This window comes from Akebia trifoliata, chromosome 14 (assembly GCF_017979445.1).
Source record: "Akebia trifoliata isolate Shusen 1 chromosome 14, ASM1797944v1, whole genome shotgun sequence".
Taxonomy (NCBI): domain Eukaryota; kingdom Viridiplantae; phylum Streptophyta; class Magnoliopsida; order Ranunculales; family Lardizabalaceae; genus Akebia; species Akebia trifoliata.
The window spans coordinates 35246656-35390834 of record NC_141388.1 but is presented as its reverse complement, the minus strand read 5'-3'; the positions used below and the strand labels follow the sequence as shown (position 1 = coordinate 35390834).

The following is a 144179-nucleotide window of genomic DNA, read 5'->3' as shown; positions in this document are numbered from 1 at the left end:
TTTCTCAAAAAAAAATTTTGAGGGATTGATCTTAGTTTGGACCTTTTTTTAATTAGATAACATCATAGGGTCTTGAAATATTTTGAAGATAGAGGATCGAAGTAAAAAAGAGCAGGGGTGGTTTCCGTGCGTATCCCGAAGAAAAAGAACTAAACTGCCACATCAAGAGAGTCAGGTTATCACGACTCTAATCATTATTTATTTATTTATCTAAATTTTTGAGAGAAAGAGAGACTGAGAGAGAATGGAAGACCTACCAGACGACATGTGGAGACTTATATTAGAGATGGGAATCATGAACTCGACCCTAAGTCACAAAGATGTGTTCCATCTCGATTTCTTCCAAACTCCTCAACAGATTATCCAATGTAGATACCTTTTGGTAGACCTTGCTAACCCTAGATTTCCCATCATCTCCTTCATCACAACCTCGTCAATCTCCTTATAAAAACCTCTACAAACCTTCATCACAACCTTGCCAATCTCCTTATAAAAACCTCTACAAATCTTTCTTGGAGATAAGATGTTGGTATCGTCAATTGCTTGTTTATCGAAGACAGACATTGATGAGGTAGAAGATCAAGAGTGATATGAAGTTGTATAATCGTTAGTGAGCTTACCACCATTCATCTTTCTTGATTATTGAGTAAGGTTTAAATTATTTAAGATATGTTATTAGAGTTTGTTTAGGAGAAGTTATTACAAGTAACATGTTTTTTACTTTATGATCAATAAAGTTGCTTAGTGAATATGGAGATCAAAACATTGAAGTTAGTCTTATTGTTATTTTATTTTATTTTTTAAATCCAGGTGTTTGGACTTGTAGGTCTGACTAACGAGGTCAAACAAATATCCACAAAGACTAGTCATAATGATTAGATATTTTATTGAGGAGAGTCATTTTGGATATTTAAGGGATATGCATTTCAAATACACTATCTAATATGACTCATGCCAGTTTGCTATTGAGATTAATGTAAACTCCATGCCATGTAACTTAGATTGAATGAAAATAGTTTAAACTATGATAATTTTATCATTTTGAATAGTTAGATATTAGGCTATGGTCATGGGACAACGGACATAACTTATGAGGTTATATGTGGGTTTTGTCTAATGAAATATTATTTTTACTCGTAAATTCAACAATTATTTTTCAAAAATATTTTCATCCAATTTTTGCATGAGGTAATAGTTGGAAAATCCAATGTTCCAATTTCAGTCATACCCCTCCACATTTTGATATTGAGCAATTGCCCACCCCCTCAATTTTTCACAATTTTTTAGTATACCGCTCCACATTTTGATCAATATTAGAGATACTCCCTATGTTTTTAAACTCATAACATGCCCCTTCATATAGTGGGACTTATCTTTATTTGCATGTTCAATTTCATTTTCAATATATTTTATTTGACTATATGCCAATCTAGTTGAGTTGTACTTAACTTATTATATGTAGATATATAAGTAGATATGTGTGTACACGGATCCTGATTATATATATATATATATATATATATATATAATCAAAAAAAAATATATTCTTTTTTATTCAATCTAAAATTTCGAAAATAGACGGCGGGGGGCTGAACTCTCCAATTTAAAATTGAATCCAACAATAAAAACAAGTTGGTTTAAAGTATTATTTTTCAGTTCATAGAATTTTATGTTCTATAAAAATGTCACATCCGATCGTGTTTTTGGATGTCACATGGAGGTGTGGTCCATATAGATAGGTGGTCCTTCAGTCCATGTCCATATAATCCCATCTGTTATTTAATTATTTGATTTTTTTTTTAACTTTTCCATTTTTAGACTAAAAACGATTCATTTGTTTCTCTAAATAAAATTCATTTTTTTTAGATTTCTTATTTAATGTTTTTTTTAATTTAAATATTATAGGTAGGCCTTGTGTGAAGCCCGCATATGGGCATGTTTTCGGTGGTCCAAAGCCCATCTAATAGTGTTTTACCCTTAGCCAGGCTTGAGAGGAAGGAAGCCCGGCCGACCCATCTAACTGATCAAATTCAAACCTATACTCCTAATGCCTGGTTAGCTCCCTTGCACTTAGGGGTGTCAATGGATAGTAAAAAATTCGAATCCGATTCAAATTCGAATTCCTAGAATCAGATATTATTCAAAAATTTCGAATATTGGATTTAAATTTGGATAATTTTATATTCGTATCCTTATCAGATACGGATTCGGAAATTAACATTTCAAAAAGGTTTTTTTTAATAATGAAAAATCAATTGGATAAGAAAAAATTGTGTTTTTTTAATATACAAATTATTCTAATTCTAATTGGATATTATCCGAGTGGATAATCTGATTTGAATTCGAATTTGGATAGAAAATAAAATTTTCGGATTCGGATTCCGATATTACTGTATCCGAACCGAAAAGCATCCGCATCTGTTGACAGCCCTACTTGCACATGACAATTTGATTCAAATCTCTATAAAAACTGTTGAAAACCAAATTTTAAACCTACAGTAGGACTGAAAAATCACAAATAAGAACACCAAGGTGAAGGGGGCAAGTCATTAATTTGAAAATACATGGGACATGTCTGATATTGACCAAAACATGGAGTAGCAAGTCATCAATTTTGAAAAGAGAGCTTCTACGGTACACAAACCTTTACTTACAACACTTCAATCAAAATTAAATGATGGAATGATGGGTGAATCCATGTCGTGCATTGACCGTGAAGAAATTTCAAGTTCGATACAATGTTCATTTTAATTCCCAAAAGATGTTTTTCTAGTGAATTTGTCACTTTTATAATCTACGAACTCACGAGTTCGTCATTTTTAATATCAACAAATTCGTAGATAAAATATCAACGATTTTCCATATCAACGATATCCCTGGTAATTTATCAGTGAATTTGTTGAATATAAAAGTGATGAACTCATTGGAAAAACATGTTATGGGAGTTAAAATGAATAGTGTATCAAAATCGGAATTTTGACTTAAATTATGCACGATTTGGGGGAAAAAACCCTTAAATTATTAGATACCTAAAGTGCGTGTGTTATAAGTAAATATTGGTGTATTAATAGAAGGACCCTTTTAAATTTAAAAAAAAAAAAAAAAAGAGAGATTTACCGGGCAGACTTATCTATCAAATTTTATAACAAATACTCCCTTACTTTATCAAGCTTGTTACCGAAGAAATCTTTACTTTATGAATTAGGTTAGCATGACCATCTTAATAAGATTTCAAATATTACAAAGGGTTGTTGGTCTCACATGGATTATTAAATTTGAAATCCAAGGCCACATACTTCTAGATTTCATTGAAAATATCAGACTAAAAAATATTCGAAAAAATCCTATAACTACCTATGACCATCCAACTAGTACCAAATTTAAATTAAAATTCAACCATGAATTTGTTTTTTCAAAGTAGTTAGAATTTTGTCCTTTATAACACCGTGACATCAGATCATGTTTTTGGTCATCTTAGATTGATGCGATTAAGATCTCCCATAGTTGTTAAATAACAACGTAACGCATCAATTTGCATGACTAGGATCTGCATTTCAAGGTTTGGTGAGTAACAAATTTGATAAAGTAAGGTTTCTTTGTAGTTGTCAGAACTTGAAAGGAGTTCTTTAAATAAAATTGGCTCTTAAAAAAATCTAGTACATTTCCGAGTTCCGATAATAAACTTTTTGGTTTCTAGGGTTTATTATTATTGATTGATCTAAGATTTTTGAAAGAGAGAGAGAGAGAGGCGCACAAAGAGAATGGAAGATCTACCAGATGACATGTGGATATTAATATTAGAGACGGGAATAAAGAAGTTGAAACTAAGCCACAAAGATTTGAGTTCCATCTCGATTTGCTCTAAACGCTTCAACAGATTATGCAATGAAGATACCGTTTGGTCCACTTTACTAACCTTAGATCTTCCCCGATTTCCTTCATCACAACATCGTCGATCTCCTTATAAAAACCTATACAAAACTTGGTTGGAGATCAAAGGTAGGCGTTGTGAATCTCTTCTTCATCAAATAGAGAGATTAATTGAGGAATTTGTATATTATTGATTTCTTTCTTTATTGAGAGAGGTTTAGTTTATTTAAGATAACTTATTAGAGTTTGTTTAGGAGAAATCATTCCAAGTAATATGTTTTTTACTCTATGATCAATAAAGTTGCTTAGTGAGTTTGTAGATCAAACCATCTTGAATTAGTCTTATTTATTTCAATCAAATGCAGTCCAACTGTGTTATCTAACATTGCTCTCCATATATATTTTAATGTTTTTTTTTTTTTAAACCCAAAATTCAGCTGCAATAAATCCTACCCAATGATCGTCCTTTGTTGCCAAAAGGTAAAGATTCTAAATCTCATTCTATTTTTTTGTTGATCGAAAACTCCACTATCAATTGTTGCCCTTTGTTGCTAAAAGGAAGAGATTCTAAATCTCATTCGTTTTTTTGTCAACGGATAACTCCACTATCCAATGTGGAGAGGGAGTTGCAAAGTGCGTTGGAGACCCTTTAAAGGGCCTGGTTCTCCAAAACATTAGTTGGGAGGGGATGATGCAGAGTGTGCGTTGGAGTTGCTCTTAGAGCACCATATCTTGCCCAAATCCCAAGTACATGCAATATCCCAATCATAGTAACAAAGTTCATAGTCGGTAATTATTTGCTTAGGCTTCATTTCGATTAAAAAGGTAAATATTGTGATAGTTTCATAAAAAAGTCGAAATTTTTTGTTGAACATACAAACACTAGTGTTTTTGAATTTCTTACGAAAACCCATCATCTTCAACTTTCCTTAAAATCCTATTTAATTTTTGAGATTTGAATATTGAAAAATTAAAATAAAATTTTAAGGGTAAAGGATAAAAATGTTACAATATTCTGTAATTAGTGGTAAATCATTGATTAATTCATCATTTCTCCCTTGTTAGGAGAATTTGATCAATTTTTAGAAAATTCAGAGAATTTTGTGAGTTAATTACTCCAGCATGAATCTTTTAACAATGATGAATCTGTAATTTTAACATTTTAATTTTAATTTTGTTTTTGTGGCTAATACTATATATTATAATTTTAAATGTAAATTGATCGAGCAAGATATTTATTCCATCTCGATTTAAACACCTCAATAGATTATCTAACGAAGATATCTTCAACTTTACTAATTCTTGATTTTCCCATTCTTCTTCATCACAACCTCTTCAAATCTCTTTATAAAAAGCTCTACAAATCATGATTGGAGAGAGAACGTTGTCATTGATCTGTATGGCTGAGTTCATAGAATAGTTTAGTTTATTTAGGGAATAATAAAGTTGTTTAATTAGTGAGGTTGGAGATCAGGCCATCTCGGAGTAGTTATATTTTGTTCTTAATTCTCTTTCGTTAATTAGGCGTTAATAAAGTTGTTTAGTTAAGTATCTCCAATGGCCTCACTAAAGTTTCACTTGTTAAATGTGCCAATTAGGCATTTTTTTTCACATGTTTGTGCATTTTAACAAGTGAAACTTTAGTGAGTGATTTACCTACTCCAATAGACACATTAACTCACTTGTTAGTGTATATGTTATTTGATATTTAAATTTAAATTATTAAAAAAATAATAATTGAAATTCTCATTTCTTGCAAAAATAGCAATTGTGGTTAAAAGTTAAAAAAATAATTAATACGTGACATGATTAGCCACAATTAACAACAGAGTTGGACACTGACACCTTTAGTAAGTGCCATAACACATCTATTAGAGTGCCTTTACTCCCTATACTTTAGCTACTAACACTAATGAGTGCCTTTAAAGTGTCCGTTGTAGGTGTTCTTAGCTTAGATCAATTATAAATGATTGTATAGATACACTTTTTTTTTTTTTTTTCACTCGCCTGATTAATTAACTCGTCAACTTTATTGCAACGATTCCCAATGATAGATGAATATTCTAAAGTTTATTTGTTATTAAATCTATTTTCAATATTCAGATAAAATATTTCAAACAAACAAATTTTAGAAACCACACTATAACCCAAAACATAGAAATCATCATTTTCAAACAAAAAGAAATTTTATAAGAAAAATCATTAAAAAATAACTAAATTACTAAAATTCCCTTACATCAGAACACTCCTAGAGCCTACATTACGTTTAGGAAAATCCTTTCGAACACATAAAACAATCAACTAAAATCAAATAAATTGTTTCGTCAATTTCCACCAAATTCGACAAAATTATTAAACTGTCCCTCATAGAGTCCACGATTATTTAATGACAAAAACCTATAAGTGATACAAACTAATACTTTCATTGAATTCATTATAAAAATTTGATTCCAAAATGTTGAAAAACAACCTTTCAACTTAAAAGTCCTCTTTGAGGACAAAACGAAGTTAAATTATATTTGGTTAGAGATTTAATATTTTATCTTTGATTTTGCCTTATTAAATATGATTATATAATTTTGAAATTAATATTTTGATTAACAGATTTCATCTTCCGATCTAATAGCATTAGCTTTGTTAATTTGATTGACATAATAATAAATAAATAACTTGATAAGATGAATTGTTTTGGTGGATTTGATTGATCTAGTTTTTACATTGTGAATCACATTTCTGTTTATTTTAAATTTATTTTAATTTAATTTTCTTGAATATTTTGAACCTGATTAACTGTTTTAAGTCAAAAGAAATTGCTAAATCAATGTTGTCTTTGTAGATCGATCCTGGCTTGCCAATGTTTTATATAATATTATTATCTTATTTTTACTAATTCCACACCAATTCCAATGTAAATCACCAAAAAAATTGCACACAATTGGTGTGGAGTTAGTAAAAGTTGGTGAGGCAATAGTAACTCCCTAGAATAATCAACATGTCTAATTCTTTTACCACAACATCATTTTGCTGGTCTTGCCTTCTAAATGAAATTACATGTGTGCCCCTATCAATTACTATTATATATACCTATAATTCTTTCATTCTTTAATTAATTTTGTTTTCATAGACAAATGACATCTTGGTGGGAAGTGATTTATCTAAGATACTTCTCAAAGTTAGGAAGAATATATATCTGAGATACCACCCTATGTTTTTAAATTGACGATCATCAAATACTCCTTAATTTGGTTCCCTTCCTAAGAAATAATCTAAGATACCACCCTATGTTTTTAAATTGACGATCATCACATACTCCTTAATCTATTTCCTTTCCTAAGAAATTATCAGAAAATGACATACATACCATCATTTTTCAAATTTCAATATTTTTGGTGGGAAATGTTTGATACTGGAACCATTGTCACAAAAATTGACAATTTTTTTTTTTGAAAAAATCACTTTTAGAACGCGACTTGCATCCCTAACGATTAAAAATGGTAAAAATAAATAAAAAATGCGACTTTTTCCGTGTAACAAAAAATCGTCGACTATTTCCCTCTTTTTTTCATAGGGCAAAATTTTAAATATTTTCTTTTTTTTTTTTTAAGTGGGATTTAATGCATAATAAAATTTGGTAATTCATAAATATAGAAATATGGGATTTGATGATAATAACTTAATTTTATGAATTTTCATTAGATATATATTTTTTTAATATATGTTTTTATCTTCATTTTCATCATTTTTTTCTCGTTTTTTTTTTTCCTGTTTTTAACGTATTTTTCAAAGTTTTTTCTTGCCTTGTTAAACTAGTACTCTGACTTCGTGACTATAACTACAACAACGTTTTGCTTGTATTGTCCTTTTTTAAATTGAAAATTCATGTGTCACTACTTGTTATTTTAGTCACATTAGAGCAACTCCAACAGACTTTCTAGATGTCCGAGGTTCTTTATTATAAAGAGTCAAATGTAAAAATATGGATCCAACATATTTTCTAGATGTTAGAGTTAAAGTAGCTAATGCAAAAAAATTGAGATAAAGACTCGTTACATGTAGGAAGAGTTTTTGGTTCGTTATTATTAAAAATATAATGTAAAAATATAAAAAATTACTTTCCTTACTAAGGGATGGGACCACATCACAACATCCTTCTATATTTCATGGAAAAACATATATTCACAAAAAAATATTTAAAATAATATCATTTTTGAGCTTGATGCAAAATGTTGAAATGGACGGCTACCGAACTCCCAAAACTTAAAATTATAAATCACGATGAAAATAATATTTTTTCTTTCAAAGTTCTTAGAATTTTATTCTCTAAAAGCCTGTGAATCCTGTTTTTAAATATAAAAAAATGTGAGATCACGACTCTTATTAAGATTTGAGTCAAATTTTCAACAAATGAGAGGTTTGTTAAGTCTGTTGAAGCACCCAACACTATTCAGATTTTGACAAAAAATGCTCTATATTGTAAAGAACATTGTTGGAGTTACTCTGACTACTACTATCTAGTCTTTCATTCAAGACTACATACTAACCATTGACTTTGACTTGGCCCGCCCTTTGCTTTTTTGATTATTTTTTTTAACTTTTTTTTACTTCTGGACCCAACAGTACTAATGGGACCCATTTCACATTCCCCACGTGGAATTGTTAAGAGAAAATTGCTTGATAGATCCTTTTGTAGGATTTCTTTCTAAATGCACACTGATTTAGTAAATGAATAATGTTGAATACACACCATAAATCACATGGAACCGCATATCCTTTTCCTTGTGTCTCGAAGAAAAAGATCTATGATTTTGTGTCCTTGTCACATCAATCGTGTATAGACCTCGTATGTATGATTTACTACTTGCATTCATCACGACTCTTTGTAAAATCTTTCATCCTCCCCCTCACACCTAGAAAATGTCAAACTCAAATAATTGATCTCAACAGTTGTAAAAGGTTAATCTCGTTGATTGGATCAAAGGTTGATCTCAATGATTTGTACAGTCAATCTCTATACCTTGAATCATTGATCTCAAAGATTGGAAGAGGGATGCAGGGCATTATAAAATAAAATGTTTATGAGGGTTTTAGAAAGAAATCCCTCAAATATCATTATGTAATTATTTTTTCAAAAGCTAATGATTCCGGTAGGGAATTATCTTGTTGCTAATAGCTTGCATCTAGTTTATCATTATTAATATTAAAAGAGTTTTCTTGATTAGGGGAACTTTTAGCTAAAAGTGAGGGGGATTTTATTTTAAAATCAATAGACAGCTAAAATATTTATATTTCATTTTTTTTTTTTAGTAAAGAAAGCTATTTTCTAATCATTTAATAGAAAGTATATATAATAATTTATATTTAAATAAAATGTTAAATAATTGATATGATTGTAAATATCTTGTTGAAGGCTTATCAACGTTGCTGTAAATTAAGTAACAAATGAAAAGTTATGGAATTGTAAAAATCGAACATTTCATAACTTCCAATTTATAGCTAATGGCCTCTATGGATCAACTCTCTAAATTATTCTCCAAAGAAGGGTTGAAGTTGAAGTAACATTAGGAGTTGGAGAAATGTTGTGAGCTAGATCAGCATCTCCAATTATATTGGAGTAGTGTTAGGCTAGATTGGTGTCTAGGAAACATAATATTTAATTAAAATATTTTAGCAATTAATTAATAATATTATTATATAATTTTTATTGATATTAAGGATTTTACAATGTATTATACAAAACATGGTTTTTGTCCCGGTCATGAACATAATCTACGGTCTTAGTTCTATTTGGAAATATCCTAAGGTAGATATTGTTTCCTACTCAAACAAAAGGAAAACTACTTAAAACCAACTCCTGAAACCACCCCACCCTCCATTTCTCTTAAACCATCATCTCCATTGTTGAAACATAAACATAATCTACGGTGTGAGATCTATTTGGGAAAATCCTAAGGTGGATATTGTTCCCTATTAAAACAATATATATATATATATATCTGAAACTAACTAACTACATGAAACCACCCCACCCTTCATTTCTCTTAAACCATCATTTCCATTGTTGAAACCCAAAACTAGTTTTTTTTAAATAACCACATGAAAACTATAGGAGGGAGGAAAGGTCTTATGCTTTATTCTCTCTCTTTTTCTCTTATTTTATTTTTATTTGAAGTGTAAACATATGAATGTTCGTCATGAAATCTCAATGATATGTTGTTTGGAGTTGCCACCATTCTTTTTTGAAAATAGGTGTGAATGAGCACCCGAAATGATTTTGAAATTGGTTTTACCATTGTAGTGACTCTTGTACATGAAAAATATGTGGTCTACCTAAGATCTAAATAGAGAGGTCCGGTTAGAGGATGGGGAAGGTGTTAGTCAACCCATCCTCTCTACCAAAGGTGGGTTACCTTAAAATTTGACAAATCTTTTGAAAGACTTAAGAAAATGAGAAAAAATGTATGTTAGATGTGGTATGTGTAATAAGTGAAAATAATCCCTTAAAAAAAGATTTTGATGTCAATTTGACATTGGGAACATCCTATGGAGAAGGATGACCCGTATAGCCTACATTATTTTAAGAGTTGAAATGTTGATTTAGGACTTTTTAGAGAAACTCCATGATGGAGTTCCCTTAATGCTATAACCTTAATGTATGTATGTAAAGCTAGAAATTAAGTGATTCACCTCAACAAGAAGACGACACATTTCTTCATCATTGTCAAACATATGTGCGTGAGAGCATGGTGAACAACATGATGCATGAGCTATACTATAAGAAAAAGCAGGTTTCAACCCTCATCATTTCGGTCGAACCTAAGTCTAATCTACCGAAGGTGGGAGAGGGTCTACATTACATCCTAAATGATTTCTAACATATAAAGTAAATGAAGGGTTAGAAGTAGAAAATGCAAGTGCTTGAATATAAACCTAATATACACCCACCTTGTCCTTTGAAGTTCTTGAATAAGCTTGAGTCTTGAGATGACCTTGAGAGTTGAGTACTTTGGTTGAGAGTAATTAGTTAGAGATGATAGGATTTTTTTTTTTTTTAAAGGTTAAGAGATGGATGAGAGTCTTTGAGTTGAAAGTTGGCTTAAGAGAAAGTTTGAAAGGTGAGTAGGGATTTTGGTATAATTTGATATTGAAATATAGAGGCTTAAAAGAATTAATTTCTCATAGGAAATGAGATTATTTATAAAGTTTTTGAAGAACTTATGGAGATAAAGTGGTCTAATCCTAAAAATAAAGATAATAGACATAAAGTTTAGGTTATTTCTTTTTAGATTTTTTTATTTTTATGATGGTAAAGGTGAAATTTGTGAGAAAAAATTTAAAAGCATTTTTGATATTTGATTTTTTGATAAATAGAAATTAAAGAACAAAAATACTTTTGGGAGGGTAAGTAGGGGAGTGACATGTGTAAAGGTAAAGATATAGGTAAAAAGAAGACATTGGTTCATTTATAAATAATTCATAAAGCAATGGTGGATGTATATTTTTGAAATGTACTAATAGGAGAACTTCATATACGTATTTGAAAATTTCTACCTTTTGAAGGTAGGATTTGAAGTTTTCTCAACTTTAAGGATTTTTATCAAAGGTCAAAGTACTTTTTTGGTTTGACCACACTTTTTTATAAGGGTTTTGTTGGATTTTCACAAAAGGGAATTGACTATCCTATTAGATTAGAGTATTAAGCATTAAGCATTGGGAACTTATGAGAGATCAATATGTGTCATTTTTGGGATGAGATGTAGATTATAGACTTAGAATAGATTTGGTATTGGGCTTAGAATAGACTTGATTTTGGGTTAGGATATAGACTTGGATTATGGACTTTGGGTATTAAGGCTAGGTTTGAGAATGGGATAATATGGACTTTGTTCTGGACTTGGGTTATGGATTTAGGATGACTTTGGGTGTTTGGACTTTGAATGGCTTTAGGTATTTAGGCTAGGTTTGAAGATGGGTTAAGTATCAGGTTAGGGTATGGTTGATGGGTTGGTGAATGAAGAGTGGGTATGGATTCAGATTGGATTATGGAAGTGGGTATGGAATTAGATTAGATTAGGGACAAGATCCATGCAAAATAATATGAGATGATGCATTATACATGTATACATGCAAATGATGTTAAGTGGCAATGCGGGCCCGTTGGAGGGCTTAAGCTTTTAATTCAAATCGATTTGAAAAAATTTGGATTTTTCTAAAAGGTTCGTGCAAATTGGGTGTTTACATGGGGAAGAGTTGAGTCGTGATTTTTATACCTAATTGTGATTGTCTGTGATTTTTTTATCTACATTTTTATATAATTGTTGGCTATATTTGTTTCTCAAGCATACATGTGATAATTTAACAATTATATGTTATTTCTATTTTTTTTTTAAATGTGAACATTAAACTATCTTAATTGGTAATTTAGTTTAATATTAGCCATCGTTTTGAAATATTTATGAAAGGAGTAGTTCCTAAACTTGGTTAAAATACCACAAAAAAAAAAAAAAAAAAAATTTAAGTTCTTTTTTTTCAAAATATTTTTACTACTTTTTTCCATTGAAGTTTCAGGGCTGTGTTTTTCCAATGTAATTGTTTTATTTATTTGATTTGATATTTTATTGATTTAATTAAATTTTTAATGTGTAATGAATATTCAACAGGCAAGGAATGGGTACACGTGTCACACAAGTGCCGTAGGCACAAGCATTGCTAGTCTATTATACAAAACAAGATTTTTTTCCCAGTCATAAACACAATCCACGATCTAAGAAGATGTTGCATGCATCCAATAGTGGAGATTACTCCCCTCTAAAATAAAAAATAATTGTTCCAAACCACCCCATCTCTCTTACTCTCTCCCCTTATATCTAAACACCAAATCACACCATCTTATGGTTGAAATTTGTCCCCACTAACACCAAGAATGTTCGAACCAACCCAATACTCTCTCTCTCTCTCTGATTTCTAATTCTCCGCTCTTATGCATTAATGTTATTCTCATTTTACATGGTCACACATCAACAAGTGCTTCTTGTGTTTCTTTGATTTCTGTAATTTATGTTTAGATATTCATTTTTTTCAATGATTTTAGTAGAAAAATTATCTATTTTGATTCTATGGACTACCATTGAGATCCTCCAATCTTCAAAAAAGACACATTGGTGGCCAAAGTGGCATTTCAATCTTCAGAACATATAGATCCTCTCCATTTGTTTCAACATGTCTACTAAAAAGTAAGAAAGAAAACCCATCTGATCTCAAACTCTCTCTTTAACGTATATGTCAATATCTCCAATATAACAAATCCGCCATGATGTAATAACACATAACACCATGTAGACACCCTAATTTAATCAAACAAACCTGAGAGCTCGTTCAAATCCATGCATCGATGATCAAATTGAAAGAATTTCAATCAAAAAGTAGGACCCACTTGAACTAATCAAAGATGATCATTAAAAATTAATTTTTACTTGGCCATATGGCCTGTACGGCCAAACATAGCTTTGTATGGCCGTACAGATCATATGGTCAAGCCATTTTTTGTACAAACTTTACCTTTGTGAAGTGCAAGCTTAAAAGTGCATTGGCCTTATCTCAAGTAAAGCTAGACTTAATTTCATCTGGTTGTACCTACCATACGTCCAATTCAGTAAGGCAGTTAGAGAGTCCATGTGTACACGAGATTCTCCACAGAAAATAACCTCACTTACACTTTTAAATAAGATTTTTCCTCTCATAATCCCTTCTCAATTGCATTTTTACCTATGCCCTAAACCCCTAATTTTCTCACTTAAGGTCTTTTAGTAATCCTCTAATTCTCTTGACCAAAGGTCTTGTTTGATCCCCACTCAAGAATAATTACCTCCTCTAACATTGGTTTGTTGAAACACATTAGAGTCAGAGCGCCCTTCTACCCTTCTACCTTCTAACGTTTTTAAAAGATCAAAGGGATCTCATAGCATTCTATGTAAATTGACCACTTTTCAAATCCTATGACCACCTTGTCCACCCTAGAAATTTCTTAGAACTTGAGCTCAACGACCAACCTATACCTAGTTTCTTAGAGACTCTCCCAAGGAAAGTGACTAAAGAGGTCAAAAACCAATTACTTATTTACATGTCATTTGACTTGATTTTTTCACCATTGACCCAAAGCCTAAGGTTTAGGACCATTTTACTCAAATAATTCTCTAGAAACTATTGGCTTTTACTAATCTATCCAGTGATCATAATAATTTGTGAGACCCATATGCGAGTGAAAGACCATCAAGGCCAAGGAGAGGAGAGGTGATTGTTGCCTTTCATTAAGGATTTTGTGAGAATATTGGGTAATATAGGTTTTAAGACCAATTTATCCCCAAGAATCTCCCAAAATCTTATAAATAGGAGACCCTTTCAAGGCAAATAGAATAGATCATTTGGTGATCTAAAATTCTATCTAAAGCTCTCTCAAACCTCTCTAAGCCTTCCCATTCTATCAAAATCCCTAGAAGAGAAATCCAAGGAGAAGAAAGAGGAAGAAGAAGAAAACCAAGGTGGGGTTTAAACCCTTCATTATCCCCCATCTAATCTCCCTACTCTCACTTTCCCTTTTCTCTTTACTTTCAAGCATATTTTCCTATTTGCAAGTTTAATTTCATGTTTTCCTAAGTAGTTATTTAATTTCTTAGTTAAATGCTTCAAGTGGAGAGTAATTCTTCGTAGAGGTTATCCCCTCCAATAAGTTGTCAATAAACTCTTTGAGAACATTAGAATTGGTCGCCTCTAATTTTATTCACTTCATGCAACTTAAAATTTCATAATATAAATCTATGATTCCATGTCTGTGCCACATCAGTCGAGTATTGACCGAATGAAGACTTTCTAGTTAGAATATCATTGTTCAATAATATAAAGGGTTTCTTGTAAAATACACAAATGATATACCTTCTTAAGAATATTTTTCGATCTCTTCAAGTGGTTTTCACTGTGTAGACTTCCTTCCTCCTTTATTTGACTCCTAAACCCAACATTGGGACCCATCTTACCCTATTGTGGATAAAATAGTTGAGGAAAATTACTTAAGAGTCGTATTTGAGTGACATCAACCAGGAAGCTCATAACGCACTTCTTGACATGAAAGTGGATAGGAACCAAAGATGTTTTTCACTCGTATCTCGATGAAAGTATTTATGGTTTCCATACACTTTCACATCAAGAAGTGTGATATGAGGGTCCAGGCCAAGGCCACTTCAGAATTAGTTATTACTTAATATACTTAGGGACTTCTTTCCAAATTCACCCTCACTTTAGAGGCTGTATCTTGACAATTCAATTAGTAAAATCTTTCTTTCTTAGAGCCTTTCCTGTAAAACATCATGATTTGATCTACATAATTTGACTCATTGGCCTCAACGGTTGTCAAAAGTCGATCATGACAAGTGGATCAAACTTTGATCTCAACGATTTGAATTGTATTGAGTTTAGTCCCACATTGGACACTCATTGCCTTATCTCTCTCTCATAAGCTCTTGTGCCTCTCCGCTCTTTGTCAATTGGTTTTGAGTTGGACCCTCAAATTTATCATGGTATCAGAGCTGACCTTTTTTTTTCCTCCACATCACCCAATTCATATCTCCACGTGCTTTGGCCCAATCTAACCTACACATGCGGGGGAGTATTGAGTTTGTTCCCACATTAAACACTCATTGCGACACCCAATTCATATCTCCACGTGCTTTGACCAAGTCCGATCCACACATGGAGGGAAGGTTGAGTTTAGTCTCACATTGGACACTCATTGACTTGTTCTCTCTCCTTATAAGCTCTTGGATCTCTCTATTCATTGCCAATTGATTTTGAGTTAGACCCCAAATTTATTAAATTGTTAATCTATGTAACTATCAAATAAAGTAATCTAATATATTTTTTATTTTTTATATTTAATTTTTAGGAAAAATCATCTAATAATTATAATAGAAATACATTAATTTAATATTTATGTTACAAATACATTGAAGACAGACCGAAACAGAGAACAACGTGTCTCTCATGTGGAAAAGAGGGTCATAGAATAGACAACACGTCTAATTTTTTACCACACTGTCCGCAACAACGTTTTGCTTGTCCTGCTTTCTGAATAGAATTTACAAGTATGCCACTATTAATTTTAATTACATAACTACCCCTAATAAATATAATTAATTCGTCATTCCGAAAACTAAACATTCATTCATTAATTAATTTTCTTTTTCAACTCTATATCTATAGTGGGAAGGGAATAAAAACAACTGTTTGATACTGTAACAACGTTTTGCAAGTCTTGAGAATTTTCTAAGTTGCAATTACAAATGTGCCACTGTTTATTCATTTTAATTACATAACTACCCCTATAAGTCCTTTATTCTAGACTGCATACTAACAACTAACAAGTAACTCAGCTCCCTCACTCCATCTATTGAAGATAGTTAATGTTTATAAAAGCAATATAAGTGAAAATGTTTAAACAGCATTTTGTGTGATTTTAAGAAATAAAGATGATTCAAGCTATTTCATCGAAAAATTCAAAATGATATGAAGGGTTTTGTGTAATTTTACACAAATGCCTTCTTAAGCGTTTTCCGGTCTTTTCAAGTTGTTTTCCCGTGTAAACCTTGATTTCTCTTTTGTTTTCTTTTGACTCCTAGACCTAACACTGGGAACCATTTCACGTGCCCCTCGTTGAGTATATGATTAAGGGAAAATTACTTGATAGATCCTATTGTAGGCCTTCTTTCTAAATGCACACTAACTTTAGATCCGGTATCTTACCAACCTAGTTAGGAAAATCTTTCATTTGCCCCCTCACACCTAGAAAATGTCAAACTCAAATAGTTGATCTCAATAATTTGAATAGTTGATCTCAAAGGTTGTAAATGGTCGATCTCATTGATTGGATCAAAGGTTGACGTCAATGATTTGAATCGTCAATCTCTTTATTTGAATCATTGATCTCAAAGATCCAAAGAGGAATGAGAGCATTAACAAATAAAATATTTACTAGGGTATTTAGAAAAAAATCCCTCCAAATCATTGTTCCTTACATTTTGACTTGCTTGCTTCTATTTTATCACTATTAATAGTAAAGGGGTTTACTTTATTTTACAAGTGATGGAAATTTTGTTTTAAAATCAATAAATAGCTAAAATATTTATATTACATTTTTTTCAGTAAAGAAATCTAATTTCTAAATATGTTGTGAAAAAAAAAAAATATATATATATATATATATATATATATATATATATATATAAAATAATTTATATTTGAATAAAATATTAAATAACTTATATAGTTGTAAATCTCTTGTTGAAGGCTTGTCAATGTTGCTGTAATTAGTGTAGACCAACTAAACAAATGAAAAGTGATGGAAACATATATATGGGAAGGGGAGAAATGTTATGAATAAGATATGCATTTGCAAAATTATTGGAGAAATGAAGAGAGCCAAATATTTTTCAATATATGGGGTAGAAGTTTTGGAATGAGCTGATTTTGTGTGTGGACGATCTCTATGGTGAGGAGATCATCCTCACAAAAAATCAATCAATTATGAAATGTCTAACGATTCTTCAACTTGGAATCAATCGCATCTTGTGTTATTCTAACATATAAAAAATGGAGATCAATGTAACTCCCCTATTTTGGGTTTGGGTCAAGAGTCTAGAGTCTTCTCTTTCTGAACTTATTTACTGCAATTAATCTGTTTCGACTCTTCTTGGGTGATCTGTTTTGGTATAAAACTCTTACAAATCATTGTGAATTGTTATCTTCTTTGGTAGAATGGCTTGTTAAGGTAGTGTCTTGGGAACTTGTTTGGATGATGTTTCTTGTGTTTTGGTGCTCAAAAATGCTTTTGGAGTCCAAATTTGCATTTCGTATCAAATGTTGCCATTGGTTTCACTTCCATCAAACCCAAAAGCTGATTAATTAGAAATATCGCAACCGTTGTGTCAAACGCAGAACCTGTAAATGGGCAGAAATGAGATGATGTCCAAAAGCAATTATCTTCTTCCAATGTTTGTGGGAAGTTGATGGAACTTACAACGATATAAATACTTGAGAATGTTTCTAAGAAATTATTTTTATAGAAAACAAAAATATCAGAATTTTTAATATTATTACCAAAACATTCAAAGGAGTTGATTTTCACGACAAATTTTGCAACCACGCATCTACAGAATTGTGTCCGACAAGCTTAAGAAAATGCTTACCATCTAGTTGGAGAATTTAAAAAAACAAAAATTCAGAAATAATTGCTTATTTGAAATTCATCCAACAATTTAATGGAGTGCTGAACAGAACAACCTAATATGTACCTTAATCGATGCTTGAACGTTTAGGCATCATGTGGATCGAGCTTCCCGAGATACTTAAAGAAACAATGTTGAGGTTACAGATTATTATTAATGCAATTTGTTCCTTGGGCTAGAGTTACCCCTTGACAATAGTATAACATGCTTCGAGGATTTCATCACACACACACACACATACGTAAACACTCATCTTGAAAATACCAAGTTTGCTTGATTTCATTGGTGTGGTATTTATTGATATAAATCGCATAACTTACAAGAAGTTCAATTACTCATCCCCATCCTTCGAACTCACTACGTGAAAACAGGAAAATTCGACGGAAAAAAATTGACGGGCCAAGGCCCAAGAATTTTAGAAATTGAATTTTGATGGCCTAGAACCGTTGAAATTCTAGATATTCCCAGTTTTGACAGTTTAGAACTGTCGAATTTCTCCCATCCTTCATTAATTTGACAGTTTTGGCACGTCAAAAAAAAAGTTTGACAGTGAAAAATTCGACCCTTTTGTCCGTCAAATTTGGGCTTTTTCCACATTGTGACTTTCATGCTCTTGGCTGTTGTCCTTATCCGGAAACATCTCGGTGGCCTTTTGCATCTCCCTTAGCAACAGTCAGAAAGAAAATAAAGTTAAGAAGACTTAATACAGCATAAAACCAATAATAGTAATCTAAGTGTGACGCATATAGATTATTAAATATCCACCCTTTGCCGCTCTACTTCTTTGTGATATTGGAAATAGTTTTTAGAAGAAAACTACAAAGAAATTCCCAATTCCCAAGCTACAAGTGAAATAAAAAGTTCCAAGACTTATCATTCGCTTGGGCACTTGATCATAGAAGAATTCGATCTTCGCGACTTCTACAAATGTATCAGCGACTCCCATCAAAGCAAATTGTGGGAGAAGTATGAAAATACTAAGAGGGACGGTTCCATTTTTTCAGTTTGTTTTATCATCCCTTGTGACATTATGTCTCCTTCATCTCAGCTAAGGTAGCAATGGCCATTATAAGTACATGCATCAATAGGCTATTTTATTACCCGTTGCTGGCACGAAGTATCGATCCTAGATTATGAGGCTAATCAACATAGAGAGCGTTTAATATAAGAATCATTTTTATCATTTGCTTGCAGTGGCCTTCCTAGTAATGTGCTTGAAAACTTGAAACAAGTTGACTATACCAAGGGTGATTAATTAGGATACCAGTTATAGGGTGAAGTTGGGATATCTGAACAAGTAAAACCCAACTCTCAACTCTCAAGTCTACGACGAAAAATGCATAAATCTGGTGATTAGAAAATTATTAATAAGGCCAATTTTGTTGTGCAGATCCACCAAAGGATAGGTTAAAAAATTCATGGCTCAGATAAATCAAATTCGAGGGGCAAGTCATCTTGGAATCAGAGGCCTCTAAGTGATTTTTCCACCATGAGAATTGGCCATCCAAACACAAGTAATTTTTTGAAAATACTCGATCTATGTTACAAAACTTGACCAAGTTGACCGTTATAGATATGATAATGCGAACATTAAGAAAACTAATTGGTCATCCAAGTTGAGTTGAATTTTTGAGTTCAAAAACTATGTTTTTAGTTTTATGGTCGGATGACATAAGAGAATATTGTTATTAACAATATTGTTCAAACTATGTTTTTAGAAAGAGAATTTTGACGGCCTATGGTCGTTGAAATTTTTTATGATCTCCAGTTTGACCGGTTAGAGCTATCAAATTTCCCCCATCCTCCATTAATTTAACGGATCCGGTCCATAAAAAAAAAAATTTTGACAGTGAAAACTTTGACGCCTTGGCCCATCAAATTGTAGGAAATTTGACAACCTTGGTCTGTCAAATATAGGTATATTTCAAGTTGTCTATGCCAACTAATTACTTCCAATCAAACCAAACGTTTCAAACAGATTATTACCTACCAATTTGTGTTGTTTTAAGTTATAAAATGGTGCTCTCAATGTATTTCTCCTATTTTGAGTCATCTGCCTTGAGTCTTTTCTTTCTGTAATCATTTCTGTAACTAATCTGTTGAACTCTTTGGTGTTCTGTTTAAGTAGAAAACTCGATAATAAATCATTATAATTCTGCACTAGATGTGACTTTTTTCAAGACTCTTGCATTCTTGAGGCAATTTGATTAAAATGTATTTTCACTAAGAGTTTTTCCCATGTAAAATGTATTCCCTAAACTCAAAATGCTTAAAACACCATCATGGTTTCTCTAAGTAAATATAGCCCCAACTTATTGATAATAAAAAAAAAAGTATATGAGATAAGGAGCACTCAAATTGTCTTTACAACTCAGTTTTTGTGGATGGGATTAAGTTAGAAGTAACAGATGTGAGTAATACAGGCTATGGAGTCAAAGTTCAGAATAAGATTTTCTAGTCAAGCTCATACCATGATTTTCTACTACATATTTTTCTCATTCTTTTGGTGGGTAACATTAAATTAGAGGCAAAGAGACAACTTACTTTATTAACAAATGTTACCAACTACATCGTATGAAAATTTTGAAATAAACTTGTTCTTTTTATATTTCATTTTTTCATCTTCCATTTCACTGGAGTCTATGTATTCTCTTCTTCAACCTTTTGCCTCGACTGTATTGTTTCCTTTCAAAAGTCCTTGTGAGCCATCCATTTTCCTTCCAGAAAGTAATATATCCGATCGAAACACCAATTACCATCCCACATCCATATCCGATCATCATATATTTCCAATCAAAGTCACTTGTGGACATTGAAACCTCGTGTTGTTGGAATGCTGTTGGTGGAGAAATCGTATATGTGTCTTTGCATTGCCTTGATAGTGGAGGCCCACATAATCCCGCATTATCTTCATAAGAAGTATTTGAAAATGTATCAAATTGTGTGCTTTGTGGTATGTTTCCCACAAGTTGATTATGTGCGAGATTCATTACTGCAAGGAATGTAAGGCGAATTAGTTGCTGAGGAATCTCTCCAGAGAGCTTGTTTTGCGAGAGATCCAATGACTCCAGTTGTGCTAAATTCCCAACCGATAATGGGATGTGCCCAGTGAGGTTATTATGAGAGAAATTCAACAGATGAAGATATTTGAAGTCCCCTATCACTTCGGGAATTCCACCTTGGAATTGATTGTTAGAGAAATCGATTGACGTGAAGATGGTCAAGATGTTCTCTAGTACCCTATCACATCCTTTGATCGCAAGTTTCACTGAGATTTTGTAGTAGCCATCATCTCCAACATATTTTGGCAGAGACTGATTGACCATCATCATTAACTTCCAGCTTTGGAAATATTTTGTGGGCAAAGATCCCGTAAATCCATTGGAAGAAAGATCTATAACATGCAACATTTGGAAACCATGATTGGTTTGAGGACGTTCAATGGGACCATAGAATTTGTTGGATCTCAACACAAGGACTTGCAACGAAGGCAATGTCTCCATCCAAAATGGAAATGTATCATTTAACTTGTTGCTTCCAAGGTCTAGAACTTTTAGGTATTTGCAACTACCTAAACATCTTGGCACAGGTCCTTCCAATTGATTTTGAGAACCTTGAAGGATTTTAAGATTACTCAAATTGCAAATAGTTTCAGGAATTACTCCAATTAATTCATTATCACTGAGTTTCAAATAACCTAATTTTGATAGCATTCCAAGCTCAGTTGGTATGTGCCCTGACAATCTATTATTAGACAAGACCAAATAGACGAGTTGGGTCCAATTGAATAGAAAATATGGATGGATTTCACCAGAGAGGTGGTTAAATGACAGGTCAAGATAAGAAAGGTTGGTGCAAGATCCAAGCTCAGTTGGTATGTGCCCTGATAATCTATTATTAGACAATAACAAGTTCTGGAGATAATTGAGAAACCCAACTTGAGGAGGAATTATTCCAGTGAAGTTATTATTATTGAGTTGCAAAGAGACGAGTTGGGTCCAATTGGATAGAAAATATGGATGGATTTCACCAGAGAGGTTGTTAAATGACAGGTCAAGATCAGAAAGGTTGGTGCAAGATCCAAGCTCATTGGGAATGCTGGAATTTAAGCTTATATTCGAGAGATATAGGACCTCAAGCATCCTAAGGTTACCTATCCAAGATGGTATGGGCCCACTAGTAAACGGGTTATTAGATAAATCAAGGAATAATAGGTTAGTTAGAAGGCCAATTTCGTGGGGTATCTTACCATTGAGCTTGTTCATTCCCAAGTAAAGGGATTGAAGTTTAGTAAGATACTTGATTTCTGATGGAATCGATCCTTCCAATGAATTATTTCTCAGGTAAAGGAATTGGAGGTTCTTAAGACTAGTAAAGAGGTCCACTGGAATACAGCCTGTTAAATGGTTATGGCTAAGATAGAGGTACTGTAAGTTTTGTAAATTACTAAGTTCATTTGGAATCACACCACCTAGGGAATTTCTGTCAAGGAAAAGTTGCTGGAGATCTAAGAGATTTCCTATCTCAAAAGGGATCATACCTGAGAAATTGTTGGCACCCAAATCAAGATAAATGAGTTTTGAAAGAGACCCAATTTGAGATGGGATTTCTCCAGACAATTGGTTGTAGTAGAGGATTAGGTTGGTGAGATTGGGGAAGGCCGAGGAGAAGTTGAGTTGATGAAGAGTACCTGTTAGTGAATTGAAGGCAAGGTGGAGAATACGGAGTTGTAAGAGATTTCCAATTTCAGAGGGAATCGTACCCGTGAAATAGTTTTGACCAAGATCAAGAGAAATGAGTTTTGAAAGACATCCAATCTGATTTGGAATTTCTCCAAACAAGTGATTGGAATTGAGGTTTAGGTAGGTGAGATTGGGGAAGGCCGAGGAGAAGTTGAGTTGATGAAGAGTACCTGTTAGTGAATTGAAGGCAAGGCAGAGAATACGGAGTTGTAAGAGATTTCCAATTTCAGAGGGGATCGTACCTGTGAAATAGTTATCACTAAGATCAAGATAAATGAGTTTTGAAAGAGACCCAATTTGAGATGGGATTTCTCCAGACAATTGGTTGGAATTGAGGTTTAGGGAGGTGAGATTGGGGAAGGCCGAGAAATCGAATTGATGAAGAGTGCCATTGAGACTCGAATTGAAGAGGTTTATCTCCACGATGCTTTCCAAGTAGTGGTCGCATAGAATCCCCATCCAATTGCAAGGAGTAGTGGTGAGATGGTCAGACCATGTCCATGAAGAAGTAATATTCGGAGAATAAGAGATCAAACTGTTCTTCCAGTTCAGCAATGCTTCTCCTTCTTGTACTAGTCTTTGTGTTATTGCTGATGCTGGTACTGGTGCTACTGATATCTCTTCTCCCATTATTCTTATCAGAACGAAAGCAAAAGACAGAAAAAGAAAGAAGAATGTAGTCTTCATGATTGATTGAAAGACTATCTTTGATTCTTAACTATGTATATCAATCAAAAACCATCTAATATTTATAAGACAAATACATGAAAGACGGAGAGAAACACACAACAATGTGAACCCATGGAAAAAAATAAACAGAGAACAACGTCTCTCTCATGTTATTTCCATGATTTTGTGGAAAAGAGGATCATAGACTACAGAGCCGTGCTGGAATCGTTTTGCTGGTCTTGTTTTCTATAAAGAAATTACATCTGTACCACTATTAGTTACAGTTACATAATTACCCCTTATAATTCTTTCATTCCCTGTACTACACCTTCATTAATTAATTAAATTTTATTTTCATCTTAGATACCACCACCACCACCCTATGCTTACAAATTTATGGCCAACACGTACTCCGTGAGATTACATTTGTGCCACTTTTTATTACTTTTAGTTACACTTATATTACCATCAATTTTTTATTTATTTTTTTTTTTTTGCTTTCACGTACCAACCAACAACCTTGGACATGAGTACAGTTAAATATAGCCACATCAGTAGAGGGGCATATAAGATTCGAAGGAGTGACTTGCTAACTAGTAATCATTGACTTGGCTCTTGGGTCTTTCTAGTTACTCCTTCACTCTATCTATTGAAGATAGTTGCAGTTTATAAAAGAAATTTAAGTAAAAATGTTTAAAAAGCATTTCTTGTAATTTTAAGAATTATAAAGATGATTTAAACTAAATTCAAAATAATAAAGGGAGTTTTGTGTAATTTTACACATAAAGTATGCCTTCTTCCTCCCTTCAAGACATTTTCGCGTGTAAACCTTGGCTTGTCCTTTTTTTGGTCTTGTTGACTCCTAGACATGCCCCGCCTAAGACGTTAGGAGAAAATTACTTGATGGATCCTAATGTGGGGACCCTTGTTAGCAATCTTCCGTTAGGAGAAACTTCAAAATGATATAGGGGGTTTTGTGTAATTTTACACACAAAGTATGCCTTCTTCCTCCCTTCAAGACGTTTTCGCGTGTAAACCTTGGTTTGTCCTTTTTTTGGTCTTGTTGACTCCTAGATATGTCCCGCCTAAGACGGTTAAGAGAAAATTACTTGATGGATCCTGATGTGGGGACCCTTGTTAGCAATCTTCCCTTTTTTTGGTCTTGTTGACTCCTAGACATGCCCTGCCAAAGACGGTTAGGAGAAAATTACTTGATGGATCCTGATGTGGGGACCCTTGTTAGCAATCTTCCCTTTTTTTGGTCTTGTTGACTCCTAGACATGCCCCGCCTAAGACGATTAGGAGAAAATTACTTGATGGATCCTGATGTGGGGACCCTTGTTAGTAATCTTCCGTTAGGAGAAACTTACTTAATGGATCATGATATGGGGACCCTTGTTAGCAATTTTCCGTTTAATTCTTAAAAAATTCATGAATTTTTTTTTTTTCAGTAGTCCTAGATTATTGAACTATTCTGAATAATTCATGTATTTTAAGTTAAAAAAGAATAAAATACGCTTTTTTTTTAACGAATTTTCATAAGACTTGGTCGGAAAAAAAATGCTATTGTAACTTGTTGCATGTTGCAAAGTGTAAACTTGTAAGTTGTAACGTGTAACACAAGTTGACCATGCTTCAAATATTTGGAGGAATCCACCTTTTTAGGTGACAAATGTCCATTTTATCTTTTAAAAAAATAATGACATGACTATACATTTATTTGAGATTACACTTTAATTTTTCAAATTGATGATTTGTCCCTTGACTTTGGTCTTTTTTTATAAACCAATGGAACAATAACCTCAATTCCCTCATTATCAACACCATCATTATTACAATCACCACTATATCACCTTCACCATCACCAATTTTATCATCACCATCACTATTAACATCACTATCATATTACTGATTTTTTTTTTTTTTTTTTTTGAAATGAGATGGATAATACAGTATAAAGCATATGCCGCATATTTTTCATTTATCGAATTTTTTACCAGATTTTTGCAATCCAAAATCAAATAGAACTTGTATTTTTTCACATATCAAATTTTTTCCGTATTCCGAATTGCTAATAGGGGTGGGGACTTTAGTAATTTTTTCAGAGGCTAATGATGCCCATAGGTAATTATCTTGTTGCTTAGGTTTTGAGTCACTTGCTTCTATTTTATCATTATAAATATTAAAGGAGTTTACTTGATTAAGAGAATTTTTAGATAAAAATGGTGGAAATTTTATTTTAAATCAAAAGAAAACTAAAATATTTATATTACATTTTTTTTAGTAAAGAAATCTAATTTCTAATTATTTTATAGAAAATACATATAATAACTTATATTTAAATAAAATATTAAGTAATTGATAAAATTGTAAATATCTTCTTGAAGGCTTGTCAATGTCACTATAAATAGCGTAAACTAACTTACAAATGAAAAATTATGGTATTATGAGAAATCTAAAATTCATAAATTCCAATTTATAACTAAGGGCTTCTATGAATCATCACTCTAAATTCTTCTCCAAGGAAGAGTTAAAGCTAATTAATATATAAAGGAGCTGAAGCTGCTTCATATTAAAAGGAGTTGGAGAAATGCTGTGAAGTAGATATGCATTTGTAATTATATTGTGAAGTACTGCTGGGCTAGATTAGTCTCTTGGACCACAAAAGGTATATATATATATTATTTTAATAATTAAATAATAATATATAATTTTCATTAAAATTAAGGATTTTACAATAATACAAAAAAATAGCGCTCCTGATACTACTAAGACCACAAAAAGTATATAAAAAGTCATCATCTTCTGTCAACACCATTGGAATATGAGGTAAGGCCCGTATTTGACAAGAAATAAGGGTATTAGTTATTTTCTTCAACAACTAATTTTGTTTTTCTTATTAAAATATTTTTGAGTAATTTAGTAAATCTAGGGCTGTCAACAGATAGTGCTATATTCGAATTCGAGTCCGAAAAAAATATTGATATCCGAATTCGAATCTGACCAGATATCACAAACCAAGATTCGAATTCAAATTCGAAAAATATATCGAATATCCGATTCGATAAAAACCCTACAAATCTGTAAAAATCAAATGGATTTTCCTATTTTTTTTCAAAATCTTCAATCTATTTCAGTCTTAAAATCAAATAAACTTTGATTTTTTTTATTAAAAAAATGGTCTTAAAATAAAATAAACTTTAATTTTTGAAAAAAAAATGATGAAAAATTCAATTAAAACATCAAGTATTTATTTACATCAACTTGAAGAAATAGATTTTCAAAAAATAAATCAAGATTATTTTGATTGAGGTTGAAGCCGATGGATTTTGAAGAGAAAAAAAAGGGTTTTACTGTGTGTGTGTGTGTGTGTGTGGTGTGTGTGTGTGTGTGTGTGTGTGTGTGTGTGTGTGTGTGAGAGAGAGAGAGAGAGGAAGTACTTAGCTTGATGCTCGTTGGCCGCCGAAGAAGAGGGTGGCTACGGAGCTCGCACAGTCGACGAAACCCACCTACTGGCTACTGCTGGTTCTTGTGTTTATGTTGAGAGAGAAGATAACATGGAAAGTTAAAATTGGTTGTGTAACATGAATACGTAACACATATATTCAATTCGGAGCGGATATTATCGAATCAAATTTCGAAACATCCGAATTCGTATCCGAAACTCATTCGAATGTTAAAATAACATCCGAATCCAAATCCGATATCCAAAAAGTTCGGATAATATCTAATTTTTCAAATTCGATTTTGAATTCGGATTTCCGCTATCCATTGACACCGCTAAGTAAATCCCCTATAAAATTAGTGATTTTAGGTTTACGCCCTGCATAACGCAAGTGGTTTAAACTTACCCATTTGAACGAAAGTCAATAATCCCCCTTTTTTTAATGAATGAATGGTGACATTATAATAAAAAAATTCTTACTAATCGATTTTTCTTAGATTAGTGTCATCAAGATCTTAACCCAAAAAATTTGGGAACTATTTCTAGAAGTATTGTAAAAATTATAAATAATAGTTTTATCATTAAATATTTAATGTTGTAATTTTTTTTTTGACAAAACCTTTGAAAAAAAATTCACCAACAGAACTTTGCTCAGTGTAGAGACACGGTACTCAAAGCTCAAGAAGGTGGCTCTTGTGCTGATAATAATATAAAAAAGTTAAGGTCATAATGGAGTATCCACTCACAATCATTATCAACAAATCCACCCAATTGAAGTCCTAATGGAGTATCCGCTCAAAATCATTATCAACAAGTCCGATCTTTAGGCCAAATGGTAAAGTAGGCTATCGAACTACTCAATCAGTTCGAAGTTACATTGGCCCCAAGAACCTCAATAAAGGGATAAGTAGTTGTTAAGTTCATTGTATACTTCCAAGCATACCCAATTGAAGTCCTAATAGAGTATCCGCTCAAAATCATCATCAACAAATCCGATCTTTAGGCCAAATGGTAAAGTGGGTTATCGAACTACTCAATCAATTTGAAGTTATATTGGCCCCAAGAACCTCAATAAAGGGATAAGTAGTTGTTAAATTCATCGTATACTTCCAAGCAGACCCAATCAAAGTCCTAATGGAGTATCCGCTCAAAATCATTATCAACAAGTCTGATCTTTAGGCCAAATGGTAAAATAGGCTATTGAACTACTCAATCAGTTCAAAGTTACATTGGCCCCAAGAACCTCAATAAAGGGATAAGTAGTTGTTAAGTTCATCGTATACTTCCAAGCACACCCAATTGAAGTCCTAATGGAGTATCCGCTCAAGATCATTATTAACAAGTTCGATATTTAGGTCAAATGGTAAAGTGGGCTATCGAACTACTCAATCAGTTCAAAGTTATGTTAGCCTCAAGAACCTCAATAAAGGGATAAGTAATTATTAAGTTCATCGTAAACTTCCTAACAAAATGTCTCGACTCTTCAACAGAAGAAACAACAACAGAACTATCTCGAGATAGAGAAGAAATAACTCCAAAACCTTAGTCTTCCAAGATTTGGTGAAAACTTTTAGTGGATGGATTGTCTGACGATAAAGGCTTAAAGGAAGTAATAGTATTAATTATCTCAGAGACTATCAAGTTAGAAAAAATAATTTGTTTTGCATTCAAATTCTCCAACAACAAAGTAGAATACAAAACTATCATCTTAGGGTTAGAGTTGGCTTCCCAGCCAAACATCCCCAAGTTGTGAGTCTAGTTGTCAAACATATCAATAGGATTTATAAAACCAAATATGAATGAATGATATCGTATCTGAACCTAGTTCGAAGATGGATGAGGAAGATTGGGCATGTAGAAGACTTCCAAATACCTAGATTGGAAAACCAACATGTGGATGTTTTGGTATGTGTGACATCTATGCTGGAGACTATTTTCTTAAGGGATAACTATGTCCATTACTAAGAGATTCCAAGCATCGTGCAAAAGGAAGTGACAACAGTAGACCCACATCAAGTAGTAAACCCGAGTTGGATGGATCTTTTTAAAGCCAACCTTATGGATGTAGCTTTACCAAAGAATAAAGTAAAAAAAAATAAAAAGGATAAATAATTAGGGTCTAGAAAGTGGTTTCTAGAGTTCTTATTGCATGAACTTTACAAATGAATTGCATACTAAATCCCCTCATTAATCATAATGTATTGTTAGTCCATATTTAACATTGATTTCCATTAAATAATGCATACTAGAATTAATTATTTTAAATTTTGTGTAACAGAAAAAGTTCGTAAATTTTCGAAAATAATTTAGAAGATTTGAAGCACTCATCGCGATTAAGGACCCGGGAACAGTTAACTGACCAAGACCTAAGTCATGTGGGTCTAGGTTGACCGTGACACCCAGGTTGACTAGGGCGGCTCGGTCAAGATAGTTAGTCAAACCTCATAATTTGTGCTAAAGATTGGTAGTTGAATACTATTCGTAGTAAATTAGGGTTTTCGATTTATTGTAATTACGAAAAGTTTTCGAAACCCAAAAAACCATAATTCTCTTAGAAACCCTAATCTAGTTTCTATAAATAAAAGACCAGACCAAAGTTAGAAATAATCTAGAGATTAGAATAATAGTAGTTTTCTTTTCTGTTTTTGTTCTTAGCTTTTATTTAGAAGATGGAGTTGTAATCAAAGAACCTTTGCCGATTTCAAAATTCAAGAAGCAATAAAATATTCATCTTTCTCTCATCTATTTTTTCTCTTTCATATTTGTTTATCTTATTTTATTTTATCATTTTTGTAATGATTATCGACTAACTTCTCCGTTAGATCTGTTAAGGAAGTCGAAGCAAGCTTTTATCAATCATTTTTACTATTCTCATGATAATGCGTAATCGTTTTATTGTGATAGTTTTAAGTAGATATTATTAGATTTAATATTGATTGTTTCTCAGTTTTGATGGTTTATTCTTTGATAAGTTCAAGATAAACCATGCTTCACAGAGAACACTTAATATTTATCCCATAATTTTGGCTTAATAAATTAATCACATACTTTCAATTTCTTTTCTAATATAATTGTTTAATTTTTCGATCCACAAACATTAGCTTTGTTTAGTGGATCGAGATAAATAGAGGACCATAAATCATTGCTAAAACTCGTGAAGGTGAATCCGACTAATCTACACTTCTTCATAGTATTTTAAGGCTTTGCTTATAATATTTTATTTTAGATAATTTCTCTCAAAAACTGTTTTTAGTCATTTGCATGACTTGGATTGAATTTAAAGTGAAAAGATTACTGGATTAACGTTGTCTCTGTGGATCGATCCTTACTTGTCAAGGTAGTTTTGTTTTTTTATTTTATTATAATCTACAAGTTGAACAATAAAGCATAAAGCAAGTCACTACTAGTTGATCAATGGAGACTTGTATAGAAGATCATTCTGAGGACCTTGCCTATTAGGACTTAAAACGAGTCAGGTTTTGGTTTGGATATGCATATAAATATATGTGAAGTGTTCAAAGGCCCTAAAGAAACCCAAACATTGTGCCAAACATTTTTTTAAATAGGGGTTAGAAGTTTTGGAATGGGTTGATTTTTTGTGATGATGATTTCTATGGTGAAGAGATCATCCACATAAAAAAATCAGCTCATTTTGAAACTTCTAACCTTAGTTTACAAGTTAAAAAATCATGGACCATCTGATTTTTGTAAACCACTTTTGATGGGGTTAGAAGTTTTGGAATATATTGATTTTTTGTGAAGATGATCTCCTCATCATAGAGATCGCCCACTTCGAAACTTCTAACCCATAAATTGAAAAAATGTTTGGCTCTCTTTAGGGCCTCCGAACACCACCTTATATATATTCAGATCCGAATTCGACTTAGATCTTACTAACTCAAATCATATATGAACCGTCTTTTATTTTCATTAGACCCATATCTAAATCCGATTTGACCGAATTAATTGATTTGGGTCGATCGGGCCAGGTTGGATAATTTCAAATTATTTCAAGAAAAATTGCTAAAGGTAGTGTGAACTCAAGACCTCTTCCTTTTTTAAGAGAGGCCTTGACCACTACACCCAATACTTGTTGCTTAATGAAAAATAATTTTAAAAATATAAAAATATAACATACAAAGTAATATATCATTCGAATATAAGGATGGATCCATATCTGACTTGAGTTAAAGGATATCAACCTATATTCGACCCATATTTTAATTCAAATATACTTGAAGGAACCAAACCTACTAAAATCATATTCGAATTTCGGATAAAATCTGACCCATTTTAGGCTATATTACCTCTGATGTCTGAAGGAGAAGAAACAAGAAAAATCTTGAAAGAAATTGAAGAAGGAGATTGCAGTAACCACTTAGGTAGATGTTCGCTTGCTCACAAATCCACCTCTCAATGGTATTACTAGCCCTTATGGCAAATGGATGCCCTATATTACGAAGGAGATGCGACCAATGCCAACTACATGCTCCAGCTATCCATCAACCTACTGAAGAGTCGCACTCATTGAAGAATCCATGGCCCTTTTAATGGGGCCTAGACATGGTCGTACCTCTACACATTGCTCCTAGACAAAAATAATTTATGTTGGCAACAATAGACTATTTCACAAAAATGGTCATGGTCGATTTGATGAAAGCCTATGACATTGTGGACTGGGAAGCAATCAAAGTTGTTTGCAACTTTTTTGGCTTCTTGCAGGAAAATTTTCTAGTGCTCTGTCCAACTCACACTGCACAAAAATTTCCAAATGAAAGATCAAAGTCTAATAAGAACCTTAGGACAAACAGTTCTTCTACAACTCTAATGTACTATCTTGTTCTTTTAAATCTTTTTAACTTTGTATGGTTTCTTGTAGTTTAAACTAACTTGGCCAAATTCTTATTCACAACCATATTGGAGCTTTGCCTCTTGTTTAGATTGACTTGTAGAAAATGACTGTTTTTCCAGTATCTTTTAGTATTTCAATTCTGGGTGCTTTAAATGCTAGTAATAGGACTTTCAAATCATTCATCCATGATTCAATATTCAATAACCATTTGAGCTGCAACACATAGACTGACAAAGGGGTCATTCGTCCTCAAATCCTTCGAGAACCCAAGATGGCTTCTTGGAACACTCTCAATTCCCACTTGGAAGTAGAGTTCCATGGAAGCTCTACATCCTGAAAGATGATGAAGATCTACGAGGCGATATGTTGGCTATGCATATTCAGACATTAATGGCATGATTTCTATCTCATTATCCTAAGTCTTTTGTTTTATATGGCTGCTAGTGTTTCACAACACAGTCTTCGTGTCAGTACAAAACTATAAATCCATAATCATCCCGAGCTCACAAATTACGGTTTGCAATACATCCTGACTTGATAGGTCAGGCCTACGCTACACATTTTGAAATTTTAAGAACCTGAATTGACCTAGGCATATTGACCAGGATTTTTTGTATGATTTTAATACTTCTTATCCTTTAGGGTCATATTTCGATTCTTAAACCGTAAAACTAGGTGATGACTCCCAAAAAAATAAAAGTGAATCCGCACCTACAGATCGAAGGCATTTTTAGGTTGCACTCTCACTGTTAACATCGTTTAGAATCACTGATTTTGGTGTTCTACTCAACTAGTTGTAATCGTCATTAATTATTCTTACTTCTTTATTATTAAATAGTTTTCTTGTTGATTCAAGAAACTTTACCATTACTTATAGTTTGCCCTTTGCCAACAAGGGAAAAAAAAACAGAGGTACCTACCATGATTTTCTGGTTTATAACATACAAATTGGCAACTTAATAATCTATTTAAAAATAAATCATATTTTTATCTTTTAAAATAATTAATATAAGCCCCACTCCATTGGTACGTTTTTTTTCATAGTATAATTATAAAATGGCATTGTATAGGGTGCACATTGGATCGGGGTCAAATCGAGAACCGAACCAAGCTTGGTTGGTTTGGTTTGGTTTGATTTTGATAGACATCGATTCAATTCTAGGTTGAAAATTTGCAGAACCGATTGATTCGATTCAGTTCTCGATTCAGGGTGTTCTAGAATGAACCAAAGTTTATGTATTATATTAAATAATAAATATAATATATTTTGGACCAAAAGCCCTTGATTTATGGGATTACAGCTTGCACAGCTAGCTGTATATCACAATTGTAACCTTATAGGTTTCTAATATACCTACCTAAATATGATTGTAGCCTTGTAAATTTCTAATATAACTATGTAAATACATTTTGATCCAAAATCCATTGATTTATGGGATAACAGCTTGCACAATTGTAGCCTTCTAGTTTTCTAATATACCTTACCCAAATATGATTGTAGTCTTGTAGGTACATAATAAGGTTATCTAAATATATTTTGATGTAGCCTTGTAGATTCCTAATATAGCTACCTAAACATGATTAGTTAGTTACAGGTGGCATGCGTAAATCACAATTGTATATATCTTCAAAATTGAGACTCAGGAATCGAACCAAAGATAGCTTGGATTGATTCGGTTTTAGGAGGTATTTGATTCGATTTTAATTCAGAATTTGTAGAACCGACCAAGTTCGATTCGATTCCAATATTCCCTCCAACCGGAACTGTGTGCACCCCTCCCTAGTATTCCAATTTTTTTTTTCACTCATGTTCGTAATAACACAAATAAAAATATAAGAATATGAAGAAATCATATTTTCTAATACCTTTATAAAAAAGAATATTAGTTATAGAGTTTATGAATAGTTAAAAAGTAAAACAATTTATATTTTGACGGTGTTTGACATTTTGTGTCCAATATCATTGGTCAATGTATTATCCTTTTGTAATTAGTTGGAAAGATGGGGTATTGCCAAGGGAGATCTTGTAAAAATGTTGGAAAAATGAGGTTTGAAGGAAGTTGTTTCACTTTTAAGAGCGAAAATTTGTAAATATTACTTCAATATTGGGTCGACACGATAAAAGACTACTAGTTTTACCTCCCTGCAAAATAAAAAAATCAGGTTTAAAGGGGCGTTAAACTATAAATTGGTACCCTACACCTTTTGATTTGTAAACATGGTTTTAAAACTAGGTTTTGCGTCTCGTCTCGTCCATGCCTCATCTCAGACGAGTTTTGCAATACATTTGAGGCGTCTCGTCCAAAAATTTCAAAAATGAACGTGAGATATTCAATCTCGTTCTAAAAATTAATTGGTGTGTCCATCTCGCTCATGCCTGATACCGAGACGACTCAGACAATACGTCTCGATCTTGGACGATTTTTTGTAATCATGTCTGTGAATCACTGCGGAGAAAACCACATCACGAATTCATGGTTTCAAAATTCGTTTAACATCTCATTTCATTCATGGATGAGATCGAATTGTCTCATACGAGTAACTTCGTCTAAGAAGAAATAAACCTTTTAAGTCAATTTACAATTATTTATTCATATATTTTTTTTTATTATAAATTAAATTAGATTAAAATATGTTTATTTGTAGAATTATATTTTATTTAAATAATTATTTTAAAAAAAATAAACAATTACACAAAATGCTTGTTGACTCGGGCGAGGTTTACTCACTCGGACGTATTTTCAAAATATCGTATGAGTCGTCTCGTTTTTCTCTCGACATTCTGCAAACATGAGATGCCATGTCTATCTGTCTCCCTAAGCCACCAAGATGAGTCGGGCGGACAAAATTTAAAACCATTGACGATACCTTCGTTTCGATTTCTAGGGTTTTGTTCTTCTGCGATTTTTGCTCGAGACTGAGAGAATGGATGGTCTACCAGATGAAATCTGGAGAAGAATTTTAGAAATGGGAGTCGAGAAATCGAAATTGAGCTACAAAGATCTCTGCTGCGTCTCAATTTCTTCCACAAGCCTTAAACGATTATCCAACGAAGATACCCTTTGGTCCTACTTGCTAACCTTAGATTTTCCCGAATCTTCCAATCGACAACAATCCTCATCGCAACCTCTTCAATCTCCCTATAAAACCCTCTACAAGTTGAAGTTCGAAAGAGATAGAGATCGTAAACTTGCTGCACATCGACGTGCTGTCCTTAGAATCGAGAGTCAAATCGCTGTTCATTCTGCAAATGTACAAGGGTTACGGCGTAGATTGATGGAGGAGAAGGAGAGAATGAAGGCGACTTCAGAAGAATTATCTAATTTAGAGAAGATCAGGTAATAAATTTCATCCCTTTTTTTTTTTTTGGTCAAATAGAGTTTCTGCCCTTTGGGATTTTTTATTTTTATTTTAAAACCCTAAGATTTCTGGGGCTAATTGGAGTTCATTCTTATGTAGAACAAGTCATTCAACATAGTTAGAAACTTTGAGCCAATTAGTTTCTTGTTTTTCTTTGAGACCCCTTCAATGATCTCCAATACCTTATACAAGGTGAAGAATTGCATGCTTGAATAGTGACATTTGAAATAAAGGAATTGTATGACTTGTATGATTGGAAAACTATTAGTCACTAATCCAATGTTAAATTATAAATAGGTGCTCATATTTAAGAGGAGATCCCTAGCATGGTCACAAAATTCTCCGAATTTTTCAAAAAATTGGTAAAATTCTCTGAATTATGGGTTAGCCGATTAAATCAATGAATTGATGAATTAATCAATGGTTCCTCAATTAATCGTTGAACATGATAATGTTTTTCTTGTTCACCTTCAAACTCTTATTTTTTTCAACATTCGAACATCAAGAAAAAGATAAGGGTTAGTAAAAAACCAGAAACATATTTTGTATAGTCTCTAAAATTTTACCTTTTTTAACAAAACTTTCCCGAATTGAACCCCCACCAATAATTATCAAATCCCAACTTTGTTAGTTGTATATTATCTGCAGTTGATGTATGTTGATTGATTAATTTAGAGACAAGTTAAATTCAAATTAGAACTATAGAGGGATTCCAAGGATTTTAGGATGAGAGTTTAAAAAAACTTTTCGAAAAAAAAGGTGGAAGAAAATGTTTAGGACCAAGATATAATGTATGCACTTTTGGGATATAGACCACTCATGCTAGTTACAACTGCTAACCCACTTACTTATCGCGGCAGGGGGGGAGTTATACACTTATATATTTTATATAAGTAGGACCAAGAAGAAATACTTGGTGCACAAGATTGGGTCTTACGTTGTATCACAAACATTAAAGTTTTAGTACCGAGGGTTTGCCATGAGATGTGAGAAGGCATATTGCATGTCAATTTTTTTTGGATATGTTGCGTTAATAGATGTTTTTTTTTTTTTTTTTGTGATACTACAATCTTTTATAGTTCTTGTGAATGATTCTCTTGCATAGTTCTTTTTTGGAAGCTTAAGGGTCTTCATCAAGAAGATCTATCATCACCATTTCTCTTTATCATGTTGGTGGATCTTTGAATAGATTCATCCAAAGAGTGGGAAAAGAGGAGTAATTGAAGATCTAATGGTGATTGCCGACCGTGCTTTCTCTTCTTCTATTTAATAATGGTTTTACTTTCTTAAAGGTCATCCACGAGCAATTGAGAGATGTAAACTTTGGTGTTTTTAAACGGTATTCTATTTACACAAGTCCATGCTTGGTACACTACAAATCATTTGCATTGCAAATAGTTTGTGATGGATGATTACTATTGCTTGGTAACCATTGGGAAATGTCTTGTGAATCTTTTGTGATTTATTGATTGTTGTAATGAAAATTCTTATTGTGATTTTGCAAATGATTTGCATTGGTTTCTTGCAATGCAAATCATCTGCATTGTGTGACCAAGCACCAGTAAAATTGATTTCAGAAAATTATTTGCAGCATACCAAGCAAGGCATTAATCTTTGTACGACCGAGTTTTTTGGGTTGGTAGAGTAGAGAATACTTGATGCACTGAGGAAGGTGGAGGAAGTAATTATTTGTCAAAGAGTGGAGTGACCTCAAGATTGTACCTCATATTGCACATCCTTACGTGAAAGTGTGTAGGAACCATAGATGCTTTTCATCGAGATACGAGTGAAAAAGCATCTATGGTTCCTACACACTTTCACGTAAGGATGTGCGATATGAGGTACAATCTAGAGGTCACTTCAGCATTATTCTTTGTCAAATTCTCATAAGTTTAATAATATGGCCACCTTTGTTATTTAACTATGAACCCATTAGTTCGTAAAATAGTCTCTATTAGGTATTTGGGTAGAACATATTTATTTATTTTTTCATTCTCACTAATGATCTCTCTTATTGCACTGGTTCTTCCAGGACAACGTCGGTAGCCTTGAATGTATGGCAGCCAGGGATTGTTCGGGATAGGCAAAGACAACTAGTTGAGCAATGTATTGTACCTATTGTCTCTCGTGTCACTTCTGTACAACTTGAACTTAGGCTTTGCAAGAAACAAATTGAGGTGTTTGATAAGGCTTATGTAAGTATCTAGCTTGTATGGACTTGCTAAAATTTCTTCACCTTAGCAGAGGTTGGTGTGGTAGACCTTTCATTACAGTTATGGTTTTTTGCTCCATGACAGAGAAATGAGAAAAAGAGGCTTGATGGAACAAGGGAAAAATTACGATTGATGAAGTACCACCCTTTACGAGATAATCAATTGGTGGGGTCATGCGTCAATCAGTGTAACATTCAGCGGAAGAAGTTGAAGCAATGCAGTGAAGGTAAGACTTTTTTAACCTTATATATGTTGGCCCTTATTCAGTTGTCTATCCTACCATTTTGTAGTACAGTTGATGCTCCTTATATTCAGTATTTGTCTTTATGTTCTCATGTTTAATTTAGAGAGCTGCTATTGGCACCCCAACTTTTACTTATTGCACTCCAAATTCTTATTTTATTTATCACACCCAATTAAAGATTAAAACACACAATTCAAACATTACGAAGGTTTGGCGCAGATTACTATTCTCAACTTTACAAAACATTATGACACTAGTTCAAACAATTTTAGTAGTTGTTTACCATCATTATTAGGTTCATATAAAATCTAAAACCCAAAAAATAGAAATCTGGCAACAAAAAAAAAAATGAGAGCTTTTGTTGGCACCCCAACTTTTACTTATTCTCAGTCATTTACTTTATTTTTAATTGGGGTGTAATAAGTAAAAAAGTTGGGGTGCCAATTGCAGCTCTCTTAATTTAGGGTTGGAATAGGCATAGAGTTGGTGTGTTATTCAAATCTTATTTTCAATAAAAAAATTTTGATATTATCTTATTTAAATGGTGGTTGTAGTTTTTGTTGTGTTTTTTTTTTTCCTGCAATCACACATGATGTTATCTTGATAGAGAACTTCTAGATGATCCTCCTCTTTTATTTTCTTTAAATAAATGCCATCAACTGTTACGGCAAAAGTGAAAGGAAAAAAAATTAATGGTTCTTCAGAATAATTTTTCTAAACCATACTGGACTCGCATACTTGCCTTGCAATGTGTTGGTGACAATTGAGATCTCCAAAGTAAAATTATGGAACCGCTTCTTTGTTTAGTTAAACTTGCCTTTGTGATAAGGAACACTCTTTTAAATCTTGGAAAGCGAATTATTTTCAGAAATTCAAAGCTCATCCCAGCCTTCAAAATAAAAAAAACTAACTTGTGACTCAATTCTTTTGAATTATATTATCTATATAAGTAGTCTTTTGTGATATTCTTTCATTGGCATTTTGAAAGGAAGGGGTGTTAAACTTGTCTTTTTATTATTTTATGTTGGATTTATCTGCCAAAGTAATATTCGATCGTACATACAGTGAAGAAGGAACCATTTTAAACAACTGAGAAATGTGGCTATCTAGCGGTTGAAGGAATCATCATCAGACCCCCAAATCGATTGTCAACTGATGGCGCTGAAAGGATTTGCAATGTAGTTTATAAACATGCATCATCATCAACAGTAAGCTTTGGTATGAATGTAAATTATTCCTAGTTAAATTAAATGTGTAGTAGAGATCAAAAGCTTTATTTATAAGTGTGGGGTCAGTTAAACAAACCCGGTTCCTCCATTAAATTTGGTTTGAAGTCATGCCCCCTTCTTTTAATATTGAATGCTTGAAAAAGAGATAAATTCAAGATAACCCATATTCATGTGTAAATCACAGAAGAATTGGCACACATTTGGCTGACAGTTAGCAAAAGTTGGTGTGGAAATTGAAGTTATCTTTATTTTATTTTTCCCTTATTCATGGGCGGAGCATGGTGTGTGTGTGTGTGTGTGTGTGTGTGTGTGTGTGGAATGGGGGCATGCTCCATTTGCCCTCATTCCCTCACCTCCCTTCAATATTTGTCCCCCACTTGACTATGCCTTCTCTTGTAGACTAATCGAAAATGACCAAAATATCATTTTCTTCTTCAATTTACAACCAAAAATTTCAAAATTTATCTTCCAACTCTTCAAGTGCACCATTAACTAAAGTTTTTCCCCACTACAAGAAAATTCTGGCTCCACCTCAAATACCTCTTCAATCTCCCTATAAGCTTGGTGGAGTCTTTTTTTTTTTTTTTTTTTTTGGTGTGTGTGTGGTAAGAAGGGTAGCTGGGCCAGCTTGCGCACACTAATTATTACCTCCTCCCCCAGCGAGGCTTTCAAAGCAGGGTGTTTAACCTTGCGGTCCGTGACCACCAAATATTAGTAACTAGTGGGAATCAAACTTGAGACCACAAGGGGAGCAAGCCCCTTGACTCCGAATGCCACTCAGCCACCCATTTGGTGGTGTTTTTTTTTTTTTTTAATCTTATAATAACCATCAAATGAATATTTACATGCTTTTTAGAATAAAAATACTTATTAGATAATGGTTTATACTTTATACACACCTATATAGTTCTTATATATAATTTTTAACATTACAATTCGATAAACTAATTTTCTCTTCTTACCCTAGGAACCCAAATTTGAACCTACGTGTGTATACATATTAAAATTTTCATAATATTCTGGTACAAACATACTTTGATCAGATCACAAAAATAATAAAAGATGAGGAAAAATCAAAAATTGATCTTGTTCGAGGGAGATTGGATTTCCTAAACCATCAATTCAGAATGGTGAATCTCCAATCCAATTAAGGATTAAATATATTTTTTCTGCATATTTTCTTTAAGATCAAAATGAATTTAAATACAAGAGAAAATAAAACTACCCATTTTCCTATTCTTAAACTAATTACCCACTCATACTCATTCAAAGAACTATCCCATAACATACTCACGTACTTGGATTATGATCACGTATAATAGAAGCACCGTAAACTATCCTATTCCCTTTTCTCCCATATAAGCAGATAACATATTCATATTCAAATGTTTAGAAATCTCCCTTATATTTTGAAGATTTTTTTATTTTTATATCTTATTTTTTGAAATCTCCGTCAGTACCCTTCATCTTTGAACACAGAGCTCTCCAATGGTAAATTACAATTTTTACTCAAATCATTTTTAAAATTTTCTATTTTATCCTAAAAACAAATTTCTTTCAATCACCACCACCCATAGGCCACTTATGTGTATCTGTCCTTGATCCACTTGAAGTTCTTCCTGAAGGACCCTTTCATCTTTCCCCTCAACACCATAAACGTTGTAGCTAGCAACCCTTTTCTTCCTCTGCAAGTCAAGATCATTAGAACTCCAACCTTCTAAAAAGAAGACCCACCACCTTTACCTTTCTTTAACTTCATCTCTGTATTACCCATTTGGGTTTGTGATACAGCAGAAGTATGAGAAGTATTGTAAGATCTAAAATCATGAGATTTGATAACAATTAACAATCAGTGAATGTATACTAATAAAACCTTTATATGTGAAGAGAGAATAATGAAGATATTATCACGCCATATTGATATATAAAAATATAGGTTAATCTGTGTTTTTAACCCTCTTTGCAGAAAGTACTTTTGATTTATTTAATTCGAATAAAGAATAAATCGCGAATAATTCGAAAAGGTTCAAAAAGTCTAGAATTTTAATAGGAAGTAAATTGGACGGAATTTTAATCGTTTTGTGTATCATTCAAAAAATTCGGATATAATTCGCGAATTATTCGAAGAATTACTAACCATGTCCCGATACGGAAAAATCTCAAATACAGATATTATACAAAAGACTTGACAAGAATAACAAGCCCCCAAACAAAATTCAATCCATAACAAGACATCAACCAATAATTTTTTTCTTGGACAACCTTAATAATTTACATTATAGGTGCAAAATCAAATAATTAAACCATGCCCCTTGTACCACAGAGAAGAATGCCTCCAGAACCTATTCTGTTCTTAAGAATCACCCTATCAAACAGCAATCTTTCAGCCTGGATTTGCAACTCATACTCGTTGCCGTCATAGTAGTTTGATCTCATAACCTTATGGTCCTTTCCATCTTTCGGATTTTTTTTCTCGAATATCTTTATATAATTCCTTATGTCGTGTTGAATGCCAACAGTTTCAGTCGGTTCATGAGCAAAGGAGAAATGAAAACCCAAGTTCCTTCTTGTATCAATACATGTCAAGTTGTCCTGATCTTTAATGGGTTGCTTCCCATTGCTATTGGTTCCTAAATCAGAAGTCTCGTGGCTAAGCATACTTTGACCTTGATTATCTGATTCCTGCAAATATATTTATCAATATAAGTAGTACTCATCATTTTCGACTATTTAAAAAGGGATTAATATATTAATTTAATACACATTAAAATTTGGTAAATAAAATTATGTAATAAGTTGTAAACAATGGTAATTTGATTTCTAACAAATAAATTATTTCCTCATGTACATTTTTTGAAACCAATATTTACAAGGACAAGAAAATGCAATACTTGATCAATTTCTTTCAAGAAACAGTCTCGACCAAAACATTCTGAGATATTCAATGTTTGTTTTGGACACGGCCGAAACCGGAATGTCCCAACGAAACATTCAGAAATGGCACAAAATTTTTGAACCATGGTTACGACTTACGAGTTCTAGTATGCATGGTTTCAAAACTTGTTTTGACGTCTTGTCTCGTTCATGGACGAGACCAAGTTGTCTTGGACAAGTCAACTCGTCTCGGATGGGATAAATCATGACTTTTTTTACAATTATTTATTCATACATATTTATATAAAAATAGTTATAATTTTTTTTTATAAAATAATGTAGATTATAAGATGTTTAATCATTAAGTCATATTTTATTTAGATAATAAATATTTGAATTTTAAAAAAAAATTATTTTAATTAAAATATAAAAAAATCTCGGTTGACTGTGACGAGTTTAACTGACTCGGCTAAGATTCTCAAAATATCATCCGAGTCATCTCGTTTGTCTCGTGAGATTTTGCACATTTAAGATGCCTTGTCCATCCGTCTTGTCCATGGATGATACCCGAGTCATCTCGGTCTCAGCCAAGATTTAAAACCATGCAAGTATGTTTAGATTGGTGAAATTACTTGGCTACTCAGAATGATTTAGAAAATATGAATAAATAATAGAAGATCACGATGTGTGAGATGGGATGGACCTTATTATCGTTGAGGTAACTGCTGATGCCGTACTTGGCAGAGGTACTTGAACTTGCAGATGGGATAAATATACCGTCACCTACCAGGGGATCAATTGCAGCTAAACTCTGTGGTGGATCTTCTTGTGATGATAAATCAGAACTATCAAAAGTAGATATCGATACACATTCATCAAAATAATTCATGGCTTCTTCTGTCAGACGCTTGGACATCTTCCATCTCTCAATGCTATTCTATTGTCATGGTTCCGTGGAATCATTTTGAATTCAATAAAAAAGAAAAAAATCAGGTCAAGGTGACAACTTACTAAAGGGAAAATAATGAACAGTTTGTATCTTCTATGCCAGCCACGTAGGAAACTTCTCGGCATCTCATTGATTGGCATAGAAAGCTTCCACTAGTAAAAAAAATGTACAATCACATTGACACGTACTTTTCTCCTTGGACGTGTTTTTGGTGTTTGAAAATTCTTTGGTTCGGGAAGTATCTCCTTCAAGATTCTATTGAGTTCTTGTCCACGGTGCTCCTCAACAGCCAGGTCTGCCCGAAGTTTCCTGGCCCGTTCCTGCGACTGCAAGTTTGATGCACAATTAATGCATTTTGCGGATTCTTATTATGAAGAAAGCCACAAAGAGAACCAAGACAGCTAAATATCCTAAATAGAAAACTTATCAAACATAACAAACACAGCGAAAAGCAGAAGACAATACCCCTATGAAGCCTCACAAAACAAATGATCCCACCTAAACAACTAGTCCCCAAAGAGAACACCTTTAAATTTCTTGAAGGCTTTACACCAAAAGGAGAGATGTTGTCTTGGGTTGAATTCTTAAAGAGGTAAAAATGGAGTTACTTTGAAGATTTCTCTACCCCAATAGAGGACATTATGCCATCTATAAGGTCTTCTAATTTTCATGGCATTCTTTCAAGGACCTCTAGAACCAAAAGCAATGAGAAATCCCAAAAGGGCGAAAAGATTTGGAGATTCGCTACTCCATTCCTCACATCATCTTTGATCTTTGACTCATTGTATTGACTTCTCTCATACTATAAGAAATCCTGGTGAGATAGGTGATCCAATACTAACTTATACAGTTTCTACTTCATCATTTTCATCATCATCTATATCTCATACCAAATACAGATAAAAAAGAAATCTATTTCTCCATTCAACTCTCTTTATCTGAAATAGCTTAAACTGCATGACCCATAGGAATTTTAATTATAATTTTGTGGTGATCCGTCAGTTCAAAAAAAAAACTAGTACAAAACCTGAGTCAGCTTTGAGGCATATTCCCTTCTGATTTCAGAAACTAACTCAATTGCATCAGGGTTCACCAATTCAGGAGGGATATCAGCAACATTGGTCGTGGCAATAGTAGAGAGGTTCTTCCTTTGGATGACCTGACATCAAAAGTTAACAGAAAAAAAGTGAGAACAAACTCAAGAAAATGACCCAAACACAAGCAATTAAAGGGACAACTGGTAATTAATTTAACCAAAAATGGAGTTTTAAAAACCTACCATTTATATTTTGAATCCTACAAATACAATGAGTCCTATACTACCATAATGTTCCCTTTTTTTCAAGAATTAAATGTATACAAGATAGTTCTATTCACGCCACATACTAGGAAGCAAATCGGCTAAATTGTTTGCACTTCTCAAAAAGATTAAAAATGTGCATTTATTTTCAGACAAAAGTAGCTTTTGCAAATCTTTCCTCCACAATTCTTGAAATAAAATATAATTTCACCGATTTTAAGTGCTCAATATCAATTGACCACTCATTGAGTACCATCACACTTGAGGCATGTAAAGAGATAAGTTGAATTTTACTCTATTTACTTACAAAAGGATAAATTTCAGATGTAAAAACTCTCATTATTCTCAGAGATACAAATCAATTCTGATCACTAACTAATGGTATATCTATCTCTATAACATGAGGTGAATATTTCTTAATCCCTCAAACTTAACAAGAGATTTTGCCATACCATATCTCAGATATCATTTTTGCCTTCGAACGTGAACCATGATCTGAAGCCATGGGATGATCTCAACTAAAGAACTTGCCCGTGCAACCCCGTCTAATTTGTAATCAACTTTTTTTAATTTTACTTGGTTGAGAAAAGAGTTCTTTTATTGTCTGATTTCTTGCCTTATGATAGTCGTCTCTTTATTTAGTCAGTTAAGGTTCTCAAGCTTTCTCAGACAAATGCATTTCTTTTGGGCATTTCTCATTAGTTGCAATCAAGGCTCTTCTCAGTTATAACAAACATGCCAATAGACAACCACAAACAACGAAATTAATTCAAACTATAAATATGAACAAAATGAAAGCTTTCTATCCTTCTAAACCATACTAAATCGTAAAAGGCCCCCCCAAAAAAAAAAAGAGTAAGTATAAAAGACCGAACTAACTTACATTTTCGAGATCATTTTGGATCTCAGAAATAGCACGCCTTACTTCAGATCGAACTGTTTCATATATGCCACCAGTTCTAGCATCGTCTACTGGGTGATTTCTCTGACAAAACAAACGATTTGATTACAAAGTTCTTTTTTCTGACAAATAAAATTTTATTAAACAGAAGGCGAGGTCAAGCAAGAACCAACCTCAAAGTAAAAGCGCAATCAATACTAGGATATCAAATCCAAGACCATCATAAAACAAATTATTTAAGTCCTAAATGTAATGTTTCTATATCAAAATTCAATAATCAGAACAAAATAAGCACCTTCATCTGTTCGGAAACAGCTTTGATCGTCTTCTCTTCAACTTCAGAGAAAGAACTTGTAGAGATCCCATCTTCCCAGTTGGCAGTTTGCACACAAGACTAAAAAAAACTCATTTTAAGAACAACCATTCACACAACATCACTCAATTTTAACACATAAGGAGCTAACCACAAGCGAAAAAGGAATCATGGGTTTGTTTTGAACTCACAGTGAAACCATCAGAAGGATCAGAAAATGGGTGCTGACTTGACCATGTTTGCAAAGTCCTTGTCTGACTTAGTGGTTCAGAATCACTTGTTATTACATTAACATTCTTCTTCACATTGTAGTTTGAATTTCCCTTATTTGTATTTCTTAAACTTGAAGATGAACTATATTTTTGTTCATTTTCACTCTGTAAATCCAACAATTTGAACAAATAATCAAATAAACAAAAATAAATAAATAAACGCATTGATATAGAACCCATTGATATAGATATTAACACACTACTATTAAATATAAAAATTGAATCAAATTCTTCCATGGAAACACAGAAATTCAAACCTCAGAGTTCTCATGAGGTGCCCTTGACACTGATCTTCGACGTCGTCCCGTGTCTACTCTCGACAAACTTCGACCAATTCCATTTCGAGTACCCATTAACTGATTTCCACAAGTGGGGGTTCTCGAAACCGATCGACCTCTTCTCTCATCAGAAACACTATTTCCCACCAATTTCGAAGGCAATTCATCGACTCTACATGTAATTTTATCAATTTTGACACTTGAAACCAAATTTTCTGATTCAACTACATCTGGAGGAGATGAACTTGTGCTAAAGAACAGAGGATTATCTCTTTTATTCAAAAAATCATCTACGCTGCTCCTCGATATGGCGCTAACACTTCTCGATCTTCGATGAGGGATTTTCTTATTCAAATCCTCTAAATTACTTTGCTTTGAAGAAGATGCGAAAGTAGAAGTATTATTTCCCAAATGTCCTCTTTTAGAAGTCGACCTGAAAGCCGAAACTGCCATTCTTTGATCAAATCAAGCGTGGAGAACAAAACCCAACATCCAAAATCCTCTCAGATCTTCAAAATCTAAGAAAGATACCAAATTTTCAATTTTCCAAAATTCCTTCTCTTAGAAGTCAATCTGAAGCCGAAACTGCATTCTCTGGTCAAATCAAGCGAGAACAAGAAAACCCAACATCCAAAATCCTCTAAGACATTCAAGGATTCCAAAAAACAGATCAAGAATTCAAGATTGAAATCTCTCACCCATGAAGAAGATGATGAAGATGAACATACATTGGGAACTCCGTAAACAAACAAATCCACAGTTACACACCCTTTCGATTAAAACAAAAACACAATGGAGGAAAGACTGTAGCTGTCAAGTACTGATGGAGACCGAATTCGCATTTTAATCGATTGGGCAAAAGAAAGAAACAAAAACTCAAAAAGAGCAAAATAGTTCATTTGGATATTTCCAACATTGCTTTATAGAGTAGAGGAATTTTGGGGGTTCAATCACTGACCCGTGGCACCTACCGCATGAACTGGAATGGGTCAACTCCCAGGCCTGAATATCCGATCCATCCGTGGGTTTGGATAGTCCCGGATCCGCTTTTAACTCAGGTTTATGGGTGCCAACAGGTCAGTTTGGGTCGGGTGTTGGGTGTTGATAACAATCGAAAGGCTAGAACTATAGCCTTACCATGGCCGTGACACAACGTTGAAAGTAACTCCAGAAGAAAGTAATTTTGGGAGAAAGTAATTTTTACAAAATAAAAAATAGTTTTCTTTTATTTTTTTTAATTTTAAAGTCATTTTCTAGCATGAATAAAAATAAGTTACTTTACCCATTAAGGCTTAGTTAAGATGGTAAGATACCACTGGATTTGTTTTTTAAGTCATGAGTTCGAATTTTTGTATGTTTCTCTATGTAAAATGACTACTTACCTATTGTTACATGTGACGGGGTGGGATGGTGTGTGCGGCCCGATCCAGATAGACTAGTCTCACCTAACATGACGGTACTTTATGGGTAATTTAACAAAATTACTTTTTAAATGTCTTCAAAAAAAGAGACTTATGTGTAAAAGTTACTTTTTATCATAAAACACTTTCATCTAAGGGTGGAACATGTGAATCCAACTAGAAAACAATATGAAATTAGTGGGATTGGATTGAATCTTATCGTATTCAAATTGTAATCATGTTGATTCGTCTATTCTAGTTATTAAACAAATTATGTTCGAGTTAGGAATCAACCTATTTTGGCCCGTGTTATTAATGTGTTGTGTCGACCCACCGACAACTTGACACTTAAATAACTCTTTTTTTTTTTAAGTTCTTATATACCTCATCTAAATCCACAGGTTATAATCGTGTTGATTCACATACAATCCAATCCGATCTTATTTAAAAGTTTATAAATAAGTTACATGTATTATAATCACATTGTGTTCATAGATTATATTTATCAACCTGAATAAGACACAACTCAACTTAATTATTAGATGGGTTACACAAGTAAATTAACCGATGAAATTGCCACTTTAAACCGAAATAGTCACTTTAAAATCTCCGAATTCATTATCGTTCACGTTTTGGTAATTAAAATGAATAGTGAGCTGGAATCGTAAATTCGTGAAAAGTTGATCACTTTTTTTTTTTAAATATCCCTAATTTATTACCTTGTTTAATTGGTAATTTTGTATTTTCGGACTATCTTATTCGTTCTTTAACATCCATAATTTTCTGCACATTCAAGTACATTCTCAGCGCAACTTTGCCCGTTATTTCAAGCCACTTTAGTATTTTTCATAAAATAATAATAACTTAATAATTATATATAAACATGCAAATAAAATAGAGTCAAACTAGCCTCACTAACTTAGTAACCTTTCATATCTTACTAAGTGTCTTTGAGTCCACATGCATTAACACATTGGCATTCTATACTACAACCTTCTAAATTTCACGAGACAACTTGTATTTAAAAAAATCACTTTTTTTTTTTTCTGAGCTTGATCCAAGGAATTGAAAATGGACGGTTGTCAAATTCCCAAATTAAAATTTGACTGGTGAGAAGTAACTTTTTTTTTTCAAAGATCTTTGAATTTTGTTTTCTACAACCCTATGGCATCGGATTATTCCTATAGATGCCTCAAGGTGATGGATCAAGAAACTTTCTTTAGTTAGGGAAGTGTGTTTCAATAAAGAATCGTAGAGTATCTCAAGAAAAGAGAGTTTTTTTTTTTTCTCACAGCACCTCGTCTATTTGACAAAAAAAATTCTCTCTCCTACCACATGTCCTCTATCCAAAAATTTTAATTCAAGCTTTCAAATCCTAAAAAGGGTCATTGTGACCCCATGGTTACTACATCGACAACCTAACACGCCTTCTAGATTTCATGAAAAAATTCAAAATTTTCTTCTTTTTGAGTTTGTTGAAAATGGACAGCTACCAAGCACCCAGATTAATTTTAAAGTCAACTATTAAAAATAATTTTCTTTTATTTTATTTTTAAATTCATATAATTTTATAACTAGGGGTGTCAATGGGTACCCATTTACTTGGAATCGAACAAAAATTTAAATAAAAAATCCCGATTTCGATTCCCTTTTTTACTGGAATCGATTAAAACCAAGTCTAATATGGAACCGAACTCATGGGAATTGAAACCAATTTACTTTTATATTATACATGATTTAAGATTATTCTATATTTTAATATTAATATATATTATATAAAGTTATTCAATTTTTGGTATAAACTAAATATTGTAGTTTAAAATGGGTCATCTCTTCTTAAAGTATGTTACTTTCAAAAAGAAGAACAATTTTAATTTTTGAAAAAAAGAGTCATTAAATGATATTTTTAGTGGAACAAATTATAATTCAGTTCATGTATATAATATGTTAAATTTTAGAATGAAGTTTTTTTTATAATGATTTTAAAACATTCCTTTCTCATTCAATTCTTGAGAATTGGAATTGACGACTACTTGTGATTCTTAGTAGTTTTAGTTTCAATTCCATTTATTTTAGAATCAAAATCAACAAGAACTAGAAACGAAAAAATATAGTAATTATGGTTCTAATTTTTTTTTCCAGAACCGACCCATTGACAAATCTATCTATAATCACCCCTCCAGGAAAAGCATTTATGATTTCATCGACACCTTCATGAGGATTGCAACTTGGGCAAGTCAAACCCTAAATCCGATGTTCAATTCAACCTTGAGTCAGGTTTGGGCAAAAAAAGTAAAAAAAAAATTTACCAAACCAAAAATAATTGTAAACTTTGTTCATCACATTTCAAATTTTGTTAATCATAATAGTCTTATTCTTAAGATTTGCTTAAGATTTCATGTAAGAAAACTTTAAGATATGTTTTCAAGAGATACAATTGGAATATTAAGGAGGTATGAGCCAACCCGATCAACTCGACTTGTGTTGAGCGTTTCATGCCCAAGATTGGGTTAGGATCCACAACCCAACCCGTCCGAGTTGCATCTAACTTCCACGTCAGCTCAGTGTCTAACTCAGTGTCATGTCTAGTCATTTAGCATTTTCCTTCAATAAAATAAGTGAGCTTAAGGAGAGGGGTATTTTGGTACTTGAAAACTTTATTTAGGGGGTTAAAATAATTAATATATAAATACCCAAATAATATAAAATAAGTGGTTTCCCGCCGTTTCCCTCATTAGTGAAATCAAGAACGAAAAACAGATAGAAAAGAAAGAAAGTTTCAGTCTCAAAAGATGAAGACAACATCATCGATTCTGCTTCTGCTTCTGCTTTTCTCAACCTTCTTTAATCAATTTCCGATTTTGCCCTCAGCCCAAGGCCAATCATCTGTCTCTTCTCTGTTCATCATAGGGGACTCTTCCGTCAATTGTGGAGATAACAGCTTCTTATACTCTCTTCTCCCTCAACATTCGCCCTCATTTCCCTGTAATGGATCAAATACGCGACTTCTTCCTGATCTACTTGGTATCTCTCTCCCTCTCTCTCACTCAAGTTTCTGTGTTCTTCTTTCTTTGTTTTTTTCTTGAAAATGCGAACGAAACGAAGGGTTAGGGCTTGTTTGATTGAAAATTATGTTTCGTTGTTTTGGGCCTTGAAAAACCCTCTTTTTTGGCTGAAACAAACGGAGCCCTGTTCATAATTTCTAGAGAGCTTATATTAGCACACCAACTTCTATCTATAATGCACCAATAATTAAATTAAATTAAATTGATGTTTAGTGTAGGAATGTTTAGAGGGAGAGAAGAAAAAAATATCTTTCTTAGTGTATTATAGAAATTATTAATTAATTTGTGTGTTTTAAATAAAAGTTGGTGTGGAAATACAAGCTATCTACTTTCATGACGTAGAGTTTACCTATCAATGGCCAGGATCATCCAAATAAGTGGACCACAGTTTGATATCTCTAGTCATTTGACTTTGACCATTTTCAACAAATCTTGACATGCCAAGTAGTGCTGCTAGTCGATCGGGTTCAGATCAATCTAAGACCGATCCGATAAGGTTGTCAATTTATTGGGTCTAAGTCTAAGCCGATAAGGATTGAATTGGATCCATAATTTGATTCAATAAGAATCCTTATCGGATTGGTATTTATTGGATCTCAACACTAAGATCCAAATCCAATTCATAGCAATCATATTAGGTCCGGATTGGATCAATTTCGATTTTTAAAAATACATAGCATAATGTTTGTACTTTCGCACATTTTTGCCGATTGGGTCATGGTTGATCTGGAATCGACCCGATATATTATCAAATCATATCCTTAGCAGAAACCGTGTATCGATCCTTGATCCTTGATCCAGATCCAAAGTTTTTGGATTGGAACGGTTTGGATTTTGGATCTGATCCGATCCATTGACAGCGCTAAGTTCCAACACTATTAACTATGTTTTCGATGCAGCGGAGAAGATGGGCTTGCCTATGATCCCTCCATTTTACAGTGAAAATGGAACGATTGAAGGGCTGGTTAACGGCCTGAATTTCGGTTCATCTCGAGCGACGATCATGAACACGGGCAGATTGGGCTTCCAAGCCTTAAACCAACAGCTACGTCAAGCGTTCGAGACACTTCAGATGTTGCAACTTCAGCTGGGCCAAGATAAGGCCCATGAGATTGTGGGCTCTTCTATCTTCTATCTCTCATTGGGCAAAGATGACTACATTCAGATCTTCCTCCGCGATCTCTTCAGTGTGAGGCGGAAGTACGGCAGCGGAGCGTTTGCCCACATTCTTGTTAATCAGATGACCCGAGTTGTTAAGGTAAACTCTCTTTGATCCAAAGCCATCGATCAGTAGATAGGCCCAAATTCAGCCCTATATGGATTAGACTTTTAATTGGACAAGGCCCACTTTATGATGGTAGATTATATTAATGCTGAGCCCAGACTAGCCCGGCCCATTAATACCCATATTCAGGATTCATCTTTAGATCAAGAGTTTTTATTTGCTACACCAACTTTTTTATTTATAACACATCAAATATTGAAACCAACTAGAGACAAATATTAGTGGGTGTGTCCATATCCTTATTTGGTGTCATATATAAATTTATTGAATTTGGTGTGCTAATACATAGAAGTTGATGTAGCAATATATTCTTTTGGATTAGGGCAAATTACCATTCGGTGCGTTGAATATGACAAAATTCCGAGTCTGGTACGTTGTTCATTTTAATTCCTAAAACGTGTTTTCAAATGAGTCCGCTGGTAGGTATTCTAATTTAAAGTGATCAGCGATCTGGTCATAAAAAATATAAGGATATTTGTTCTTTAAATTTACTAGTAAGTTCATCACTTTTTTATCAGTGAGATCGTCACTTTAAATTAGATACCTACCAACGTACTCGTTCAAAAATATGTTTTAAGAATTAAAATGACCTATGTAACAGAATCGGATTTTTTTGCAAATATTGCACACATTTTGGTGTACTATAAATAGAAGTGGATGCGGCAATATAAGCTCTTTTGGATAAAATGGGTCCCACCAAAGAAATCTACCTAGGTCAACAGTCAACATGATCAGATGATCTCAACCGTATGATTTAATTCATATTTGGTCCATAAATCTTTAATTTAAGCTAGTTTGTACACTTTAGAAGCTTTGATGAATGCTTGGGCTATTGTTAGGACCTTTACAATGTAAACGTGAGGAAGATCATCTGCATGGGAATAGGGCCATTAGGGTGCACCCCTCGCGCACTATGGGAGAATTATAATTCATCGGCTAGAGCCGAGGCCAAGGTCGAGGATGGCAAATATTGTGTCGATGAGGTCAATAAGCTCGTCGTAGAATACAACGCAATGCTATCGGAACACCTTAATGACCTAAATTCAGAGTTATACGATGCACAGATAATCTTTTGCGACGTCTACCAAGCAACCATGGAGATCATAAGTGACCCCAAACAATATGGTATGTTATTCCCTATATTTTCAACACTGTTGAGTCGACTCAAAAAATTTCTGAGTCAATTTGGTGATACAGGAGAGAAGTTCTATAAAAGCGACAAGAATTGCTTATAGAGTCATGACGCTTATTTCTACTTGATTCGACTCGATTTGGCAAATCATCAATTTGGCTGAGTTACTTTGATAATGCACTGAGTTGGATTAGAAACTCTACTGAGTCATGGGGCTATACATAATGTTTTCATGAAGATCAAAACATAAATACTATTAAATGTTCATCTAAAATTTAATTAATTATTTTATTTGCTCATCAAAGTCAATTACCGAGTCATTGAATATTTATATAGAAAACCATTTTGACTAATACGACTTAAGTGCAAACCCCTTAAATAATCAAAATAACTCTCCATAATAAAATACCTACCCATTATGTTTAGCCAGTAGGACTATTTGCATTGGAGTTGCTCTAACCATCAAATGTTTGAATTGGATATTAACATTTATTTACAATCTAGGTTTCTCTAATGTGAGCCAAGCGTGTTGTGGGCTCGGTCGTTTTGGTGGTATGGTTGGGTGCCTAGCAGAGGACATGGCCTGCAAAGAGCCCTCGACCCATGTGTGGTGGGATTTCTACAACCCCACACAAGCCGTCAACTCCTTATTAGCCAATTGGACCTGGTCTGGGCAACCCTTCAACATTTGTCATCCAATAAGCATTCGACAAATGGCATCCACATCAAGGTGACACCTAGCCAAAGATGCCACGTCAGCAATGGTATTTCCAACTTGTCACTATTTTCATTTTAATGAACTTTTACAGTGTTGTGTTACCAAATTCATGAATATTAAATGAAGCTTGTTTTTGGGGTTTATCAATAAAAATGATGCCAATTGAATCTATTGGGGTGCTTAATTGTCTAAAGGGAAACTAATATTACTACTTTAAAGTTAAAAAATGAATAAGATGATATGTACATATAAATTAAACTAGGTAGATAATCCCAAATAGTAAAATAAATTTGAATTGAACAAAAATATGGAGAATTAAGACGAAATAGAATCGAAAGATCTTGTGAAAAAAAATGAGAAAAATCTAATAATCAAGGTGAAGATGGGTGTGAAAAAATGAAGCAGCAAAGAGAACAGAAATTGCACACCAAAAACACACAAGGATTAGCATGTTTCAGTAGTATCCCTACTTCCGCGAATCAAATCAAGAACAGTCACTATTTTTTTCCCAGTTTTACAGTCCTAGAGATCTCTATTTATAAATTGGGAGTTGCTAAAACGCGTCTACCCCCGAAAAGTATAAAATCCTTAAGAAAATACTACATAAATTCTTTTTTCATAATTCTAAAAAGAAATAAAAAAATTAGTATGGGGGCTCCACCCTCGAGCGACAGGAGGCGTTGCGCCCTGCACCCCCACAACTCAGTGTTCCATCCACAGAATTTAAAACATTTACACAACGATGAGAATATGTATGTTATTCCAACTAATCCTTGGTTTGAATAATATTTTCCTATGGTCAGTGAAATCAACAAAAACTTCCTCCTAACATCGAGAATGTAACCTAAATTTTCAAAGTGTGCAAAACTTTTGGCCTCAAATGAAATCAATTAATGCTTTTTTTTTTCTTTTTTTTCAAAATTTAAAATTCATTTTATTCGCCAGTAATTTACTTTTAAAAGAGACGATCCATTTTAAGTTGCAATGTGAACTTTACATAATATATATTAATTTTAAAATATAGAAAAACTCTAAATCATTTATAATATAAAAAAATTATGAAAAAATAAATCGGTTCCAAGTGTCCATTGGATAGAACCTAACTGTTCTAGTTCCTATCGGTTCGGTTCCATATTAGACATGACTCTAATTGCTTATAATTAAAAGAGAATTGAAATCGAGATTTTGATTTCAATTCCAATTCAATATTAGTTAAATTGATATCCATTAACACCTCGTCTAATCTAATCAACTAGGGGTGTCAATTAGGAATCGGGACTGGGGGTTTTCAATTTCGGTTCCAATTCAATATTGGTTAAACTGGTGTCCATTAACACCCCGCCTAATCTTCTCAACTAGGAGTGTTAATGGATACCCAGTTAATCGGAAGTGAAACCCCAATTCTAATTGCTTTTTTATTGGGATCGATTAGAGCATGGTCTAAAATGGAACTAAGCTAATAGGAATCGAAACCGTTAGATTCTATCCCATGGATCCCAATAGGTACTCGAAACTGATTTCTTTGTCATTTCTTTTTTATATTATAAATAATTTAAGGTATTATTTTATTTCAAAATTAATGCATGTTTATAAAGTTCTTAAAATTTTCATATAAACTACATATTGGAACTTAAAATAAGCTAGCTCTTTTAAAAGTTTATTACGTTCAAAGAAGATAAATTTTTTTCCTTTAAGATAGCTCGTGATGGGTTGTTATATACCACCAAGAGCCGCATGTTTGTTCCACGTGCGGATGGGCTAAGACGAGAATTGATGAGGGAGTGACATGACACTCCATGGGCTGGCCATCCGGGCTAGCGTCGCACATTAACTCTCTTGAAGCGAGGATATTACTGGCCGAACATCCGTGATGATATGTTAGATTATGTGAGGACCTACCTCATTTGCCAGCAAGATAAGATCGAGCACGACAAATCAATCGGGCTACTAGAACCTCTTCTAGTCCCCCAAAGGCCTTGGGAAAGTGTTTCTATGGACTTTGTCTCAGGTTTGCCGAAGGTTGCAAAGTATGGGTCCATCCTTATGATTGTGGACCGTTTCTCCAAATATGCTACATTTATACCGGCCTCGACATATTGCTCAACAGAAGAAACAACGCACTTGTTCCTCAAGCATGTCATCAAGTATTGGGGTGTACCCAAGAACATTGTCAGCGACAGAGATTCAAGATTTACAGGAAGTTTTGGACCGAATTGTTCAGATTACTTGGGTCTTAGCTTGACTTTTCGACTAGCGGACATCCTCAAATAGATGGGCAGACTGAAAGATTTAATACCATGTTGGAGGAGTATCTCAAGCATTTTGTCACTGCCAACCAAAAGGATTGGGCAAATCTACTTGATGTCGCACAGTTCTGTTTCAACCTTTAGAAGAGATCTTCCTCCAACAAGAGTCCTTTTGAACTTATTACTGGCCAACAACCTTTAACTCCTCATACTATTGTTTCAGGATATCAGGGACAGTGTCCAATGGCGTACAAGTTTGCTAAGTTTTGGTAGGACAACTATGAAATTGCCAGATCTTACCTTGAAAAAGCGTCGAAGCGGATGAAGAAATGGGCTGATGAACATCGTCGACCAGATCGTTTCAAAGTTGGTGACTTAGTTCTACTCAAGACAGATCAGTTAAGAAGGTTCAACCGAGTACAGCGAGCACACAGGGGACTACTACAGCGTTATAAAGGTCCAATACTCATCCTCTCTCGAGTCGGTAAGGTCTCCTACAAGCTGAAGTTACCGCACTGGTTACGCAACATCCACCCTGTCTTCCATGTCAGCTGTCTCAAGCCATTCCATGCAGATCCAGCACGCAGCATTCCAACACGTTCACCCTCTCGTTCAACAATCCAGCCAGAACGTGTTGTCGACCAAGTTATCGTCGAGCGTCAAGTCAGCAGTAGTTCAAGCAAACAGCAGCACATGGAGTACTTTGTCACATAGAAGAACTTACCAGAATGCGAAGTCACTTGGGAAAGAGCAGAGAACCTACAACCATTCAAGCAAAAGGTTGAAGAGTTTGTCAGGGACAATGCGACGAGGAAATCTGCAAAATAGGTGGGGGAGACTGTAACGGCCATGTACTCTGACACCTAGAGTTTAGGTGTAGTTCACCCCGGAGTCACCCGGGAGCACCCATGTAATACTATGTAAGGCTCGTTATGAAGCCATGTCAGCCCCCATACCAGGGCATATCTGTTAACTTAGTGGCGTTTTCGTAATAAGGAAGTATGATCGGCCTTCACTTTTGATGTTTCCTTCTGGAAACCTAGAAAAAGAAAAGTATCTACCTTGTAGGAAGAGTGTCGGTGCTATCCCAATCCCCGGCCTACACCCACGTTGTTGAAGCCCAGCTCCGTGGAAGTCCCGTGTGTCATAGGATCATCATTTGCTTGTAACGCATCTATTGCTTTTGTAACGCGTTGCACCATGTAATTCAATATTATATCAACAAAGTTGTCTCTGGGCTTTGCCTTGTGTTACCTCGTTTACTTGTTTGCTAGCTACGTGTGTGTGGTGCACGATCATTTTACAGGCTTGCAAGTGGATTTAACCACTTTGTACCGCACGACTTCGCTTCGAAAGAATAGGGCCGTGACAGTTGGTATCAAAAACTTATATCCTTAGTATGATAAATTACAACTAAGTTAATAACTTTTACAAATAATATGTTAAATTTTTTTATGATGATTTGAAATACTTTTTTTTTTTTTCACATTCGATTATTAAGAATTAGAATCAATACGTACCCATATTTTTTGGCGGTTCCAGTTCTGGTTCATGTAATAGTTATATCTCTAAGTGCCTTAGGAACTAAACCGGACCGACCCATTGACACCCCTCACAACCCTTTGACTCAACTTTCTTTAGTCAATTTCCAATTTTGCCCTCAGCCCAAAGGCCACTCATTTGCCTTTAGTTTGGTCATCGTAGAGGACTCCTCCGTCAATTAGGAAGACTAATCGCTTCTTGCACACCCCACATTCGCGTTCATCTCCCCGTAAATGGATTCAATACAATACATGGTTTCTTTTAGATCTACTTAGTAATTCTTTCTAAGTTGGTAAAACTCGACCGAGTCAATTGGGATTTTGTATATTTTAATTAAAATAAATAAAAAATTATTTTAAATATTTATTATCCAAATAAAATATGATTTTATGGTAACACATACTAATCTACTTTAAAAATATTATAATTATTTTCATATGAATAAATAATTGTAAACCATGAATTAAATTGATGTCTATGGTAGGAGAACCTCATCCTCAGTGTAGAGAAAGATGGAGAGGGAGAGAATAAGATTAATAGTATCTTTATTTGGTTACACATTATTAATTTGTGTTATAAATAAAAGTTGGCGTAGAAATACAAGCTCTCTACTTTTACTTTTATGAGTAAAGTTTACTTATTAATGGCCAGAAGCATGTATGGTTTGTAGTTCCAAAACCCCATTTGGTTCAAAAATTGCAGAAATAGAAGCAGGTGGAAGCACAATTGCAAATCACAAGGAGAAGCGCCCACTTCTCACTTTTGGTCATTTTCGGCTTCCCACTTGAAAGTACTTGCCAAACAATCATTTTTATTTGAGAAGATTTCCTAAATTGCCTATGTATTTAAAAATAAAAATAAAAAAGACACTGAAATTCAAGTTTCTTCATGGATCTCTATCAATGGATGAATCACCATATATGTTACAAACATTCCTAAACCAAACCTAAGATTTGGCCTCTCCTCTTGGCTTTGCCCTTATATTGTAAATTTTTATAACTTAATCCAGTTTACAAATGTTAGTAAACAAGACGGACAGTACCTGACGGGAACAAACCAATTACCAAACATGGTCTTTTCTGCTTTTTGATGAAGATCCTTCGGCATGGAATCGATCCCTCCGGTGCGCTCGAAATTAAACCAAATGAAACAACTTTGTTGCCGCAGTTCATACCCAACTTACCTGACAAAAGGGGGGCAAAACGAGGGGAAACAATCTCCCAGCACTTATCAGCATCCAATAAATTACTGTTTTCTTTGCAGGTGCCAACTAGCTTAGTTCGTAAAGTCTTTGGGTGATGATACCAGAGACTTGGGTTCAAATCCTGCCAGCACCGAGTTAATGAACTCATTAAAAACAGGCTTACCAATCAAAAGAAAAAAAAATTACTGTTTTCTTTGTTGTTGATTTTCTATACTTGTCTTGATAAATAAATAAATAAAGAGAGAACAAATAATATAGAGGATCACCTCACTTGGAAGCAGAAACCCATTCCTTGTAAATCCCATGTTCTTTCACCCTACATTGCCATCATTGTTTCATCTCAATTTCAACAATAGAAGGGAAAAGAAATTTTCTTTTGTTTCTGCATATAGAATCTTTCTTTTTTCTTCTTTTTTTTATAGATGTGAAAATTCAGCTAGATCAGTGAAACATGCTTCATAAAACACATATACTAATTGGGAGATCAATGGATCGCTAAGGTAGTAACTTAGGAAGGACAATACTGTTATTTTGGGGACGATAGTTGATTCAATATATGAGCGATTCTTGAGGTAATTTGAATCATAAAAGAATGGTAACTTGTGTATGCGTGTGGGCATGCGCACATGTGTGGGTAACGCTGATCTAGTATTCAAAGCTTTCCACTCTTCTTTTTCTTTTCTTTTTTCAAAGAAAGTCAATACAAAGCAACAATCAGAATTATTACTTACAAATGGATGTCATTTAGGTTGATTTCATTAAACAGATTAATGTAAAACCGAAAGCCCTCGGGGCTGATGTCTCTACACAGTAGACCTGCAGATAGTAGCCGATGATGACATTAAATCTGTTAAAAAACAGAAATTTGAACTTCAATGAGTTTTTTAAGGAATATGTGCAAATACATGTACCTTTGCTCTCAGCTGTTAGAAGGTGTTCCTTGGCCATTGCTGGAGCTATCCCTAGTATCATTGCAGCATCGCTTGGACTTATGCCAAATCGGAGAGCATCGGATTTTAATACAAGGGATTTAATCCTCGCAAATACCTACATCAGACAGGAAAACTTGATTACTTGGTCATGATTCTGAAACCAAATGAACACTGTCAAAACATACTAATTAACTCAAAGATACACAAACTCAAGAATTATGACAATCTGCATGCAGCATGAACCATAGCCATCAACTTCAGAAACTCACATAACAACAAAGATTCACTTGTATTTAGAAAAATATCTATTATTCAAACATACTTATTTATATATATAAATACATAGGGGGCGGTTCATGGGACATATGTAAAAACAATGGTTTTTCAAAATATTGTGTTAGAGGTTTTGGATTGAGCTGATTTTTTGCGAGGATGGTGGCTATGATGAGAAGATCATCCTCACAAAAAATCAGCTCAATCTGAAACTTCTAAATCTATCAAAAGTGATTTACAAATTATTGGCAAAAATTGACAAAAAATCGACAATCCACATTCTAAATCACTTTTAATGGGGTTAGAAGTTTCAGATTGGACTGATTTTTTTTTTTTTTCTAGATGATCTTCCCATCATAGAGATCATCCTCACAAAAAATCATCTCAATCCGAAACTTCTAACCCATATTTTGAAAATTTATTAATGTTACATTGTTTCTACATATGTCCCTTGATCCGTTCCAATTATATATATATATAACTGGTTTTGCACTAAAGAGATGTACTAAGAAACAGCTAATAAATAAGTTGTTTAAGAAGAATTGAGAAAAATAATTGTCAAGTCTCAATCTGAAAGCTTGGCAAGAATTTATAATAATAAAAGAGTTAAAAGACAAAAAAAACCCTAACAAGAAATAAAAGAATAAAAGCTATTACTAAACAACTAGCACTAAAATAACACTAGATTATTTTTAGTACTCGCTCTCAAGCTAAGGCAAATATATCAACTAAACCCAACTTGACAATGTGAGAATTAGTGATAGAAGGACCAATAGACTTCGTAAGCATGTCGGCAAACTGATCTAAAGATGATACAAAGACTGTCTAAAGATCACCAAATTGAACTTCCTCCCTAAGAAAGTGAACATCAACCTCAATATACTTAGTTCTTTCGTAAATAATTGAGTCAAAAGCAAGCATGATAGCAGACTTGTTATCAGATAACAAAGTAGAAAAATCGGAAATAGGAAATCCCAACTCTGTCAGCAAAAACCAAAGCCAAATCAGCTCACATGTGCCAAGGATCATAGCATGATATTCAGCTTCAACAGAAGAACGAGAAACCACATTTTATTTCTTACTTTTCCACGAGATAAGGTTATCACCATAAAAAGTACAAAAACCAGATGTAGATCTCTTATCTATAAGAGAACCAGCATAATCAGCATCTGTAAAACACGACAAATGCGATTGAGCAGTGGAAGAGTAGAAAAGCAAGAAATCAGGATGCAACTTCAAGTAGTGAAGAATACAATAAACGCATTAAGATGAGAAGTACGCGGAGTATGCATGAACTAACTGACCACACTAACCGCAAAGGACAAGTCTGGTCTAGTATTAGTCAGATAAATCAGACGACCTACAAGACTCTGATAAGAAGAAGAATCTGATAAAAGATCACCGGAGTCAGTATGAAGACGATGATTCTGATCCATATGGGTGGAAGCAGGACGACAATCAAGCAAGTCCTGTGCCCTGAAGAAGATCCAATGTGTATTTACACTGAGATAACGAAATACCACGGCAAGAGTGGGACACTTCTATCCCCAAGAAGTACTTGAAAAGACCCAAGTCTTTAACCTTAAAAACACAACCCAATAGCATCTTAACTTTATCAATCCATTCCGTATCATCACCAGTCACAATAATATCAGTCACATAAACCAAGACAATGGTACAACGACCATCCACTCCCCGACGAATAAAGCAAGTATGATCTGAGTGGCATCTAAGAAACTCCATAGATAAAATAACCTCAGAAAAACGCTGAAATCAGGCTCGCAAGGACTATTTTGGGCCATACAGAAATTTAAGAAAGCGACATACCTTCCTAGAATACTCCCCCTAAAGACAAAACCTAAGAGGGGGATCCATATAAATAACCTTAGTTAAATCACCATTTAAAAAGACGTTCTTCATATCAAGTTTGTGAAGTAGCCAGGAATGACATGCTGCTAAAGAAATAAGAAGTCGAACAGTGAAAAGTTTGGCAACCGGAGCAAACATGGCACCAAAATCTTTTTTAGGGGTCTGTGTAAACCCCTTAGCAACAAGGCGTGCCTTATACTGATCAATAGTCTCATCAACGAGATATTTCACAGTGAATACCCATTTACAACCAACGATCCACTCCCTAGGCAAAAGGGTAACAAGCTCCTAGATATTATTTTTCTACAAAGCATCCATCGCGGTAGTCATAGCTCTAGTCCATTAAGGGTCTCACAAAGCCTTTAATATAAACCGAGGAACGCGAATATAATCAGTGGCTGTAAGGTAAGTTTGATAAGAGAAAAAAAGAACTTGATAAGAAACAAACTGGACAATAGGATGATCAGTCACACACCTCTGCTTATCTTTGTGAATGACAATAAACAAGTAAGAATTAAAAATAGAAGGGATAAGGATAGGTATATGTGTAGAGGTAGGAGAGGATATACCTGAATCCAAGGAGGAGGAGGGTGACAAGTATAGACCTTAAGCGACAGAAAAGATGGAAAATAAACTGGAGAAAATAACACTACAAAAGACAAGTCCTATAAAGTAGAAAAGTCCTGCAAAGTAGATGTGGCACTAAAGTAGGGAACATTTTCAAAGAAAGTAACATCAAGAGAGTGTATTACATAGTGAGAAACTAGATCATAACACCGCTACCCTTTTGACATAGAGAAGTAACCCAAGAAAACATACCGAATAGCTTTGTCATCCAATTTGGTGCGATTAAGAGCTCTGTCTTGAACAAAGCACGTGTACCCAAAGAATCAATGTGTAATGGGGAAAAGTATATTGTCAAGTTGAAGGACATGAATAGGCACTTGTCCCTCTAAGGTGCAATTCGAGACGCGGTTAATAAGAAAAGTCATAGTGAGGATTGTCATATTCCAATATACCTTAGGAACATGCATTCCTCGGAGAAAACAACGAATAATGTTCATGAGGTGGTGATTCTTACGTTCTACCACCCCGTTTTGTTCCGGAGTATAAGAACAAATCAACTGGTGAAGCATAGCATGCTCATGAAGATGGGAGTGAATCCCATCAGATATATATTCTCTCACCCCCCACCCCCACCCCCATATTATCAGACTAAAGAGATTTAACAGTAATATTGTGTTGAGTTTAAATCATTTTAAGAAAATTGACAAAAATAGGGAGTACCTCAGAACGAGAACACATCAGATAACCTCAAGAACATCGAGAGTAGTCATCAATAAATGTAACATAATATTTATGATCATTAAAAGTAGTAATAGGGGAAGGCCCACACATATCAGAATGAACAAAATCAAATATTGCATTAAATCGATGCATACGAAGAACATAAGAAGTACGTGTGAACTAAATTAAATATTGCATTAAATTGATCCATACGAGGAATATAAGTACATGTGTGTTTAAAAAGTACACACACAAAGTATTGAAATTTATGTCCACTACAAGTAGTTTTTAAAGCAAGAAATAAAGAATATAAGTGTTGAAAATTGACATGTCCTAACTGAGCATGTCATAAATCTAGAGTCTTAGATGAAAACGTGTGACTCCCAGAGGAAGGAAGCACAGAAGTCGGAACAACAGTAGGCTGAGATCCAAATAAGTACAGCCTCTCTCTCATACTACTTACCAAAAATCTTCCTTGAAATCAAGTCTTGAAAAATACAGTGAGTAAGAAAAAAGGTAACTAAGCAATTTAGAGATTTAGTAATACTACTCACAGAAAAAAAAATTAAGGGATAAGTGAGGGACATGAAGCACAAAATCTAGTAAATCCTAGAAGATAAGGGGATGATGCCCTTGTTGTGGATAGGTGTAAGAGATTGATCAGCAAGGCGAACCTCCCTATAAATGGTAGGAGAAGTAGAAGAGGTAAAATGACTAGACTCACCAGTCATGTGATCAGAGGCACCAGAATCAATAACCCATGTCAGAGGAGTAGAGCCAGACTGGGTGACATGAAAAGCAGAAGACTACATGGAGACGTAGTAACTAAGGCCACAGTCGAAGCGGAGTGAGTATGGCCATAAATCTGATCTCGGGCAATAGTGGCAATCTGAGTCTGTAGCTGTTGCAAGTCAATTGTGTCAAGTGAAGAAGGATGATCAGTGAGATGAGTGGATGATGATTCCACTGTAGCGGCACGAGGAACAGATTGTCCCAAAGATGGAGATGAAGGAAATCATAGTATCAAATGAGAATAGAACTGAAAGCAGCGGACTTTCTCATGGCCAATCTTCTCACAATGACTGCAAGTAAGGCTACTCCCTTTACCACAACCACGACTCCCTGATTCAAGGGTTCGAGAGTTGGAGAAACTTAAGTTGGCAATTAAGGTCATCTGATATATAGTTGGAACAGAAAGAATGCCGGGGACTTGAGTCTAAGAAGGAACAATACGACAACAACGCTCATCACTGTCAATGGTTGTAAAGACCTCAAATAAAGAAGGTAAAGGAGTGGTGTTCAGGATTTGTGTTCGAAGGGCATCAAATGCAGGTCGTAGACCGATAAGAAACTGGTAGGTCTGATGTCGAACAATCCTCTTAACCTCATAACCAGCTACTTCTGAAGACAATTCAATCATAAACTCATAATGAAAAAGTTCCTCCCAACATAAGTGAAGAAATCTGAAGTAATCCGCTACACTCTGAATCCCTTGGGTAGCCAGGGCAATGTCTCAATAGAGCTCATAAATCCTCAAGTCATTCTTGGCACATGCATATGTCTGAGTAAGTGCAGACTATAAAGATGAAACAATCTCATGGTACATGAACATGGTATAGATGCGCTGCTTCATGGAGTTGAATAGCCACCCAAGGATAATGTAGTTGTCGATCACCCATGATTCAAATTTGAGATCAGTAAGGGGTGGTTTAGTAACGGTGCCAGAAAGCCATCTATATTTCCCTCTACTACCTAGATAAAGGTGCACAGATCGAAACTATGACTAAAAGTTTCAACCATTGAGAAGGGTAGTAGTAGTAATATGTTGAGCTGAATAATTAGACCCAAGAATTGTTGTGGAAGTCGTAATTGCTTGTTCCGATTGCTTTGGTTTGAAGGGAGGTCTATAGAAGAAACTCGCAATACCAGGAAACACAACTTCACGGGCAACCTAGGTGTTATTGCAAGTTTTCCTAGGCTATACAGATGTTGCCGCAGGCCTTCCAAGACACCTACAAGTGTTGTTGGATCTAGGTGCTGTTGATGCAAGCCTCCCTAGGCGGTGCTCTTGCTGCCGCTGGCCTCCAAAGGCACCTACAAGTGCTATTGTCGCAAGCCTCCTTACACTATGTTGTTGTTGCTGCTAGCTTCCAAAGGCACCTACAAGTTCTGCTGAACCTAACTGCTCCTCAGGCTTTGTAGGTGTTGTCGCAGGCTTTTAAAGGGACCCATAGGGCTGCTGAAGGTGGTTGCTACTACCGCAAGCCTCCACAGGCTTTTGTAGCTGCTGTAGCAAGTTCCCAAAGGCACCCTAGGTGCTGTCGTAGACTTTTAAAACAACCCGCAGGGCTGATGAAGGTGGCTGCTACTGGTGCAAGCCTCCACAAGTTTTGTAGCTACTGTAGTATGTTCCCAAAGGCACCCTAAGTGTTGTTCCAAGATCTTATAGTCCCTGTAGTTTCTGTTGCAACCCTCCAAAGACAAAAACGATGGAGAAAAATCCTAACGGAGGGCAAAGAATATTAAGAAAGCCTATCAAAGGTAGAAGCACTATCGTAGGGTAACAGATACAGCGCAGAAACGCAACATGTGATCAAATCCCTATTGCAACATGCGAAAAAGTGAATAATAAACAAAAAAAGGCCCTAGAAGGGGAAAAGATCTAACGAAGCTTTTCTAGGTTAGGTATAAAGGTCTGGGAAATAAAGGGGAGAAGAAAACAAGGAAGAAGGAGGGGAGAAAAACGAGGAGGGGAACCAAGGAGAGGGGACGAAATTCCTTGGCTCTACTACCAAGAATAATTTTCAAGTCTCAATCTGAAAGCTTGGCAGGAATTTATAATAATAAAAGAGTTAAAAGACAAAAAAGCCCTTACAAGAAATAAAAAAATAAAAGCTATTACTAAACAACTAAAACTAAAATAACACTTGATTATTTACAATAGTTTAAACTTAAAGGCAAGGAGCATGACTCTCAAGACATTACTTAATCAATTTTGGGTCTCTTATTCTACTGGTATAATGCTTTCAAAGAGTTTAATGGAATTTTTTTTTTTAGGACTTCGTAGATAGGTGGGAGAGGGTTTGTTGTATTCAGTATGGTTAGTCTCTCTTTGTAGCCGGTTTCTTGTTTAGTTGGTCATTTTGCTCGATGCTTTCACTTTAATAAAATTTTACTTATTTATCAAAAAAAATCAATTTTATAACTTGATACATAAGTACATTAAATTTCAATTTTTTCGCTGACTTTATGCACCGTCATTTCAGTCTGGAAAGGATAAAAAACTCCCCATCATAGTTTCAGGTTAAAAAAAAAGTAGTGTTTTCTATGATTTTGCAACCATAAGTAAGCAGAACATAATTGATCACCATAGAAAACAGAATACCTCTTCATCGCTGTGGGACTTATTCTGGATTACCATGACTCCACTATCAAACTTTCTAAGCATTATTGGGCTGCTGACCAAAAATAAAAATAAGTAAATAACTTGAAAACAAACAAATAAAACACCAATAAAGAGAAAGACAACTATGAAAAGTAGGATTGTCAGTGGTCATATTTGATTTGCACCATGTAACAATCTCACGACACTTCACAATTTTTGCCTTATCAACATACACATGGATAACTCAGCTTGTGTAGTGTTTCTTCACACTACATCACCAATCCCAAGCCTGGATAAAGGAGGAGGGTTGCATTAGGTAGGCAATCGGTATAAAAACTTCACTGCCTCCTAACATGAATCTTGATTCCCAATTTTTTCATGATAAGGGCACATATCAACACAATAAACATGTCTACATTTGCTAAGACACATCCTAGCATTAATGTGAAAATGAATTCCAGAAAAAGGCTGTTGTGTTTCATCCTTCATACACTATTAAGTTCTTTAAAACAACTATATTTGATAAATCCTCCCTCTTACAAATTTATTTTCTATATTAAGTCATTGGATAGCTCTATTGTACATGGAAATATTTTCTTCTACTTACCACCTGGTACTTTCATTATGTAATATAAAAATAATTTGAGCTAAATAAAGCTAAAATAGCATAATATAATACACGCATACGAATGAGTCAGCAATTCAGACTTCTCGAAGGCATTGTGTGACACCTCATATCTATGTAAACATTTATATGCATGTTCTCGATTGTTGCATGGGTTTTGCGGCTTGAATAAGGATCAAAATGGTGTCCTGTTCCTATAGAATAGGAGTGGTGTCTACGTGGCATCTTTTTGTTGGAGTTTAAAACACATTAAGCTCCTAATCCAGCCATTTTCGACATGGCACACAACCCAATGTGTTTAATCTCCAACTAAAAAGTGCCATGTAGACATCATATCTTGCAATAGGAATGGAACATCATTCTGGATTGCGACTCTTGCGGCTTTGCGCAATGTAAACCCTTTAATAAACGGTTGCATTAGAACCTGAAAAGGGTGAAGGTTCTGTAGTCCATACACATCAAACTTCTCCCAAATAGCACAGGCTTGTAACAAATCTTCCGGAGAAATCAATTCTGTGTCAGAGAAAAGAAAGATAGTTATTACTAGTTCTATAACCAATAATAGATAAAGTTGCTCATAGAATGATTACCTGTCCCTCGGGCGCGATTGAAGAGACAGTAGACATCTATGAGTGCAATCATTCCTCCAGCTCTATCTAAGGATAACTTCACAAAATCTGCCAACTTAAGGTTGGGAAAAACATAAAATTAAGATCATAGCTGTTTTTGCAACAAAGCTTCATGAATTGTGCAGCATACCTCAATTAACTTAAGAGAATTAATATTTATATAATAATAGGGTTCAATGGGTTATATGATTGATTCAACGATAAGAATAAATGAGAATGTATTCTTTTATCTCCCATAGAAAACCTTTTACACAAAAGGACACGATTTGAATTTGTAATAAGACAAATCAGAGATCCACCCCACACAAAAAATAATCCAAAAAAAAAAAAAAAACAGATGCGTCGTGGCTGAAATGTGCAATATTGGATTCCAATGTGTTCAGGACAGAGGTGAAGAAAAAAATATATTGTTGAAAATTCTTGGATGATTGTTAGATGAACCCCAATAGCATATTTATAGGTATCACATCAACCAAGATATAGAAGAAGCCTAACAAAAAGATTCTAATTATAAAAATTCCTAATATAAAATATCCTAATTGATATTGCTAAATATATTATTCTTCAGCACAACATTCCTTTTGTGAAGAGATACATTGATAATGATACAACATATCTCATGCATCTTTATATGGTGCATATTAACACCCTCCCACAACTGCATGGTCCTTTGACGAAGGAACACATGCTATTGGTCTCGTTGAGTAATTGTTCTTGATCTCATGAAAAAGTTAATAAATAATTGCAAACGATCGACCGTGCTTGATGATAGTCACCGCATGTCTATGAAGTCCATTATTGTTGCATCACGCTCATGTTTTTGTTTGTCAAAGCCAGTGGCTAACTAAATCATGTCTTTCATGATTTCCCCATAAACATTAGAATTAAGATTGAGCAACTTAAAAAGAACTCTCGTTGGAAAGATTTCAAATAAAAAAAAGAAGATCATGAGATCTAAGTTTTTCCATGAAATCTAGAAAGCTGTGGTGTTGGGTTGCTAATTTGGTAATCCATTTGAGCTCAACGACCCTAGTAAGATTTTAAAACCTTACTAAGTAAGGAAAGTGTTTCTCTAAAGAAAAAGAAAGGATTCACCGCCATCATCGAAGAATGACACACCAAGATCTTGCTCTCAATGGAGCTTAGGCTATGATACCATGAAGAAAATAAAAATTACTGGATGATTATTACATGAATCCTAACAAGGTATTTATAGATACTACATCAAGCAAGATATAGAAAGTAGCCTAATATATAAATTTTAATTATCAAAAATTCCTAATATAAAATATCGTAATTGATATTGCTAAATATCATTATTCTCCATCACAACCTTCCTTTTGTGATGAGATACATTGACAATGACACAATGTATCTCATGCATCTTAATATGATGCATCCTATATTTTCAACAAGAGGAATTCACCCACTTAAAAGAAAAAACAGTACAACTAGAACCTGTTTTAAAGTTCCGTACCGTCTCAGAATGTTCCAGCTAAGACATTCCAGTTTCAACCGAGATCATAACCGAACAATGAATGTTTCAGGATTTGTCTAGGAATGTTTCGATCAAGGCAGTCTTGGATTTTCTCCCTGACCCAAACATTGCCCTGAGAAGAGATTTTAAACATTGACTAGAACTATTTATGTCAACTGCACACAACTGAACCTGTCTTTTTTTAATGTTCGTTAAAAATAAAATAAAAAAGCTTTAATAACAAGGAAGAAGAAATACCACAAATGTATATTTTTGTATTTGGAAATAATATCTACTTATCTCCATCAGAAAGGGAAAAAATAGTACAAAAACTCATAGCTCGTTAGTGAAAGAGGGAGAACAACAAAAGCCCCTGAATTCCGTTAGAACTGATGCCCAAAAGTACAAGAGGGCTTTAGCTTGAAGACAATGGCTACCACATTCTCCTCCTTATTATTAAAAACTCTTTCATTCCTCCCTTGTCAAATAGTCCAGCATACCCCGAAGCGGAGAAGCCTCTAAATTATTTCTCCCTCCAAGAGAACCATTGGCGTGCCAGCCCTTGAAAAGGTCAAACACTGCCCCCCAGCATCATCCATCTCATCCCAAAAAAAAAAAATGTTTACCAAATATTCAGGGAAGTCTATGTGAAGCTTGTTTGACCACATCCCATTCGGTTCATGGCCACATCCTCCTTTATAGTTAAAACTTTCAATTAGTTAATCACTACTATAGTTTCCATCTTGTATAACATTCCTTTCAAAGCCTTCACCTTCACTGGAGCACTCCTACTCACTGAAAAAACTGAAATGGTTCGGGTCATCTAGTATCAATTTGTACGACATTTGACATGTTCCAATATAGTTCAGGAAACATTATCAAACATTCTAAAATGTTCCGGAACATTCTGAAATGTATCGAAACATTTGAATTTCAGTAAAAGATTTTCTTATAATGTATAGATGTGTTTCGGTATATTTTTTGAAACATTCTGCAACATTACTATACACTTAAAATTTCATAATTCTTCGTTTTAGTTGGCCAAAAACTGCAACTTTCTGCCGAAAAGAAACGAAACAAAAGTTGAACCATGATCAAATAGCATACAGTGGAAGTGTAACTAACGTCATAACATCAAGTGGACTAATATGAGATAAAATGAAAGAGAGGCAATTGGATAGTAGTTTCAAACATTCTGGGAATTGATGGATCAACCAAAACAACAGGAATTTCGTGATGGGTTTAACTAAAGATTGCATTGTATTTCTAATAGAAAAAAAAAATACTGTAATGGATGCTTTTGCATAATAGCACGAGGAATTGACTGTTTCAAGTGTGGTCACTATATCTATATTGCAAGTAATTGATTCAATACCAACAGGCTACTTATCTTCCATTCTTAATAACTTTGATATTAAAAATAATGAAACATCGTTCATTAATGAAAATAGAAGAAAACCTGGCGAGACAATTGCTGATGATATAGAGCTCCAGCAGACTCTTTTGTAACTGGTGATGCAATACCAATGCTCAACAGCCAATCTTGCATCTCTTGCTTGGAACCCATCTCCTCATCATTTGTTGCACTAGCTTGACTGGTTGGTCCAGATAAAAGCTTTAACCTCATTTTCTCTGCCAGCATCACCATCTCTTTAGCCTTGCTCTGTAAAGTAATAGATATGATCAGGCAGTTAATACAACTTATACAATATATGAGATACAGCATACAAGCACAATTACGGCAGTCAGAAGCAAACAGGATGCATCAAACACAACAGTTTTAGACATATCTTTTATACAATTGATGCTAGACAAAAGAGATTCTGGGGTTCCGGCAGGTTTCTCCTCTCTTATTCCTCAAATTAATGGACATTAGGGTTAGGATTCGGTGTTGGAATGAATCTAGGTTTGAAGATTCAAGGTACATCAGGGGTAAGGCTTTCATTCTTGGCCTGAAATAGAGAAAAGCAACCTTAAGAGGTGCTGGTGAAATTTTTGGGCAGTAGGATATCAGATTCAAATGGCTTCTACTTATTGGGGAAGGTGAGGATAGCTCTAGAACTAAAGGGTTTTTCCTAACGATCAATTTAATGGGGTTAGAGGTTGACAATTGGGTTTGGGCAGGCTATTATGAGCTGTGTGATTGGACTGAACTCAATGCACATGGAACAAGGAACTGAGCTGCAAGTAAACAGAAATAGAATTTGAAATAAACCTCCAAGAAACCAAATCAAAGTAATTACTACCAACTCCAGATAACAAATCCCAAAAGCATTCCAACAGATATACTAAAGTCCAATGGATTTGAATACAATAAATGTGAAAAAGAAATAGAGAGGATAACTCAAATTTAAGAAGCTGGGATTACAGATTAGAGCACAGAAACAGCAGAGAATCAATCAAACCTTGGCTCCTCTCCAACCAACAAACTCCAACTACCAAAGGGGCAGATCGAAAAATTCAAGGTAAACTACCAAAATTGCCTTCCACTTTCGCTTTAGCGATAGCTCGTGCTTTAGAGAAGAGAAAATGATAAACTGTTCTTGAAAAAGAATATATACAGATATATATAGGGGACGGTTCATGGGACAATAATTGTGACAAAATCTATGACAATGGTATTTATCTTATATGGGTTAGAAGTTTCCGAATGGGTTGATTTTTGGTGAGGATGATCTACTCACCATAAAGATCATCCTCACCAAAAATCAGCTCATTCCGAAACTCCGAACCCCATCAAAAGTGGTTTACAGACAAATTGACGGTCCACAGTTCTTCAACTTGTAAATTGGGGTTAGAAGTTTCGGAATGGAGTGATTTTTGGTGAGGATGATCTCCCCACCATAGAAATCATCCTCACCAAAAATCAGAACATTCTGAAACTTCTAACCCGTCAGAAGTGGTTTACAAAAAAACATTGTCATAGATTTTGTCACAATTATTGTCCCATGAACCACCCCCATATATATATGGGATTAAGGGGGTAAAAGAGGGAAGATAATAAAGTCTGAGGGGTATAATTAGAAAAGGGAAAGAAGAGAAAAAACAATAAAGTTGAAGGGGTATTCTTGGAAAGGGGGTAAAAGAGGAGAGACAATAAAATATGGAGTATTCATGGAAAGGGGATGAAGAGAAGTAATAAAGATAAAAGTTTTCCTCGAGATACTTCATGTATGGGTTATAAAGATTGAGACTAAGGAAAGGGACAGCCGTCCAAACAAAGGAGAGGGTCAACCATCCTACTTTATTATATAGACATATGTATATCCCTTGTCAGGGCTTTGTAGCCCTAAAGCAATCATTTTCATTATCTTGGATTTATGACACAAAAGGATATAGAAATTAAGGAAGATATTGCCCATAGCATTAGAATTAGATGGTTAAAGTAGAGGTGTGCCTTCCATATGCTATATGACTACTACATACCAAACAAATTAAAAAGATTATTTAAAAAAATGGCGATAAAAGGCAATGCTTTATGAGCTGAATGTTAAGGAGTCAAAAAGTGTATTGTTAATAAATAGAATGTAGTAGAGATGAGGATGTGAAGATGGATGAGTGAAAAGACTAAAAAAGATAAAATTTGAATTGAACACAATTGAGAAAATCTAGTAGTTCCAATAGGCAATAAACTATAAGAAAGTTGATTGAGATGGTTTGGGCACGTCCAATGAAAGCTAATTACCCTGGTTAGAAGAATATGCAGCTTTAAGGTTACAAAATAGCAAAAGGAAGACCCAAAAGCATACAGCTTGAGGTAGTGAGAGAGGATATGGACACACTACATGGTAGAAGATGTGGCTCTGGACAAAATTAAATGGAGGAACAAGATTCATTGAGCCAAACCTAAATCTTTGGGATAAGGCATCAATGATGATGATTATAATTCATGCATAATTTATGAGTTGCTTATCAAAACATAATAATTTATGAGCATTAACTACTATATGATTTCATGAATCCATCAACTATTCAATCGTGTGCACAAATCTCAATGTAATTGACAACTTGCCCAAATTTTGCACTTTCACAATTTTGGCATCATGGTTTCAAAAGTATATATATGATCACCGTCACAAAATTCTCCAATTTTTTTTTCAAAAAATAGGGGGGAAAAAAGGAAGGTGAAGTTGCTAATTAATTCCCCGAATTAATCGATAATTCTCCAAAATAATTGGCGAATCAACAAAATTTGTTTTTTCTTCCTAATCAACTGAATCAACCCTAACCTCTGGCTCTCTGTCCATCTCTTGAAACCCAAAATCCATAATGCAACCTATTTTATTGCTTAAAAATATCATTTTTATAAACCACGCATTTTTTTTTACTCTTTCCCAAATTAAAACAAATTGATCCCCACTAAATAATTGCTAAATACAAACTTGGATATAATTTATACTACATGCACATATACACAGACATGAATAATACTTCATTTCTGTTATATTTAAAGTTCACAAACCTCATCAAAGTAACCTATACAGATGAGCCGTATCTCCAATTTCAATTTCACTTTAAAGAATGCAAGTTAATGTCCAAGTCGATTAGCAAATCAAATATATATATATATATATGCATGCGTACCATTAAAGCATTCAAGTCCTGAAAAGCATCCTGTAAGCTCTTATCAGTACTCTCCCACATCTCTTGCTCTCTCCTCAGAATCCCCGAAACCCCCACCATTGTTGCAGTAGTTCTCACTCCACTTGAACCTTCGGTCGATCCAGAACTCTTCTCCTTCGAATCAGAACTCTCCGAATTCAACACCTCCCATGATCTCGATCTCCAAGCATCCCAAAACCGACTGTAAAACGAATCAGGGTCCGTTTTCGATCCTCTCAAAACAAGCGTAATCACAATCGATCTCACTCCCTTCTCTTCGATCCTCCCATCCAACGAAGTCGATACCTGAAATCGAACCCTAGGGCTAGCAAACATGTTCTTGATCGATTTCTTGGGTGAAAAAATGTGAGTAACAGATCCAAGAGGGATCGAAACTGCAGTTGATGCAACATTAGAGGTATTGGTTTCGTTGATCCAGAGAATTCGATGAGTTGTGAGGATCAAAAGTCCGGATTTGAAGAGAGGGAAATTAGGGTTTTCTTCGCAATCGAGATCTACGGATGAGAGGAGAAACGATTCTACTTCACCAGGTTGAAGAACTGGTCGGCCACTGCTGGTTAGTTGCGCTGAAGGAAGAAATTTTCCAGCCATTTGTGTCTGTCACCGAAACAAACAAAGAAACAATTGATTTTCGCGGGAGATAATCTAGCGTTCCTCGAAAAGTCACCCCACGTTGGATTCAAGGGCGTCCAACGAAGGTCTATTTAACGAATAGGGGTGTCAATGGGTTCGGTCCGGTTCGGTTCCTAAGGAATTTACAATCATAACTATTATATTAGTTCAATTCCAATTTTTGTCGATTTCGAATCCGATTCGAAAATAAATGAAATTGAAACCGCCAAAAATCATGGGTACACATAGGGGCAGAGCTAAGATTTTCTTATAGTGGAGAGCAAACTATGGTTAGTTGTATAGTTGAAGAACTTGGAGGTGAATGGTTTTAGGAGAAACTTCAGAGATTTTTTATTAAAAGTTAATGAAAATGATATTTAGATTATTTTCAGTTAGTATATGAGAAGGATTGATAAAGAGACAACGTCGTCAATAAAAATTTGAAGAGGGATAGACGGTTGGAGGGAGGTGAGTGTGTGGGTGCAAATAGGGAGAGATGTGAGAGAGTGGGGACAAATGAGACATGTAATTAGTTGAAAATATAGGGATGTTTCAAAGTTCTGTGGGGCAATTGCCCTCACCAACTCCTTACTAACTCCGTCCCTAAGTACCCATCGATTCCAATTCTCAAGAATGAAATGAGAGCAAAATTAATTAAAATTATTATAAATAAATAAAAAATTAATTTAAAAAATTAATACATTATCAATAATATTATTAACTTAGTTCTAATTTGTTGTATTTAAGATATAAATTAATTATTTTTAAAAAATATATAAAATTATCTTTCTTAAAAGTAATCATTTTATACTAGTCTATAGTCTATAAAAGAATGTCAATGCCAAGGTGGTATAGCATCAATTTCAAAAACAGGGGTATCTCGAATATTCACCAAAACCTGGAGGGCCATATCTAAATCATCCAAAAAGTTTACAAGCGTTCCGATAGAAAAACCTGGCAAGGGTACGAAGACCAAGGTCTTTAGACTTGGTTCAGATGGTTCGTTTGCTATAGTCTCTCATATAAGACCGTAGTCAAGTGGTATGTCATCAGTTCATTTGTATAGAAACTCCACTCTCTTTCAACAGTTGTGCGTTTTTCGCAGTCTGCAACTGTCACTCTCTTGTTTCAAAACCCTAATCCCGTTTTTAGTTGAAACCTAAAACCCTTAACCCTAAATACTTTCAGATCTTCATTGTGGAGAGATCTTCTTCCCCAAATTCTGAACCTCGATAATGCAATCAAGGTCAGACATGATTACATTTGAAGAGGTAAGCCTCGAATCGTGAAAGACTGACGAAAAAGAACAATATTTTCAACCGGAATCTTAGATTTGAAATGTTGATTTGATCGGTTTTGGTTTTCTAGGTTAAATTGGGGCTTCGGTGATGGATTCTGCATCCATTGAGGTGGATAAAGGAGTAATTGAAGATTCTATCAAGTTTTCTTATTGTGAGAGTTCGAATAACTTTGATTCTGAGAAGATTGGTGAGATCGGATCGATGGTGGTTGTGGAAGTAAGTGAGAGAGAGAGTTTGGTCAGTTTTGATGGTCAAGATGATGATCAGAAAGAACAAAATGGGTTGAAGTCACCATGGAAGAAGCCAGTTATTGAAGGGAAGGCCATTGAGGTTCCTGTGATGGGAGCAGAATCTTGGCCAGCGCTCGATGAAGTTCGGCCGAAGAATTCAGATGTTACTGTTGTTGCTGCGGCAGTGGCGAAGCAGCCTGTAATGGTGGCTCCTGTTCAGACTCCATTGCAGGTAAGTTAGTAGTTAAATGGATGACCTTTACTTGAGTTTTTTCTTTTATTCATGTAGTATCGCCTTTGATTGAGTTTAATTGGGAAATTCCGAGAGAACTAATTGAAAAACCCTATATTTTAAACTCAGATTGCTTTTGTTTATGGAGGAAATTCAGGGCTATTCAACCTAATAGCAATTGCAAGTTGTTATTATATGCATGCATTTTTCTTATCAAAAAAATAAAATAAAAATGTATTTTACTTGCCCATTCTCATCTTGAATGTTCACTGATTGCATTTTCTGGTTTTCTTTCTCCAGGGACCACTTGGGACTCAAAAATCCGATGGGTTTGGAAACACTAATTCTTCACGTAAGCATCCGCCATTCCATCACCAAAAAGGGGGTTCTAAGCGTAATCATCCTCCAAATGGTGTACCACCATTTCCTGTCCCCACACCTTATCACCAACCACCAATACCACCTGTTTTTCACACTCTTGTACCTGCACAACATTTTCCAGTTCATGAGTATCCTTACCAGCCTTGTCCACCCTTTCCAAATCTAGAACCTCATATGGTAAAATCTGGAATTGAAGCCCCTGTGAAAGCTTTTGTTGCACCTGGCCATGGTGGTGGCCTTGATACCAATAGAAGCTTTCAGCCTCCACCACGAGGAGATCCCAATGCATTTGCTGGCAATTTTACCAATAGAAGACACAATGTACAAGAACCTGGTGGCCGTTTTAATCATACATGGCGTCACCAACGGTCATTTGGTCCCAGAGACAATATTAATATGCAACAAAACTTAGGGCCAAGGGCTTTTGTAAGGCCTCCTCCATTTTTTGCTCCGGCTCCAGGGTTCATAAATGGACCAGGTTTTCCTGGTAATATCTTGATCTAGTGTTATATGGTGCCATTATGTACTATCTTCTTTTATTTTCACTTAATATTATTATTTTATATCTGAATATCATGACAAATCATCATTTCCTCTCTCATCTCCTTTTAAATTCACAATCTTCATTTTGTTATCTGTGATACAGGTCCTGCTTCTATGTACTACCTTCCGGCTGGACATCCCGAGTCCATAAGGGGACCTCCTCGTTTTATTCCACATCCTGGGTTTCCTGTACCGGCATCAGAATTACTGAGGGCTAACATAGTAAGACAGATTGAGTATTATTTCAGGTCAGTCCTACAATGGAGACGTGCTTTATTTCGGTGGTTTTTAGTTGAAATGAAATACTACTTATCTATCTTCCTTGTCTTAGTTAATGACTAAAAATAGAAAAATCATATAATGCACTTGTAAATTCAAAGACCACACTTTCTATTCATACACATCTGTAATTACTTTACTTGTTGAAAATAATTATTTTCTCAATAATGTGTCGAGATTATGCTTATATTGTCAATTTGCAGGCATGTTCCCTTTATCACCCAAACTTCTTTCTTTCATTTTTTTTATTGCTAGTGATGGAAATTTGGAGCATGACCACTACCTACTTTCCTTAATGGATGACCAAGGATGGGTTCCAATATCCAAAATTGCTGACTTTAACAGGGTAAGGTTTGGTATGATGCTGCATAGTTTTTTTCCTGGTGTACCATATTGCCTATGCAAATTATTTTATTATACTAGAAGGTGGCATGTGCAAGCACACATGAATCACAAGGGCTTATGTGTAATTTAAATCATTGATTAAAGGTTTTTTTTTTTGAAGATTACATGGTAAAAAATGATATTTTTGTAATTGTGAAAAATATAAGGGACCATTCATACAGTCGTGGGTTGCAATTTTCTTATTTTTACCAAAGTGACCTTGATTATATTAAATTTAAATATAAAAGTGGGGGTATTTGTAAGATCCAAATTTTGGTGTCAAACCATTTTTACTCCGCCTTCTCTCATTTTAATAGTAAAGATATATCTTATTAGTATATTTTGACATTTACCGCGTAGATATTTCATGAAGATACTCTTCTTTGTTATGCAGGTTGAAGTGATAAATTTATTGAGTCCATACTAATATTTTATATATGTGAGCTGCAGGTTAAGAGCATGACTACAGATATACCCTTTATTCTTGATGCAATGCGAAGTTCAAGTACTGTAGAGGTGCAGGTTAGACATCTTTAATCTATTCAACTTCAGGTTTGTGTGTATTCTCAGTTATCGTATCTGCATCGTGCTGAGAATTCAGGTTATATTTCTAGAATGGTTTCAAAACTCAGTTTGACGTATCGTCTCGTCCATGGACGAGACCGAGTTACTCGGATGAGATAAACCATTTAACTCAGTTTATAATGATTTATATATATGTATATATATTAACATGAACATAATTATAAATATTTTTATGAAATAAAGTAGACTAAAAGGTATTTAGTCGTAAAGTCATATTTTATTTATATAATAAATCTTTAAATTCTAAAAATATTAATTATTTTAATCAAAATATAAAAAAATCTCAGTTGACTCAGCTGAGTTTTACTGACTCAGCCAAGATTTTCAAAATATCGTCCAAGTCATTTCATTTATCTCGTGAGATGGTGTGAACTCTTAGATACTGTTGAAATCCGTCTCGTTGCTTAACGATACCGAGATGACTCGGGGGAGTCATCTTGATCTCAAACTAGATTTAAAACCATGATTTCTAGAGTTGTATGTTTCCGTTGGTTACGTTGAGTCTTCTTCTCTTTACTTGGATTGGTTGATATTTTGGTAGGGTGACAAGGTACGAAAACGTAATGACTGGCCTAAGTGGCTGTTGGCTACTGGACTGCATACATCTTTACCAAAATCTCAGACTCCATGTGTGCAAGTTGATCAGAGCACTACTGCTTCTATAAGGAATGCTGAGGGCAATGTGGGTGATGCAAGGGACATCTCTCCTGTGGAATTTCCATTGAATGATGGCCCAGGTGAACACTTAACCTCAAACAAAGATTATCCACAGGTAGTGTGTGAGAGTAGTTCAAAATGCAACAATGAAAAGCCGCCACTCGATGGTCAAACAGAGGCTTTCCATGGAGAAACTGGGGACTCATGCGGGGCTTTTAATTCTGTGTCGAGTTTAGAAACCAAGTTCTCGCAGCTTAGCACAAGTTATAATTGTATGTCGGACAAGTATTCAACTGACGGCCATTATATGGAGGATACTACCAATTGCTCTGTCAGATCTGAATGTTCACTCGGACCTAACAAACGTCCAAATTGTATTGGTCATGAATTTGAAAGCATGGGAGCGACAGTGCCGAAGATGGGTGGCCTTTCAAATGATTTTGGTAGCGAGTCTTCTGGTTTTACAGAGGAACAAAGCACTTTTATGCTTGACGAGGAGCTGGAATTGGAGCAGTCATCAATCAGGAAAGATCATATTTCGTCTAGTATGAGGTAGATATATGCTTCTCCTTTTGCTGGATGTTCTTTATTCTACATGTTTTTTTATAGAGAAATTATATTGCCACACCAATTCATATGTAAATCACCAAAGAATTAGCACATATCTTTGGGGGTGGCGTTAGTAAAAGTTGGTGTGGCAATAGAAGCTCTCATTACTTGTTGAAGTGATTTGATCATGTGAAATTATCTCCTCTGTCAGGTGGTTTCTTTTAATCATCTTTGTGAAAACATTCCTTTTCTCTCCGAAGTATGTGCATTGAAATATTTTTTAAGTACATGAAATGAAACTCAGCCTCATTCGTACATATGACAGATGTTGGATTCTCTTAAGTGGTTCCAAATGACATACTGTTGGAGGGTTGGAGCATTATGTTGTCTAAGTCGATGCTAATTTTAATCTGTAGGACGGATAGAACATGGATTGTGGTAGTGACGATAATACATGGATGACATTATTCATGTTTGGAAGAAAAGTTGAGATTGGGTTTTCTCAATTAAGTCAGTTTATCATTCTTTCACCACTCGTGTATTGTTGACTGTCATGTGACATTATGATTGTTGATACATGTCCCCTTTGTGAAACTAGTGGTGAATCCGTTGACCACCTTCTTATTCATTATAACTTTGCATGTGCTGCTTGGTGCCATTTTTTGCCTCCTTGATATTATTCTGACCTTGCCTTTTTTTATTTATTTATAATTTTATTACTTCCTATGAAGACATTCCATGGCTTTCAAATTTTAAAATGAAAATTTGTGGGGGTTGATCCCATTTTCAGTTTGTTGGGCCCTTTGGTAGAAAAAAGGAACTAGAGGGGTTTTGACAAAAATGAGTATATGATTCATGATATGATTATCAATATCTTAGATTTTATCTTTTCTGGTGTAAGATCTTGAAAGAGTTTCAGCTATTTTTCTTTGAACGTGTTTTTTATATAGGTGGTATCTTGTGACTAGGGAGGGAACTTTGTTCAATAAATTTTCGTTGTTGAAACTGGGATTAGAATAGGGTTTTTTCAAGTTTGATAATAATAAAAAAAAAGTGCTAAAATAAATTCAGTAGGGTCAAGGATGTGAAAACAGGGTTTCAGCATGATTAGAAGGGACTGGAATAGGTTCAATAGTGATTAGAAGGGGCTGGAATTAATTTCTACTTGGGGATCTAGGCCTAGGATAGGTTCAGTTGATGTATGGGTGGCTAGGAAAGGTTTGGCTGGTATAGGGATGCTTAGAATCACACCGAAGGTCGTTGATCAAGTTCTTGTTTACACACCAAGACAATCATGACTTCACACCCTGGACTCTATTCACAAGAGCTTTAGAACCTGCAATTTTTGTTGTCTCATTCATTGGGGGAAAATTACAGCATTGAACATTCATTTATAAAGTTTTCTCAAACCTAAATCTAATCCTAACCATCCAATTAACATAACAATATCTAATGTGTAGGTAGGAACCAAAAATATTCCTTCCTAGGGATTAGCAAAATTACTAAATTAAGACGATCGGAACCCCATAAACCCGATCCGACTCATAGACCCGCTTCAAAAAATATAGAGAGGTTTGGCCATCTTTGCCGAACCCCTCTTTGGCAACCTCTAGGTAGTGGCCGAACCTCTTTGTCGATCTCTTCAAGAGGTTCAGACATAATGTTCGACCCCCCCCCCCCCCTCTCTTAATTCACTAGAGGGTCGGATATAATGTTCAATCCCCCTCTCAATTCACAAGCGGCTCGACTATTATAGTCGACCCTTCTCTCAAACACTAGAGTGATTCAATCAAGTTTTGTCGGCAGCAATAGCTGATGCTGATGCTACTGCTTCTTCTCCTACTCCTGCTCAATAACTGATACTACGGCTTCTTCTCCTTCTCTTGCTCTTGCTCAATAGCTGATACTACTATTGCGGCTACTACTACTATTACTACTCCAACTCCTATTTTTGGGAATTACTCTAAGGAGATTCATACACTAAAGGAATTATGTAAAGCTACCTGAGTAGCAACATAGCAAAGTACTATAACTAGTCACCATAAAGCTACTCAAGTAGCAAATGTCATTACAACATAGTCTACCTCCAAGGTAAAACACACATGGTGCTAGAAAGAGTTGCAGACACATAATTTGACAGAGTCAACTCGGAGAATTGAACGGTCACCGGGTTGGAGCACTTACATATTTAAGGCTATTCCTCATGTAGGTTATAAGAACTATGAGGAGTAAGTTTTCATTATCATCAAAGCATTATGCTTTTATTAGCATAAATGCTAGATAACATGGGTGAGTAATTACAACTAGGGATGACAACGGATCGGTTTGGTGTCGGATCAGTACCACTTCAATACCAATTTGTAAACATGTACTTGATCCGAACGAATTAATGAATATGTGAACCGAATTTGATCTGTTTCATTTCATTCTCAATCCGAAATCAATCCAATCTGAACACATGCCTTTTTTTCAAATGATCAATGTTCAACAAGTTTTAAAAATATGAAATCATATAATTTTTTTTTAAAATCTACGTTTCAACTACAAATATAGAGGGAAACCAAAAAGACTGAAATTAAGATTAATAATAAAATTATTAGAGTATGTTTGGATCGGATTTTTTCGGAGCAGATTGGGTAGATCAGAATCTGATCCGAAATTGTTTCGGATCTAAGATTCCAATTCCAATCCGATTTGGAAATCTGATTTTTCATGTTTTTTCAGATCAAATCTGATCGGACCGGTTCAAACATTGGGTATATTTCAGATCATTGCCAACCCTAGTTACAACTAAGTTTCGTACTCCCATTAAAAAGCTCACTCTATAAATAGGGATGTCTCTTCCACTCAGACCTAAGGTACAAGTCACATAAAACTCAATAGCTCTTATTTTCTTCTTCTTGCTCCGCAATTTATATCAAGCACTAACTTGATCGTCATAGGCTCCTTGGTCGGCACCACACTAGTATCTTTTTAGGTTAGGCGAACACAAAAGACTATTTAGAAAAGGAAGGTTTACCGGAGAAGACAATCGGAAACTTAGAAGATCTTCGGAGAAGAAGACCAAAGAGACGCATTAATTATAATGCGGATCTCGATGAGTGGGAGATCTACAAAATCCCCTACATAATGGTTGTGAATAAAACATAAAACTACTTAAATATAACAAAATCAAACATACCATCTATGTCCCAATCCTGAAATTTTATTTCTCTTGAATTTTCAGACTATGAAGCTCACTAGAAAGACATGATAAATTTACCAAACTACCCCCAAAATCTAGACTAAGACTATGGACTAATAAAACATACAAATAAGCCCAAATACTAATCCTAATCACTAAAATAGACTCTCTTAAACATAAAACTATAAAACATAAAATCTAATTAATGACCCAATGGAAAAGCCCCATGATCTCAGATGTCCTCATCGGATAACATACATAAATGCTGAAAAACACCACAAGACTCAAATTTGATCAAATGTTAGTAGTTTGCATTACAATTTTATCAAGCTGGTTCAAAGTGGAGATGGCATGGGATTTGTAGATCTATGGCTATGACCACATGTCATAGGTAATTTTTTTCGTACTTGGATGAAATTATTTTTAGCAATCATCAATATGTTACTTTTGTTATGTAATTAATAGGTGTTATGCTTATTTGATCAAATCTCTGAAGGCCTGTGTGGTTTAGCTTTGGGCAAAATCCTCCAAACTCCCTGAGTTGTTTTGGGAATTTTCCTATCTGAATTTAACTTCGCTATATCTATTCTGAATTTTAACTGACCAAAGTTTAGGGCAAAGAAGAAGTTTAGGACCTTGGCAAAGATTTGTCCAATCGGTGATGTAATGATTCTTTCGCCGTAGAATATATGTGTCTGTTCAATAGTAGTGGAATTATATCGTGTTTAACATCTGTATGGGGATTCGGCTTATTTAAAAAAATCTGACTAATAAAATTAGTTATTGGCTCAATCTACTTCAACTTTTAATGGCAGATGTATTTTTAATTAGATGTCTATACATTATGTAATGAATGTCCGCTGACTGTCCACTTCTACCTTTGATTATATTTACTTGCTTTCGCTAATTTGTTTTTTTTGCATCTTCCAAATGGCATTTTTGTCCAAAGGATTGATGATGAAGATGATGAGATGGATGTCAATGATCAGGATGTTCAGAAACTTATGATTGTTACTCAGGTAAGGTTGTTGAACCAGTTTAATCATTTGTTGATGAGGGTCAAATTGTTCATGTTTTTTGGTTCTTTCTATTTTCATTTTTAATTATCTTTCTTCTCGTGTCAGTTCTTCTCTAAACATGCCAGTTTATGTATGGTTAGTGTTGTACTGTTATTAAATCATTCATACACCTTCAAGACTAGTAGGTATTTATTAAAAGGCAGAACATATTATATGCTTTCTAACAGAGAATGGCGCACTAACTTTTATATTTCGCAAATGTTTTCATTGGAAGGCATGCCTTCTTTGAAGTTTAATTTAAAATAAATAGTATACAATTCAAAATGAGGGCTGCTATTGGCACCCCAACTTTTACTTGTTACACTTCAATTTCTTAAATTATTTATCACATCCCAATTAAAGATTAAACACACTATTCAAACATTTCTAAGTTTTGGCTGAAATAATTATCTCAACATTATAACACTTTGAAATGATTTCAGTAGTGGTTTACAATTATAATTAGGCTCATATAAAATTGTAAACCCTAAAATAGATTATCTATCCCAAAAAATGAGAGTGCTTCTATTGGCGCCCCAACTTTTACTTATTCTCAACCATTCACTTATTTACTTTATTTTTAATTGGGGTGTAATGAGTAAAAGTTGGGGTGCCAATGGCAGCTCTCTTCAAAATTTAAATATAAATCTTATTTTTCTGTTCTTGATTCATCATCTCAAATCCAGCAGACTAGCATAATTTTTTATTGGTACTAAATGATATATAAACTGCATCAGCTATTAGTTTTTATTTGATGGATGATTGGCTTTTGTGTAACTGCTGCGCAGGATATTAGGTTGAGTGAGGATGATAGAACTAGTGCAAGAGAGTCAAAAGCCATTTCCAAGGAGCTTGCTTCTGCAATAGATGAAGGCCTTTACTTTTTTGAGCAGGTTGATGGGCCCTGGCAATTGTCAGAATTGTCTCTGTGGCTGCTATTTCTTTTCTTTTTGTGCTCTTTCCATGGTTTCAAATCTTGTTCAAGACCGAGATGACTCGAGGCATCTAAACTGTGCAAACTCTTGCCAGATAAATGAGATGAATCGACTGAGATTTTGAAAATCTCGTCCAGGTCAACCCGGATTTTGTATATTTTAATTAAAATAATACATTTTTTTAGAATTTAAATACATGTTATCTTAATAAAATATGATTTCATGATATTCCATCTTCTAATCAGTCTTATTTTAATAACTGTACACCGAGTTAAATGGTTTATCTCGTTTGAGACAACTCGGTCTCGTCCATGAATGAGACGAGACGTCAAAGCAAGATTTGAAACCATGGCTCTTTCTGATTGTTATTCTGGGGGTTGTTTCTTTGAAATGAGGGCTTTAATTTTTCCACCTTCGGCAGGAATTGAGAGCCAAACAATCAAATAATCAGAGAACCAACTCTGGTTTAGGGACAAGAGATGGAGATTCTAGACCAACCAGCCTTGCTCCTGCATTTCCGAATTCTAAGTTCAGTGTGAGTCCTGTTGGTAACAATGGTTCAGAAGAGCCTGGGCATGCAAACCGAAGGAAGCAAAATAAAGGTGTTAACAAGCAACAATCAACCCATAAGCAGCGGTTATTCTCTAGCAATTTTAGGAACCATGGAAACAGTCGTAATCGTCATGGTATCCTCATATCAGAAAGTCCACCGAGCAATTCAGTTGGGTTTTTCTTTGGGTCAACACCACCGGAATGTCACAAGTGAGTTTGGTTTGGCAGCTTCGGCTGAATTGCTTGATTAGTCACTTTAAATTGTTTATTTATGCTATTTGTAATTCCTTATAATTTCCAAAATTTACAGCCTTGGGTCCTCTAAGTTGAGTGCTTCACCTCATGGGATCCCTTCTGGTAGTAGTCCTCCAGTGGGTTCTATGCCGAAGCCTTTCCCACCATTTCAACATCCAAGTCATCAGCTTCTTGAAGAAAATGGCTTCAGGCAGCAAAAGTAAGGGACATTTTTTCATCTTGGTTCTTGTTAAATAGTTTATGTCATACTACATTGTGAGGGTCACCTCATGGGATTGCTGTTTCCTTTAGGTACCTGAAGTTCCACAAACGTTGCTTAAATGACCGAAAGAAATTAGGGATTGGTTGCAGTGAGGTAGGTCTTTATTTTTGAGTTTTGTTGTTGATCATCTCCTTTGACAATACTTGAGAAGATACTAGAAAATTACAAGTCCAAAGATTTTGAAGTTTGATCTAGCAGTATACTTTTGTAAAGAATACACACTTGTCACTTGCGTCTGCACAGAATCATCATATGATTATTTCACAGGCTGTGGAAGGAATATTGCTCTATGGGAAGAGACTTGCACATTTATTTATCTGTTAAAAGTCTTTAAATATTGCTTTTCTTTGTTGTATATCCCACCCAGTTCTATTCTTCTGATCAATGTTTTTAGAGGCGTATGAAGCTTATGCCTTCAAGCTCACCTCACAATGAGGCAACGCCCTGAGGCATAAGGTTGAAACGAAAAATCAGCTAAGGCTTACTCTTCAAACCAAAAGACTCATAAAAGGCATACGCCTTGGTGTGAGGCATATGCTTTTTAGCTGAGGCTTACGCCTCACATTTATTTTTCTATTTTTTTTCTTTTTTAAAGAATATATTTTTCATCTCTTTCTTTTTTTAACTTTTCTGTTTTATTAATTAAGATTGATCTTATAAACTTCATCTTTGCCACCATTTCTTTGTCGCAATAAAAAGGAAATTGCTTAGTTGATTTCATTTATACATAAGTTTTGGTAGTAGTACTATAATATTAAATAGAATAAGTTATTTACAAAAATATTTAGTTCTATTTTTCCGATAAACATAAAATAGTATTTTATATCATTATTTATTGTAATGGATTGATACGTATAATTTGTTTGTGTATTTGAAAATTGGAATATGTGGTTGCTATCCAAATTTTCTAGTGTTTAATATTAGTTATTTTATATTATTTATTAAAATTTCTCATGCGTGTAGGGCTTATGCTTTACGCCTCGAGGCTTATGCCCTCACACCTTAGCATCTAAAAACATTGCTTCTGATTGAACAACAATTAAATTCTAGCATCATATTTTTTTTTCAGCCTATTTTCCTCTAGGCATTCTGCTCTTTTGAATTGTTTGTGGTCGACTTCTTTCAAGTTAAACATTGGATTCCGTGTTTACTTCTTTTTACTGGTGTACCATTCTTGTTTATGTCAGTGAAATATGTGTTTGTTGTTTACATGCAGGGTATGAATACACTGTACCGATTCTGGTCATTTTTCCTCCGATCCAGATTTGTTCCTTCTATGTACAATGAATTTCGGAAATTTGCTCTGGAAGATTCAGCTGCGAATTATAATTATGGCATAGAATGCCTTTTCAGGTTTTACAGGTATTTATATACAAGCCATTCATTTTCAAGCTATTGAAATTTCAAGAGAATGGTTAATAAAAATGCACACTCATCCATTTTTACTCACAAGGGCTAGAGTTTTTAAAACAATCTAAAGAAATACAAGAAGGGAAAGTATCATTTTAGGTCCCTACTTTAGTTTTTTCACATCTGCTCCAATATAACTTTTGTGGTCTTTCCTGTTTGTCCTTTTTCCAGTTATGGTTTGGAGAAGCATTTCAGCGAAGACCTATATGAGGATTTTGAACAGATAACCCTTGAATTTTACAATAAAGGCAATCTTTATGGTCTCGAAAAATACTGGTAACTCTTTTATATCTGTTATTGTTATCATTATTATTTTTATACTTTTCATATAGAAGCTTATGCGGATTCTGGTTTATTGCTTTTCCCTTTCGAAGTTCTGCATATTTTATTTAATGATAACGAGTTTATATTAGGAAGGAGAATGGGAAAGCTAAAGATCGTTTTTTATGTAAAGTGATCACAAATATTTAGGATCACTTCCTTGATTGCCTAATGTGGGCAAGTATGCTTCTCACATGGTAACCAAGCATGAAAATAAACAATACCTTAGCTTGCTTTGCATTCCCATGGTATACTGTTATACTATTCTTGGCAGTTTTGGACTTAAGGCTGCGAGTCCTTTAACTGTGGTGGAAAATAAACAAAACCTGCTTATCTGAGACCTCAGTTTATCCTTAAACTTGATTATGTCTTGCTTTACCAAGCTCTATCTATTAGGTTGAGTTTCCATATTAGGCTAGACTATGATAATTACACATTTTTACAATGAGAATACTTGTGATGTATCAGAGATTTGTAGTCAAGGTTAGGTATGTTTGGAATCTAACATAATATTTGCAAGGGATCAACTACTTGCATATCAAAAGTTGCGGCAAGAACAAGGACCAACTACTTGCATATCTCAAATTGCTGCTTGCACCCCAACCTTTCTTTAAAAAAAAAAAAATCCTTTCTTAACCCTACTAGTTGCAAATAATGGAAGGAATCTTTACGATCGCCTTCAACCTACTTATCCCTCTCTACTACTATTTTGTTGGCATTGCCACCAATCGTAGTTGCAGGCACCTTCTCTAGGTGTCGCAGCCATACATATGGAGTGCAATTGGTAGAAGAAGAAAATGATGAAGAAGAAGAAGTAAATGATGAAGAATGAGGAATGTAATATTTTGTTCTTGGAGGAGTGATTCAGAAAAAAGGACAGTGTTGCAACCTATCACCAGCTTCAGTTGATGAGAAAAATAATTGAAAGATGATGATGAAGTAGTGCAATCCTTTTTTGGAGTGAAATCCATACATATGGAATGCAATTGGTACTTGGTGGTCCCCGACAAGTTCTGTATTTGTAATAACACTTATTTGAGGTGTAAGATGAAGATATCCAAAACATTTTGAAAAAATGCCTACAAAAAAATATTAGTAATTTTCACCATATTGCAATTCCAATATTCAGGATTATAAAGAATGATTTGTATGACTCTTCACTAGCGGCAGTGGTACGCCTAACAATTTTTTTATATCAGTATTTATCAAACAGGGTGGGCAAGATAGCCTAACTGAAAGAGTACAAGATCAACAACACAAGGACTAAATCAGACCACTTTTGAATTACAATATTACAGAACCACTCCCATCTCCCCACAAAGTCCTCAGAAAAGACATCTCTAAATTCTTTGAACAACTAACATTAATAAAACGTAAGACCCAAAACATAGAGAATCGTTTCCTCCATTGACTGCTCTTTTTTCTTCAAAGATCCTATATTTTCTCTCTTTCCACTTACTCCAGCAAATAGCAAACGGAGTACCACGGCCAATTATGGCTGTTGGCAAACAACTTTTATCAGCACAAATGTCATAGTTGCCACCTTACTCCTGTTACCATTAGTATAAACAGGTAGGATGTACATGAGTTCGAAATGGAAATGTGAGTCAAAATACAACACTTCGTAAAAAGCTTCCATGAAATCTTACAGGTATGTTGATTGTTGATGACCCAACATTGTCAATTTATGACGGGGTTTGATTTGATGAAATTACAACAATACTCATCACCAATGATGAGAAAAGAGAGTCAAACAGGTTTAATGGATTTGAATTAGGAGAAAAGTAAAGGATATAGAGGTTTAACATGAGAGTCAGAAAACCCTAAATGAGAGAACAATATGACTTCTCCATCTTTTGCTTTAAAAAACCCTAGATGTAGGGGTATTTTGTTAAGATACAAGAACATCTTAATTAAAATGGTGTAGATTAGCCTGTGATTTGAAGTTAAGATATGGATGATTTTTGTAACAAAAAAAATTAATGTGGATTTAGGTAAAAAAAAATCCACCCTTCTCTCATTATTAAGACATTTGTTTTGTCAGTGGTACTAGTTCAACTAGTATACTTTTAGCGATAAAGTGAGCTTAATTTCTAGTATACTTTTAGCGATAAACCGAGCTTGATTTCGGGTGCAATGGTGTGGGGATTGATATTTTTAAGAGTCTAGAACTATTTCCAGTGCTGATACTACCAACTACCATTAGACATTACCTTTGCTATCCCCTTTATTGTGACTTCTGTCCTTCATAATGATTTCTGCTAAAACTACCATCATTCTTCTCTAGTCTAGGCTATTGCTATGGTACTACTACTATAAAAAATTACTATAATTGCGACCAATGTTCAAAATTTCATCTCAAGGTAAATGTCTTGGTCAAGGAACAAACTGAAACATTCCCCCAAAAATACCAAACAGAACCGAGACAATCTGAGACTGACTAAAACATTCCTTTGAATCATTGAACTCTCTAAAAAAATTCGCCTCAGAATATTTGAATTCAGGAATGACTCAGCCAAAACATTATGAAACAAAATTTTGGGCCTTGATTGCTAATACTGCTATCATTTATCACCATTTGTAATGCATTACAACACTAGTATCTATCCCACCAATTCTGTCATCTTTGTATCCTACTATGAGATGTTACTCTGTCAGTGCTGCTTCTGCTTGTGTTATCGTGGTAGATGAGGATGCCAATACAAGTGCTAATTTTTTTTTTTTTTGTTTTTGAGAGCTGCCATTGGCTCCCAAACTTTTACTTGTTACATCCCAATTAAAGATAAAGTAAATGATTGAAAATAAGTAAAAGGTGGGGTGCCAATAGAAGCTCCCATTTTTTGGATTTTTTGTGTGTGCTAGGTTTCTCTTTTTTGGGTTTAAAATTTTATGTGAGCTTTTAATCATAATTGTAAATAACTACTGAAATTGTTTGAATGAGTGTTATAATGTTTTGTAATGTTTGAGATAATAATTTGAGCCAAACCTTTGTAATGTTTGAATGGTGTGTTTTAATCTTTAATTAGGTAGTGAAATAATTTAAGAAATTGAAGTGGCAACTTAGCTAAGTGGTAAGACGTGTGGAGTGTTGTTCCCACATCCTAAGTTCAAACCCCCTTGAACCCAACTTCATCTGCTAACCCTATACCAATCAAAAAAATAATTGAAGAAATTGGGGTGTAATAAGTCAAAGTTGGGGTGCCAATAGCAGCTCTCAATTTTTTTCCCCTTTTTTTTGGTTACTAATCTGATAGGAGCAAAGCATAGAGCCCCAGCTTATCCAAAAAACTATAAAAGAAAATTGTGTTGATGGTGGTGCTACTTCTACCATTTTTATCCTATTTGCCTATGTGACAGGGCATTCCACCATTATCGTGACCATCAAGCTCCTCTGAAGAAGCATCCAGAGTTAGAGAGATTGCTGCGGGAAGAATATCGTTGCTTAGATGACTTTCGTGCAAAGGAGAAGGCATCAAGAGAAGGTAGCAGCAGCAGTAACAGAAGTGGTACTGCTGACAGAGACAACAGACAGACCAAAAAAAAGTCTAACTTGGCGAGGGAGCTTGAGATGATGGGTGATTCTATATTGGATGGTTTCAAACCTCTGCGAGCTTGAATTTCATACCGCCGTAAGTTCTTTTTTGTCTCCGGTCTCTTTATATCCCTTGGGAATTTTTGTGCAGATTGAAGCTCTGCGAGAGCTAAGAGAGGTGGTTCAAATTTTTTCCTTCTCGGATTGTACATAAGAAAAAAAACAAAACAAAACAAAACAAAAAAACAAAAAAAACAAAAAAAAAATAGAAAAGAAAAAATAATGGCTGTATCTGGGATGTATGGAAAGTGACCAATAAAGACTGGAATTAGGCCTGGTCAGGTAATGTTGTTTAGTTTTATTTTTATTTTATTTTATTTTTATTTATTTTTGCAACCATTCTTTTGTCTCATCCATTTTTTGCTCTTCTGCATGCCCTTAATGAAGATCGTCCTCATCAGTCATCACACATGGGCCTTGAGGGGGGTGAACAAGTCGTTCAACATTCTCAAGTAGTGAATACTGATTAAGTTGATTGATGAAATATGATTCATGTGTGAGGCTCTTCTAATCATGATAAGATAATTAAGATGAGGGCGATGATACTTTGGCATTCTTGGTTTGACACTCAATTATCTTGTTTGATTTGCCTCGTCAAATTGTTCAGGTGAATTCATTTTATTTGATTGATTCCACTTTCATCGACTTGAGATCAACACTCTGACGAGCAAATCGGATCTTAGAATAAAATCAAGATTCAAAACCATGTTTTTGGGCTCATTGACCTTATGAATGGTAATCTGGTGGAGCCTTATAATGACAGAATAAGGGAGTTGGTGGAGTTGATAAATTTTGGATTGGTTGAGGGTAAAGTTGTGTGAACTCTCATAATGAATGAGAAGTTCTCTAAATCAGCTTTACTTGGCGATTAGAGGTGAGAAACCTAAAGTTTATGGAATATGGTGTGAAGTAAGCCATTCATTCCAAGATAATCCTTCATTTCATGGCTAGCAACTCACAAAAGACTACTATAGACAATCTACAAAACGCGGATTAATTGCAGTTTTTTGGTGTGTAATTTGTTGCAAGGATTCTGAAACAGTCATGGTTTCAAAACACGTCCAAGACCGAGATGTATTGCCCAAGTCATCTCGGTATCGGGCATGGACTAGACAAATGGAAAGTCAATTTTTTGGATATAAAACCCCATTCATTTTTTTTTTTTTTTTTTTTTGAGCTCGGAAAATTTTTTTGAGACGACTCAGTATTTGGCATGGATGAGACTTAAAATCTCAGGTTCATTTTTCTCATTTTTGAACGAAGCATCTTAAATGTATCGAAAAGGAGATGAGATGGGAAATCAAGTTTTAAAACCATGGGTATAATACGAATAGGGAAAAAAAAAAAAAACAATTGTAGAAGCAGCTCTTACATTAAATGGTTTATGCTTCCCTAACAAGGTTATTCAAAGAATGCCTAACCTAAGTTTTAATGCAGTAATTTATCTGATTCGGGGAGAAAGAAATAGAAGGATATTTCAAAATATTACAAAACCATGGTGGAACATTATCTTTAAAGTGGAAGAAATTCTGAAATTATTTTTTGATGGAATGGAAATCGATGATGATCCGAAAGGATATTGTAATAAGTTTTTTGCAAAATGGAGACCACTAACCAAATCCTTCTTCTGGAATATTAAAGATAAACATTGTTGGGTCAATGATGAGGAATGGGCTTTATAGGCCGAGCCTCAAATGGGTCGATGCAATTTGCACTTTCGTCCAACATTGAAGAAGAAGATATTATCATGGTTGAACTGATAGCAATCTTGGCCCTTTAACCTCAACTAAAAATCAGATTACGATCAATAATAATGTTTTGGGCGAATATTTAAGATATCTCTTCGAAAGTGCCTCAATTTGGGAATGGACCTCCTTTGAGAGGACAAGCCCATTATGTGTGGTTTAAGTTGGGAGCTATGTTACCTGATTTGTGGGTTCACTTGTTCAAATTTGGGTTCGTGGTTCGTGTTTCGCCACTTAACAATGAACTCGGTTTATAGGATAGACAGAGATAAGGGGATTTGAAGGTTGAAGTGATGAATAGGGTAAAAAAGATGAAGTTATTTTGTCATTTTTCATCAGTTTATTAATAAAGATTAAGGTCAAAAGGGTATTCTATTAATTTAAAATTTTAGGAGGATATCTCAATATATCAACATGTGGAGGGTATGGGAAGAAATTAAGGCAAAATAACATGATTCGTTTGGTTCGCTAGTTTTCACGTACCTGAGTGAATTGTACTGCGAACTAATACAAATCAAACTAGTTTGTGGTTCGGTCCACTTTAACAAATTGGGTAACCCTAGTTGGGAGTACCTAGTTCTAGGTCTAAGAATTAAAATTTGTCTTCGAATATGTACGAGTCGATTGTCTGATTACGAAATTCGGAAGGTATTAGACATCGGTTCCGCCCAACTAGAAAATTAGTCTTGAATTTAAAACTTCAACTAAATCAAACTATAAACCAAGTCAAACTTAAATTCCAATAATGGAATTTAAAACTTCCACCAAACATATTAGAATCATAATTATTTCAATCCAGTTTAACGTCGAGAATCCATCCAAAAACAATTTCAATAATTAATCCAAAAGAGAGCCAAAATTGGTCTTGATGCAGGGATGTCGTCCAAATAAGAGTTGTAAAGGAATCTATCTTTTGACAATAAAGTCATCAATCCTTTAAAAAAAAAATACTACCATTCAACCAAACCCAACTTCTACTTCAATAAACTAATGGTGAATCAATAAAGGTTTATACAGATCTTAATTAAGAGTGGATCATGTTTGAGATTTGGTACACCTATGAAGTCACACTAGTGTCATGTGTGTACTGTACTCACGATGAGTTACTAATCCTGCCTTGATAAAAAGACAATTAATATTGGAGTAACTTTAGTGGGGGACACACGGGGATATCTTGACATGGTGGTATGTGCATGCCCATAGATGTGTTTCTCTGAGATACGAGTAAAATGTATCTACGGACATACACATGTCACCACGTCAAGGTGTCCCCCGCTGAGGTCACGCTAGGACGACTATGGATTTCTTCTTTGATAAGGTGGACTCGTGGGAGATATTAGAGGATATTTTTTCTGTGAAAATTTTTGTGGAGCTTTTAAGTGTGTTTTGTTAGATTGTTTGGATATTATTTTGGAAAAGAAGGATTTCAAAAAGAGTTGTGATAATGCTGTGCAATTGTGTATCCAAAATAGATCTATGGTTCTAGCACATGCCACATCAGGAGAGTATTTTGAGTATGTGATGTGGGGGAGTTGGGAAATCATTACTCTTTCGAAAATTTTAGAATATTTAAGATGTTTGTTATGGTTTCTTGAGATTTTTTTAGGATATTTTTCTCTAAAATTTGGTTGTGGATCTAATCCTTATAAACTTGAACACTAAGGTTGCAAGCCAACGAATTACAATTTTATTTATTTTTGGGTTAATTATTTATTTTGTTAATTACTCATTCAATTTTTAAAATTTAATTCCTTTAAAATTTTTAATTATTTGTTTAAAATTTGGATTATTGGTATGAAATTTAACTATTAATTTGAATTTTACATTATTATGCAAATTCCATCGTTTGTGCAAATTTCATTTTCTTCCTGGAGCTTAGAGGCTAGAAGCAAGCTTTTGTCAACATTGATCATTGTAAATGTAATTCTTGCACTATCTCAAGAACTGCAACTCCTACTTTGAATCTATAAATCTAGAACTCCTGGTTGTGCCTACAACACAACCTCTGTGATGTTCTAGTCAGATTAAATGTAAAAATTTGCAGAGTTTCTCCTATATAAAAGAAAGTGTACCTTTTGCACTGTTTTCCTCTCTTATTTATAGAGATTTCATCATGATCTTTTCGTATCCTTTGCTAATATTATCTTCCTCTAAATTCAAAATTTTAGTTGGAATGTACTTTCTTTTTTATCACATCTGGATTCACATAACCAAACTTAGTAATGAATTCCTCATATCTAGGATACTCCTCGATTTTTCGCCAATTAGATCCCTTATATTTCAGAGTTTGGATATCAGTTCCGTTTCTCTGTTCCTGAGATCCGACTTCGAGTTTGGCGTTGGGATTATCTCTCTCGTCTTTGTATATCTCTCAGATGCAGATGGTCGCGACGTTACTACATGATCTTTGAACCTAATTCTTGTTTTTGCCAACTTTCTTTTTCTAATGTTAGCACTAAAATAATCATCCACAATCATCATCATTGTCATGATCTCATGATTTAAATGACGAAAATACCCTCATTACAAATACTTTGACCAGGTTTGTATCCACTTTTATATTTTTTTTTAAAAAAAGATTATTACAATATTTAAAGTAGAGAAAGTAAGAGATTTAATCCATCAAAAAATGTTGAGAAAGTAATGTTATACGCAAGATGGGGAAAAATTGTAAATGGATGATAATTGGATTTGGGATCTTAAAATAAAGAGGAGAAAACAAGATAACTGCTATTGGCACCCCAACTTTTAATTATTACAATTCAATTTCTCGAATTATTTATTTCATCCCATTCAAACATTACAAAAGTTTTGTTCAAGTTATTAATTCAACATTATAAAGCATTATGTCACATTTAAACAAACTTGGGCAGTTGTTTACGATTTGGATAATGCTCATATAAATCCTAAGAGTCATGATGGAGTAACATTGAAATTGACATGATTTCACACATTCGTGTGCACAGAATCATAGATACTTCTGACTTTTATCTTGATGAAAATCATCTATGGTTATTGTGGGGGCAAAAAACTAGTTCCACCTCGAGATCCTCCTTGATGTAATTCTCCCTCTTTTATTGTGCTCGCAGGAGGGTCTGTAATAAAATCATTCCGACACCCAAGTTACAATTTCTAGTGCCAATCCCACAATGTATTCTCAAAGAGGATTTTTCATACATTTTTGGTGTTCTGCCCCCTTATACTTATAGATTTTGATACTCTCAAATCTTTATGGATTTCCTCTGTAATTCCCGCCTGAGTGGTTGCACCTGCTTAACAATTCACCTTGATTTCCGCGAGAGCAGTTACACCTAACACCCTATATTTTACAGGATTTACACCGACCTCTGTACCAATGTAACTTGGGAGATCGGTTTTAATGTTGGACAGATGATCGGTTGGCTCATCACACAATTCGGTTCCTTGCCTATAGTTCCTCGAGATTGTCACATGTCACTTGCCCAAGAAATACCCTCCACAATTATGTATACACATCCATGTCAGCAATATGTGAAAAGATGTCAATTTCAATGTTACTTTAACATTTTCCTAAGAGTCGTGATAATTTGACACCCCTCTCTAACATACACCCCATCGTAGAATCGTAAATCATTTGTCTCAAGATACAAAAGAAAACGATTTATCATTCTACATATCCAGAAGCAATTGATCTACGATTCTGTGATGGGGCGTCAGAAAATCATTATTCTTTTCAAATCCTAAATGTGTGTGTGTGAGAGTGAGAGAGAGAGAGAGATTTTCTATTGGCACCCAACCCAATTTTTACTTATTTTTTATTTTTTTAATCGGGGTGTAATAAGTAAAAGTTGGGTGCCAAACAACTCATCCAGCATTTGGAGTTGCTTCTAACTTTTTACCCAATAGGATGTTTCCACGTGGATGTCCATTATGAAAGCAGTCTCTCTGCCAGGGTCTTTCAACATTATGAGCACACGGATGGACAAAATAAAAATGAATAAATGATTATGAGTTATGAACATGACGTCATCTTTAGTTTCTAAGGCTACAATAATCGCCAAATCCTCGTCAACAGCGTAGTTGTCAGATCGATCCAACCATTTTTTTTTTTTTTTTTTGGACATATGTAGGGTCCACCAACGTTGGATAGAACGACTCGGGTGGAAATTTTGTAGATGAAATTTCTGCTCATCTCAACCGTTGGTTTGCAACTTTTGTCATGATCATCAATCATTGAAGTTATCTATGTCCTTATCTATTCTTCCCTTAGAGTATCGTCTTACTTGATCAAATGATGTAGCTTGATATCACACTCTTCGATCAGGTTTACTAGTACATTTGATTTTGACAATCATTGATTATGAAGGTTGATCCTTTTGAGTGTATGTACAAGTCTCACGTCACATGACAATTTTGTTGACTTAGATATATTGTTGTCACTATTACTTCATGATTGCACGTACAAACTTTCTTCTGATGTCAAGATATTGTTTCTCGATAGTTATTTTTCTAATCGACTCCATCTATAACGATCTTGTCGTTAGTAGTATTAGATGTTTCATGGATTTTATTTTTAGGAGTAATTAATGAATTAAGTCTCACGGGGGACAATCCCCCAATATCACTACTAATAATCTGACCTAGGCATGCGGCATGCTCGATTGACTTACCTTACATGACAAGCTTGGAAACCATAGGTCTACTCTCTCTGGATACAAAATTGCGATTCCCCATAAAAATGTGTAATTTTGTATCTCGAGAGAATAGATTTATAATTTTCGAGCCTGTCACATCAAGTAAGTCGATTGAGTATGTCATGTGCCTAAGTCAGATTATCACAACTCTCCCAATATTACTTAATCAGAACCGAGGATGACTTCATCATAGGTAAATATGTGAAATATTTAATTCTACCCTCCCAATGTCAACCAAATAATGGTGTGTCATTCACTTAAATAGAATATCGTCTTTAGATTGAGCTCCTAAAGAATGGTACAAAGATTCACCAAACATATTTTCTTCGGGAAAATCCATTAATTTGATACTTTTCGAAAACATTTTTCACAAGAGGAGATCAATATTTTCCAATGTTAAGCCTAAAGCATGGATCATGCATCATCCAAACTACCACTCTCCTTAGCTTTATATGGTATTCTATGATTTATTTGATCACCATTAATTAAAGTCAAACCCATTGATTTTTATTTTTGATAGGTAAAATCCATTGATTTTCATTATCTATTTATGAAAATTATGACATTATAGTTTTGGTATCCGTGTCATTCACTCTATAAATAAAATATAGTGACTAATGTAAATAAATTATTTAATTTTCATGAAAATGATGAAATAATTAAAATATTGACTAAATTTTCATAAAAATTATACGATAATAAAAAATTATTGTTCATTGAAATATTATAAATAACAAAAGTGGACTCCATTCCCTTTTGCATAAAGAATGGTTGGGATTTAATCTCGTCATGAATCTATAAGGATAATTTTTAATTTTGTTGTCTTTCCTTTGTTATTATTTTTCAAGAATATCCTTCTAATTTTATTGTCTTTTCTCTATCACCCTTTTAATAATAATACATATCTAAATTTATTGTTTTCTAGCCCCTTAAGCTCAAAGAGGATGGGGGTAAACTCTAGTATTATATACTAAAATCATATTCTTTAGGGTAAAAGAGGATTAGGTCTTAAAATGGGTCAGATTTTATCCGAAATCCAAATTTGAATTTTACAGATTTGGTTCTATAAAGTATATCCGGATAAAAAAATGGTTCGGATCTGGGTTGATCTTCATTGACCAAAGTTGGATACAGATTCATCCTTATATTCGCTTAAATCCGAATAATATTATTTTGTAATTTATATTTTTATATTTTTTAAGATGCATGTTTTCAATTAACCAGTGTCGGGCACATACCAAGACCTTCCCCCCCCCCTCTCTCTCTCTCAAAGGAAGAGGTTTTGAGTTTAAGTTACCTTACCTTTAAAGATTTTTATTGTTTATTAAAATAGCTTTAAGCGATTCGAAAGTACTCAATCGACCTATCCAAAATGATTAATTTGATTGGGTCAAATCTGGATACAGGTTTAGTGAAAGTAAAATAGTTCAAATATAATTTTAGCTAGTTGGATTTAAATCTAAATAAAAAATTCAAATATAATTATATACATATATATTCATATCCGATCTGAACTCAACCCGTTTTACTCTTTTGCCTTAATCATTATATCCCACAAAACTATAATAAAGTGGGGCCCACTGATTTGTTAGATTTTATTATATAGAATATCCCACAGAACTATTACAAAATAAGGTTCATTGTTATATTTTATTGTATAAATTTACTGGTCTTTTTTAAAATTAATTTATAATTATTATAATCATTTAAAATATTTATAACAAAATTTTGTATTTAAAATTTAATAATAATTATTTTAATCAAACAAATTGTCTACTAAACTGTTTCACAAAGTGAATAATAATAAATTTCGTGTAGAATATTATGAAAAATATGTTCATATACATGCTTCAGGTGGACACGTGGCGATCAACAAAAGCCACATTGCAAACTAACTCTTAGAAGTACAGTATCATCACTCACATAAATATCGCCGTCCTTTGTACGCTAACACAAAGGCCAACCAACCTTTATTTGCCAGAGTACAAGAGACCCCTCTCTCTCTCTCTCTCTCTCTCACAAAACAAATAAATAAATTTATTTAAATTATAATAATAATAATTATTAATTTAACTCTCTGCACTGGCAGAGCTTCTATCAATTTCGTCACGTAACCCTAATTATCACACTATCTATCTCTCTATCTAACGTGCCGGTACAGAGAATCATCTCTGCTTTTTCATTTTCTGTACCCTTCATTCAACGTTTCAAAGCTTCCGTTACTCTTAGTTTCATTTCCGTTTCAGCTCTTTTTCTTCTTTGACTGTCAGAGATTCGACTACAATTGGAACGTTTTTTTTCTGATTTTTCTAGGGTTTGTAACTGTAGAAAAAACTAAATATGAACAATCGAAACCAGTTCGAAGAATTAATAGAGATTGATTTTGAGGTTTTTAGCTGAGAAGGTCGCTTCAGGAGTTTCAGGAGGTAGAGCTGATCATCAATTTTTCTCTGTATTTTTCTGTTATGGTGCTCAATTTGATGTTTTTCTTCTAAATTTTAGCTGTTTGGTACTTGTAAAACTTCAATTTCGTTTCTTTAGCTTTCCAAATTAGGTATTTTTGTACCAGTTTTTGCTCTTGTTTTTGTTCTTGTTACGATTGTGCATGGTTGATATGAAGATTCAGAGCCATTCGTTGAACAATGGACCGATTTTATGTGGAAATTTAGCTTTGGATTGATCTCTATTGTGTTTTAGTTTGTGAATTTGTACATGTGAACCTCTTCATGATGAACATCGAACCAACATCTCATATCATGCTTGATGCGCATGCATGCCTCCCATTAGATTTTGATCACTTTTTTTGAATTATTTCTGTTCATATTTTTCTAGATTATTTAATTTCCTTAATCATTGTTCCTAAAGATATGCAATTTATTAGTAATAATTAAGGTGAATGTAAATATGTAACAACTAGTTTTCTAGGGTTTTATCTTTCTTTAAATTAATTACTGTGCTAAATGGTAGGCAATCAATTAGAATTAATATCAGATTTTGTAATTGGGAGAACCATTGAAGAAATCGTCAAGCTTTAAAATCTTGTCTTGAGGAGGCTGTGTTTGTGTGGGAGAATAACCAAAATGGTATCAACTGAATCATTCCTATACATTCAATGTTTCATGCTGGTCTTGTTCAAAATCAGAATAGTTTGCTGAAACAGAATGAAACTTTTTATTTTATATTGATTGATATGATCAATTGGAGTGGTATCATTTAGCATCAAAGCAAGATTATCACCGTACATTACATTACATTCCATTGCATCGACCTAAATATTATTAGTTAGGAGTACAATAGTATTGTGGGTTTGGCTACATAGTAAAGCTAGTTACTTAATTTAGGGATTAGGATTAGGTACTTGATTAGATTTGGATTGGGTTGAACTCAAAATTTTAAATTGGATCTATTGGTTATAGAATCTCTCCAAAAAACATTCTTTGTATTTTCATTTGGAGATCAATGAGAAAATATTAATCGGATCCTTTAGATTTAGAAAGTTGACCATCTCGTATTGCTCTTGGAGGTATAGCTAGTAGCTACCTCTCATAACTTTTTTGTTTTATATCTTTATTTTCTTTGATGTTATTCATCGCCTGTTAGGAATTTGGGTTCCTAACATTTAATATCAGAGCAAGGCACGAAGAAATAGATATCGAGGCATTTAAGAGGCACGCTGCCTGCCTCAAATCGGTTGAATATTCTTTTTATTTTATTTTTATTAACATGATCAATTGGGATCAAATCATTTTGGTCACTAAGCAACGTCATCACCATACATCATGTTCCAATACATTGAAGATGAAGAATATGATGCTTGTAACTGAAACAATACAATGAATAAGAGATCTCTGATAAATAATTACGGAGAATCTAATATCTAGTTTCCCAATTTTTCTTTTTCCTCCCGTTTGTAGGCAATCAATTAGTATTAATATGGAATGATGTAACTAGGAGGAACATGGAAGAAATAACTATTGAGGCATTTAAGAGGCACGACCATCTCAAATCGGTCAAATATTTTTTTTTTTCTTCTTCTCAATGAGCTTCAAAGAGACTCTGCTCACTAGCAAGCAGGTGCGAAAACGAGTTTTCTTGTCCGATAGCTCGGGGTATGGCTATGTCGGATTTCGATGCCCAAGTGCTCCAGCTTTCGAGGAGAGGGGTACGGGGGGTGCTCTTTCAATCCCCTGGAGTTCCCCTTGTTGTCAAAGGGTGGCGCCTGACTGTCATCTGTATTTCTCTTTTAATTTAATTTTAATTAATTAATCAAATCAGTTGGGATGTATCAGATTGTCTGCTAGAGGTTTCTCTAGCTTAACCATGGGGATTATGGTCTTCACAAGGTTGACTTTACCATGTATTCTGCATTTCATTACGGATTTGCAGCAATGGAAAATTTTAATTCTCAAGGCATAAGCCTAGAGGCATAAAGCGTAAGCCTCACGCGCTTGATATTTTTAATAAATGATATAGCATATGGTAACTAATATTAAACAATTAAAAATTTAGGATAGTGAACTCATATTCCCAAATTTCAAATCCACATAATCAAATTGTAAATTTTAATCTATTCCAATAAATAATAATATAATTTTTTTTTATATTTAACATAAAAATTTATATTTGAATGGTTGAAAGTCTCTATAGTAAATAAACATTTTATAATTATTACAAAAATATTATGAAATATTATTTTTTTGATAACTTTCTCTGTATGATACTAAATACTATCAACAATTATTTATAAATCAAATCAAATCAATTATTTTCTTTACATAAATTATTGTTTTGTATTCAATTTAATTCTACGCATTCAAATTATGTTGCATGTTAACAACAACAGAGAAATGAATAAGAAATTTATAAAATCATACTTAATTGGTAAAACAAAGAAGTAAAGAAGAAATAAAATAAGAACAAATGAAAAAATATATCATTAGAAGAAAGAAAAAAACTAGAAAAATTAACGTCAGGGATAAGCCTTGGCCAAAAGGCGTATGCCTTAATCACGCCTCGCATGGTTTTTTGATCGGTAAGCCTATTTTTAAGGAGTTTAGTAACTTGGTGCTGGCGAGATTTGAATCTAGGTCGCTGGTATCATCACCCAAAGAATTTATCAACTAAGCTAGCTGGCACCTGCAGTCACACCTCACATTAAGGCATATACCTTTTTGGGGCTTCTTAGTTTAAGGTGTAAGCTTTCGTTGCTTTTATGTCTCAACCTTGTGCCTTAAGGCGTTTTTAATGAACCTCATCCTGAGGCATGCCTCGAGGCTGAAGTCTCACATGCCTCTAAAAACATTGGTTTAAAGTGTTTCTCTAGACATCTTTTCATACTGGATGGTATACTTAACAATTGGATATAGGGAAAAATAATAAGAGATTTTTTTTAGCATTAGTTTGGTTTTTTATTCATTATTTAAATAATTCTAAAATGTCTTTTATATGCTTTTGTTTATTTGTAGTGGTGGTTGTGATTTTGTGTTTTTAATCTCATGGTTTGCAAAAGAGTGCAAAAAATGCGAAGATGGTGAATGCACCTCCTCCATGAGTTGGTAAAGTTTGTGTGTGGTGATACCACGACCTTGAATCAAAACCCCACCCTCACACTAAACCTATCAGAAAAAAACATGCAAAGAAGCGTTGAGCAATAACATCTTTATAGGTGAAAAATAATTTTTTATCATGGTGGAAATGTGTGCTAGTATGTACATATTTGTAAAAGTAAAGGATTTTAACGATTGGGAAATCAGTGAGGCGGCATCCCTCTTTGATCTTAACTCACCTTATCTTTTTTTTGAAAAAAAACATGGGAGACCTAAGAGAGTGGATTGGGAGTAAGGATAAAAGTTTCACTATTTGATCATTTCATGAGTTTGTTTTGCCTATCTTTGACTTATCTTTCTCTAAGAACGCAAAGTGTTTAATTGGAACATGAAAACGTGACTGAATTAGTCCTAATTTCTCTTCGGGACAGAGTGGAAGAAAGGAGGAGATTCTAGAATGAGGCAAAGATTTGATGACCTCGAAAGAGTTGAATGAGGAGCCATATGAGGTGAAAATCTCATGTAATTTGGTCTCTTGTTTTGTCAAAAGTTGCTTTCTTTGTTTGGTCGGCTTGTCTTGACAGAATTTTAACTCTAGATAATTTATAAAGTGTGGCTTTTGAACTCCGGATTTTTGTTGCCTCTATTAGCGGAATGGTGAATCTGGAAACCACATTTTTATGCGTTGTCCTTTCTCCTCATGTATCTAGTTCTCTTTCCTTGCCCTTTTCAGTTGGATTGGGTATTCCCTAATTCGATTTTCTCTCTTTTCCTTGTGGTGGACCCATAATTTTTTTTTCTAGTTGGAAAAGATGCTTGTGGGGTAATCTTCCCTTTGTGGTGTGTTTGGGGATTTGGAAAGAGAGAAACATAAGGGTGTTCTAGGGGGAGGAAAAGACTTCTCAGGAGCTGGTTCTGGACATTCTGGGCTTATTGTCTTTTTCTCTGGAGCAAGCTAAGTAAAGACTTTGAAGGCATGTGTTTTTTGAAATTTTGTCTGTTTGTCATGTTTAGTGCGGTAGTTGTTTTATAGTGGTGATGTAGCCAATCCAGATTGTTCATCTGGTAGATGACACTTTGGATTAATCATATGGATATGCCTTTTCCTTAGTGTGCCAAACCTTCCCATGTATTGGACTTCCCTGATGAATTTGCAACGATTGATTTTAAAAAGTGTCATGTTAAGACCCATAAAAAAGTGTCATGTTAAGATGTGCTTAAGTATTTTGTGTAAAGCTAATCCCACCACTCTTGGGAGAATACCTTTCATGCCAATTATCAGAGTTGGTCATTTGGTGTACAACAAGACAACAACACGGGAAAGGTGTTTACAATTTTGATTATTGTTGGAAAGTTTGGTAAAAAAATTCGTATTTTTTTTTTTCCGAATTATTATTTTTGAATAATTTGGCCAGGTAAAAAATTCTGACTTTGTGAGTTGGTAAGATCAACCACAAATACAAAGAAGAACAAGAACTACAGCAAAGGAAACAAACTACAAAGAACACAATGAGTCCCAATTGAAAACAAACTCCTCAAAAAACACCCCTTTAGCTTGATGAATATATTTGTTTACCTATAATGAAAAACGGTTAGAAATGTACTCAATAATTTTAGGTAGGTAAGTAGCATATGGGTAAGGAATTAATTTGCTTATGTTTCTCTTTTTGGTTAGATAAAGAAATAGATCAAGCTGAACACGTTTGTCACCCTTCCAGGATCAAGGACAAATTGCACATTTAAACAAATAAATCATATTTTGATTGGATCCTGCGATTCTTAAATAATTAACATCACTTCTATTTTTACCATGACAAAATATTCCTTTTTTATGTGGAGAAGGCCCATATCCGTAAGTATGATATTATATGTAGATTGTCGACAATTTCCCAATATCTCATTCTTTCGCAACCAAACTTTTGTGTTAGTTTATCCATACAATATTTTGTGTCTGCCCATATCCACATAAATATTTCTTTTTATGCAGAGAAGGCCCATATGTGTAATTATGATACTATATGTAGATTGAGACAATTTCTCAATATCTTGTTCTTTCACAACCAAATTTCTTGTGTTGGTTTATCTTTACAATATGGTAGTATAGTAAGACAGATGTATTCGCTGACAATGCAGTTTGGGATCCTGGTAGTTTTGATCTTGATGGCAAAGTCATTTTCAAGTGGGAGGGAATGGTGCACATTTGTCCAACATCTCATGTCATACTTTTTTCACATGCTTCACACTAGTTCATGATCTCTTTTTGAATTATTTCAGTTCCCATTTCCCTAGATTATTTAATTTCCCAATCATTCTCTGATAGATAGGCAACCCGTTTGAAATAATTAAGCAAAATGTAATATCTAGTTTTCTAGTTTTTTTTTTCCCCTTTTTCTTTTAACGATTTACTTTCCTAAATGGTAGGCAATCAATTAATATTATTATGGAATGATGTAATTGGAAGAATTATGTAAGAAAATACTATTGAGGCATTTATGAGGCACTACCACTTCAAATGGGCCAAATCTTCTCCCTAATTCTCTTTTTATTTCGTTTTAATTGATATGATCCATTGGGGTTGTATCAGTTAATCTGCTAGAGGAGTATCTGGCTTAGCTATGGGGATTATGGCCTTTTCAACGCTGTGCCTATACTTCTCCATGTATTATACATTTCTTTGTGAATTTGCAGCTATTGGAAATTTTAGTTCTTTTGCAATGTTGCACCCTTCAATTGGCTGAAATTGTTCCATGCTGAGATATGCTGAGGAATTGTGTAAAGAAAATTATGTATTTCGTTGAGGGGTTTGGAGTGTCTCTCCAAACATCTTTTCATAGTAGATGGTATAATTGCCATCTGGATACAGGGCAAATATATATTGCGGGAAATTTTGTACCATTATTCAGGTTTTTTCATTCATTTTTTTTTTAAAATTCTACAAGGAAAACTATCTTTAAATGTTTGTGTTCCTTCTGTGGTGGTGGTTGTGATTTTGTGCTGTTTATGATCTTATTCTTGGCACGGTAAAGTTTGTGTGTGGTGATACCATAGACACACTAAACCTATAATAATTTAGTGCAAAGATCGTTAAGCATTAGCATCCATTATAGATGGAAAGAACTGTGATGTGTGCTAGCATGCACATATTTGTACAAGGGTTTTCTGGAACATCACTTTATACCTCTTCACTGGAGTGGTGGTGGTGACGTGGCCGAACCAGATTGTTTATCTGATAAATGACACTTTGAACTAGCCATGTGGACATTGCCCTATTCCCTATTGTGCTCAAACCTTCCAATATATTGAACTTCCCTGATGAATTTGCAGCAATTGATTTTAAAAGTTTCATTGTAAGATATGCTGAAATATTTTGTGTAAAGCAAATCCCGTCACTCTTGAGATTACTTTTCATGCCAGTTATCATTGTAATTTGGTGTACGACAAGACTCCAGCACGGGAAAGGTGTTTATAATTCTGATCTGTCGTTGGAAAATTTGTTAAAAAATTCCACAAAAAATGAAAGTAAAAGAAATGTTTTTGGAATTGTTACTTTTGCATAAATAGGGAAATAATTTCCAAATGATTTGGCCGGATAAAAAAAATCTGAATCTGTGATTTGGTGACTATTAGAAATGTACGCTATTTTTTATGTGGGAGAAATAGTATATAAGTAAAGAAATTATTAGCTTTTGTTTCCTGTTCTTTTTTGGGTAGATGAGGAAATTATTATTTTTTATGCGGTTGTGCTTCATGAGTTTGTTTGATGAAAACATACTTTTATTGAAACATTCATTTGATGTAACTGCTTCACAGTTCTTATTAATTTTTTAATCTCTTAAAAACTTACAAGAAGACTTACCATTTTACATTATACTTCTAAAACTTGCAGTTTGTACAATGTATCATGCCAAGAAGTTTTCAACTATGGGCTTAGTGCCCCATAAGCCCCAGGGTGCTGAGCAACTTAGCAACATTGGAACTTTGGGGGGATCGACAGTAAGCAATTCAACTTCTTCTGGGGGTAGTGGAAAGCAACGGTTGCGATGGACTGCGGATCTTCATGAGCGCTTTGTTGATGCTATTACACAACTTGGCGGACCAGATCGTGAGTATTTTATATTCAATGATGAAAAAGCATTTCTAATGATGTAACATAGACACACCCATGTATAAATTTTAAAAAGGGAAAAAGAAGAAGGGGAACGAAGATGTTTAAAAAAATGCAGTACCATTAGTAATGTAGTACAACTTCAGAGCCATATGTCTATGGGCATATTCTGGAATCTTTACCTCTATTTTTTGTATTGCGTAAGTAACATTAGAGTCCACCAGTTCTTTCTTGTGCCAAAGAAAACATGCTTCGCTTGCTTGAGCAGTAGACTATATCTTTACATTGTTTTTTACTATATCTTGACATATTAACAAGCTGTTATAAACATGTAAGACCTCGTGGGGGTGGTTAGCATCCTCTACAGTTTCTGATCTCTGAAAATGTTCTTATTATTGTCTCTTAATACAAAAAAGTAAAAGACATTTTGGTACGTATAGAATGATATTTTTATAAATATAAAAAAATCTCAATTTTATTTTTGTTTACGTGCAATGAATGCTTCTTTAAGAATATCATTGAGATTTTTTATATCTATAAAAATATCATTCTATAAGTACAAAAATGCCCCTAATTTTATACTAAAAGACAAAATAATGAGGGCATTTTCGAAAATCCAGAGTTAGGGAGAAATGCTAATTTCCCCATAAGGTCTTGGATGTTAGAGGGGCTGAGGTCTCATTTGGGTCAATGTGGCATTCCACGCACCCAAATGAGGACCCCTAGGTCCAGGCTCTACATGGTACACAGTCCTTCGGTCCATGCAACCTTTTTTCCATATACGTATAATTGGATTCTATTGGCTCCTTTCTCTTCAATTCTTAAATGTTTTTCTTTATCTTTGTTCTTTGGTTTTGTTCAAAGTAGAATTATTTGAATAGGCTCTACTGTATTTTTCTTTTAATTACCAAGCAAACCAATTACTGCAACCATCTGGTTTCCCATTTAGTTATTAGTTTAGTACCTTTAAGATGTCATGTTTAGTTCTAGTTAGACTCCTCAATAATTACGTTTGTTAGGTAAGGGTAGTCTAGGGATTTACGTTTGTTTACTAAATTGGATGGTATACTCATGTAATTAATACTTGTCTTTTTTTACTTAAATAGAATTTAGGTTAAAAAGGGAGTGAAGGCTCAACCAGTTGAACACTACCATTCTCTCTCACAATGTCCTTTGTCGATCTCTCCTATGTTCTTCTTTGTCTTCTCTGCTCCCTTAAGAACCATAAAACCCTAGTTTCTAACCCATATTCTCAACCAGCCAAACGACACTACATCTCTCTCAATCTCGCTTTTCTTTTTTTTCTTCTCTGCTACCTTAAGGACCTTAAAACCCCAGTTTCTAACTCATCAAATACTCATATTCGAGGTAAATTTATTTGTGTCACTTAGTGTGTATCTTCTTCAATGCTGAAGCTAAATTGATGGCCTGGATCTTCAGTTTCTCAGTAAATTTTATTTTTATCATGCATGCTCTTTTTTCTTTTCTTTTCTTTTCTTTCCTTTCTTGTTGAGGCTGATGTGTAATAATCTGTTACCGAACGAAATATGCTCGAAGCTTTACTTTTGATTCTGGTTTGCTTCTGCATGTGTTTTGGAGCTAATGTACCTCATTATTTACCACACTATTTTTCAGTTCAATACTTCTTTATGCGGGTAGCTTTTCAATGTAGAGGTATTTAAACCATAGGTTTGTGAACCATACAGATTCTGGGGAACACATCCATAGCAAAATAGCGAAGAGGTGAAATTGCATGTCAGCCTTATTGTACTTGTATAAATAGTGTTGATCCAGACTGTTTGGTTTATTCCATACCTCAAAATCAACTGATCCGTCAATCCAAATCATAAAACTAATCAGTTACTTCTTGTAATTTACAGACATTCCAAAATTTCAGAAAAAAAAAAAGGCTGGCTGAATCAGATCACCCTGAATTTTTTTTATATGATTTGTATCAGAGTGGCCCATCTTCAACGATGTGGATAAAAGGCATGTGTGGTGGTTGTAAAGCTAGTGCCCTCCTTCCTGATTAGGCTCTTTCTACCGGACTCTCACTAAACCTTGTGTTAGTTTAGTAGAAATATGGCCAAGCTCTGCACCAAATCAATGTAGCTTTTAAGCCAACAGAAATTTGGATTAAAATTTGTAATTGCTGGTGTAGTTTTGATGATGATGATCGGATTTCTCCTCTAGCTTGCTGAGTTCGGTAATAAGTTTGATATATTCGAGTCATCTTTCCCTGAGTGATAGGCATGGTGAACAAGGCTCATCTTTTGTAATAGAAAAAGGAACCTAAGAGTCGGAGAACTGATTAATGATGATTCTGGATGGTTAAATTTCAGAACTTCAAATGGGAAATGACACATCACATGCTTTGTTTAATTTTATTTATTTATACTTTTTTATTGGGTGGGGGAAAAGATACCTATGGTCCATTACCCCTTTTGCAGTATGCTGGGTGCTATGGCGAGAAAGAAATGGAAGAATGTTCAATGGACAAGTCTCGGAGGGTCACAATCTCATTTTGGAAGTATTGGGTTTTATGTTCTTTTGGAGTAAATTGGAGTTGGACTTCAAGGGTTTGTCTTTTGAAGTTGTGTTCAGATGGGAGTCATTGTGCATTAATTAGCTTTCTTATTGTTATTTTCAGCATGTATCTTGGTCTTGTATTGTGACTGGTTATCTCAATCAGTCTTTATTTTAATATAATTGATCTACTTATCAGAAAAAAAAAACTGCCATTTTCTTTTTTGAAATCAATGTGTTTTTATTGTTCGACCATGCTGAACTTGTCAATCCAAAGTCCAATGGTTGAAAAGCTATTCTTCTGGGACTCAACCCTCTCTCAAGGCCCATCTACAGTCATGTTCATTGAACCTTGACACTTGAGTGGGATGGCTAAATTATATGGAAATTGGACTTAATTATATTACTACTCAAGACTGCCATGTTGAGCACTATAGCTGAACGGCCTCAAAAAAGAGTTGTAGCATCCCAGTTGTTACTAAAATATATTACCCCTGCAGTAGGACCCAAATTTTTTATGAAAAAACACCAGTATTAAATTCAGCAGTACCTCTCTTTGTCTATATGTTTCTTTCATAATGATTTCTCTGTTACTGCCACTATCTGTATTCATCATGTCTTGATTGGTGATGCATGAATATGCCAACTTAAACATTAACTAGAGTTTGGCAGTGCCTACAGCATGGCGTCCTCTTTGGGGTTAAAGGGGTTAAAGAGGAAAGAAAGTAAAATTGGAGGGGTATTATTAAAAAAGAGGGAAGAAGAGGAAAGACAGTAAAATTGAAGGGGTATCGTTGGGAAAGGGGATAAAGTTGAAGGGATTTTCTTGGAAGGGGTGGAGGAGAAGAGGAAAGGCAATAAAGCTGGGGGTGTCCTTGCAAAAGGGAAGTAGATAAAAAGGCAATCCTCGAGATACTTTCTTTGTGGTTTATAAAGATTGAGACAAAGTAGTGGGCTTCACTGTTGTGTTTATTATATAGATATTTCATTACAAGAGGAGATTTCTTTAATTGAGCTGAATTTTCCTCTCATAGCAAATTGTGCTTAAAAACTGTGGATTTAATCCAGTAAATGGTGCGGCTTACTTGCATTTTATTTTGGTTTGATTTCAGGAGCAACACCAAAAGGTGTTCTTAGGGTGATGGGTGTACCTGGACTTACTATTTATCATGTTAAAAGCCATCTTCAGGTGTTTCCATAGTGCCACCTCTCTATCTATCGTTACTTTTTGTTCTAGACATAGTTTTCAAATGTATTTTCTTTTCATTTCTTAAACTCTGATCATCCTTGATATTCTTCATTTTTTTGTATAGAAATATCGCTTAGCAAAATACCTACCAGAATCTCCTGCTGATGGTAAAGGTCCCATCCCCTCTCTGAACATTCAACCTCTTAAGTTTAAAAATGCCTAAAGATTGTATTTTTGTTGGAATTTAGGTTCAAAGGATGAGAAGAAAGATTCCGGCGATAGCCTCTCTAGCATGGATTCTGCACCGTGTGTATCTCTATTCTCATACATATCTGTTCTAACTCTCTACTTCGTCCCATCCATTCCTATCATCCCATATGAAAAGATGAATCAATCATTTATAATTAGTAATCTGACTGCAGTTCCAGAATATTAATTGATGTGTGATATTCTACAAAATATTTTTATTGTCGTGCAGAGGAATACAAATCAATGAAGCACTCCGGATGCAGATGGAGGTGCAGAAGCGTCTGCACGAACAACTTGAGGTTTTACCCATGATCTTCTTGCTTGTAATCATAGTCACCAAATTCTCCGACTTATTGAAGAAGTTACTATTAAATCATGACATTTAATCACAACTTTTTTCACTAAATCATGACTTTAACGAACTTCAAGATTAAATTTGAATTAAAATGAAAGATGAAATTGAAGCATTAGTAAGAGAAGATGACCTTGATGAAGATGCTGATAACCATTTTATTGATGAAGCATTAAATAATGAGGATGAAATTGAATATTTGTATATTTTGAATAATGTAAACCTTGAATGTGCTGTGAACTTGTGGTTAGTCATTGTGGATGCTAGGATGATATCTATAAGGGGATTTAGTGATTTATTATTGTGGTTTAATATGAAATTTGGAGATTTAATATGAGACCACCACCTAGTATGAACAATTACACAGATTTAAACCTAGCCCAATTTCATTCTGCATTTTTCTTTTCTTTTCTGATTTTTCCTATTTTACCAAATTTTTCCCTTGCCGACTTATTCCCAAATCCCGAGTTGGTGTCTATGGTTGTAATTATTAGATAGACGATGAATTGTAGTCTTTACTGGAAGAGTGATACCGCTCCATGGTACTAAAACTTCAGAAGCGAAGATTAGGTTTGATAATTATCTTAGATATGGGTTTCCATGTAGTGGGCCCTTTAATGTCTTTTATTGATCTTGATCTTTCAATCTCAGGTGCAAAGGCAGTTACAGCTGAGAATTGAAGCACAAGGAAAGTACTTGCAGAAGATAATTGAAGAACAACAGAAACTAGGTGGTGCCCTCACAGCATCCGAGCCAGCACCCAATACCGAAGAGAAACAAAAGCAAACCCCACAGCCTTCCAATGTTGTGGAATCCCAACCACCTCTGAAGAAACCAAGGGTGGACGATGGATCAAAGGATCCGGCTTCATCTGTGGTGGGTCCATCTATGTCAGACAAGAGGTCTTCTGATTTCATTGGCCCATGGGATCGCGAATTGTATGGGACCACTGGTGTCAGATATGGATTTGATATGGCAACTGTCTTTAAAGATGGAAAAGATGGAGGTGCGAATGAGGAAGAGACACATGCGGCGGGGGCGGGGCCTACTTATGGTACAGAAGGGGGTTCATCTTAGTTTCCACAGGGAGGATCGTTTGTTGATCATTGTGTGCCCAACTTTAGTAGGTATAGTGGTTCCTGATTAGAAGATACACCTTTTATATTAATATACTGTAAGACAGTTCTATTATGTATTACAAATACAATTTTCAGTTGCATCAGATAAGATCTCTTTCCCTTTAGTGCTGTTTTTAGTTTCAATTGGTTTCCTAAAATTCTTATCTGCAAGGCACAGAGCACTTTCATACTAGTATTTGTGGGTTATTTTACTTGAGGTTCCTGGCTTCCTTTTGTGGTTGTTAGGGTTTCAGGATGAGAATTTTGTGTACAAATGCCTTTGGAACTTTACTTTTCATATAGAGTTTTACTTGAGGTTCCTGACTTCCATTTCCTCTGTCTCTCTCTCTCACTCACAAACATAATTGCCTGTTTAATTTTTATTTTCCCCTTCTTGAGGGCTTGTATTGGTGGATGGCTGAGGATTCAATGAAAGGGATCCATTGTTTAGTAATATATTAACAATGATTTTGGCTTGATTATTGGGCATTGTTGATGATGAAAGGTTTTGGTACAACTCATTACTCATGGAAGTAATTAGAGAGAAGAGAATTTATCTTTCATTTAAATAATAAATAATAATAATAATAATAATTTTTTGATTTATTATTTTTAAATAATTATGGATGTGACTGCAGTCTTAATCTCAGCCAAGTTGATGCGAGTCAAAATGGGACACAGGTTGTGAGTTGGGATGCCGAACAAAAGCTGAATACTGATGCACCAAAATGAGAAACCTCTTGCCATTGTTTTTTTTCCATCTGCATCATCTTCATCCTTTGGAGTAAATACATTTTTAATCCTTGATATATTTGGAAAAAATATATTTTGGATAAATATTTCTTCTCATTGATTTAGAAGACGAAATTGTAGAAAATATTTTACTCATGATTGAAGAAAAATGATTTTGAGAAACAAAATCAACTTATTTTAGCAAAGCTGTTTTTGTTGCTCTTATAATAATAATTGTTATTGTCCAATACCCTCGTTCCAAGAGAATGTATATATATATATATATATAATTACTTTTAATTTGTTGTTTAAAAATTCAATTAAATAAAGACCAAAAAATGAATTAAATAGACCACACACCTCTCTCTTATAGATCCTCACCTTTTCAATAGGTTTTAATTTCATTTAAATGACAGTTTAACATCATCAATGGAACTGTGAATTTTCCTTTTCTTAATCAATGATTTTCTAATGTATTTCGATCTTCCAAATTGGTTACGTTTTGGGTTTCAAAGCAAGATGGAATCGCTCTCTTTTACCAACAATGGTTATTACTCATAAAAATAATCAGAGTTACTTGCAAAATAAAAAATAACAAGAATTCTTGCCATGTCAGAAAAAACAACTGCTAATACAATAAAAATGTTAAAACAGAAGAGAATTGAGTTGAGTTGTTTAGATTTACATATAAGTATGACCTAACACATTTAACACAACAATACATTTTATGGATATAAATCCCTCATCCATTACACAGTAATAAAAAGTATAAAAATAGAACCAACTTCATAGAGGGTGCAATTGCAATTTGCTGCATCACCCATCTCTCATGAGCAGTTTGTATCATATGTTGCCAGTCCTCGCAACTCTGGACCTTCGAGTCGAGGGTTGTTCTCAAAGCTACACCATAGGGCAGAAAATAAATAATAATCACCAATGACAATAATTCAAAAATATATCACAAATAATAATAATAAATGTGCATTGGTGCGGCCTCTCTCAGTAATGAGATTTAAAGTTTCTGGTTGAAAACTATAAAAGCCGGAAGGAAAAAAAACAAGAATTCATTAATAAAGATAATACGCCATCAAAGAATTTGATACTATATTGGGATATGAAAAAGATTCCAGCTGATAAGTTGGTTAAAGTTTGTTAGTGTTGATATCATGACCTGGGTTCAAAACCATCCTTCACCTGCTCTAATTACTAATCCGCTTACTTATCAAATTTGAAAAAAAAAAATATTGGTATATTTTTATTCTCAGTTTTGCTGAGCAATATTTGGATATGCTTTTCATCCATGTTGTTCTCAAAGCTAACACCATATGTTCACCATGTTTTTCTTACATTGGCAGAATCTAATGTGTTCGATAAATTGAATATCTATATTAGATAGCTAGGTCTAAAAAAGAGAGGATTGATGCATCACAAGATAGAAGAATAAAATGATGAAAGATTAATAGAAATGAAACCTACTTGTTCAAGGGAATGTGCTCAAATGGTCCACTAGTGGGAATTGTTCCACATAAATTGTTGCTCGAGACATCTCTGGAAACACAGCCATATTTGTCTTAGGACGGTACCACAAAAATGGTATAAAGTACTCCAGATGGAAAGAGAGCAAGAACCAAAGCACTTACACAACTTTGAGGCTTGAAATGCCAGCAAGCTCCCTTGGAATTCGCCCAGCTAACTGGTTGTCGTTAAGTCGTCTACCAATTACAGAACAAATTACTTATTAGCAAAAAAGAAGGGAAAGTTTTAAGCATATACATACCAGAGTTTGCCTATGCCTAACAGGCTTCCTCTTTTGTGTTAAGGGATTAGAAGAGGAACGACAATGAGTCAGAGAGTTGGAGTGGTATCATTGGAAAGGAAAATACTGAACTGACTGCCTTCGACACTGCACTCAACAATGTGCTGATGTGGCAGTGTGCAGAGAACCATTGATTTTCTTCCATGTATCCCGAGGAAAAAATCTATTGTTCTCTGTATACTGCCACATCAGCGCAGTGTTTAGAACGATTCTATCAGAAACGGGAGAGACAAGGATAGGTAATATATAAAATTGAAGCGGTGTTCTTGGAAAGGGAGGTAAAAGAGGAAAGGGAATAAAGTTAGAAGGATATTCTTAGAAAGAGGAGAAGCGAAAAGGCAATAAAATTAAAAGTTGTCGTTGAGATTTGTGGTGAGATTAAATCTCAACATATTATAAAATCTAAAAGAGGGGGACAAACATCCTATTTTATTAATATTAATGTTAATATTATTATTATTATTATTATTATTATCATTATTATTATTATTATTATTATTATTATTATGCATTTCAATTTAGTTCCAAAATTAAAGGTTGGAAGCAGGAGCAACTTGCCAAAGGCCTAAACTAAGCCATGCCCGATACAAGAAAAGACAACTAGCAGCTCACTACTGCTAACGTACTATTCATTTTTTTACATAGCACCTTTAGTTCTGGCCCTTCTGGGCCCTCAGTGACAGTGACCAGTGAATCAACCTGGCTTTGGGGATTCAGAAATCAGACTACAAAGTTCTTTATCTGAAGATATGACTTTGGGAGTAAAGCTCAGGTCCAATTATCTTAGGCGAAGATAAAACAATAATAAGAATATGCAAATCAAACTCACAAGAATATGAGAGACTTTAACTTCCCCAAGGCAGGAGGGATGGTCCCTGAAATATTGTTGTTATACAAGTCCAAGCTAATTAGGTTCTTCAAATTACCAAGCTCAACTGGGATCGTTCCTCGGATGTTGTTTTTGTAAAGCTCTCTGCATAAATAATTAAAATAACAGATTCAAAAAATAAACTGTGATATCTATTTTTATATTAAAAAAAACTATAGTAGCAACAATAACATCAGGTTCACTGTAGCAATGAATTACATGCTAAGACTACTACAGCAAGACTGTGTCCAGATTATTGCCAAACCAACTAGGGATAATAGCTAAGAAAAAACACTCACAAATATTGGAGACGTTCAAGTTTCCCAAGGTCAGGTACAAGATGCCCTGATAGATTTGAATTGCCTAGGTCCCTGCAATAAGGTCCATAAAATGAAAAATGAAAAATGAAAAACGTACTCCATTGCTTGCTACCCTAAAAGGGTAGAGAAAAGACTTACAGGCCCCCACCCAAAAATGAAGCATTGATCATTTCTCTAAATTAATAAAACGGTTAAACACACGACCCCTGAAGGATCACAAAGAAGCAATATAGGATAAAGGAAAGCCCATGACATGACAGATCAACTATGAAACTCTCTCAATTAATCCATCTATCCATTCATCTTCTGTAACAAGTCAAACTCTCTCAATGTGCAAGTTGAAGATTCTAAAAAAGTAAGAGGAATTCCAAAAAGAAATGTGGATTAAGATAGTAATTGCGGATATGAATACACATTCAATAACATAAGACATGGATCTAAACATAATTGAATAGTAGAACATGATTCATTCAACCAACTCCAAATATTTGGCAGATAGCTTTGATGATGATGATCATAATGCAACATTTGTAGGGGAAAAAACTTCTAAAGATAGTCAGCACCAACATTTATGTCACACTTACAGTTGCCTATTCCAACAATAATAGACATCATAATCATGGTGCAAGTCAGTGACCCCCTAAAAAAACAATATTATCACGATACTTCAATCATTACATAATGTGTCTCACAATAGGATAAAATACAAGAAATTATGCTAAAATTCCCTCAAAGCAACTCCAATCGGTCTTCAAAATGAAGATTCTCTTTCTATCACTGTTAATGTCATCAAATGTAGAGGGAAGAGAAATTTTTAAGGGCTCTCTCTATCACTGTTCATTTTTTTAAAAAATACCCATTATATCCCTTTTTTCATAAATGCCGTTTTTTACCTTCTCTTCTCATAGAAGATGTTTTAAATACCATTTTTGCTGTTTTTTACAATTACTTATCAAAACTCAAATAACGTGAATTATTTATTAGGGGATCCAAATTCAACTAAAGAGAATCATCCGTGATTTTAAAACTAGAGACTCTACGGCCTCGAAGAAAATTTTCCACTGTGACTTAGCTACCTGAACGACTCTTCCAAAAACTGGTTCAACTCAGCCGTTCCCACCCCTCCTCCTCACCACAAAAAAAAAAAAAAAAAAACTGGAGGCCGATTCAACCGGTATAGATTGGTTTTTAAGAATTTAAATGTTTGTGATCGATAGAAAATTAAATTTTGTGATTTTAATATCAATTAATTCATTTTATACAAGAAAAACAAATTTTTTTTAAATAAATTTAAATTTATAAAATCCATTTGAACCAGTTTTGGATGGCGAGACTCATCCAAATCACATCAGATCGTTCAAGTCAATTAAGACCTATAGAATCATCCACAAAATTGTCTAAAAAACACAAAAATTCATCATTCAACACCAGGAACCTACCAAAAGGCATGAAATTCAAGAAAGAACAAACACTAGGGTTTTCAGATAAAATTGAGACAAAATTAGTAAAATCAGGTTGAGAAGGAAGAGAACTCACACTCTAGTGACGCGATTGTCCTGATCGCAGGTGATGTGAAACCAAGTACAAGGGTTAACGAGGTTCGGATCCCAGCTTTGGAGTACGTTATCAGGATCGGACAAGCTCTTTCTCAGCGTGTAGAGAGCATCTCCATCAGAGTTCGCAGATGCCAAAGGAACTATAATTAGGGTTAGGGTTAGGGTTAGGGCAACAACCTGCAAGCTTGTGCCCATGGCCATTTCGTCTTCCTCAATCCTCTCTGGTTTTGGACTTTAGAAAGAGAGAGTCGTGTCGTGTGGTTTAACTTTAAGAGGAGAAGATCCACTTAGGGAATATAACAGGGAAGTAGAACATGGGCGGCTATTTTATAATTTTTTTTTTTAATATATCCTCTATGTTTTTGTTTATATTTGAGAAACCCTTTTGAGTTTATAAATTGATGGTATATCCCTCTTAAGCTTGGTCTTTAATGAGAGAAGACTAATAAAATTTACAATTTTTTATTTTATTTTATGATGACTAGGTGTTTGGATTCTAGGCCCGACTAATCCAAGGAAATTGGCCAGACAAATACCACACATACCAAATAAGTCGGGATAAATTCTTGTGAGTAGCCAACGAGAGGACTTGAACTTAAGACCTCTTCCTTTTTGGAGGGAAGCCCTGACCACTATATTCAAATTTAATATAAAAAATTCTTTAAAAATATTGAAAATGTCATATACTTCTCATGGTCCACAGACTCTTTAAAACACTAAACTCTTTGAGAAGTGTTAAATTCTCAACAAATAAGAATTAGGTATTTGTTGAGAAAGATTTAATACAAAATAAACAGCTCTTCTTTTGGCATTTTCACATCTTATAATCTTTTGTGATTCTATTCTACATCAATATATTTATGTTATAAATTTAATCTTAAATAAGTTTTTTTCGTTCACAATCTTAATTAGAACTTCCTTTATACATAACACGATGAAGACTATTCAATTCAATTTTTGTTGAAACCCTAATATTAGCGCTCTCAATCGAAAATCCAACTTGAGTTGAGATGTTTTGATAATAAACTTTTTTTTAATGAAAATAATAATTCAGTACTGGTAGGAATCAAACTCAAGTTTATGGTATCATTACTCATAGACTTTACCAATTAAATTAGTTGACACATTTAGTTTTAGGCTATGTTTGATAATATTTCTAAAGTCTAGAAATTAGAAATTTCATCCACTATTCCCTTATCATTGGTTCAAAATTTCTGAATTTTGATTATAAAATTCAAAATCTGAAATAAAACAAACAAAAATAATAAATTTTAAAGTCTGAATTTTAAAAGTGAATCACTTCCGATCAGACTTTAAAGCGTTATCAAATACACACTTAATCAGACTTATCAAGATATGATAGAAACTTCGATGAAAAAAGTAAGAGATGATGCTATAAACAACAACAATAATGCGTAAAAATTATAATTATGGTTATTTTGAAATTTTTATAGGTCGAAGACAATGAACTTTTAGGAGGTAAGGATGTTTCAATTTTTTCACAAATTATTAGTCTCGTAAAAACCTAGGGTCAAATAGTTATTTCATCATGTTGTGGGGGTTTATCTAAATTTAAGAAGAAAACATGGAGTACATGGAAGGTAACCAAAAGGTAAACAGGTAGGTGTGGATATCAATAATTTTGATACGGACATTGTGGGCATACTCATGTAGTTGGACATCAAATGTCCAACGAACGAGTTAAACATAAATGATTTCCATGATCTTTTTCAAATCATGATATATAGTAGGGCCTACAATGTTTTCCCATTCTATGTAAACAATTAATCATAGTTTTTGCTAATCGGTCTCCATATGTATGAAATTCTCTTAAACACTATAATTATGAATTATCTCATGGAAACATATTCGACGACTTGTACTGACCTTTAACCTCATTTCCAACCAAAAAAATATGATACAGATATCGGCATACAAAATAATGAAAACATCTCAAAATGCAAATTGGCACCTTGATTCACTAAACTCACATTTATTTAATTTTTTACTCAAATTTTATATTAGCACTCCTAAGAATTATAGTGAAATACAAATCATTTATTTTTTAATAACGTGAGTGTTCGATCTTACATCCGACTAGGGGGATTGGATGAGGCAGACCGGAATCAGGGCATATGGGTTCCTCCCCAAACACATGCAACACTCACACATCGCACGCACCAGGTAAGTGAGGAAACGCCCTTACGGATGACCTTGAGGAAATATTGCTCATACTGTTATGTCTTCTTTTGCAATATATATATATATATATATTGAAATGATTCATAGTCTAAAATTGAAATTATTTTGGTTATTTTTTTATTTTCTTTGTATTTTGGGCTGATCACCTCAACCTTATTTTCTTTTAATAAATTCATCTCTACTAATAAATAAATAAATAATCAACCTGAGTCTCTGCCGATCGAGATTAGGTCTAGGTTTAGACGAAACAAGTCTGATAGTTAGTTTAAGGGGTAACTCGACTTTTTATGATTGGCTTGGGGCTAAGCCAAGCCTGAGGTTGCTCATTGGCAATCCTACAAGTAGTGAAAATTTTCTTTTTCTATAGATTTTACTTTCCACTAACCAATTTTCTAGAAATTCACATAAGTCTTTGATAGAGATCATGAACAAAATATTGGGGGTATCTCTAACATTCACCAAAATCAGTAGGGGTATATGTAAATACCCCCTTTTTAGAGACAAAGAAATAACTCAAACTATGTCCACATCAAATATTTGATACAGACAACTGTAGTAAATTTCAAATCATGATAAAAGCTAATACAGTCAATAACGTGTCTAACTGGAATACTGACTTTTATGTGGACCCTACATTTAGTCTTCTCTTGACATTTCCATTTAGAAAAAATGGTAAGACTTTTACAACCACTGATGAATAAAATGGGCCCACCATTGTCGGATAGGCTTTAGAGGTATCCTACCAGCTCCACTAGATCAAATAGTGGGTTTGCTTTGGAATTTGTTCCCCTTCTTAGACTTAAATTCCTCCATCTTTCATGATGAGATGTTTGAGAGCGAAGTCATTGACTTTTCTCTATATGGCCCCCCACAGCACATGCTCTTAGAGTGGGGGCCAATTTTGTTACATTTCTTATTTCCAAAAGTTTGATGTAATTCTATGACATATAAATGGGTGGGTCTACTTACATTTTACACACAGAGATGACTCATTACACCCACTTAAGTGATTTTAGTAATATAATTTTTTTTTTAATTATTGTACCCTTTCATTTTGGTTTATTGCACACATCACTACTTATTGAACAAAATTTTAAAAATTCACCTTCTTTTTCTTTATATTCATCTTCTTCTGGATTTTGTGAGAGGTTGAATAGATAGAAATTAAGTTTTATGTATTTTTTATTTTTTTTCAAATTATCTTATTTTAAATTTTTTTTTTTTTTTTACTTTTTTGTATTTAATCATCAAGGAAGATGAAAAAACAAATCATTATTAAAATCTCAAAATGATGATTTTGAATTAAAGAACTCGAATTTTTTTTTAACATTTCTATTCGTTAGGTTCAAACCAAATGTGTTTTAACAAATTCGGTAGGTACTTAGAGAATGTTACCAAATAGATTTGATAAGTAACCTACGGAATAAAGTTTTCTATCAAATTGTAAAATCGATCTGATAAGTACCTACCCAATTTTACAAAATAATTTCAATAGGTATTTATCGAACAAAACTTTCTCATGTGAAAAGTCTTGATTTGATTGGAAATGTTAGATCAAGAAAAACAAGTAATATTAAAGTTTAAAATTCTCTTAAAATATTTCAAGATGCAAAGAAAAAAGAAATGAGTGAGAGAGAAGAAGAAGAAGAAGAGAAGATGAAGAAATGGTTCGGTATCTTAAAATGTGTGCAGTAAGCAATGAAGATTAAAACAGAATTATTAGGTGTGTGTAAGGGAATATTTTGAAGTTAAGTTAGGTATCGCAAGTAAGTAGGTGAAACGAGCCATTTCAGTGTGTGCAAATGGACCCACCCTACATAAATTGATGGGTAAACTAGACTTCAATCAACAACCTCAAAGTTGCTTTGTTAATACATATTTGTTGAAATGCTTTTTGGGCCCACTAACCCTATAAGTGAATTTATATATCAAAGTGGTCAATGGTTCGAGTACAACAGTTGACAATAACTGCTAATGCCCCATAAATTGAAGAACAAAAGGAGGAATCCGTCTGAGGAGGGATTTGTGTCTAATTAGCTTATTGGTGAGGCAATAGCTTACCAAGGCAATGATCAACGACTGGTCAAAGAATATTTAGTCAAAATGGGATTGAGACAACACCCAAACTCTTACGAGAGGTAACAATGAGGAATTTTCCACAATGGACGACTTGATCTAGAACCAATCCGATAAGGAATGGATCGAATTCAAATCCAATCTGATAAGTATCAGATCCAACTCTTGTCAGATCAAGTTTTTTCGAATATCAATATTAGGATTCCAAACCCAATCCAATCCAATAACTTTTGGGTCAAGTTTATGGATTTAATTAAATCCAAATTAACAACCAAAATCTATACACTTCATATATTTAAATAAAATATAAATTATATCGATATCAGATATGATCTGATAAATTAACAACCCTACTATACACTAATATGATTTAGATATTACTAATCAAATTATTTCTTTTATGGATATAACAAGATATAATGTTGATATCATATATTTAGTGTACTACATGGCATTTTCAAGGGAGAGGACATCAAACTTTGATGTTAATGAAACAGCAAATTTGCCAATCCATTTGCTGGCTTCACATAAGTTTTTGTGAGGTGGGAACAACGGAAACATCATTCTCACGTTTTGCGAGGAAAGAATCTAAAGTGCGCCGTGAGGGGACACTTTAAAGATCACATTATTGAGACAAACTTTCAACCAAAACATGGATAAGTCGCCCATAATATTCTCATGGAGAAAAGTAAGGTAGAAAAAGTTCACACAGCATTAATGACTATTAAGCTTTGTTGATGCTTACTTAGTGGAATTATCTTTAAAAAAAATATATTATAATTATTTTATTAGGGTTTCAATGGGTCAGTTCTGATTTGATTCGATTCGGTTCCTGAGAAATTTAGAATCATAATCATTATATTTAATCTGATTTCAATTCTTTTTAGTTTCAGGTCTGGTTCCAATATTAATGGAATCGAAATCAGAATCACCAAAAATCATGGGTACCCATCGATTTTGATTCACAAGAATCGAATGAAAAAAAAAAAAAAAAAGTATTTTAAATAATTATAAAAAAAATTCTTTAAAAAAATTAACATATTATATTTAATTCGATTTCAATTCTTTTCGGTTTCATATTCGATTTTAACATAAATAAAATCGGAATCGAAATCACCAAAAATCATGGGTACCTATCAATTTTGATTCTCAACAATCATATGAGGAAAAAAGTATTTTTAAAAATTATAAAAAAAAAATAAATAAATAACATATTATCAACAAATTTATTAACTTAGTTATAATTGGTTGTACCAAAGATACAAATTAATGATTTTTTTGAAAAATGAAAATTTATCTTAGTTAAAAGTAATTAAGTTTTAGAAAAGAACTCATTTTAAGCTCTAATCAATAATTTATATGAAAATTTGAAGAATTTTATATAACGTGTATTTATTTTAAAATAATAAAAAAAATACCTTAAATCATCTATAGTATAAAAAGAAATGATAAATTAAATTAGTTCTGGGTACTGTGGGTACCCATTGGATAGAACCTAACAGTTTCAGTTCCTACCAATCTGATTCCATTTTAGATCTGACTCTAATCGGTTCCAATAAAATGGGAACCATAATAGGAGTTTTCGGTTCCAGTTAAATGGGTACCCATTGACACTCTTATAATATTAACTTTATTAATAATTATAATAAATTAAGAAATTAATTAAATTTATAAATTACTCCTAAATTACTAAAGCCAATAGTACTTAAAACACCAAATCAAGCCATTGCTATAAAATACTTTGTCCATGGATGTATCATATATCCTTAGAACAAATCTTGTCCATTGGATTTTGTGTTTAATGATTGGAAGGAGTTGTACTTTTTATAAGTCCACGAATCCTGACTCAATAAAATTAGTGAGATTTATCCAATAGTCTTATTTATTGCATTTTTATTATAGAAGTTCCATTGGAGTTTTGACAATTCTAAGGTAATTTTACTTTATTAAGTTGATTAATTAAAAAAATCTAGAATAGGATTCATGTCATTTTAAAATATTAAATGCCATTAATATTCTCAATTTTTTTAAATTAAATATATATTATATCCTCTCTTTCCAACAAAGATTCTCTATCCTAAAATCATCATTAGACTCACATTGCCACATTGGCAACAACATCACAACTCTCTATATTCCATTTAAAACTCAGATTTTACTTTTTTTTTTTCATTTTTTTAAAGAAAGAAAGAGGCTCAATCCATGATTTAGGGAGATAGAATAGACGTTGAGAAGAAGAATAATATAATTAATATTTCATTTAAAGAAGTGAGGGTATTATAGATATTTAATCTTTTTAAAATAATATAGATCACATTCCTAAATTTGTTGAGTAACAAATTCAATAAAATAAGATTCTCTTGGAGTTGTCAGAATTCTAACAGAGTTTTTGTATTAAAACAGAGAATTCTGTCAAGGAAATCACTTATAAAAAATGAGTGTTGTTGTTAGCACCCAACTTTTACTTATTACACCTCAATTAAAAAAAATAAGTGAATGAAAAAGTATAAGTTGAGGTGTCAATTGGAATTATTTATTTTTTTCGTTGGATCTATTTTTTGGGTTTAGGATTTTGTACACCCCTAATCATAATTGTAAATAACTATTGAAATTGCTTGAATAAGTGTTATAAGATTTTGTAATGTTGAGATAATAATTTGAGCCCAACCTTTGTAATATTTAAATAGTGTGTCTAAATCTCTAATTGGGGGCGTGATAACTAATTTAAGAAATTGGAGTGTAATAAGTAAAAATTGAGATGCCAATAGTATCATTTCAAAATAATATGGGTTAGGAGTTTTAAATATACCTAGAGATCCTAAGTCGTTAAACACGCCAATCCTCAGCTACCCTCACAAATTGTGGATATTAATTTGTTAAGATTTAATAGGAAATAAACATGACATCCAATTGTGAGGATGAAACTCATATCTCAAGGATAAATTATGCATCCCAAGATAAATCTTGACAATTGGATTTCATAATTTTTAAGAGTCATTTTTCGGGTCTACTTGTCCCAATCCCTTCAATAATTTACTCTATCAGTAAAATTATGCTTTAAAAGTGGAATTATCACTAGAGTTTGCTCAATCATCCTCTTAGGGGTTAAAAGGATATTCTTGAAAAATAATAGAAAAAAAAAGAGTGAAAAACAATAAAATTAAAAATTATTCTCGAAATTCATAGAAAAATTAAATCATAATCTCTCTTTATATAAGATAGGAAATGGAGAGAGGTCCACTATTGTGTTTTATTATATAGACTAAAGTTCACTCTACAGGTTAGAGAGATAAAAGAAGAAAAAAAATAAAATTAGAGAGACATTATTATTTTTTTTTTAAATCGGGTTGAAGGGGTAAAGGAAGAAAGATAGTACAATTAGAGAGCTATTATTGAAAAAATGAAGGAGTCAGATGAGAAGAGTAAAGATATTGAAATTGAAGAGGGAGGACGAAGATAATAAAGGAGGGTCAATGCAATTGGGTGTGATATTTATCCCCACAAGTGGATCTCACCGTTGTGTTTTATTATATAAACGGTTAGTTAAAATGAATCAAATTGATATCCTTATAAATTGAACCTTTAACCCAAATTAAATGGATAAAATATTTAAACCAAACTAAAGGAGCAAAAACCATACGATCATCAAATCTCATCTCAAAGATTTGGAGTCATTAAATGAATCTTATTTATCCATTCTGCTTTGTCTAAAGCCACATTTATCCCCATTAAATATGGAATGTCAAGTGAAGAAGACTTCAAGGAAAAAAAAAATTGAACCCTAGAATCTGTTTTGTTGCGAGGAAAAATGAAACAACAAGGAGATAAAAATCATACATAATGATTTATGTGCTTCGGCAATGTGCCAACAAAATACAAAACATCTCATACACAACATGTTGTACATTAAAATTGTGACTCTTACTAATTCCAAAGCATATAACAATGATTTTCCCATGATCATAAACATAAATTAGTAAGAATGAGAGGTAGAACTTCTTTCTTGCTTTCCTCAAATTATTTCTTTGTGCTTAGGTGTATAATATTTTTCTATCACAACTATAAAAATAGAGTTAGTCTAATAATTATTCTAGATTTCATTATTAGTTTCTAGAAACGATAAATTTCCATAATCTAATACTAACAATCCCAAATCCAAATCTAACAATCCTAATCAAATGCCCAGCCCGGATCAGAACTCGACCCTCAAGTGTCAGAAATGCTACAATAAGTTCAATAGGAAGGGGTTTGAGCACAACAACAAAAAATCCTCGACATGTCAACATGTGATTGTCGTCCATGTTAGTCTATTCTACTCATTGTTCTCAAATGCTATGGTGTGAGACTATATGTAAGTTAACCAACGACATAAGTTTCACATGGATGATATATTTTAAATATTAATTGATACACAACACAAAACACAAAATACAAAATACAAAATAAAATTTCAAAAAATTAAAATTAGAGAAGGAATAACAATTCTTAATTTCACATTTCATTTCAATTCTAAATTCACAACATTCCATAAGCATATATATATATATATTAAAAGCAAAACATTAAAAATAAAAAGAGCCGTACGCTTTTCAAACACATTGCGAGTTGATTCCTCTCATGTTTCTATGAATCCCCCTTGCGCCTGGAGGCATTTTTAGCACGTCTCACCGAGTGCCTCACATGCCTTCAAAAAACAATCGATTGCACAATAGCATAGCATATGGAACCACTTTCGCTATTTCCATTGTCACCATACCATCAAACAGATTTAAGGTAAATATGTACAAGAGATCATCCATCCTAGTCTGTTATTTCCCCCTCTTCTCCCTCTGATTTCACAATTTCCTCTTTAATAGAATCTGTCTCCCAAATGAACCCATTAACAGTTTTTTCAATTACAGTATCACCCATACCATCATCATGGTCGTTATCGTCATCTGTTGTAATAAGTTCTTTTGGGCACTCAAATTTCTCTCCAACCATCTCTCCCTCACAACCCATGTCTTTAACTATGACCTTAGGGAACTCCAAACGTTTCTCAGGCCAATCTCTAAAGAACGAATTCTTCACCATAAACCTGAAAACTTGCAACAAATGGCTCTTATCTCGCTTTATATCTGCACTAAGAAGCTTCTGCAAAAGGGTGGGCCTTTTGTGGTGCAAAACAGGCGAGGGAGTTGAATTGTTGTCCCCAAACTTTTGCTTCTTAACAAATTGATGGTCTCTCCCATGGTTTTGTCTTTTACCACGATTGTTTTTGAATCTTCCTTTCTTAGGCCACTTCTTGTTTCCTCTTTTACAGTTCTCCGATTCTGAAAGATATTTCGGGGGTAGTTCAGCAACTTCAACACCCAACTCAGCTTGTTTTGCTAGTATCTCCTTGAGTTGCTGCAAGAAAATATTAGTGAGTTACGAAAAACCAAAACTTGAAGAGATACCAAAATCCCGTATGTCAAATACAATCAAAGGATAGGAGGGGTACCCATTATAAATGAGTCCGACTAGCCTTACTTAGTAAGAATTCAACTCTTACTAAGAGTTGTTGACCTCACCTTGTGGCATCCAAAAACATAATCCGAAACCACAGGATTGTAGAGGACAATATTCTATGAACTTCAGAAGAAGAAAAAATTCAAAAAAATGTTATTTTTTACCGATGATTTTAAATTTAAATTTGGGAGTTCTGTGGAAATTCGGTAACCACGCATTTTCAAAGGCTGGGATGATGCGCTCCCCCCCCCCCCCCCCCCAAAAAAAAAAAAAAAAAAAAAAAGAAAGTGATTTTGTTTTTTGGGATCCGAGTTCTTTCCATGAAATTTAGATGTCTGTGGTGTTGGATTGCCAATGTCGTAATCCATTTGAGCAAAACGACCCTTACTAATGCTTAAAATCTTACTAAGGAAAGTGTTTTTCTATAAATATAGCATTGTAAATGGCCTACATAAGATATCACCCAAAGGAGGGTGATTGATTAGCTGGTAAAATCATCTTGGTAGGTTGAGTTATGGGTTTTGGCCCATCCATGAAGTACTACATCTCTTGGAAATTCTGGATTGACGGCCTAATCCATCAATTGTGGATAAGGCATGGCCTCGCCATCACTTAGAACCTCTCCTAATGCTACCCTTTCATTGAAGAATGTAGTTAGTAAATATGCATACCTGGCGTCGTTTTTTGGCATCTTCATCAACAACTTCTGAGTGAGTTCGTTTTCCAGCCGTCTTCTAAAATGGGTACAAACTTTTTTAGTGGCATGTTGCTTGTTTTAGATTAATAAATGTGAAAGTAAATGCAAACTTAAGCACACCTTCTCAATTTTAGATTTTGAAGGGTAGTTCTTCTTGCGATCGTCACGCCATTGCTGGATTTCTTGTTCCGAGTAGTTCAAAGGCAGAGACCTTAAAAATAAAAAAAACTATAATAATAAATAAACAAACTATACACAAACACAAGAAGAAAATGAAAAGAAAACAATAAAAATTTACAAAAAACTAATCATCTTGCAAGTCCTCCTCCCCCTTAACTTGATTCCAAGAAAGGAAGGAGGCAGAGCGCATCAATGATTTTAAAATTCCTTCTATCCTCCGAGAGATTCCATTGCCACACCAAAATTTGCTAATGCCACACCAATTCATATGTAAATCACCAAAGAATTAGCACAATCTAGGGGTGGTGTTAGCAAAAGTTGGTGTGGCAATATAAGCTCTATATTCTTGCAAAGAAGATGGCCCCCAAAAGTAGGGAAGTCCTCCCTTCCTTCCACAAACTCAAATTTGTCCACTTCTTTCATTTAGGGTTATAAGGTTCCCTCCAAAATTGCTTTCCTTGCATGGACTGAAATTTTATATAGAATCCTCATTGTGGATCAAATGCTTACATGTAAAGGGACCGTTTTTAACTTATGTTCATTTTGTAAAATTAGTGGTGAATCTGTGAAAATCTTCCTCTCTATTGTTGCTTGCATAATGACATTTGGAATGTATTCTTTCAGAAATTTGGGATTCATTGGATCATGACAGGGACAGTCGTGTGTTTGAAGGACAAGAGCACCATGCTCATGACATCATTTTTTTAAATTTTTGGGGTTTTTTGTTTTGTTTTGTTTTTTTTTTAAATTTTTTTTGCTTTATTTGTGCGTGTAAAAGGTCTACAAGGAGTTTAGGGGAGTATTCTTTGAGGATTTCTTGGGTAGATGGGAATGGATTTGTTCTATTAGTACTGAGTATTATGTTTTGCATCCACTGTTGTAATCCTGACCAATCATCTTGACCAGTTCTTTTTCTTTCTTTCCCTTTGTCCTTCATGGTAGGTCATCTCAACTTACAAGGACGTATTTCATTGTGTATGTAACATTTCCTAGAATAGATTTTTATACTTGTAAAACTAATGATGACAATGATGAATATAAAACCAAAAGGAAGAGAGGGAAGGAAGGAAAGAAAAGATGTTTTTTACATATTAGACATTTAATTTTTCATGCATAAATCACATGTGTGCGTGTGAAAGTGTAACTTTCTTGGGTATTCGTTAGGATAAAAGCTCCCTAAAGTTCCAAGCAAAAAAGGGTCACAGAACCAACAGAAAACAACCTTCGAAATTCCGTTCTGGTTTGTTCATGAGATGTTATTGCTCCCTCATCATGGTGTCCTGTTTCCATCAGTAAAAGGTATCAAACCACAATCAAAACTATCTCATTGTGTAAAGAAGAAAATACAGAAATAAACAACTAATTGAAATTAAATGCAAGATATAAATTAGAGTCTACATGTAACAAATGAACTTATACAGCCTCATAAAGAGTTGAACATAGTTATGCTACTTCAACTGAAGTTAAGTATGTGAAATAGGCTTATTAGTAAGATAAACAACATAAACTGCCAAAATGAACATTGGAAGTGACCCAAGCGAGTGGAAATAACTTCCTAGAAGCTTCTTTAATGGTTTTAAGAGGGGTTCTTTAGTGGTTTTAGAGTAATTAGGAATTTATTTATATGTCAAATAATTTTATTATTCCACACATCTCCATTTTTAAAAACATTGCTTCCAGTTACATACCACATTTCCTAATGACTACAAGTACTTCTCAACTTTCCATAATTCTTAAATACATATAAGAAATTAATTTTTAAAATTTTTCAGAAAAGATATTCAATGAACAAGTCAAAGATCTGGAGCTCACTCTAACACATCATTTGTAGTTTTAGTCTTTCTTCACTGATAATGAACTAGCTCCATATAATATAAAATGCACATATACATATCAATAAATACTTATGAAATAAACTTATCTTTGAATATTATGATACAAGCATTGGGGAGATTTAAAAAAGAAAAAAAACATTGGGGAGTTTATTATGTTGGATTTTCTGCATTGTTACCATGCCTTACAACTCATTTCGATGTCTAAGTTTGCAGTGATGCATTCAAGCGTATGAGGGTCTGCTTTTTGTACCACATGCAGTAAATTCTGCAATTGAATCACTTGTAAGAACTAGAAGGTGGCATGTGCAAATGCGCATGTATTTGAAGGGCTTATTTGTAATTTAAAATATTAACTAACAGGTGGTTTTGAAGATTACATAGTAAAAAAGAATATTTTTTGTAATTTTGAAAACCAACCACGTGATTTTAGGGACGTGGGATTGTAATTTCTTGGTTTTGATCAAAATGACCCTGATTATATTAATTTTAAACGTTAAGGTGGGGCCATTTTTGGAATCCAAATTTTGGTGTCGAACTACTTCTACGCTGCCTTTTCTCATTATAATAGTAAAAATATGGAACCTACTGCAGAAATAAAAGGTGGTCCTCTATTCAAGCCAATTGGCTCCAGCACACTTCATGATTCCACCTTTATGCACACATACCATAAGTTATATGCATGGCATACATTTTTTTGTTGAAAATGTTCTTTGTATGCTTTGGGTCAGCTTCAATGAAGCCTGTAGAATGCGACCAGGATGTACTGCATATATATAAAAAAAAGAGAGGGGGGGGGGGGGAGATTCTATTGCCACACCAACTTTTCTAATGCCACACCAATTCCAATGTAAATCACCAAAGAATTAGTACACGTCTTGGGGTGGCATTAGTAAAAGTTGGTATGGCAATAGAAGCTCTCAAAAAAATTTGATATTACAAAGAATTAAGAAATTATCATTCTCTAACCTGTTAAAGTTATGTGTGAGATGCAATGTTGTAGAACCAGTAAAATATTAGACATGTTAGAAAGGAATGAAGCCCAAAACCTTTTCCTTCTTTTCCGTTAAAGGACTTGAAGTTTCCCTTTGCCATAGGATGAAACTTGGATTTCTGGAATCTGCATGAAGTTCAATTGATTATGACGCAGGAGAAAAAATGTCCAAGCTATTCTTTGTTGAATACAGAAATATCCAAACTTTTAAGAGCAATAAAGAATGAAACTTAGAAGCTATTATATAACAGCTAACCTTGGGTGTGCCAATTCCCTTTTCCCAGATTCATGATAATTTCTTGTGAAATTCTTTCCTTGGTGATTTCCCTGGTTGTTTAAGATATTACACCTATCATCATTAGTATGATTCCCACCAGAGAGAGATAGAGAGAGAGATGTGGCAGGTAGTTTGTGTCTTCATGATACCAAAGTTAATTACACATAGACAACATATAAAGGTTTATAAATAAAAAAATCCTGGGGAAGGGTTCAAACAGACATCAAAACCATATAGTCACATCGATTAGCTTTCAAAATTACAAAAACATCCTTTTACTCTTGTAATATTGAAAGCCCTTTAACAAAAAATTACAAATAAGCCCTTTTGATACATGTGCATTCGCGCATGCCACCTTCTAGATTTTCATACTGTGTTTTATGCATATAATAACAGATCAACACCCAATTAGATCAAAACTCCCAGATGTAAGGAGGTCCATCAAAACCTGACCCACACCCACCCAATAAAAGACATTTTTAGACATGTTTGAGGTGAGCAATCAATAGCCACTTGCAACCACGACAAAACGACTCCATGAAACCTGTCTTGAATCTTAGAATCATGAGAGAGAGAAAAAATTACAATTAATATTCAGAGCAAGTTGTCTAAAGACTTTGAGGCCGTGTTCTTTGAAGATTTTGCTTTCAAGTGAGATGCTTTGTGTGATGTACAGTTATGTTGTGGTGGTTTTTTGTATTGGTTTTGGTTTTTCTTTTCTTATTCTTTGTTTGTTTGTTTGTTTTCTTTTCTCTGTTTGTAGGGACCACCTTGGCCTCCTTTTCTTTTCTAATAAAATCTTTTATACTTATCAAAACTAGATAAATAACTCTCTGTTTGAGTGTCTAATTAGGGAATCATCAAATGTGCTGAAAAGCTATTCTTTTTTTCTTGGTAGGCAAGCAGGTGAAGACAAGTATTCAACACAAGTCTGTTGTATAACCAAGCACGGACTTTACCAACTTACCATCATTTTGTACCTCTAAATGGCATCAAATATTAGATATAGTATTCTTCTTTAAAGAATTAGGCTCTGTAAATGAAGATCAGATAATGACTCATTTTGACAGCAATTTTTGTAATCCATAGATACTTCCATTATGACTACAGTGACCACACCCACTATCCGTGTGACTTAGAAAAGAATTAACAAATACACACAAAAAAAAAAAAAAATGGACATCAAGTACTTAGATTCTCATTTTTGCAAATTATATGGATTAGAAATAAACACACATTATCGAAATTAATACATCAACTCCAGAAGGAAAAGCATAGAACACCCTGAAAACTATTTAACTCTGCATAATTAATAACAAAACCATATGTGCAAAAAATACAAGATATCACCAAAAATAGTAAATCCATATGGAAGATGAAAGATACCTGTGACGTCTGGAAAGAGCCAGGATGCATGTTCTTCTGAGTTTGTTGGATTTGAATTGGACCATCAGTAAGTAGCGGAAACGAGTTACTTTGCATGTGTTGAGCAGCAATAGGTGACTTTTGCAAGGCATTCTGACCCCTTTGGGTATTGTGCTGTCCAACTTCATTGGAATTCACCATGCCCAATTGTGACTTTTGCAAGGCATTCTGACAAATTTGGGTATTGTGCTGTCCAACTTCATTGGAATTCATCATGCCCAATTGTGGGTTCATGAGGAAAGAAGGACTTTGAGAACCCATCGAAGGATGTGAACATGGAGGCATATTAAAGGGAACAATTTGAGGAAGTCCAATAGGGTGCGGTGAAAACTGCCCGTGTGGCAAAACAGTAATTTGGTTCATATGTTGAGGATTATGAGAACCGAATTGCCCCCCTTGCACGCTCGGACATACAAGTGGTTGAAAGGGTCTAGTCTGACTTGTAACTTGTGGAAGATTAAATGTAAACAACTGTCCATTTGGTTGAGATGGTGCACTGTTAAAATTATGGAGATGTCCATGTGATTGAGAACCCAAATGGGGCATACCCATTTGAGTATTTTGCATTGGTTGGTGATGGTTAGCAATATTAAGAAAATGGGTATTGGGAATAGCTCCAAAATTCCCATTGAAGTTACTCAAAATTGTATTTGAACCAACAAATGGAACGGGTAATTGGGGATTGAGTGCAAATAATTGAGAAATTAATGGATTGTTATAGGCACTAGAACATGGAAATTGATCACCATGATTGCAACCCGGATTACTTGAATTTACAAGATTGGATAAGATGACCTGATTTTCCAAAACGAAAAAAAAAAAATCAAAATAAATAATGGCCAGGTTTACCTGGAAAAAAACATTAAATCGAACAAAAAATACCTGTTGATGAGCTGAACTGTTACTTCGATCAGTTTGTATTTGGTTGGGAAGCTGAGGAAATGAAGCTTGAAAAGGAATCATCTATAGAATTAAGAGAAAAGAAATATTACTACAACAATAAGAGAAAAAGAAGGCGAACAAAAAAAGTTTCGATAATCGGAAAACTAAGATACAGAAAATAGATGAAGGGTTGATTACAGCCAAAAACAGTAAGATTTATATGGGGAAAAAGGCTTCTTTTTTTTAGGAAATAAAAAAAAAACCCAAAAGGATAATTGGTAGGTTTTTTCTAAAGCTATATTTTTCTAACATTTGAACTTATACTGTTAACTAATCTAAGATGCTCCTATCTTCATGAATACTTACATATAATTCGATCAAATCCTATTAAAAAAAATCCTACCTCGAGAAAAAAAAAAAAAAGATAAACAGAGAAAAGCATTCGCATCTCATTAAAAACAACAAAACCCAAAGAACTTGAAGTGTAATCTTCATTCTTGGAAAATGTATTGGACCTTGAAGAAAATCGATGAAGGAAATTGTTCTTGATCACTTAGAGAGAACGAAATGTTGAACTAAAGCCTTTTTCGAACAAAAGAAATTATTGTCTAAAATTATTGGAAAACTTATTAGAACTTGAAGAAATTCGATGAAATTAGTTTTCACTTCAAATGAAGCTACACCAGAAGAACACAGGAAGGGGAGAGAGGGAGAGAGAGAGGTCTTAAAAAACTGACCTTTATATAGTTTGAAGGAGGTGAAGAAGATACAGAGACAATCCAATTGTAGTGGTTCCTCAAGATTCAACTGTTGAAGAAGACGTTGAGGGAGTAGGGTTTTAGTCGAAGAGGGAAATACTAGCTTAAACCCTAAAAAGGCTGATTATAAGGTGATTTAGCCATCTCCCTCCACCTTTTGCTGAATATTTTACACACCCGTCTGTCTTTTCAAATTAACAACATGACCCCTTGACTATAGTCTTACCTAATAGACTGCTCTCCATCCTAGTATTGCCACTAAAGGAAATCTCCATTGGAAGAGAAAAAAAATTGGTTAAGCTATCATCAATGAAGGGTGTTGTTCCATGGACATACTTGAAAACAAATCAATAAACGATGGAAGGGAGTCGTTGGATGTTGAGCTAATCAACGAACAGATCTCGTTTTCAACATAAAACGTTTTTTATAGCTATGAATATGTTTAGGAGAGAAAACTTTTTTAGGATTTGTTATTACCTCCTTCAAAAAATTATTTTTTTTAATGTAATTCATAGTGTTGATAAATAATTTAGAGAAAGAAAAAAAAAACTTAACGGAATGTAAAAAAAACTTTGTAGGTGAGTCGAACCTTCAAATGCACATATAATTGAGAGTAAAACTTCTCTCAAAACCCTGCATTTTAAGTTGTGTAACCACAAGTTGTGTGTATAAATTTTCTTTCAAAACTTCTCTCATCAAGTTGTGTGTATAAATCTTGCAATTAGGCATATAGAGGAATTGAGATATGGGAGTTATGGCTTAGAGATGGGACGATTGAGTTCAGGAGTTTATGGTTTAGATAGAGAAGACAATTGAGAGGTTTAGGGTTTAGAGAGAGAGATCTAGGAAGAGATCGACTGAGAGAGAAAAAAAATTACCTGAGATATGTCTGTTGATTAACTAAACATCCAACTGCTCCCTTCCATTGTTTTTTTATTTGTTTTCAAGTATGTCTGTAGAACAGCTCCCATCAATCAATTCTAAACATCTATCTTACAACGTTAATTAGTCAATACTCGAAATATGGTAAGGTACCTAATTTCCTTCATTAAGTCCTTGGTAAAACAAAAAATTCCAAATAAGACAACATTGCAATTGAAGTAAGTTAAACACGCTTTTGACAATTGATGTGTTAAAAAAAACAATTATAATAATAACCATATAAGTGCCCACCAAGTCTATGGTCCAACAATAGAGAATATGGACATATGACCCATCAATTGAATGTCGAAGGCATTACATTGCTCTCTATCCGGACTAGGGTTGTCACTAGATCAAACCAACAATCTGATCTATTCTGATCGGATAACCTTGGGACAAAACCATGACCAGTAGATAGATGAATACCACCACTTCCCAAAATTGGAAAATAATGAAAGCAGATAAGGGAAAATTACTTAAGGGTCCTTGGCGGAAGGTTTTCTTTTTAATTAGTCATTGGCTTTTAGCAGGTAGCTAAATAGTCTATTTAGTAAATCCCTATTTTCTAATCAGTCTATGAACCCCATTATAGACATCTCTCACAATTGAAATGTTGAAATTGCCCTAACCATTCAAACTCACCATTTTTCATCCCAAAAAATTATATTTTTGGCATCCTAGTCGAGTTTTGGAGACTCCATTCCTATGAAAGGATTTAAGAAGGAAGAAGAAGTCATTTTCAAAAGATTTTTTTAAGCATTTTGAAGATATATATGCAACAAAAAAAAAGTAGGTTTTTTCAATTGTTTTGTTTCATTTTTGATTGAAAATCGATAAAGGATAGTTATTTTGGTTTGAAATCATCTACACAAGTCGTTAAGTCAAGTTTTAAGTTGATATTTACATGTATTTTAATTGGAAAAACTTTAACAAATAAAAATGGGTGGGTTTTACAATATCAAGTTTGGCATTTTTTATTTTTGAATTCAATATTTGTATTGTCGAGTTTGACATATTTTTAAAAATTGTCGAACTCAACAATAATAAAAACTGGTTTGCTCGACAATGAATAAAAATTGGTGAGCTCAATAATAAATAAAATTTGGTGAGCTCAACAATAATTAAAACTGATGAGCTTGACAATTTTTAAAAAATGTTGAACTCAAAAATAAAAATTGTCAAACTTGGCATGGTAAAACCCACCCGTTTTCATTTTTTCAAGTTTTTATAACTAAAATACATGCAAAGATCGACTTAAAACTTGACATAACGACTTGTGTAGATTATTTCAAATCAAAATAACTATCCTTGATCGATTTTCATCCAAAAAATGAAGCAAAATAATTGAAAAATCCTAGCTTTTTTTTTTTTGTTATAAATCATTGAAAAAAAAAATGCATCTAAAAGTTCAAAATGAGAAGTATATCATTTCTATTTGTCATTTACAATAAAAAAATTATCAGAAAGAATTGGAATCACCATTGGAAAATCTAAGTATACGATGAAGATAAAAAGGGGTAGTTTCGGTATTTCAAAAATATTATAATCTGAGATGAGGTTGAGGGACCATTAAGAAAATAAAGTTTTACTAAATGGACTATTAAGAAAAGTCCTAAAACTTACGGACTAATTAAAAAGAAAACCTTCTACCATGGATCATTAAGTAATTTTCCCAACAAATAATGATTTTCTATAATTTGATCGTGTAACTTTATGTTTTTTCAATGTGCATTGTTTATGGAAAATCCTAAAAGGGCTTTTGTTTTTTCCAATGTTTCACACTGCATTGATGTGGTGGTCATAGATGTGTTTCCTCGAGATACAAGTGAAAAACATTTATGGTTATATGGGCACCTCTTCGTCAATGCAATGAGAAACAAAGGCCCCCCGCGCGACTCATTTATTATTATTTTTTTTTTTAGTGAAGAAAGCAAATGATTAGTGGTTAATGGAAGTGAAGATGGGTTTGATGAGATTTGAACCTAGGTCATGGGTCAACTCTCCTCAAGCCTTTACCAGTTAGCTAAGCGGCACCTTCACTCATTGTTTATATATCACTTTCAGTTTAAATAGATGCATTTCCTATGCTCCAAGCATCTAGAAATGACACTAAAACGTCTTGCCAACCATGTTTGCAACCTCTAGGTTGGTTCCAAATATTTATATATTTTCACTATCTTTGGCAAATTGGATCAAGTTATAAATTTTCAATATATACAGTAAGCATGGTAGAACTCACCACTGTCAAGCAAAGAAAATATGAACCAATTATCAAGTATATCGAGTGTTGGAGAAATCTCTCTTTTAACTTCATAGATCGGTTCTCCCAACCATCTACCATTGAGATGTGCATTCATGGGATGGTTTGGGGACTTTTGTACATCTTAAAAGTGATCAAGCTCCACACCTTCCAGGAGTTAGCCACACGTACCCATAATATAGAGCAAAATATCACTATACATGGGGATCTAAGACCAAGTATGTCTAAAAAAATCTGAGTTCAAGGAAGAAACATTATCTCAAGAAGAAATTATGTTCACCTCATTTACAAAAACATCAACAAAAAGAAGAAGTGGGAAGCCCAAAGTTGTCAAATCCAAGACACATGGACAACTTTGTTAATACCAAAAGAGTTCGTGGTAAAAGAATACTCTTGCCATAAGTCTGATATCCCCAACATGTTCGACAACTTGCTAAAGTTAGATATGATCGAACTGACTCCTTCTAACAAACCTAAAGAAATAGAGCGTGATGATCATCTAAGGTATTATCGTTACCATCGAGTGATTAGTCACCCGCTTGAAAAGTATTGCACTCTAAAAGAAGAGATCATGGATTTGGTGTATGAAGGAAAAATTGAACCCGAATCTGATAATAATTTGGCCATCACAAACATGACAAAAATTACATTTGAGTACAAGGATCCAATACATTTGACAAGTTCGCGTGCAATATTGATTTTGCTCATTCAAGATAAAAAAGTGTTGTCATTATCAAAACTTCTATTGGCATATTTTAACATCGATGATCTTCAATCTACACTGGGGCATTATCAAATTGGAGGCAAGTCATTTCTCCTCTACATCCATGACAATAATACTCTTCAAATAAAAGACCATGCTCATCAACGTTCCAGCCTACATGTGTGATGTTATGGTCTACGCATCAACTATTACAACCTATTTGCATCAAAGATAAAGCTTGAACGATTATCACATGTCAAAGAAAATAATATCCTCATATTTCAACCTTGTTCTCTTCAAAACCAACTTCTAATAGAAGGAAGACTCTACCCAAAACTAGGTCGAAAAAAAGAATAAGGAATTATGCGTGTTAGTTTACACCAACGTGTGTAATCAAATCAAACTAGATGCATTGTAAAAAAAATGATAGTGATGTGTATAGCAACCACTCCACAAATTTAAGTCTCTATGAATAATAATCTTAGTAGAATGAATAAGGTGCCTAACATCTTCCTTATCCCTTAACATGGACCCCCTTACCTAAATCTTAAATAGATCAATGTCTCTTATCTGTACAAGAGTTACTACAAATAAAAATGATTTTTCAAAATTATCTTCCTAGTACCCATTCACACCTTATTCTAAAAAAGAATGGTGGCGACTCCAAATCCAAGTAGAGATTCGATTTTCAAAGAAAATCTCATGTCTACAAGTACTATTAAAATTCCTTAAAAAAATTGGTGCACATTACAACTTTTCTTAATTTTTGTAACGAAGAAATTAGGTTGGTTATTGTATTTTTGTGAACTTGAAAAAAATTCATCTAAAATCTTTAAGGTACAATGAATTTCAATTAATAAAAAATGTAATATTTAATAGAAATAAATAAAAATATTAGACAAGTATTATTTGAGTGTAATTGGTCGAAAGTTGAATTATTGAGTATCTCATACCTCTATAATTTGGATTAGGTTTTATCCTTGGGTAAATTACCTCGTTGATATTGACTCGAAAAACGAAATGATAGGTATAATTAGTCCGTGAATAAGCAACCATCTCAATGAAAAATTAAATAGGTTTAATTTATAATCATTCGGCCTCCTAAAAGGATCTACTAAATTTATCGAGTAGTGCCCAAGTATCAAAATGGTTAGTTATTAATGTATGTTGTACATCTTCTTTCCTTAGCATTGTAGTTTAATCGGTCAGAGCACCGCTCAACATAAGTAGAAGATGCGGGTTTGAGCCCTGACACTCCCAACCTAAGATTTAATGAATTATCAATTAAAATGATAAGTTTAATTATGAAAATAATTATAATTATTTTTAAAAACTATAAAAATAAAAATTACTATAAATCTCTACAAAAAAATGACGAGTGGCTAAGAAAATGTGTAGAATTTTGAAGTATGAGAGTTTGATAACATTAATGATAAGTAGTAGATATACGAAATTAATTAGTGGATCCCACCATTATATGAAATACATTTTTTTTATGTGTTTTGCATTTTAAATCTATTATACGTCTTAAAAGTGTTTTTGCAAGTGCCTCTCTCGACAAGCAGGGGCGAAGTCAGGATTTTATTGTAATGTGGGCAAACTATAATTAATGGTACAATTGAAAAACTTGAATATGAATGTTTTTGGGGATAAATTCAAAGATTTTTTGTTGGAAGTTGAAGAAAATGCTATTTAGGTATTTTTCAATTAGTCCATGAGAGAAAGCTCAATCAAAAGACAATGTCATTTTTAAAAATTGTAAGGGGATTGGGGGAAAAATTTGAGGAAAGTGATGGGGTGGGGGCAAATAAAAAGGGAGATGAGTGAGTGGGGGCAAATAAAACATATATTTAGTTGAAAAATACAGGACTGTCTCAAAGTTTTATGGGGGCAATTACCCCCACAAGCTCCTTACTAGCTCCACCCCTGCCCATCTAAGGCAAATTGAGGAAAAACTCCAATGATTCAAAATTATATCCAAGTCTCTCCTCAAAGCCCTCTAGCCTACCTAAACTCTATCTAAATCCCTTCCCAAACGCCCACGAAGCTCTAACTAAGAAGAAGAGATCTATGTGGGGTTTAGCTGTGATTTTTTATATGTAATCCTCTTCTAAACCTCCATTATCTATATATTCCTCTTCTTTACATTTAAGCAAGCTTGTTTTTATATTTTTTTTGCTTGTAGTAATGTAAATCTTAGTTTATTTTAATGGGACTTGGAGGTAGAGTGTAAAACCTCATAGAGGTAATCTCCTCCTATAAGCCTTCAATAAGTTCACAAGAGCATTAAAATATTTGTTCTTTATTTTCCTTGCAAGTTTTAAATTCCTAGATTAGTTACTCTTTATTTTCCTTACAAGTTTTAAATTATTAAATTAGTTGTTATTTACTTTCTTCGCAACTTTAAATTCCTAGAATGGAGAATTTTCTTTTATTTTATAATGGCTTAAGAGCTAGAGAGTAATCCCTCCTTGGAGGTAACCTTCTCTTTCTAAGTCCATTACATGCATATATTATATGTATACACATCATTATGTTTTCTCTAAAATAGTTAAGGGTCAAAGGTATGGATTTATCTAGATCACACCGAGTTCTCTGAGCTAACATAAAATAGTCTAAAAGAAAATACATCTCATGCATAAAGTTCCTAGTCTTTCCATGGTGGTGTCCAACTCAGAGACACCTCCTAAAGGATAAATCAACAAAAATATACTCCAAAATGAAAACATAACCCTCTAAAAGAGCCTTGGGATGCAAAAACGTGAAATCCATGTGAATTTCTACCAAAATCCTAGGTTCATAAAAATTTTCAAGAAGCACATTATTTTGTTTTTAGCTTGATCATTGTCTTAATTTGTTCATTTTCTAAAGCTAGACTATAGTTAATTTTTTCTTAACTATTCTCTATAATTTCTTTTATTTCAAAACCCAGAAAGAGTTTACTAGTATTCACCTATGGTCAATATTGGTACCATCTTAGGATGAGAGGGATAAGGTGCCTAACGCCTTCCTTCTTCCTTAACCGAATCTCCTTACTTTAGATTTTTAGTTTGACCATTTTCACTTATCCTTTGGATATGTGAGTCACTGCAAATCAAAAAGCAGAATTTTTAAAACATTTTTATAGTGTCCATTTACACTTTAAGTGAATGATGGTGACTCATAAACTCGTGTAAATGAGCTCAAACCTCCCAAAAGGTTTTGAAGTCCATGTATTTCGAAGGATGGATCACTACTCTTCAAAAAATAACTAAAATTAATAAGGTCTAAGCAAAATTTGAATTTCTCCGTAGAAATTGATTTTATCAACATTTTAGTTCATTGTCTTTCGTATTAATCTTTTGAAACAATATGTCACTAGATGTCAATGTCTATCTCTTATGAAACTTTACATCCACATGCTTAGCTACTGCATGATGTACCTGATTCTTCATAAAGTAAATGACATCTTAACTGTTACAATGCAAATACATAGAACATTGCTTCATCCCAAGCTCACTAATCAATTTCATTAATCATTACTTCCTTAACTGCTTCTATAATAGTTATGTATTCTGTTTTTGTTGTACATGGTATTATAGTTGGTTTAGCATTGATTTCCAACAAATTTGTTAGAAAAAACAAAACAAAAAAGTTGTTGCAATTTTTTAAGAGATTCGGGTCAGTTTGGATTTTGTTGTTTTTGTCAAAGCTTACATATCCTTTTTATATTTTGAAGGAGGGGAGGGGGGGGGGGGCTAATAATGACATTTTCATTCTTTTATCACTAAGCTATAAGGAGGGGAGGGCAAGTAGTTGAAAAACTTGATGACCTTGAAGATGAGTGCATTTGGGGAGAAAAATCAAAGGTTTTTTGTTAGAGACTGAAGAAAAGGGCATTTAATTCATTTCTCATTAGTATATAAGAGAACAATTAAGTCATCTTCTATTTCTCGAAAATCTTATCCCATAACTCATGGACTGGATAATTTTTTAGTTGACTCGACTTGATGAACATTCTAATATACCATATTTTCGACTTTTAAAGCTATAATTAATATACTATATTTTATGACATAAAATTCTATATCTTTAATATCTTTGTTTTTTAGGCCCTGCTTGGTACCGTGCAAATCATTTGCAAATGCAAAATATTTGCACTAAAATGATTTGCAACACTTTTTGGGCTGCAAACTATTTGCTGAAATTTACAAAGGGCTTAAGAGTTTAATGCAAATAAATAAATAATTAAAATAAAGAATAATGAATAAAATTGAGAATGTAACCAAGCATCTTAAATTAGATTCCAACAAATCATTTCAAAAGAATCTACGGGCCAAAATCTAGAAGAGGTATATCAAAATGAAGCATGTTTCGCCAAAGGATTTCATCCTTAATATGATATATCACTGTCATTAATTATATAATTAAACATGAGATTATAATTTACCTAAGATAAGGAAACTTCGCTTCAACAAACTGAAGTCTTCTTGGCCCTTACCCTGAAATTCAAGTAACATAAGAACGTTTGGAGCTTCATATCAACCCATTCCACCAGAGGTAGAGCCAAGATTTTATTATAGTGGGGGCAAACTATAAGTAAAGGTACAGTTGAAAAGCTTGAATATGAAAAGTTTTGGGGAGAATTTCAAAGATTTTGGGTTGGAAGTTGAAGAAAAGGATATTTAGGTTTTTTCCTATTAGTTCATGAGAGAAGGACCAATCAAGAGACAATGTCATCTTCAAAAACTGTAAGAGGGCTAGGGGGAAATTTGAAGGGAGGAGATGGGGTGGGGGCAAATAAGGAGGGAGATGGGTGATTGGGGGCAAATGAGGCATGTATTTAATTGAAATACAAGACTATCTCAAAGTTCTATGGGGGCAATTGCCTCCACAAGCTCCTTACTAGCTCCGCCCCTGTTGACAAGCCCATCACAAGTTCATTTTCTTGAAAAGTTCACATGTATTTCATTTTAAGTCCATTATTTATGAGAAGCACATAATTCCCCATTTTCAACTATATTTTTATGACATAGTTTCATTTACATTTTTATATATATATAAAATTTGAGTTCATACTCAATTAGCTTCATGATAAGGTTTTAGTAAGTAATGAGCTATTGGATGAAACTAAATACCAAGCGCTTGCAAAGTAAGTACTATACAACATTGCAATTACAAATCGTCATAATTGAAAAAACCTTTTATGGTAGTTTATGATGTACCAAATAGGGTTACAATAACAAAAATTGTTATCCAATGACAAAAAGTTTGAAAGATATTAGTAAACTTTATGAACTATAACCCTAAAAACTTATGAAATCTTTCCGAATGAAGATGTTAAGGTTTGGAGAAGAAGAGGTTGCAGATTTAGGGTCTCGTTATCCTCGATCTTCAAACGTAAAAATTGTAACATTTTCATATCACTAGAATGAAATCTCTTATTCTTAAAAAATGAACGAGAGATATAGCTAAGATTGAGAGAGAAGCCAAAAACGAGAATTCTTATAGTTGTAACACCCCAATAAAATGAGTATATTGAAAAATTTTAGATTTTTTTTCTCGCGTGAAAGTCAATACAATATTTCACATATAATCCAGTCAACCAATTGCATGGCTTCTAGTGCAGATAGTTTTGTAAATTGGGGATGCCTTCAACAAATGTGGCTTCATTCAATTGGTTGATTTGAGATTTTGTGCAATCCCTTTGAAAAGTGAATTTTCTGTGAGGAAATTTTTCAAAAAAAATTCAGGTGTTATTGGCATGATGAATTTTATGTGTTCAATGTTACGTTTTCCCATATTACTTATTAGGAAATGTTCGGCACCCTATTATTTGCCTTGAGTGTTTTGTCTGACGTGGGTTATAATTTTTGGAATGGGTTGATTTTGGTGAGGTGATATATATGGTTA

The 144179-nt window shown here is 33.9% G+C and overlaps 9 protein-coding genes across 16 annotated transcripts; 4 read left to right on the top strand and 5 right to left on the bottom strand.

Moving 5' to 3' along the window:
- Nucleotides 1–20338: 20338 nt before the first annotated feature.
- LOC147386986 (uncharacterized) lies at nucleotides 20339–23715 on the bottom strand. The gene is made up of 2 exons (XM_086424148.1): nucleotides 22903–23715; nucleotides 20339–22830 (listed from the first exon to the last, which is right to left on the bottom strand). Exons 1-2 carry the CDS (start codon nucleotides 23567–23569, stop codon nucleotides 20771–20773), a joined length of 2727 nt encoding a protein of 908 aa, XP_086280274.1. The 5' UTR covers nucleotides 23570–23715; the 3' UTR covers nucleotides 20339–20770.
- A 10934-nt stretch (nucleotides 23716–34649) lies between these two features.
- On the top strand, nucleotides 34650–39058 carry LOC147386985 (F-box family protein). Of its 2 annotated transcripts, XM_086423785.1 has the most exons (4): nucleotides 34652–35186; nucleotides 37241–37403; nucleotides 37506–37647; nucleotides 38731–39058. In XM_086423785.1, the coding sequence occupies exons 1-4, from the start codon at nucleotides 34774–34776 to the stop codon at nucleotides 38748–38750; spliced, it is 738 nt and encodes a 245-aa protein (XP_086279911.1). In that variant the 5' UTR covers nucleotides 34652–34773; the 3' UTR covers nucleotides 38751–39058. The 2 variants fall into 2 exon arrangements, with proteins under 2 accessions (XP_086279912.1, XP_086279911.1); XM_086423786.1 differs by lacking the exon at nucleotides 38731–39058 and having other exon boundaries at nucleotides 34650–35186; nucleotides 37482–37621.
- A 1983-nt stretch (nucleotides 39059–41041) lies between these two features.
- LOC147386984 (uncharacterized) lies at nucleotides 41042–46673 on the bottom strand. Of its 2 annotated transcripts, none has more exons than XM_086423652.1 (8): nucleotides 45761–46673; nucleotides 45423–45608; nucleotides 45214–45312; nucleotides 44901–45002; nucleotides 43745–43876; nucleotides 42894–43043; nucleotides 42472–42705; nucleotides 41042–41576 (listed from the first exon to the last, which is right to left on the bottom strand). In XM_086423652.1, the coding sequence occupies exons 1-8, from the start codon at nucleotides 46232–46234 to the stop codon at nucleotides 41193–41195; spliced, it is 1761 nt and encodes a 586-aa protein (XP_086279778.1). In that variant the 5' UTR covers nucleotides 46235–46673; the 3' UTR covers nucleotides 41042–41192. The 2 variants fall into 2 exon arrangements, with proteins under 2 accessions (XP_086279778.1, XP_086279779.1); XM_086423653.1 differs by having other exon boundaries at nucleotides 42906–43043; nucleotides 45761–46671.
- A 3269-nt stretch (nucleotides 46674–49942) lies between these two features.
- Nucleotides 49943–53566, top strand: LOC147386983 (GDSL esterase/lipase At1g71250-like). The gene is made up of 4 exons (XM_086423830.1): nucleotides 49943–50205; nucleotides 51146–51504; nucleotides 52371–52656; nucleotides 53168–53566. Exons 1-4 carry the CDS (start codon nucleotides 49974–49976, stop codon nucleotides 53395–53397), a joined length of 1107 nt encoding a protein of 368 aa, XP_086279956.1. The 5' UTR covers nucleotides 49943–49973; the 3' UTR covers nucleotides 53398–53566.
- Nucleotides 53567–58039: 4473 nt separating this feature from the next.
- LOC147386982 (EAP30/Vps36 family protein) lies at nucleotides 58040–74168 on the bottom strand. The gene is made up of 9 exons (XM_086422766.1): nucleotides 73435–74168; nucleotides 70310–70513; nucleotides 67335–67428; nucleotides 67200–67257; nucleotides 66120–66189; nucleotides 59285–59420; nucleotides 59105–59189; nucleotides 58640–58689; nucleotides 58040–58494 (listed from the first exon to the last, which is right to left on the bottom strand). Exons 1-8 carry the CDS (start codon nucleotides 74062–74064, stop codon nucleotides 58641–58643), a joined length of 1326 nt encoding a protein of 441 aa, XP_086278892.1. The 5' UTR covers nucleotides 74065–74168; the 3' UTR covers nucleotides 58040–58494; nucleotide 58640.
- Nucleotides 74169–75168: 1000 nt separating this feature from the next.
- On the top strand, nucleotides 75169–91134 carry LOC147386981 (la-related protein 1A-like). Its single transcript, XM_086422028.1, has 15 exons — nucleotides 75169–75356; nucleotides 75454–75848; nucleotides 76149–76716; nucleotides 76876–77020; nucleotides 77307–77397; nucleotides 77886–77957; nucleotides 78562–79229; nucleotides 83360–83429; nucleotides 84257–84361; nucleotides 84825–85165; nucleotides 85266–85409; nucleotides 85502–85565; nucleotides 86689–86834; nucleotides 87054–87158; nucleotides 90561–91134. Exons 2-15 carry the CDS (start codon nucleotides 75474–75476, stop codon nucleotides 90817–90819), a joined length of 3153 nt encoding a protein of 1050 aa, XP_086278154.1. The 5' UTR covers nucleotides 75169–75356; nucleotides 75454–75473; the 3' UTR covers nucleotides 90820–91134.
- Nucleotides 91135–99245: 8111 nt separating this feature from the next.
- On the top strand, nucleotides 99246–112423 carry LOC147386980 (myb family transcription factor PHL7-like). Of its 4 annotated transcripts, none has more exons than XM_086424048.1 (8): nucleotides 99246–99639; nucleotides 106646–106861; nucleotides 109315–109443; nucleotides 110503–110579; nucleotides 110704–110746; nucleotides 110828–110885; nucleotides 111058–111127; nucleotides 111832–112423. In XM_086424048.1, the coding sequence occupies exons 2-8, from the start codon at nucleotides 106654–106656 to the stop codon at nucleotides 112255–112257; spliced, it is 1011 nt and encodes a 336-aa protein (XP_086280174.1). In that variant the 5' UTR covers nucleotides 99246–99639; nucleotides 106646–106653; the 3' UTR covers nucleotides 112258–112423. The 4 variants fall into 4 exon arrangements, with proteins under 4 accessions (XP_086280174.1, XP_086280176.1, XP_086280175.1 ...); XM_086424049.1 differs by lacking the exon at nucleotides 99246–99639 and adding an exon at nucleotides 103191–103268; XM_086424050.1 differs by lacking the exon at nucleotides 109315–109443 and having other exon boundaries at nucleotides 99249–99639.
- A 1219-nt stretch (nucleotides 112424–113642) lies between these two features.
- On the bottom strand, nucleotides 113643–117887 carry LOC147386979 (leucine-rich repeat protein 1-like). Of its 2 annotated transcripts, none has more exons than XM_086424053.1 (6): nucleotides 117571–117884; nucleotides 116014–116085; nucleotides 115676–115819; nucleotides 114671–114742; nucleotides 114507–114578; nucleotides 113643–113930 (listed from the first exon to the last, which is right to left on the bottom strand). In XM_086424053.1, exons 1-6 carry the CDS (start codon nucleotides 117789–117791, stop codon nucleotides 113858–113860), a joined length of 654 nt encoding a protein of 217 aa, XP_086280179.1. In that variant the 5' UTR covers nucleotides 117792–117884; the 3' UTR covers nucleotides 113643–113857. The 2 variants fall into 2 exon arrangements, with proteins under 2 accessions (XP_086280179.1, XP_086280178.1); XM_086424052.1 differs by lacking the exon at nucleotides 113643–113930 and adding an exon at nucleotides 114049–114345 and having other exon boundaries at nucleotides 117571–117887.
- An 8457-nt stretch (nucleotides 117888–126344) lies between these two features.
- On the bottom strand, nucleotides 126345–134533 carry NUFIP (GATA zinc finger protein). Of its 2 annotated transcripts, none has more exons than XM_086423505.1 (9): nucleotides 134383–134533; nucleotides 133646–133726; nucleotides 132725–133558; nucleotides 131318–131388; nucleotides 131117–131187; nucleotides 129458–129515; nucleotides 128176–128266; nucleotides 128030–128092; nucleotides 126345–127256 (listed from the first exon to the last, which is right to left on the bottom strand). In XM_086423505.1, the coding sequence occupies exons 2-9, from the start codon at nucleotides 133724–133726 to the stop codon at nucleotides 126669–126671; spliced, it is 1857 nt and encodes a 618-aa protein (XP_086279631.1). In that variant the 5' UTR covers nucleotides 134383–134533; the 3' UTR covers nucleotides 126345–126668. The 2 variants fall into 2 exon arrangements, with proteins under 2 accessions (XP_086279631.1, XP_086279632.1); XM_086423506.1 differs by having other exon boundaries at nucleotides 128030–128089.
- Nucleotides 134534–144179: the final 9646 nt, after the last annotated feature.

Excerpts from the sequence above, each read along its gene's own strand:
- LOC147386983 (XM_086423830.1), top strand. The coding sequence starts at position 49,974 with ATGAAGACAACATCATCGATTCTGCTTCTGCTTCTGCTTTTCTCAACC. Across the intron at positions 50,206-51,145 it reads ACTTCTTCCTGATCTACTTG|CGGAGAAGATGGGCTTGCCT; the intron begins GTATCTCTCTCC and ends TTTTCGATGCAG. Across the intron at positions 52,657-53,167 it reads AAGTGACCCCAAACAATATG|GTTTCTCTAATGTGAGCCAA; the intron begins GTATGTTATTCC and ends TTTACAATCTAG.
- LOC147386984 (XM_086423652.1), bottom strand. The coding sequence starts at position 46,234 with ATGGCAGTTTCGGCTTTCAGGTCGACTTCTAAAAGAGGACATTTGGGA. Across the intron at positions 45,313-45,422 it reads ATCCTTCTGATGGTTTCACT|TCTTGTGTGCAAACTGCCAA; the intron begins GTGAGTTCAAAA and ends AGTTTTTTTTAG. Across the intron at positions 42,706-42,893 it reads GGAGAAAAGTACGTGTCAAT|AATAGCATTGAGAGATGGAA; the intron begins GTGATTGTACAT and ends CCATGACAATAG.
- LOC147386980 (XM_086424048.1), top strand. The coding sequence starts at position 106,654 with ATGTATCATGCCAAGAAGTTTTCAACTATGGGCTTAGTGCCCCATAAG. Across the intron at positions 106,862-109,314 it reads ACAACTTGGCGGACCAGATC|TATGCTGGGTGCTATGGCGA; the intron begins GTGAGTATTTTA and ends CCCCTTTTGCAG. Across the intron at positions 109,444-110,502 it reads ATTGGAGTTGGACTTCAAGG|GAGCAACACCAAAAGGTGTT; the intron begins GTTTGTCTTTTG and ends GTTTGATTTCAG.
- LOC147386981 (XM_086422028.1), top strand. The coding sequence starts at position 75,474 with ATGGATTCTGCATCCATTGAGGTGGATAAAGGAGTAATTGAAGATTCT. Across the intron at positions 75,849-76,148 it reads CTGTTCAGACTCCATTGCAG|GGACCACTTGGGACTCAAAA; the intron begins GTAAGTTAGTAG and ends TTCTTTCTCCAG. Across the intron at positions 85,166-85,265 it reads ACACCACCGGAATGTCACAA|CCTTGGGTCCTCTAAGTTGA; the intron begins GTGAGTTTGGTT and ends CAAAATTTACAG.
- LOC147386979 (XM_086424052.1), bottom strand. The coding sequence starts at position 117,791 with ATGGCCATGGGCACAAGCTTGCAGGTTGTTGCCCTAACCCTAACCCTA. Across the intron at positions 114,743-115,675 it reads TTAAAGTCTCTCATATTCTT|ACGACTTAACGACAACCAGT; the intron begins GTGAGTTTGATT and ends TGTAATTGGTAG. Across the intron at positions 114,346-114,506 it reads GAGCACATTCCCTTGAACAA|CTTTGAGAACAACATGGATG; the intron begins GTAGGTTTCATT and ends ATATGGTGTTAG.
- LOC147386982 (XM_086422766.1), bottom strand. The coding sequence starts at position 74,064 with ATGGCTGGAAAATTTCTTCCTTCAGCGCAACTAACCAGCAGTGGCCGA. Across the intron at positions 70,514-73,434 it reads AGGACTTGAATGCTTTAATG|AGCAAGGCTAAAGAGATGGT; the intron begins GTACGCATGCAT and ends ATTACTTTACAG. Across the intron at positions 59,421-66,119 it reads AGTCCCACAGCGATGAAGAG|GTATTTGCGAGGATTAAATC; the intron begins GTATTCTGTTTT and ends TGTCTGATGTAG.
- LOC147386986 (XM_086424148.1), bottom strand. The coding sequence starts at position 23,569 with ATGAAGACTACATTCTTCTTTCTTTTTCTGTCTTTTGCTTTCGTTCTG. Across the intron at positions 22,831-22,902 it reads TGGTCAAAACTATTTCACGG|GTACTCTTCATCAACTCAAC; the intron begins GTACGATTCCCT and ends ATTCACTAACAG.
- LOC147386985 (XM_086423785.1), top strand. The coding sequence starts at position 34,774 with ATGGATGGTCTACCAGATGAAATCTGGAGAAGAATTTTAGAAATGGGA. Across the intron at positions 35,187-37,240 it reads TCTAATTTAGAGAAGATCAG|GACAACGTCGGTAGCCTTGA; the intron begins GTAATAAATTTC and ends TGGTTCTTCCAG. Across the intron at positions 37,648-38,730 it reads GTTGAAGCAATGCAGTGAAG|TGAAGAAGGAACCATTTTAA; the intron begins GTAAGACTTTTT and ends TCGTACATACAG.
- NUFIP (XM_086423505.1), bottom strand. The coding sequence starts at position 133,726 with ATGATTCCTTTTCAAGCTTCATTTCCTCAGCTTCCCAACCAAATACAA. Across the intron at positions 133,559-133,645 it reads ACAGTTCAGCTCATCAACAG|GTCATCTTATCCAATCTTGT; the intron begins GTATTTTTTGTT and ends TTGGAAAATCAG. Across the intron at positions 128,093-128,175 it reads CAAAATCTAAAATTGAGAAG|AAGACGGCTGGAAAACGAAC; the intron begins GTGTGCTTAAGT and ends TACCCATTTTAG.